The sequence below is a fragment of the Triturus cristatus genome, chromosome 4_1 (assembly GCF_964204655.1).
Source record: "Triturus cristatus chromosome 4_1, aTriCri1.1, whole genome shotgun sequence".
NCBI classification, from domain to species: domain Eukaryota; kingdom Metazoa; phylum Chordata; class Amphibia; order Caudata; family Salamandridae; genus Triturus; species Triturus cristatus.
In genome coordinates this window covers 554,031,046-554,175,224 of record NC_140585.1, presented here as the reverse complement: position 1 = coordinate 554,175,224, position 144,179 = coordinate 554,031,046, and the positions used below count along the sequence as shown (strand labels likewise).

The following is a 144,179-nucleotide window of genomic DNA, read 5'->3' as shown; positions in this document are numbered from 1 at the left end:
AGTGGAAGATTTGACTCGTCAAAAGGTAGCGCAGAGGGTTAATGTGCCTGCTGCAAAGGACATGTACCATTAAGATCGCAAAGTGCACACAATGTAAATAGGTCAGTGGGTTACTGCTTTTTTCAGAGATATCCTTTTGTTACTTGCAGTTTATAAGTTAAAAACTAGCATAGAACAGTGAGCTATTAACTGTCATCTAAGACCCGCATACAAATTGCAAGGTATAAATTAGAGCGTTATGTCCCCCCCCACTCCCCTCCGTGTTTGATTATCCTAATGCTGCAAAAAGTGTTCATTTGGATATAAATCAATTCCGAATATTAAAGAGAACCCCCAACCACGGTGTTACGTTTTAAATTCTGAGTTTGTTCTTCTCCAGACCAATCACTATTAAACTATACTGCCTACTAGTATAGTTGTAATGTGAATCATGCACCATGTAGTCCTTTGTCTTATGTACAATTTCCTATACAGTGATTTACACACATATGATTGATTGTCCCTGTGTAATGTGTGTGATGTAAAGTGATCTGACACGACACTGGTTTCAGTGGCGCTGTAAATCAAACTAAATGCCTGTGAGAGAGAGAGTGTGGTTATGGAGACTTGAAGGGCACTGTTATAGGGTGGTAGGGAATCCGTGGCGTAGGTGGTCATTGAGGGGCACCAACAAACATTGTTGCACAGGGCACCGCCAGTGCTAAATGTGGCCCTGCCCTTGAGGCCAGTCTGCCTCACCCACTGGTACCTCCATTGACCTTGTTTCAGCAGTAGTAGCTGCAACTTACCAGGGATCGACAATGCAGGATTTGCATGCACACCAAACTAAGGGGCATATGTACAAGCCCCTATCGCCACTACAACGTCACTTTTTCCGAAGTTGTAGTGGCGATAGGGGCTTCTCCTGATTTTCAAGGTAGCGTTAAGCCACATAACGTGGCTTAAGGCTACCTTTTGAATAAGACCCCCTTTAACGCAATGGTTAACATGAAAGGGGTGGGCAGTGGGTGTTGCGGTAGGCGTTCCACCGCAACACTCATTGATTTTGATGCTGCCCCCTATGTACAAGGGAAGCATGCATAGGAGGCAGCACTAAAATTAAGACCAGGGAAAACCTAGTCTTAACTTGGCGAAACAAGGAGAAATGCTTTATTTCTCCTCGTTTTTGCTTTTTCCACGTGTGCTGCCTTATGCAGCACACATTAAAAAAACAAAATGCCATGGATTTTTTATGTACAGGAAGGTTCCCCCTTCCATTACATAAAGAATCTGTAATGAAGCAGCACACAAAAAAGTGACAAAATGGCATTTTAGGATTGTTTATGTGCAGGGAGGGACACCTTCCTACACAAACAAGTCTCCCCTGCATGCAGACACCCTTGCACTATGGTGCAAGGGTGCTTGTGTTGGCGCTACACTGCTAAGTGTAGCACCAGCTCAGGGGAAAATGCAAGGCTGCACCATATCATTGTAAATATGGTGCAGCCTTGTGTTTCTGAAGTGGTAGAGTGAGGCGTAAACCCACTACGGCTAACACCTCACTCTGCCACTTCACTTGTACATATCCCCCCAAGTTTGCAAACTTCAGTCTCTCTGCTTCATGCACAAGCACTTTTAACATGTGCTGCCTGCTTTGGGGCCATTGGAATTCTGCAGCAATGGAGGACAAAATGATGCCGCAATGTTGACTAAATTATGCAGGAAAAAGGGCTGCAGCGTAATGCAATATATTTTCTGATACTTTATTATTTGGACATTTTTACACATGCTAACAGTCTCTGGGGAAAATGTTGCCTCATTAGTACCAGTGTAACATACAAATGCAGCAGTGAGAGGTGATCAGTCAACCTTTGCAAGGGGCCATCCACTTTGCAGCAACATGTCACATTTTTAAATAACTTTTGATCCGTTTCAGCTACAAACAAATTATTAGTTAAAATTGTCAGATTATGCAGCAGATGATGTATTATGTGTCATATATTGTAGAGCCATAATTATATAGAAAACATTTGCAAACTAGGATATTTTGCCATTTATGTTTGAACTGCTCTTGTGGAAAAAAGGGAGAAGTGCAGATGACAGAAACTCCATGGCTCGGAGACAAACAGCTTGTGCTTCCACTTTTAAGCGCACGTGGGACATTCTGTGATTGAAAACATATCCCACTTTGTGAATGTATTTTAATGTCAATAACTAATATCAAGCTTTAAATAATCATGGGTATCCATTGGTTGAATTAAATAACATAATAAGTTGTAACAGGTCAGTGAAATGTCAAACAAATACAAAAAATTGGGATGTTTTATGCATTCTGGCCACACCTCTGACTCCGCCCACCGGTCCTCGAGTTATTCCCGATCTCTGATTCTCCGCCCACAGTTCCCCTACGTTTTTCCCCCCCACTTCAACCATTGGTCAGATGTGACACCTGTGTAGTCCTTCGAGGACACGGCCGGGCCCGGGCCAAGCACTCTCTGATCCTAGGCCTTGCAGCGTACCTGGGCCCACAAAATTTCTCTCATTGTCGACCTGTTGTCTGGGGCACTCACCTCTGCCGGCACCTATCGGCCCTCTCTTCTGCAATGACACGGGCACAGACAGTGGCCACTGAGGTAAAGGGGATCGGCTGCAGAGATCACGCAATGGGGCCCTCCACTCCCTCCGCTTTTCATTTTCGGGTGTGTCCTCTATAGGCCTCTCCCTGGGATCTGGGGCTCGGCCTGAATGACTGTGTGGGGGAGCGCACTACAATCTACTCTGCACCGGGGGCTTCACCTGGGAGTATTTTGACCGGTTGGGCAGCGCACTTCTGAGGTGTGCTGCCCTCCATGGAATTTCTGGTCCTCTGCACACAAAAGATATCCAGCCCGGAATGCGCAACTGCTGTGCTGGGGGACCTTTCACTGCAAGCTGCGGAACCACGGCGGGCAGGCTGTGGGACCGGGATCGTCTCGGCGGATGGGAGCAGGGTACTGGGAGTAACTCTCTAGCTGCACAGGCCCTAATTCACCGTCTCTCCCTAGAATCCAACAATAGGCAATTGAGGATACCTAGCCTAGGGGGACTATCGCTCCAGCCTTGTGGGTACACCTGGGGACACCTCCCCCCCCCCCCCACACCCTGCCAACTGTTTTTGCAATTGCACACCCGGGGCCAGAGGGCGCTCTCACACCCGTGGACTTTTTCTTCTTGGGTGGATTTGACCCCCACAGCGACCAGCAAGGCCCCGCAAAGCATGCATGTGCCCTGAACCCACCTGCGTTTTGCCAACTCTTCAGCGGCATTGTTGTTGCCACACTCTTGAACTGTACTTGAACTGCCAGTGCCGCTTCGGTTGTCCTTCTGACCACATGAATGCCAGCTTACGCAGGGGCCCCCTCATACAGACATTGCACAGCTACAGACACCCCCTTGACCATGCCATGCACTAAACCTGGAAAGGATCATTTTCCCTTCCCTGCTAAAGACAATCCCTTGGCCTCACTATGGTGAAATCCAACCCACCTCCACTGCCTCTGAACCCCCGAGGGCTATGGCTGCTGAAGAACCTGCACTGGCTCCATTTACACAGGCCTTCATGAACACTTTTCTGCAAGAAATCAAATCAGAAATTGGATCCATCAAAAACGAGTTTAAAGCGTACCTTCGAGAGATCAATGGTATATCACGGATATTTAGGGGTCCTGTGGTCGATCTTGAACACTCTGTGGATGTGCAATCGGAACTTCATGAGAGCCTGTGGCACTGGATGGCAGTGCTAGAGCATCAACATATCGATCTTCAACTGAAGCAGGAGGATTTGCATAACAGGAGACAACATCCGCATTAGAGGAGTTCCATGCCGTGCGGAGGGGCAGGACATTATGTCCTTTACGATGGACCTTCTGCAGATGATCAGGGCTGATGGCGATGCCTCCTCCCCTGCCTTAGACAGAGCCCACCGCGTAGCTGGTCCCCGGAGTCTCTCGATATTTTCACGCGTGTCCACTACTTTGTAGAAAAAACTATTCTACAGAAGGTATGCAGAGCTACAGACCTGGTCTACAATGCCTACCTGATCCAGATCTTCCAGGACATTGCCCGAGTAACCCTACGTAGATGCAAAGACTTCAAAACGGTTACTGATAAGCTTTGCAATCTCAAACTCGAATACCAATAGTCATCCCTTTGCCCCGATCTTCTCCTGGGAGGGCAAACACCAAGTCTTCTGCTCACTGAGGGATGCTAAGCAGCGCTTCTAACTCCTGACGGAGTCCAAGGATGCCAGCCCCTCCTTCCCTGGGCCTCCCACAGGGAAGCAATACAGCTAGAATGGTCCACGGTGTCCCCTCCCAAAAACAGAACTCGGGCTAAAGAACAGAATTCCTCCCAAGCGAAACAAGACATCATTAAACACCTTCGCACCATGAGCGAACCTCATTCATGGCCCGCTCTTCTACAGCCTCAGAATAGTACACACTTTGTTCCCTACTGACTGTGTTTTGAACCCCTTATACACAATCTCTGGCTTTTGGAACTCTATGGGCCCTAATGCACGGATCACACTACTGACTTAAGAGTGTCCCACTGTGACTCTCATGCCCTGCTTTGATTCACTCGCTTGGAGGCTTTTACTGATGCTGTCTCCCCAATCTGTAAACAATAACTTACTGATATGCCTCCTTACCTAGCCACAGGCAGTTCGATAGTTGGTGCCCTTCGCCACTCCTTTAGAGCTGTGCCGCGGGCTGCGGAGACCGGCCTATTATCACTTTTACCCACTGGGCCTCCCACAAACATGGTCTTTTAGAAGAGTGACTTCAGAATGGCTCCTGTTTTGACTTATGAGCTATTCCAGGATGACCCTATAGGCCCCGTTGGCCGATTTCTGTTAAGAACACTGTTTTCCTTCCCTCCTACCCTCATCCCTACACTTGGAAAGGGGCAAGCTCGTTAAAGGGAACTCCCTGAAATCCACTTTATCCCTTTTTTACACTGGGAGCACCCTATATAGACAGGCATTTGTGCCCCGCCCTTGCAACGTTTCTCTTAACAACCACCCTTCACTTCTTCAATGCGGCGGAACCTCCTCAACCCTGGCCTTAACACTGCCTCCAGCCACCCTGCCACTATGAACATGACCCCACTTGTTAAGTTCCTGTCCCTTAACATCAAAGGGCTTAACCCTCCCAAGAAGAGGTGACCGGTTTGGCAATACTTGCTTATACATAAACCTGACATCATATTACTGCAAGAAACACACTTGCTATCCACCGACACACACCTCATGGCTCACCCCAAATACCCATGTTAATACTGGGTGTCCTCCTCCTCTAAATCAGAGGGGGTTGCGATATTAAGTAAATTCAGACTGGTAACTGTGCCCATCCGGGTGGTACGGGACGCTATAGGTCACTACTTAAAGGTTCAAGCGCATCTAGGCGCCCAACCCCTAATCCTCCTCAATGTCTATGCGCCCAACCAGGCACAGGATGCCTTCCTGAGGTCTCTATATAGGGAGCAGTTGCAATCCCCGGATGGATCATTGATTCTTGAGGTCAATTTTAACATGGCCTGGGACCCAGATATGGATCGCAGTGCCTCCTCCTACCAGGGCACAGAGGCAATGTTGGCTGCCCTCAAGAGGGACCTCACAGATCTGGTTCTTATAGACGCCTGGAGATATCTATTCCCAGACACCCAAGACTACTCCTTTTTTTCCCACGTCCACCGCTCGTATTCACAAATTGATTATTGCTTCCTTTCCCTCTTTCTAACACGGTCCCTGGAAACGGCCGCTATATCTGACATCTCCATATTGGATCATGCCCAAATAGCTGTAACCTTCAGCGCCCCGGTAGACGGCACAAAACCCCCATCTGCTGGCGGCTCCCGCCCCACATCCCATGGGATCCGGTGGATCTCACTGAGATTCGCCGAGGGATCTTAGCTTTCTTTAACACGAATACCTCCCAAGAGCCGCCCCAACCCACATGATGGGACACCTTTATGGAGACTATTCAGGGAGTCATCTCTTCTATTGCCACTGCCTGATCTCGTGAAGCTCATCTAGTCGAAACAAAATTAGCCAAAGACATTAAGGCTCTTGAAAGCATAGATCATATGAAGCCCTCTGGACAACATAAGAAACGCCTTGCTATGCTACGGGGACAGCTAAGCCTTCACCGAACTAATAAACCAGAGCGGTCACTCATGATACTCAAACAGAAATTCTTCACTGAGGGAGACAAGGCGGAGGTCATGCTTGGGGCGCCGTCTCCATGTCCAAGCAACTAAAGCCCATATCTCCAAAATCAAAGAAGAAGACAACTACTGGGCCACGTCTGAGTGACACAGGGCAGGCATTTTGTCCTTTCTATCAGGATCACTATGCTGAAACTCCCAATGCGCCAGAGGAGATCGCCTCCTTCCTTAGCACATGTCCTTGGGAACCCATTAGCCTCCAATGCGCAAATACTTTTAGACAAATCAATGACCTTGGATGAGCTACACCGGGCAGCTACCGACTGGTAAACACCCTGGACCAGATGGCCTCCCTATCGGTCTCTATCGCACTTTTCTCCCCCAGTTCCAGGACGACATCCTCCATCTTTTTAACACCCACACTGAAATATCGGCCTTACCCCTACAATGTTGGAGGCGGAGGTTGTTCTCATCCCCAAGCCTGGGAAAGACCCCTAGCTCTGCACATAAATCCGACCTATTGACCTACTAAATACTGATGCTAAGATCTACATTAAGATACTGGCGAAACGCCTTGAACCCTACCTTCCTGGAATGATAAATCCGGATCAAGCCGGATTCATCCGACATAGTCAGGGGGCAGACAGTATCTGTCGCATTGCCCATCTCATTGAAGAAGGTTCAACGCCAAGATATTCTGTCTGGTGTCCCTGGACACAGAGAAAGCCTTTGACCGCATTGATTGGCACTTCTTATGCACGGTACTACTTAAAATAAGCCTAGATCAAGTTATGATCTGCAAATTAATGGCACCCTGTGTCTTTCCTACAATGCGAATCCATATCAATGGCCAACTAACACCCCCTATCTCTGCACCAGAAAGGGATGCCCGCTTTCCCCCCTCCCCTTTGCCTTGGTAGTAGAACCCCTAGCTATTGCAATACGCCAATCGACAGACATAACCGGCATCTCTTTTGGAGGCCATGAACACCAGGTGTCCTTATTTGTGGACGACCTCTTACTGTCATTAACCACCCCTGGTTCAACTTTACCGGTGCTAGCCTCTCTCCTCCACTCTTTTGAAAAAGCTTTGGGCTTCAAAATTAACATGACCAATCCTCACGAACTAAATCTAATCCTCCCAACCCCAGAGGCACTTCAGCTTCAATACCTTGTTCCTTTGCACTGGGCCAAATATTTGACCCGGTACTTGGGCCTTAATCTGACCCCGTCACTGTCCTCATGTACTCGGGCCAACAGGTCGACCTGCAAATGAGACGTCCGGTAAGACATACACCGCTGGAAAAAACTTCCAATCTCTTGGCTTGGTTGCCTTAACGCGGTCAAAAATTTCACTCTTACCAAAATTACTTTACTTGTTCAAAACCCTACCCAGGCTGATTCCTCAAGAAGAAATTCAGGGCCTCCAACAAGCTCTAAGCTCTTTTATATGGGGCAAAGGTAGCCCACGCTTCTCAAATAAACTGCTCATGTTGCACCGAGACCGTGGAGGTCTTTCAGTCGCTGACTTACTAGAATACTACTGGGCATCTCATTTTCGCTATATATCAGAATGACATGTTCACAGAAGTGAAAATCACTGGTTCCATATGGAACACGCAGTGCCCTGCAGGCCCTTATGGGGATCTGGCCTGGCTCCCCAGATCAGCGCGGCCCCTTACGGCATATATAGCCACCCCCACATAAACGGTACTCGACATCTGGGACAAAATTGCAGTCCCCGGAGGCCTCACATCATTTCCCTCCCCCAACACCCCTTTAGCTCGCAATCCCATGTTTCCACCATCTTGGTCTCCACTCATTTCTTTCCTGGAGAGAGGGCAAATGTTGCATAATTCAAGATCTCTTTGAGGGGGACACTTCCAAAACTTTTGAGCAATGCAAGAAATATTTCCACATCACAGAATCCCCTAGGCTACAATATTATCAACTTCGCCACTGGCTGTTCACCCCCAACTATACTCAGGGAGCAACCAGATTGCTCACCCTTTTCGAAGCCTTGGTCTGAGCCTTTGAGGGCCCCCGCTGCTTAATCTCCTGCACATACAAGGTACTACAACACTCATATCCCATTCAGTCTCACACATATCAGAAGCAGTGAAGGACAAACATAGGGAAGGAGGTGACACTAGAAAGCTGGGAACAATTATGGCGGGAAATTCCCAAAATCTACAGGAGCATTCCCCAATGTGAATCAGCCTACAAATTAATGATGTGCTGGTATTACTACTGCGCCTGTGCGGAAAATGCTCCCAACCCTTTCCCCTCTCTGCTTGAGATGCCTGACAGCGGTGGGCGACTTCATTCATATTTGGTGGACCTGTTTAAACCTGATAATGTTCTGGAAGGAGGTTCTAAGCCATATTAAGGATACTGTGGGCTTCCCCATACCAAGCTCTCCCATGGTGACACTACTGGGCATCAGACCATCTCGACTCGTCGTCATGATCCATTCTGCCTGGCTCCTCATTGCACAGATGCTAGGGGCAGCAAGACACACCATTGATCTTCAATGGAAGAAACCCTCCACACCTATCTCAGTATGGTTACTGCACCTTTGGCATGACATGGTAATGAAGCTATTGTGACTGCTTGCCTTACCCACATGGACGCCAAATTCACCCACACCTGCCAACCGCTTATCCACCATTTCTCTCAACTAGAAAGCTCTTGCTACGCTCCCCCTCGGCTACGGGCCCTCCAGCTTTTTGAGGACACTCTTTTGTCATACACTCAAGGGACTCCTCAATCGGACTCTTTAACTCACGGACCCGACAGGAGTCCTCTTCCCCCTAGACGCTATACATGACTTACTGGACTCCGCCCTGGACTCACTCCTTCCTTTCCTTCCCCTCCTTTGATATCTCCCCCCTTCCCCAGGGGTGGCTCTTCCATGTGGGCGTCGGAGCGTCGCCTCACTGCTTTCTCGCAGTGCGAAAAGCCGAAATGTAAAATGGTATAAATACCATTTTACGTTTCTGCTTCTCGCACTGCGAGAAAGCAGAAAGGTATGCCTGGTTGGGGGCGGGCGGGTCGGGGAGGGGTGGCTAGCCTAATGTTATGGGCGCTGACTGTTTGGTCAGCCCCGGGGCCGACCAAACCAGTCATAGCACTCTCTGTTTTCTCTATGCAGGCTGCTCAGCAGCCTGCATGGAGAAATCGGCCTCCCCATGGACGCCTGTATGGACGACGTCCTAGCCAATAACGCTGCCATTGCAGCGTTGTGATTGGCTTAGGGGAGGAGTGGGAGGCTGCCTGCTTCTACTTGCTGTGAGCACTGAGCAGGAGACGCGGCGCGGGAGTCCGGGACTGGAGGCGAAGGTACGTTTTTGTTAAAATTTCTTTTTTTTAATTAAGTTAACCCGTCCCCCCGCGCAATCCCCCGCCCTCCTATCCCTCACCCGTGAGTCATGCTGGCCGCGACTGCCCTTCCCGTTCTTTCTTATTGCCCCAAGTTATGTTGATTTGTCATCACCAAAGAAGCACTATTATTATTATTATTATATAAAATTTGTAACGCGCGCAGTTACCCAGGGGCATCCCGGCACTGAATCTGCTGCGGAAAATATGCTTTCACCACTGGTGTAATGTTGAGCTCTCCATTCAAATATGCCTTATGATGTATGATATCTACGCATTGCCTATGTCACAGCTATTGTATGAAGCCTAAAATGTACCTTATGATGTATGATATCTACACACAGCTATTGTATGAAGCTCTATAATCGCACAATGCTACTCCAGTGTTTTCTCGCTGATAATGATGAAGTCTGTTTTCTCTTAAAACTTTAATAAACAGATTTGAAAGAAAACAAGACATTAGGTTGCGGGGTCTCATGGCCATGTTCTTTCCACTTCTGTGTACTGGTGGACCCTACAGAGCTTCCCTGCAATGAAGTGGTGCCTTTTTTTTTTTTTTTTTACAAATAATATTATCTCAAGATTTTATCAGTTCTGCACGTTAACTTTTTGGGTGCTTTTATTTATTGTTAATTTATATGTAGCATATCACATCCCAGATAGCTATCTAGCTTGTTTGCGCTTAGCGTAGCTTCACAAATTTGCGGGCTGCTGACCAAGTTGGCACAGGCCCATTAATACCGCAGCGAAATAAGCTAAAAAGCGGATTTAGCAATGAAATGCCTAAAACTGCATTTTTTTAGAATACAGGGGCATATCACCAGACCTGCAAAGTATTTAAAGAGACACTACCAACAATTTTCAATGGGACTTTACAAATATATCTCAGCAGTGCTGCTGTACCTGTAATCAAACAAAACCAGTAATTCCCAGCATGATTGACATACTTTTATTAATCAGTGCAGCACTGGTCTACAGGGATGCTGTGCTTTTCAGCTCCTCAAAAGGATTCTACACCCACAGCACATTTTTGCAGATCTGCTATTTAATGGGACGTTGTTGATGTTTGTTAGCAGGAGATATTGCAATATCAAGGGACAAGTACTAATACTTCTCTGATGCTGACATTTCCCTGCAGGGCAATTATAGATCTAATGTGATATGGTCAGCTCTTCCCAGAAAGTGACAATGGAATTATATTACAACTTCTCAGGAGGGAATGCCATACTTTTAAGAGGAAAGTACTGACACTCCCATTAACAGACATATTTTTCTCAGCAGTTCAGCATTAATTCTATGAGCAGAAGATATCGCTCATGGTTGCAATGTCCCTACCCTGGGCACTCCCTGGATAGATAGCATACATTATTAAGAAATAGATACACTGTTTTTGGGTGTGTCCCTAAACTGAGCACATCTCCGATTTAATGAGGTGCTGCAGAGTTGAATGTATCTCTGTGCCAAAAATCAATTTTACACGAAATAATGCTGCAGAGTTGAGTCTGTCCCTACAGTGATGGCCTCTGCTGGATAAACAGGAGCTGCATAGTTAAGTCTGTCATGGACTTCTGTTGCTTTCCTGGAAAAAGAGGTTGAATCTGTGCTGCCAGCTGCCACTATATTTAATTCTTTGTGATGTAAAGAGGATATATAGCTAGATTTCCCTCTACCAGCAATAATATTGTAGTTTTATGTAGCTGTATTCAGGAAAGTAAAAGATATATGGTCCCTATGCCTCATTCAACACATGTTACAGCCAGGGTCTCCTTCAGGCATTAGAAGAGGAAAACAAGCATGAGAGGACGAAAACAAGAGTGTTGATGGAGTGCGATGGTGCGCTTTCATTTGTAGGTGCAACATGTTCACGAGTAGTCTGCATCTACATTTATTCCTTTGTTGTGTTAACATTTGGTAATTAGAATGTATTTGGTAATTAACATACGAGAGATGAAATGTTAGAATCATTACGTGCCCTGTAAAGAGATAAACGTGGCAGCTGTGTTTTGAATAATGTTATCGTTGCTTATTTATAATGTAATGCCTAGATTTAACGTGCACCAGATTAAAGTTGTACACGGATGTGGCAACTCGAGTTTAAATGGGTAGAAATCATAGACTGCTCACAATAATTTGTGCATTCGGTGTGTTTATGTAACATGATGATTTAGAAATGCTTAAGTAAAATGTTCATTTATATTTATTTGCGTAGGGCCTATGTGTTCCATTCTTATGTTGGTCGATTTCTGTAGGCCTGAAATGTATTCTCCCAGACGGCTCTCGCAGTGGAGTAAAAAGATGAATTTCATGTGCATGACGGATTTCTTCTGTTCTCACCTTTCTTCTGTTCTCACGTTTCTGATGCAGGTGGAGAAAGTCGTCTTTGTTAGTTAGAATAATGCCTTTTGTTTTTTTGAGTTAGGCTCGGAGAGTAGAAGATACATTTATGTAAGGAATGCTGATAATTGGAAGACGGTGTTCTTTCTCACTGAAGGAGGCCTGAGAATCAAGGTCACTGCGTCAGGAGCTGGGAGTATCGAAACTAACTGAAGAATCACCTATGAGGCGTGCCCAGCAGGATGGGGTGATCCAGATGCATCAGTGGACGTGTTTTGTGTTTTGCATTTTGAATTAGGGACAGTGCCCTGGGGGTTGAGTCAGGAGTGAAGTTGAGGAGATCGACGGAGAGCGAAGGTGCATTTTAGAACGAGCTCAGTAGCTTTGGCTACTTGACCCATACAACGTGAGTGCACTTTTTAGGAAGTCTTCATGTGCTGACACCTTTTTCTGATCTTGCCTGGGAAATGCTAAGTAGGGATGTCACGGTAGTAGTAGTGGAGGGATAGATTAATGATTTTCACTTACCAACCCCAAATGAAGACTGATCTCGACGTGGGGGCAATCATTACCTGTGTTTTGGTTCTGGAATTTGAAATTCCTTTTATGATCCAGCGTTTTCATCTTGCCCATAGGTTTGAATTTGTATTAGTTCCAATTTACTTCTACAATCTTGTCTTGAGGTGCCTGTATCTCCAATTATTTTTGGCTTTGTAATAAACCCACTGAATTGGAAGTCGGAGTCTGTGATTCTTCAGAGTCATGGTTTTTTATTGTTGTTAAGTTACCGTAATGAGTTATTTCTCTCCTCTACAATTCTCAGCAGGTAACAAATATTCATTGACCAAGGGTTTTGGAGTAAGTTGGTAGAGAGGAACCCAGTCATATTAGAGAGAAAGTAAGAGGGGAGAATGAGTGGCAAGCTAGAGACCGATAAGAACGGAAGAAGATAGATGAAGAGTTTGGGTAACAAATATGAAAAGTAGAAGAGAATATATACAGAAAGGGATAGTTAGAAAAATGATGATAGAGAGCGAGAAATATAAAGACTGAGGAAGAGATTAGCAAAGAGAAATGGAGAAAAGGAGAAACAAGCATTTGCAATGCAATAGGTCTCACATTTGTGAGAGTTTAAGCTATTGGCATTGTAAATAAAAATGCCTTTTATTTATCTGTTTTTATAATTAACACATACATTAAATGCATTGTCATTTACAATGTCAATAGCTCAAACTCTGGTAAATGTGAGACCTATTTTATTTCAAAGAAGCGGCCACCATTGTCCCGGGCGGCTTGGAAAGTGAAAGCAGACATGGCGCGCTGAATGTTGTGGGAAAGCATGTCATGCCTGCAGTAGGAGAAAATCATTAAAGAAAATAGTGCCTACAGACTAAATAATTGCAAAAAAGAACAGTTGATGGGCAGAATGCCGAACAATGTCATACATTCACCCCAGTACAGAGATCTGGGCCTAAATCCATCATTTTTTTGCTCACCATGCCATTCCAGTTTAGACCCAGCCATATGCAAATCAGTCTTGACCCTGTGCCCAATGGAAACAGTCCAGCCCGAACTGCCCAGCCAGGTCCTCCCTGAACTGGAAACGAGCATCCTAGGACCGGTTTTAGGCTTTCAGCCCTCATCAGCCAGGATAGCTTGAATCCAGTGGCATGGAGAGAACGGGACCCAGGTCTGGGCATACCTGTCCCATTCTGGGTGACAAATGCAAAAAGAAAAATTGATGGACAGAATGCAGAACAATGTCCTACATTCACCCCAGTACAGAGATCTGGGCCTAAATCCATCGTTTTTTGCTCACCGTGCCATTCCAGTTTGGACCCAGCCACATGCAAATCAGTCTTGACCCTCCGCCCAATGGGAACAGTCCAGCACAAACTGCCAAGCCAGGTCCTCCCTGGACTGGAAACAAGCATCCTAGGACCGGTTTTAGACTTTCAGCCCTCATCAGCCAGGATAGCTTGAATCCAGTGGCATGGAGAGAACGGGACCCACGTCTGGGCATACCCGTCCCACTCTGGGTGACAAATGCAAAAAGAACAATTGATGGACAGAATGCAGAACAATGTCATACATTCACCCCAGTACAGAGCTCTGGGCCTAAATCCATTGTTTTTTTCCTCACCATGCCATTCCAGTTTGGACCCATCCATATGCAAATCAGTCTTGACCCTCCGCCCAATGGGCACAGTCCAGCCCGAACTGCCAAGCCAGGTCCTCCCTGGACTGGAAACAAGAATCCGAGGACCGGTTTCGGGCTTTCAGCCCTCATCAGCCAGAATAGTTTGACTCCAGTGGCATGGAGAGCACGGCAACCATGTCTGGGCATACCCGTCCCACTCTGGGTGACAAATGCAAAAAGAAATATTGATGGACAGAATGCAGAACAATGTCATACATTCACCCCAGTACAGAGATCTGGGCCTAAATCCATCGTTTTTTTGCTTACCATGCCATTCCAGTTTGGACCCAGCCATATGCAAATCAGCCTTGCCCCTGTGCTCAACGGGGACAGTCCAGCCCAACCTGCCAAGCCAGGTCCTCCCTGGACTGGAAACAAGCATCCTAGCACCGGTTTCGGGCTTTCAGCCCTCATCAGTCAGGGTAACTTGAGTCCAGTGGAATGAGAGCACGGGACCCAGGTCTGGGCATACCCGTCCCATTCTGGGTGACAAATGCATAAAGAACAATTGATGGACAGAATGCAGAACAATGTCATACATTCACGCCAGTACAGAGATCTGGGCCTAAATCCATCATTTTTTTGCTCACCATGCCATTCCAGTTTGGACCCAGCCATTTGCAAATCAGTCTTGACCCTGCACCCAATGGGAACAGCCCAGCCCGAACTGCCAAGCCAGGTCCTCCCTGGACTGAAAACAAGCATCTTAGGACCGGTTTCTGGCTCTCAGCCCTCGTCAGCCAGGATAGCTTGACTCCAGTGGCATGGAGAGCACGGAACCCATATCTGGGCATACCCGTCCCACTCTGGGTGACACCCAGAATATTAATGCGAATACCTATTATGCGATTCCTTATTTGCGAATTCGCAAATAAGGAATCGCAAATCTGAGAGTCAGCAATTCAGGTGCAGAATGATGACATCACAACCAGGAAGTGTGACTGCCCATGCTGCACCTGATTGCCAGAAGCTGAGTGAGAGGCTGTGAGGAGAGCTGAGACACTTGTGCTCTGCAACTGAGAGAGGGAGAAATGGAGTCCCAGGCAGCAGAGAAGCAGCAGGAGGAAATATCAGAAAGAGGTAACAGAAATTCAGTGATAGGGAGCTGGAGGTCCTCATCCAGGAAACAGCCATCAGTCATGAGCTCCTATTTGGGAAAAAATCCCTACGTGTCCCAGAGGCACGCAAAAGGAAGATATGGACTGATATACAAGAGAAAGTCAATGCCATCGGCGTCACCCACCGCACTGTTGAAGTCCTCAGGAAAAGGTGATATGACATGCTGCAAAAATCCAAGGAGAAGGTGGTGGCAAGATTGGCCAAGGCAAAAAAGACAGGTGGTGGGCCGTCCACTGCAAGTGATTCGACACCCCTGGAGGAGTTGGTGGAGGGCACCCTTCAGCCCGAGAGTGTGAGTGGCGTGGCTGACCTGGACAGCTCCGAACCCCCAGACCCCAGACAAGGTAAGATGCATGCCATAACCCCCATGATACATCCCCAACCCACTCACACACTCAGGAAACCCCCAGAAACCAAACATGATTGCAACTCCAGCACATGTTAACAAGCACACCCAGCAATGCATTATGGGAGATGTAGTCACATGCACCAATACCTGGAGCAGTGAGACACAACAAGGTGGAATAGGGATGAGTCATCCAGGAAAGGCAAAAAACAGACAGATAGTACTCATGTAACTCAAAATTTGTCAACTGTATTGCATTACTAATGCGAGGCAGGACACAAAATTAATGTGTGCATTTACATTCACAGCACCACCTGAAACACAGGAATCCATTGCAGGAGGGGTGGACACATCCGAAATTGAGGGCGAGGCAGGGCAGGATGAGCATGGTGAAGTCAGACAAGAAATCCCTGTGCCTGTTGGTACCCTGAGCGAGGGGCAACAGGCCGTGCTCGCAGGAGGTGAAGTGACTTCAGGGACATGTGACAATGTGAAGCAACAAATTGTATCTTGACTGAGTGGATGATGGCCATCCTTGCACTGTGGCACGAACATGCGCAAACAATTGTAATAAAGTCAGGCTGTGTGACAGTTAAATGCCTGCACCAAAGGAAATAAATAACACAGTTTAGAACCAATCTGTAACATTGTGTCCTCATTACGCACCTAGAAATAGTTCTCTGTGATCTCATCTCCTCTCTGGTGCCCGGCAGCCATCCCGGCACCAACTGCTGTTCTGCGATGTGGAGCTGGTCCCTCCTCATCTTATGGCTCTGTATCTGTGAGCTCCACTGGGGTGCCTTTCTTGGTAGGGATCTTGTGTAGCATGGCACAGGCAACCACGATTTTGCTACATGTCTCGGGGCTGTACTGTAGCGCTCCTCCACTCTTATGGAGGCAGCGGAAACGGCTCTTAAGATTCCAAATGTTCTCTCAATGGTACATCGTGTGGCTCTGTGGGAGCTGTTGTACCTTCGCTCCCCTGCAGTGGCTAGATTCAGGTACGGAGTCAGGATGTAGTTACGTACAGCATACGCACTGTCACCTGCAGGGTGCAAGAATTATGTTACACACTGTCCAGGCATTCCTGGCCTTTACTGATTGTGTGTTTGGAAGCCATGCATTTACCTAGCAGGTGGCCCTCACCAAACGCGCCAGCTGTGAGTCGGCGGTTTATTCCACTGTGGCGAAAGATGAATGAGTCGTGTGTGCTGCCTGGGTATTTTGCAACTATGTCAGTGATGATGTGTTTGGCATTGCACACTACCTTTATGTTCAGGGAATGATAGGACTTGCGGTTCCTGAACACATTATCGCCCGATTAGCCTCATTGATTCTTTTCAAAAGGTCACTGCACGGATGGTCTTAGGTAGAGTTCAGGGTTGGATGGTTTCTGAGGGCATCTTGTCTCCCATGCAAGCAGGCTTCAGATCTGGTACCAGCACCATCGACCAGGTGTTTAGATTTTGTCTGATTTACTGGAAGGTGGTGCTGCTGGGCGGGGGAACAATCTTCGCCGCGTTCATCGACCTGAAAGCGGCCTTTGACATGGTGCCGAGGGCTAAACTGTGGCGTGTCTTGAGAGACTTAGGCTTGCCCATGGAACTACTTGACTTAATTGTTAAACTGCATGATGACAACTTTGCAAGGGTTCGGTGGGGAGGTCAAGGACAAGTGACGAACAGCTTTCCGGTAACACGCGGGGTGCGTCAGGGGTGTGTTTTGGCGCCTACACTATTCCTGTTATTTATTGACCAGGTAGTAAATTTTTTTAAGGCTTTCCCCACTGACGCTCCTTCCCTGGCTGGGACGAGGTTCCCCATGCTTATCTTCGCTGATGACACCCTGCTCCTCTCTAAGACCAGAAGTGGATTACAGCGGGCTCTGAACCGCTTTGAGGAGTTCTGTGTCATCAACGATCTGAAGGTAAACGTAGGTAAAACTAAGTTTATGGTTCTTACTAAGAAACTCTCGGTGCGGAGTTCGGTAAGCATGGGTGGGGTTAATTTGGAACAAGTTGAGCATATGACCTACCTAGGGGTGACTCTAGATTTTCGCTTGCGATGGAAGGAGCAGGTGGTCGAACAGCAGCTAAAACTGGCCCGCTTAACTGGTTGTCTTCTTAGGGAGCAAAAGAGATCCATCACCAAACGTGTGCACCCAGCGCTAAAAATTTATGACACAAAGATTAATGCCGCTATTTTATACGGTGCGGATCTCTGGGGGTACATGGATCTTTCTAGCCTGTTTAAAGCACAGTGTAAGTTCTTGCGGAGTTTAGTGGGGCTACCGCAATCCACTCCATCCATACCTCTTTGTTTGGATTTAGGATGTAACCCAATAAATGAGATGGCAAGGTTCAGATTGGTAGCCCTCTGGAGGCGGATTTGGACTTCTCCCGACCTTGTCCTTTTTGCTAATGAACTTGCTGAAGTTAGGTCTATTGAGGGTTCCGGGAGAATTCCATGGCTACGTACGGTAAAAACCATTTTGGTCGAAATGGGAATGGAACAGCTGTGGGTGTCTCCAGGAACCAATGTGTTTCCCACCAAACAAGAATTTAAAGCGCTGTATTGGGCCTCAGTTCGACAAACCTTAGTGATTGCCTCTAGCTCTACCAGTCTAACAGGAAGGTTCCTGATTAATAAGCTGGATCTCTCTCGCGAGAATTACTGGGATATTATTACCAGGCCTCTCGACAAGAAACTTTATCACCAGTTTCGGGTGGGATCCCTGCCTTTGAATTCATTCACAAAAAATTGGGCTTCTGGAGTAACCGAATTTTGTCAATGGTGCCCAGGCCATAAGGAGACTGAGGGTCATCTTTTATTTGCCTGTCCCATGTATCAAGACCCACGTAGAAAATGGATAAAACCTCTGTTCCACCGCCTTACCTGCAGTAGGTCTGCGGAGGCCATTCGGGTATTAAAGACGAATACCTCAGAGTTGTTTGTGGTGAGCATAGCGAAATTTCTTGGTTGGGTTTGGATTTTTAGAGCTAAAAAACAGGCAGAAATGATTTCTCCCCTGAATTGTATTTAAAACATTATTGTTCTGATCTAACGTTGGACATTGTATAGTGTATTAAGACTGTTTTAGTTACTGTTTTTATACTCTTAAAATTATTTAGACGGGCTGTCTTTGTATTATTAGGATGTTAATAAGGGTTTTTATGTACTGATCTTATTGTGTGTAAAAATATTCGTAACTTGGACAGTTTATTGTGTATGTAAAGTATGAGTAGATTGATAATTGGTCCAAACTGTCTGTGTTGATCTTGCTGTCTTTTATGATTTTATTATCGAAATAAAGACTTTAAAACCTGAACCTGAAACCTGATAGGACTTGCGGTTCCTGAACACATGCTCATTCTGTGAGGGTGGGGATAGTGCGACATGGGTCCCATTTATGCAGCCGATTACGTGGGGGAATTGGGCTATCTGGTAGAATTCCTGTTTGGTCTGATCTAGTGCCTGTTGTGTACTGGGGAATTGGATGTGGTGATGCAGCCTCTGTACCATTGCATCAAGGAAAGTGTGGAAGAAGCGCGACAGTGCACTCTGTGAGACCCCTCCTGCTGTGGCTATCACCCCCTGAAAACTCCCTGATGCCAGTAAGTGCAATGAGCAAATGACCTGTACATGGGTGGGAATAGTGTGTGCCCTGCGTGTGGGGTGTTCTAGTATGGGTTTGAGCTCCTCTATTAAGTCCAGGATGCTGTCTGCGTCCAGCCTGTAGTTCACATGGGTCTCCTCCTCTGTCTGGAACAGTGTAATGCGTGCTCTGAAGATCCTTTCCTGGCGTCTCCTTCTCTGTGCAGCAGCTCTGATTCGTAGCCTCCTGGCTATCACATACAGCCCAGCCATTGTGGAACACCCAGCAGCATTGTGGGCCAGTTTTTATGGGTTTCACCTGGTTACCACCTGCTCTGAGTTGGTGGTAATTACGATGAGCAAAATAGCGAATTTCGCAAATTCACAAATTGCGATTTTTTTTATCCATTTCATTTTGCGAATTTGCAAATTGCAAGAAGGTTATTTGGAATTGCAGAATTGGTAATCGTAAAATTTGCGATTCCCATATTTGCGCAACGGAGCGCAACGGATCCCCTTCTTACACTCTGTTTTGCAATTGCAAAGGCTGGTTTTTTGCGATTCGCAGTGTTTGCGGTCGCAAAACAGCTTCATACATATGGCCCATAGTGCTTATAGACTGAATAAGACATACCATGTAACAACAGAAGTAAAAGGACCAGTCCTCATGGGAGGTTACAAATGAAGACAAGGCGATACTAAAGAGGGACTAACAAGCCTATAAACGTATCAGAAGCCAGCATTTACAAAGGACAATGACACAAGGCAATTAAAAATATGGGTGGAAACAGGGCGGAGCACGCCTCACAGAGCAGCACATGCGCTACCCAGGCTAGACCTAAAAATGGCAGATCAAGCAAGACATGGATAGAGGAAGGGGAAGAGAGACTGATGAAAACGAAAACAGAAGGGTAGTTGCATAAGGGCAAGTGAAACAAAGGAGATAGTGATTAAGAGGGGGATAGAGACAAAAGAGCAAGAAAGAACATAAAGGAGCAAATGCGAGAGTGGAGAAAAAGTGATGGAAGTCTAAGTGGAATGTATAGCTTATAACGTATTGACAAATGCTACTCACCCAATGTGGTTTCAAATGCACAATTGACACTTACTTTACAGTAGGGCCATTAAGCGATAGCCTAACCCACCTCAAAAAGTCGTCTTTAAAGTTCTGTTAATGTCTGACCAACGTTAACTGCCCTACATTGCTTTCGACAAATTTACTGTAGCCCTCTACCCCTCCCCCATCTTTGTTAGTTGTTACTGTACACTTTTTTTAGGAAGTGTAATTATATGTTGCTGAAACGTACAGCATTGATGTTGAGAAGTTCTAGTTCTATTACGGGTGTTTGGATAAAATATCGGAATATGAATATCGTGCTACAGAAAGTAGGAATATCCTAATGCTTAACATATTGTGGACATCAGTTTCGAAGGTAAGAATGTTGTTTTTAATATCATTGTAAAATATATTGTTAACAATAATGTCATTGTAACTGATATCGTTTTTTAGATTTTGTATGGTATTTGTGTTATGTTTTAAATTTATGTTATGCTGTTTTTATTGAAAAAGTTTGGTTTTATATTTATAGTAAAAAGTTATTTTATGTCATTTTAATTTTACCAATCCTAGCCCCCGACCCCGGCACCCCCTTCCCTCCACTTACTTATGTGGCTGGTAGCTGTCCGAGGAAGATCTTTTTTCCCATAACTCCTCCAGCACAACCTATGAGGGGTACATGTCTGTGTCTGTGTGTGTGTGTGTGTGCGTCTGTGTGTTTTGAACTGAATTTGAAATCCTTGGAGTTCTGACTGGCTCTTTTGATCATATGTAATCAAACTATGCATCTGTTCCCATAGCCGTACATTGAAGTTCATTTTTGGACCTCCACTTCCTCCTGTAAAGCTGCATTTATTTAATTTTCGCTGATGGATCTGCTCGAACATGTTTCAAACACAGTTTGAAATTAAAGTTCCCCCAAAGTTCCTTGATGAATACGCTCGAAGCTAAATTGTTACCCTCTGAGCCCTTTGGTGGGAGGCAGTGCTATAAATGGAATATAGTGGTGCAGGTGGTGCAGATCAGAGCTTCCGAATCCCCTCTACTTTCACGGACGGAATGATTTCACAGTCACACACGCATACACACATCATACGCTGGTGGGGCACATTACACCAACATTCACCCTAAATCACACTATCCGTGCCCTGTAAAGGAGAAACACCTTTCACATATGCTCTATCTAATCTGCCTGTACTTTGAGGTCAATGCAACCAGCTAGTTGCTTGTGGATCTAGCAAAATAAATTTCAAAGAATACACAATAAAATCAATAAACATGACCAGAAATAATCACCCGAGACAGGAATTCAAACAGATTGTTCATTTATCTAAAATTTCAAGAAAAGCCAATTAAATGCAAATTTCATTTCTCTCATATTTACCTATTCTGTCTAAATGTCAGATCCTAAATCAGAACCGGTCCTCTGTAGAAGTATTAGAGTCTTCTGTCGTCATGTAGAGTCATCGTCCTCTCCGTCAGCATAGGGACCTCGCATCATCAGCTCGGGAAGAAGTGGCGCTAGACCTCTCTAGTCTACTATTATTTATACTAAAATTTACATTCTATAAAGTAACATTTCTTTATTCAGAACGGATGAATGGCGGAAATAATGTCATCTTGGTACTTTTTCGATATTCTACGGGTTGTTCTCACGCATAGATTGTCCCAAATAATGAATAGCAGAATTGAACGTCCATGACTAATTCGCTACTTTTACGGATGTCTCTACTAGGTGAATGTGTTTCAAAAATGGGTTCACATTAAGTTCGTATCAACTTTTCCGTCTTTCAGGGGCTTTTGGCAGATGTCCCAGACTTGTCATCATGCTTATGGCTTTTCAGTTCATCGGAGGTGCAAGGTCACAGGCAGAGCGAAGCCTTTCTGTAATTTCCAGCAACTCCAATGCAGGCTGCGGGTGGTGGCCATTTTATGGCAGGCCACAATGGACAACTGTAAGCAAAATAGACATAAAACAGAATTACTGCATAGAAATGATTATACAGTGTTATTCCCCTGCTAATACCCTTATGTACGTGTATTTATCTAGCCATTTGCGACATCAAAAGCCATTAATGCATATTAATTATAAGCGCAAAACACCATAACATCACATAAGCAACATCGTTTTCTGTCAGTTTGCTCACCAACTTAGTTCATTTGTTATTTAGCCATGCAATAGCATTCCCACGTGTAATTCTCTTGTTAATAAGGTTGATTAGACAACATTTGACAAACTTTTAATACTTAATAATTAATCAGTAGTACTTTTAGTTATAACATGCGAAAATGAAACAGGTATTCGGTTTTAAAGTAAAAACCCTGCTCCATCAATCCCCCCTTTGGTGATATATAATCATCACAAAAATCAAAACCCCCCAAAAAAAAATCAATTTAGTTTCCCCTTTTGGAAGAATTTGAAATATCTTCTTGTTCTTGTTTTTAGACCCTAGTTTCCATCTCATCTTCCTTTTTAGTTTCTATATACATGCTTTCTCTTAGCTCTTCTAGTTCTATTTCTTGTGGATCTCTTTCTGATTTCTTTTGTCTCTTTTTAACATTTTCTTTTGTGATTTTCTTTTTATTTCTTCTATATCTACAACACATACATCCTAATCTAAGGATCATTAATGCAACTATTACACAAGTTAATGGAGATAATATCTTACCAAATATGGTACTATCTATCTTAGCTACAAAGTTCTTAATAGCAATCATCTTGTTAGCCATTTTAGTCCAGATACTTTCAGCTTCCAGTGGTACTAATTCTTCATGCAAATCAGTAATATTTTTGATGTAAGCTTTTAGATCTTTACTTTCGTCAGGAATGTAAGTGCAACAATGTTGAACTTTCAACATTCCACAGACTCCACCCTCTTTTGCCAAAAGAATGTCAAGGGCAAGTTTATTTTGCATCGCCATAGCACGCAAAGCAACCATTTCTGTATTAACCAAAAGAAAGCCTCCAGCGGTGCTTGTTGACAAGCGATCTACCACTGTTGACAGCTTCCGAATGCCAAATGCATTCAAAGAAATTCCCACTGCTGGAATTAAAGCTCCAAAAATATCTCCTACAATTTCTGTCCATGTTTCTCTTCTTTAACGTGTTAATGTGTTAGAATGTTCATCATCATCTACTCTATCCATGTGAAAAATCTTTGGAAAGACCAGGCCAACATAACATGTACCAAACCAATGGTCAGGCAAACGGTAATAAGCCTTGTTCCCACAAATATAATACACTCCCGGAAAAACTGGATCTTCTCCTCCTCTAAATCCCCATCCGGTTGCAATAAAGTATGTATCATGGCACTCACTAGTCCTATGAAATAATAATCATATTGGGATCTCTTCCTGGTAATGCACAGTTTCCCTTTTTGTGGGGCATCTATAGCCATAGTTGGACTGGCTCCATTTTTCAACTCCTTTTCTTTCTCAATATCCCACATTCTGTCACTCATTTTATGCCCTTCTGCTTTCTTGTGCATGTTCAACCTTCTTCTCTCAACCATGTCTAGAAAATTCTTCTCTTCTCCTTTCAAACTGCAAGTTAAATTGTTTCTAAAAATATAGTCTAAGGTTCATTCTTTGGTTTCTAGAAAAATCTCACCTAAAGTGTTAGCATCCTTTGCAGGATTCAGTGCTTTATTCATAGGCAACTGCCCAAGAATATTATCTACATTAGACATATTGTAATCTAATTTTCCTAACTGATAAAATATACTAATCAACACACTACAGGAAATTCCATACGTAGCCGGAAGATGATGATAAGTCACTCCTTCTGAAACAGAGGCAGGTAATTGCATGCAGACGTAGCAATCCCTTACTTCCATTGTCTTTACGTACTCATACAACAATTTAGAAAAAACATTGCTAGAAAAATCGTTAATTGACCTATCCTTATGAATATGTACATTACTAGTTCTAGTTGGAACTACTTTTAATGGACTCTTCCCTATATTAGTCTTGTTCTCAGTATGACCTTCTAAAGTGTCTATAGTGACTCTAAATGAAATCAGTAGAGCAAGCACGCTCCAAAGCAGCATTAATAAACCTGTACAGCAGCAGCACATTTTGCACCATCTTTTCAGAAAGGTACATCTACTTTTATTCTCAGTGTTAGCCATTTTGTTAATTTGACCGTGTCTTTTGACTTAGCCTCTTCTACTCCTCTACTGAACTTTTAAGGGCAGCAAGTACCCACCAGATTATTAAACTCTACTAATTTTAGTACTACTTCTTCTTCTCTTCTCCAAGTGATTTTTTCCTTGGATTCACTCAATTTGGATTTTCATCACTTTTCACTGTCTCTTCATCATCATCAAACTGTATCAGATCCTGAACATCCGTCTCTTCTCCAATGTCGGACAAGATAACTCTCAGGATTCCTACAGCTTCTTCTTCAGCAACCTCCTTCAGTAAAGCCTCCTCTGGACTTCCTTGGCTGTCCGCCTCTTCTCCTTCTTCAGGCAGTGCCACATACGTCCATTCCGGTGACTTGTACCTCTGGTTTGGTTTTCTTACTCTTTTAGTTCTCTCAGGTATCTTTGCTTCTTCTTCCTTGGTAGGATTCTGACTTGACACTTCGTTCACTTGTTCAGCTTTCGAAGAGTTAACTCGTGTCAGTCTGTACCTTAGTCTCTTTATCTTATTTGGCCAAAGATCTCCTTTAGCATTTCTCTTTTGCTTTCCTTCTTTATTGTTTCTTTCTCCAAGCCAAGTTCTCTTTCTCAGAACTCGTCCTCCATGTATCTCATTGTCACTTTCATCAGACTCTGTTTCAGTTGCTACTGGTTCGTTAACAGCTTTCTTTTCTTCAACAACTTCTTTTTCTCCAACAGTCTCTTTTTCCACCACTTGAGATTTCCCTACTTCTGTCCCTCCTCGGGTCTCCGACACGCAATCTTCTTGCTGTCTACTTGTCCCTTCACCTAGCTTGTTGTTGATGTTCCCTACACCTCCTCGGGGTTTTTCCACAATCTGTCCCTCTCTGTCTTTAACCCACAAACAAGGAGGTAGGGGGACGGCCAACTTTTAATCAGCAAGTGCTAAGTTGATTTATGGGAGCACACACACTCTGTGAAAACTGCCCTCACCCACAACAAGTTGTGGCATGCTTCATCATTGGGCTGCTACTGACGCCTCTGCGCAAACCAACGCTAGAGGCGGAGCAATAGGGAGGGGTAAACAATACAACAGTGATACAAACAAACAAAAAAGGCAGGATCCTTTAGTGCAGAAATAATGAATGTTAAAACTGGTCCAGGGATATCTCTATAACAATTTTATTCCTGGATTCCCTAGTCAGATTAAAAAGGTATATATAAAGAGATATATATACACCAAATGGATAGTGGTGGAATGAGTTGATTTAGGTGCTCACCACCCCTCCATTCTGCATAGCGGTCAACATGTTTCTGCCGGTTCAAGATCAAATTTCCGGCATTCCTCAGGACAAGTAGATCCCTATGCCTTTTTACAACCCCTCATACTACCCACAATCGTGGGTTTATACTCCACCTGTAAGTTTGGAGTCTTAGATGTCACTTACTCTTCCCCAATAGGAACTAAAAGGTAAAATACACACCAATGACTTTCATTAACACAGAAACAATATTATAAAATGTGTGCCCGTAGACCAACTATAGCAAATGCCAACTTCCCAATCGGTGTGACCAAAACTTTATAACATATATGGTGCAAATTCCACCTAAATCAATCAAATGGGCAAACATTGGCCCTCGTAATGGTATCTCCTTAAGCTCACATTTTGTGCTTAATATCCATTCATAATTATACTCCACATACAAAAAAGGAAGAAACGTGCTGCAACAAGTGAGAAAAACCATTCCAAAAATGCCAATGTGCTGTTAAAAGAGATCTAGGTATTACTCCCCCTCTTTTAATCAAGGATGTCCATATTAAATCACAGGAGGGCATGTGATGTTCCACCTGTCCCGCTTCTTACCAGAGTTTATCAAGTAAATTGCTCGAACAGGCACTGGAGTAGAGAGCGACCCTCTGTAGTCACACACTGTAGGAGGGAGATCAAAGAAATGTACATAATCCTTCCATTTGTATTTTACTATGAAAAATACCTGTGGTCATTATTTCCCATAGTGTCCCGACAAGACGTTAGTGTCAAGACCTTGCCAATACATAATGTCAAGCTGGTATCAAAGAAACGCTTTGACACACCCTATGAACTCACAGGGCTCTGGGGACCATAGTTACTAGTATCACCAGGCGCGTATATCTGCCCCCCTGTTGGTCAAGAAAGACGCGTGTACCCCGCACCCTGATAGGCGAGCCGGGCTTCCCCTTCTGCCAAATGCCTTCTAGTGTAAGGTTACACTCTCGAGTGTTGGAGTAATGTACTCGAGTGAATGTAATCCAAAATGTTGCTACCGTTAGCCCCTGGTTGCGTCCCCCTTACTTCGTCAAGAGTGGTGCGCCTCCCACGTATTCCGTCTCTCCTGGTGCCGTGTAGTTCACCATCTTTACTGTTAGACCTGGCACCTTGGCGTGAGTCTCCCTTCCTCTTTTTGTCGCTGTGCCTCATGTGTTTTTATGGTGTTGGCCGCTCAGCGTGCTGTGCCACTGCCAACCAGTGTCGCGGTGCGAGTGCTCCCTTGTAAATTATATATGTTGGTTGGATTCCATGATTGGATTGTTTGATTTACTGTCAGACCCCAGTAAAGTGTGCCAGGAGCGCCAGGGCATGTAAAGGCAAACACCGCTGGTGGGCTTGCAGCACTGGTTGTGCCACCCACAGAAGCGGCCGGTAAAATATGTCTAAGGTCTGCCATCGCAGAACCTGCGTGCAGTCTGGTACTGACATGCTGACTGGCGAGTGCCCACACTTGCCGGTCCCTGAAACCTTCCCTTAGCCGCATGTTAGTCACCCCTCTGGTAGGCCCACGGGCAGGGTGCGTTGTGAGCCTAAGGTAGGACAAGCCTGGATGCGTGGCATGTCCTGGTAGTGAATGACCGCCATTTTGTTGTTCACTACTGCAAGGCTACCCTGTTCTCATAGGCCAGTATGGGCGGCCTGGATTGTTACACCCTACGATCCTAACCGACCCAGGGAACATGGTAGAAGATCGAGTTTAGTATGCCTGAACTCGGAATAATAAGGTACATCTTTTCGCAAGGTTTATTTTAATATTCCGGGTTTGCAAATGTCGCTTTTAGAAAGTTGGCCTTTGCTTGCCTAAGCATTTCAGCCGCCTCTGCGTGATGTGTATCTGATGTCTGGCTGGTGTGAGTGACAGGGCTGGGGGAACCCAGATGGGCAGGGCTAGGTGGCCTGGGGGTGAATAGGACGATCAACCGGTAGATGGGTGGGAGAAGTGCTCCTAGGCTCTGAATAGGACAGTGCTCTGCTACCTCAATGCCGGCTCCGCCCCCTGTGGAGCGTCTGAGGACTCTGCCCTGCACTCTGAAAGAAGAAGCCTGCATCGCGTAAACAAAGTGCTCAGAAACCGGACTGAACTAGGCAAGGGCCCCCCTGGCCTGGGAGAAGAAAAGATTTGCTGTATAAATGTAGGAGCCCTGCTCCTGAGAAACTAGATCCGCTTTTGACCAAGAAGAATCTCTGCCTGAGGAGGAGGCACCGGGAAAGCTGTAGGAGGAAGACTGTCCCTATCCTGGGGAATTGGCCTTCAGTGGTGACCTTGCTGCCAAAGGGGAGAAGAGAAACTGTTGCTGAAGACTTTGCTTTATTTTTACTTTCAAGACTTGTGCTTTTCCAAAACGATCTCCAAGGGCTTAGAACTGAGCTTGCCCCCTGAACTGAGCCCCAGGACCATTGGGCTCTACCTGATCTTCACTCGCCTGCTGCTGGACTGTGGTGTCCTTTCCCTCGCCGGAGCTGTGACCCTCGTGCCGCAGTCCCTCCCTGAGCCGTGACCAGGACTGCTTAGCCGCACCCGCCTTGGGACGAGCCTCGCTCGATCGGAGCCGCTCCCCCTACGCTGTGCTGGGTTGCCCCTGTCACCTCGCTCGCCGGAGGCTCGCTGCGCACCTTCACCCTCCCGCCGGAATCGGCGTTGTGAGCATCTCCAAGCCTCGGACGGCCCGGACGTATCTGTGTGCCCGGCTGCCCCGCTTTGTTCACCCGCCACCTGCAACACCCCGCTCTGGTCGTGAGCCTGAAGATCAGACACCCATCGTGAAGTGTGGGAGCCCCGGACGCCGCCTCGCTCTTCGGTCGAAGGGCCGCTGAAATCCCGCACCCACCTTCGCGTCAAGAAACAAGGTACCGTACTTACGAACTCGACCGCGAGCTCGCATCGGATCCAGGGTCCGCAACGTTCTGATTTCCCTGTCATCTGCCGTGTGCTTCCCGGTCGCCGCTTCAGCACGGAGTGCGCTGAGGCCTACAGTCACCTTGTGCCCGCCTAAAGAACTTTCCGTAACAAAGAGAACTTTACCGTATTCCTAAGAATTGTGGCCCCATCAGTTCAACGTTACTGGGCCTTGTATTTGACGCTGCTGAAACTACATAAAAGCTTATTTTTATATACTACCTGATTGGTGTCCGTTTGTGGTGCATGCAAGGGGTTTACTGTATGTGTAATTGCATTTGCTTAACCGTGTACGCCTGAGACTTAGCCTAGACTGCTCGCGCCACGCACCTAGAGGGTGAGCAGGGGTTATTCTGGGGAGTCATCCTTCGCCCTGACAAGAAGTAAAGGGTCCCTGCTTGTTGTGGGTTCACACCTGCGCCAACCAGAGCCCCCTCATTTCTAACATTTACCATGCCCTTCCCCTTTTCTCTTCCGTTCTCATGTCATGTGATGCGAACGTGCGTGTGTCGTTGCTCGCATCACGTCACCCCGGTCGGAGGGCGTCTATGAAGCTAGACCGCTAAACGATCTATATCGCCATGGTTTAGCGTCTATTGTCTACGTATTAAAATATCCCGTTTTGGATATTTATATATCGCATGATTCGTGCATCAGACCAAGCAAACATTATAACGGGGAATTACATTAATCATAGTATGTTTCATCCCAGGTACAACATATATACCCTAGGGGTATTCTCTCCCCTATTTTAAAAAAAGGGGGTGTTTTTGCATTGGTAATTCGCTCATACTAACGTTGCTAGTCTAGAAAGGAGGAACAAAGATTAAAATCTCCAGGCCATTTTCATTAGAATCTTGTTACCTCAAGATTTTTGGCCCCACAGCTCCCCTAGTCTAAAGGATATAATATCCAATCCTGGGTCATCTTCTACCCAGGGCTGACCACGGTATATCGTCATTGAGTCCAAATACATGACTCTTTGTACGATATACCCATTTCTGCTCACGCAAGAAAAGAAACTGTGAGGGGTCCCTCATTGATGGTTTCACATTGGGTTTATCCAGCACAGTCCAATATATGTCCTGTATTGTGTGCCCTTTTTCAGCAAAATGTAGCGTAAGGCATGTATTGGTTCTGGAGCACCTGATGTTACTTCTATGCTCCATAATCCTCACCTTGACCTTTCTACAGGTCATTCCTATGTAAATCAGATTACAAGGACACTTGATCATGTAGATTACGTTCGACGAGTTACAGTTGGTATGTACTCGCTGCTGCCAAGGGTATTCTAAACCAACGTCAACCTCTTTTGTATTCATAGTCAGGGAGCAAACGTCACATGACCCACATCGTGTGTGCCCAGTGACTGGTGTCAGAAATCCATCACCCCGGGGAGCCCCCCGGGTGCTGTTCAGTGGACGAGAGTGGACCAACTGATCCTTAATATTTTGCCCCCTCCTGAAAGCAAAGAGGGGTTTCTCAAGTCGAAGGCCACTGGAATTTAAAATGCGCCAGTGTTTTAGAATGATACGTTTGATGGCCGTGGAAGCAGTGTTAAAGGTGGTTACACACACTATCTTATCACTTGTTGGTTTAACCACTTTATTTAGCAATGTCTCTCTGGGGCAATTCCATGCACGCTTCCGGGCTCGCCTGATAATATGCTTAGGATAACCTCTTACATCCAATTTCTCTGCTAAACGTACTGCCTCTGCCTTAAATTCATCCGGTTCAGAACAATTCCTGCGAAGTCGCAGGAACTGACCCACCGGCAGATTTTCCCGCAGGGCTCTGGGATGAAAACTTCCAAAATGTAAGAGTCCATTCTTGTCCGTGATTTTGTGATGGACTTTTGTTGATAATCTCCCCTCCATTGGTAAGATGACCAAATCCAAAAAGGGGAGACTGTCCTTAGTAACAGTGATGGCAAAGTGTAAGAATTGGTTTTGTGCATTCAGCCATTGCAAGAACTCCTTTATAGATGCCTCATTCCCCCTCCAAATGAGGAGGACATCGTCTATAAATCGTTTCCAGACACGTATGTTAGCAGTCCATGGGTTCCCTGAGTTGAAGATGTATTTTTGCTCAAAACTCGCTACATATAGACCCGCTAGACTCGGTGCGAAAGCACTACCCATCGAAGTGCCATGGGTTTGTAAATACAGCACTCCGTTAAACTCAAAAAAGTTTCAAGTAAGGGCTAACTCAGCCAGATGTAAAATAAAAGGTCTAGGGGTCTGATACTGCCAATCCAAATCAAATAGCAGTTCCTCAATCATACTGAGAGTTTCTTGTTGGGGAATATTGGTGCATAAGGATTCTATGTCCAATCCCACCAAAAATTCCTCCTCAGGGTCAAAGGCCAGATCAGTAAGGAGATTAAGTACTTCAGTGGTGTCTTTTAGGTATGCCCTGCTACTCTGAACCAAAGGTTTGAAGAAAAAATCACAGAATTGTGACAAGGGCTGTCTTTGTCTGTCCCTTTTTCTTCAATATTTATCTCAGGTGGAACATGTCCAATTCCTTCATGTGACTCAGGTGTCTCTTCTGTTGGAATGTTCTTTTCTTTTCTTTCCTTCTTTTTGTGTTGGTCACTGTTAATTGGAACCTCAGGCAATTCTTCTGAATCTGAGCTCGCTTCTGCAGTTTGCACTGTTCTCTTCAGAACCTCTTCAGGTGGGATGAAAGCTTCTCTTGACTCACTTTCCCCACTTTCAGGATTCTTTTTCCTTCTTACTGCCTCACTGTCTGCATCATCACTGGAATCTGATTCTTCAAAGTATTCTTTTCCAGTACCATCTCTTGGATTTGGAACTCTCAGTGTGTGGCTTGCATGTATCCAATTTTTCACACCAGCGCACTTCACAGCAGTCGTTGTGGTCAAGATGACTTGTCTTGGCCTTCCCCACCTTGGAACCAGGCAATTCCTTCTTCTGTGGACTTTTATCCTTACCCAGTCCCCTGGGCTCAGATCATGTGCTGGTTTCTTTTCAAGTGTGGTGGCGTCTTCTCCAACCTGGTGAAACAAAGAATGAACTGCGTCAGCCAGGCCTTTGCAGTAATCCAAAATCATGTCATCAGTTATTGTCATCAGCTTGTTCACTGGTACATATGCATGCCTCATAGTACGTCCCATGATAATTTCATGTGGACTCAAACCTGTTGTTCTGTCTGGAGTAGACCTAATGGTCATCAGGACTAGAGGCAAGACATCGGGCCATTTAATTCCTGTGGCTAAGCACATTTTGCCAATTCTGTTTTTGATAGTACCGCTCATCTGCTCAACAACCCCATAAGCCTCTGGTCGGTAGGCACAATGCAACTTCTGCTGTACACTCAATGCTTCACAAATTAGACCCATAATTTCATTATAAAAATGTCCTCCTCTGTCTGATTCAATGGTTACTGGGAACCCGTACCTTGGGATGAACTCTCTGAACAGTAATTTGGCCACTGTTATCCCATCATTTCTTCTTGTTGGGTACGCCTCCACCCACCTTGAGAACAAACAGACCACCACCAGGACATACCTCAACCTGTTGACTGGGGGCATTTCAATGAAGTCTATCTGCATTCTTGTGAAGGGTCCTCTCTCCCTGCCTATTGTTCCTAGGCTCACCACTGTTTTCTTTCCAGGATTGAATTGCTGACATATCAGACATCTCTGGCAGAGACTTTCTGCTATCAGTCTGAACTTTGGACTGTACCAAGTTTGCTTAAAGGCTCTTATCATAGCATCCCTCCCCAAGTGTCCTTGGCCATGATACATCCTTGCCATTGTTGACAACATGCTGTTTGGCATGACTGGTCTTCCATCCCTATAGACCCACACATGATCTTTTTCTCTAGGTGCACAACCTGCCTTCACCCAATCCCTCATTTCATCATCTTCTGCCTCATCCTGCAGCTGTTTTACTTCCTCCCAACGCCCCACTTCATTAGTAAACATTAATGAACAAGAAGACATTTCCCGTTCTTTGCTCCTGTTAATTGAGTGATTGTTCCTTGCACAATATTGTGCTATGTCATTGGCAAACTTGTTACCAACTGTTACAAAATCGTCACCATGACCATGAGCAGCACATTTTACAACTGCTAGTTCTTTAGGCAGCTGTATCGCCTCTAGCAGTTTTCCAACCACTTCAGCATTCTTTATGGGGGTTCCACTTGAGGTCAGGAAACCTCTTTGTAGCCATAGCTGGCCAAAATCATGGATGACCCCGAAGCCATACTGGCTGTCAGTCATCACAGTCACTCTCACACCTCTCCCAATCTTGCATGCTTTTGTCAGTGCCACAAATTCTGCCACCTGAGCGGATTTAACTCCTTTCAAGGGTGATGCTTCCACAACTTCCGAGACTTTGCACACAGCATATGCAGCACCCAACACTCCTTCATCTGTTCTCAGACAAGATCCATCCACAAACAACACATGATCACTTTCAGGCAGTGGCAGATCTCTTATGTCTGGCCTTGGTTTTGTGCAGTAATCAAGTACATCCAGGCAGTCATGATCAACATCATTTCTCACTCCCACACATTCAGCATCAGGCAACAGTGTCGCTGGATTCACATTCACACATCTTTCCAGACTTACATTGGTTGCACCAAGAATGACTTTCTCATATTTAGTCAGCCGACTATGAGACATGAACTGTGTCCGGCTCCTTGTTAAAAGGATTGCCACATCATGAGGTACGAATACCCGTACAGGGTATCCCATTATTATTCCTTCACTTTGTTCCAGACTTTTGCAGGTAGCAGCTCCTGCTTTTAGGCAACCTGGCAAACCCACAGCTACTGGGTCAAGAGTTGCTGAGAAATAGGCAATTGGCCTTCTCAGACGTCCGTGTTTCTGGATTAACACTGAAAGTGCACATCCATTTCTCTCACTACAGTACAGCTCAAATTCCTTTTCATAATCAGGCATCCCTGGGGCAGGAGCTTCACAAAGTCTGTCTTTCAGCTCTCTGAATGCAGCCATTTCTTCTGGGTTTAGTTCTAATGGGTCTTTCACCTCACTTTTGGTCAATTTAATCAATGGTTTGGCAATCAGGGAAAAATTACTTATCCACTGACGACAGTTACCCACCATTCCCAGGAACATTCTCACCTCTCTTTGTGTCATTAGGGCTCTCATTCCCCTAATGATTTTGATTCTGTCAATAGTCACTTTTCTCAGGCCTTTCTCAATATTGTGTCCCAGATACTGGACTTCTTTCTTACAGAACTGCAATTTGGCTGGAGATACCTTTAATCCTCCATCTGCCAAGTGATTCAGCAATGCAATGGTATCTACTTCACAAGCTTCACGTGTTTTTGATGCCACAAGTAGGTCATCAATATATTGGACCAAGACTGAATTTTCAGGCATTGTCAGACTTTCCAGAGATTTCTTTAGCAATTGATTAAATATTGAGGGGCTCTCTGTATACCCCTGTGGAATTCGGCACCATGCCAAAATCCGCTCTCCAAATCTAAAAGAAAATATCGGCTGGCTGTCATGATGCAATGGGATTGAAAAGAAAGCATGACACAAATCAATTACCGTGTACCATTCTGCATCATGAGGAATCTGATACAAAATCACTGATGGATTTGGCACAATCGGACAACATGGCACAACAATCTTGTTAATCTTTCTCAAATCTTGTACTATTCTGAACTTTCCATTAGGTTTCTTCAGTCCCATTATCGGTGAATTACATGGGCTGCTCAATATTTCTCTTAACACCCCTTGCTGGATCATCTTCTCAATTAAGGGTGTTATTCCTTCAATTATTTCAGGTGTCAATCGGTATTGCGGTATGTTTGGGTAAACCACTCCCTCTTTTACAGTAATCTTTACTGGATCTACATTTCTCATCAGGCCCACATCTTCTCCAGTAAAATCCCAAACTGTTGCTTTCACTGTCTGTTTCAACTCTGGGGGTAATGCATCAGGATTAAATATTGCATATGTTCCCAAAGCCTCACATTCTCTGTTATCCATGGTCATTCTGTATAGCACATCCTCATCAGGTGTCTCAAAGGTTATACCATCTGGAGTACAGAAAATAGTGCAATTCATCTTGCACAGCAGATCCCTGCCTAACAGGTTCACTGGACTGGTGTCACACACCACGAATCGGTGCATGTCTGAAAATTTCCCTATTCTAACCCTTACTGGTTCAGTAAGTAGTGTCTTGATCTGTGTATTGGATACACCAACCACTTGGATCGTTTCATCCGAGAGAGGAAGATTCTTTATATCAGCTGACCTGACAGTTGATCTCGTGGCCCCAGTATCAACTAGGAAAGTGATACCCTCACCATTAATTTTCCCATCTACAAAAGGTCCTGCCTGGTCTATTTCTAGAGTTGCGCCAAGTACGCACTCCTCCTCCTCTCTTCGGCACCGTCAGAAGTCTCCCTCAGAGTCACTTCCCTCATTTTTCAGCCAGTACTGAGATACAGCGCTTGCGCGTTTTGGTTTGATTACCTGCTCTTCATCGTAGAACCCCGATTCTTGGCTGTACTTCTGGGATCCTTTTCTCTGTGGCAAGGGTGGTTTTGGCACCTGATTCTGCTGCTTATCAGCCTTCTGCTGTTGCCGATGCTGACCACACCCCTCACTCTGCACCTGCGAATTCAATGATGAATTATCATCGTTAATGGACGGTGGATTCTTACACTCGGATTTCCAGTGCCCCAATTTTCCACAGTTGTGGCATGGGAACTTTTTCTTGGCTTCCTCGATATTTCCCTTTCCTTTTCCTGGACCAAACCTGGGCTTATTTCCTGGGTTATTGGCCTGTTCAACCAGCTGAGCTTCCTGTCTCTCTGCAACTTTCACCTGTGCCCACATTGCCTTTTCTTTCAGCTTTCTTTGCTTTGCCTCAATCTCATCACTGAAGTATTTTGCATGTCTCAAAATCTCATCAATCTTCTTACTCTGCCAATCCACGGTATGCTGCCGTATCATTTCACTGATTTCAGGCCGCAAACCGTACACAAATCTATACACAAAATGACTCAGATCCTTGTCACCCAGATGTTCATCTCCACTGAACTGCTTAAAAGCTAGTATCAGTCTTTCATAGTAAGCATGGACTGATTCTTTCAATTCCTGATGTGTTCGGTCTATTTTAACCCAGTCTGTCTCCTTGGGGGGTACTTTATTTTTCAAGAAGGCCATAACCTGCTCGTACTTTTTCATTACCTTCGGGTCTGGGGCTCCTGTTTTTTGATCTCTCGGGTATTCCTTAGTGGGCCAGTCTATGACTATTTTACATTCTGCCCACAGGTCTGCTGGTACAATTAGATCAAACAGACTATTCAGGTCAATCCACAGTACTTTTGACAGCTTTACAAATCTGTCGACTTGTCTGTACCACTCAACAGGCTTTTCCCTTAGTCGAGGGAAATCATTCGTAAATGATAAAATATCCTGTCTGGTCCATGGGACATGTACGTACCCACCTCCTGGAATCTCTCTCATGGGGTAAGCTGTCACTGCCTTCTCTTTTTCTGTCAGGGGAAATGCCGAGTAGGTTCTATCTACCCCATCCTCTCGCTTTCGATACCATCTGTCTTTCCATCTTTCTACATCTCCCCATTTCTTCAACAAGGCAATCATTTCTTTAATCTGTCCTGTTCGGCCTGCATTGTTCAGATTCTCAATATCCTTGTCTGAAAAATCCACTTGGTATGTTTTCTGTAAAGCTTTCACCTTATCCATGTCAATTCCCACTTCACTGGCTATTCCTTTCAACCTGTCGTGTATGTTCTTTGCTCTCCATGTGATGCTTTTACATAAGAAGAGGATCTCCCCTTCCTGATAATTCTTCAGTGTTTCTGTAGGTATGGTTCCTACTATCAATTCTTCCATTTCCATACGTAGCCTAGCTACATCCATTCCCTGTGACTCTTTCTCCTTTTTCTGTAATGTTTTCAGCCAATCATTCAAATCTTCAGCAGTTATCACAGATTTTTCCGCACCCCCTGGTTCTGTCACCCTTTGCGGTTCCAAAATTGATCCTCTGTTCCCTTCCATACATCCAGAATTCAAACTTGAGTTAGTCTGCACACTCATTTCCCCTCCACATACGGTATGTCTCCACTGATTATCTCCTGTTCTCCACTGTGTTTCTCCCGCTCTCATTTCTGCCTGCTCCGGAGGTACAATCAACCTATTCCCCACATATGGCACCGTCAAACCATTTTCACCCGTCCTCTGCTTGTCAAAAATCGGCATAACCGGGCCTATTGTCACAGGCACTGTAACAGCCTCAAGATTCTTAGTCAGCTCCCTGATTTTCTCTGTTAGTTCAGATGTAGTTCTTGCTAGTTCTCTGGTCTTTTCATTTTCAAGTTCATTCTCTCTTTCTATCTCTCTTTCTCTCTCTCTCTCTCTCTCTCTCTCTCTCTCTCTCTCTCTCTCTTTCTCTCTTTCTCTCTCTCTCTCTATCTCTATCTCTCTCTCTATCTCTCTCTCTCTCTCTATCTCTCTCTCTGCCTCTCTCTCTTTCGCTATCTCTCTCTCTCTCTCTCTCTCTCTTTCCACCAGAGAACATCCGCTTTTCAACTCAGGGGCTGTGGCCTCTGTCTTTATAATCCGCAGGGTGTTTCTCATTGGGGTAACTGCCGTTCCTACCTCCGGTTCTCTTCTATACGGGGGTGGTCTTTTGTAGAGCATGTCCTCTAGGACATCATCATCAGACTCATTTGCCCCATATCTTCTGGTCTCTACATTATGTTCTTTTTCTGTACACTTTCTCCCTCCTGATTCTTCTGCCGTTCTTACAGGATATAATCCCTCGGTCATACTGGCATCTCGCCACCTTCTCATTCTGTCATGATGGGTTTCGCGATCATACTTTTGCCCAAACATGTATCTGCTTTTCTCGTTCATGCATTTCACCTTCCCATTCCGTTAATGCCTCAAACTGCGTCGGCCTAGGCCGAGGCTCGAGATTCATCATCTGCTCTCGTAAATTCCTCAGTATGGCCAGATTAAATGAACCATGTTCTGGGAACGCTAACACTCCGTCATCTTTAGTATATTTTACCCAGTTATCTAACCAAATACAGGTATGATACCCATACTTCGCAACCATGAAGGATGCCGGGGTTCTTATCGGGGGCAATAACTGTCCTTCCCTTGTCACTATGTCTTTATCCTTGTCAAACCAGGTTTTAACCTTACTTAGCAAGGATTTTTTCTTCTTTTCCTCAGCATGGTAATACATCTTTCTTATTTTCCACTAGCTGTTTACTCTTACTACAGCTGTACGATCTTTTGTCCAATTGCAGCGCGACTCACACCAACGCACCAATCCTGGAGCGTCTACGTCACTTACTCAGTCCGCGAATCCCAGCGCGACTCACACTAACGCACCAATCCTGGAGCGTCTACGTCACCCTGTGTGTCTCCCAATCCTAGCGCGGCGTACACTAGCACACCAACCTCTGCGCTTCCACCGTTCTAACTCACTGTCCAATCACAGCGCGGTCTTCCTGACGTCAGCAGTCGCTGCAGTCGCTTCTGCTCCTGTCTCCTGTCTCTTCCGACTACCCTTCCTTTACAAGACTACTTGGTAGACTTTGTTTCAACTTCTACGAGTCTGTTAGTTACAACATACAAACATCTCCATTGTCTGCTTCGCTAGCCACAGAACAGCAAAAGACCTTTCCCGCGAGAATTCTGCCTTTCCCGAGAACAGCGCTTACCTCTGCCCTACTACAGAATCGTTACTTCCGTTGATAAAGTAGCACATCCCTCTACTTTACCCTTCTAACAAGCATCAATTAACTGTTTCCCTCCGGAATGCTCCTAAGAGTTTCACAATTAACCAGAATGCCTTCTCATTCACGCACTTACACACCAGAAAATGTAGTACATTCACACAGAATTCTGTCTTTCCCGAGAACAGCGAACAGTCTGTCCTACTACAAAATTATATCATACGTTAACAAAGCAGCACTTACCTCTGCCTTGTCCTTCTAACAAGCTCCGAGAATACCTATTACTTCTCCAGCGGTAAGCTTTAACGGAATACCTTACGGATCCCTGGGACTTAAGACCAGAGTTTCACAGATAACCTTTGCTATCGTATACACTTCTCTCACACAGAAATAAGTTTCTAATGGCAACACATGGCGATGCTACCTTGTCGAACTCAGACAATGCGACGCGCAACTTCAATTGTCACACGTTTTCCCCTGTTTGCATACAGGGCTAACAATCCCGCCTTTTTCCGAGAGCAACACTCCCTCTGCTCTACTACGGAACTGTCACCGACTCCCTACATCCCAGAAGCCGTTCACAATACATAGAACTCAACACGACTTCAACATATAGTGTTAGTACAAATATCAATCAATAATCAACAAGCCTATATACACGCAATTTCACTAGATCAAGACAACAGCTAACCATCATTCTGCTACCAAGAAACTGGTGCAGATCAGAGCTTCCAAATCCCCTCTACTTCCACGGACGGAATGATTTCACAGTCACACACGCATACACACATCATACGCTGGTGGGGCCCATTACACCAACATTCACCCTAAATCACACTATCCGTGCCCTGTAAAGGAGAAACACCTTTCACATATGCTCTATCTAATCTGCCTGTACTTTGAGGTCAATGCGACCAGCTAGTTGCTTGTGGATCTAGCAAAATACATTTCAAAGAATACACAATAAAATCAATAAACATGACCGGAAATAATCACCCGAGACAGGAATTCAAACAGATTGTTCATTTATCTAAAATTTCAAGAAAAGCCAATTAAATGCAAATTTCATTTCTCTCATATTTACCTATTCTGTCTAAATGTCAGATCCTAAGTCAGAACCGGCCCTCTGTAGAAGTATTAGAGTCTTCTGTCGTCATATAGAGTCATCGTCCTCTCCGTCAGCATAGGGACCTCGCATCATCAGCTCGGGAAGAGGTGGCGCTAGACCTCTCTAGTCTACTATTATTTATACTAAAATTTACATTCTATGAAGTAAAATTTCTTTATTCAGAACGGATGAATGGCGGAAATAATGTCATCTTGGTACTTTTTCGATATTCTACGGGTTGTTCTCACGCATAGATTGTCCCAAATAATGAATGGCAGAATTGAACGTCCATGACTAATTCGCTACTTTTACGGATGTCTCTACTAGGTGAATTTGTTTCAAAAATGGGTTCACATTAAGTTCGTATCAACTTTTCCGTCTTTCAGGGGCTTTTGGCAGATGTCCTAGACTTGTCATCATGCTTATGGCTTTTCAGTTCATCGGAGGTGCAAGGTCACAGGCAGAGCGAAGCCTTTCTGTAAATTTCCAGCAACTCCAATGCAGGCTGCGGGTGGTGGCCATTTTATGGCAGGCCACAATGGACAACTTTAAGCTAAATAGACATAAGACAGAATTACTGCATAGAAATGATTATACAGTGTTATTCCCCTGCTAATATCCTTATGTGTGTGTATTTATCTAGCCATTTGCGACATCAAAAGCCATTAATGCATATTAATTATAAGCGCAAAACACCATAACATCACATAAGCAACATCGTTTTCTGTCAGTTTGCTCACCAACTTAGTTCACTTGTTATTTAGCCATGCAATAGCATTCCCACGTATAATTCTCTTGTTAATAAGGTTGATTAGACAACATTTGACAAACTTTTAATACTTAATAATTAATCAGTAGTACTTTTAGTTATAACATGCGAAAATGAAACAGGTATTCGGTTTTAAAGTAAAAACCCTGCTCCATCACAGGTACTCACTGTTTAGAGTACCTGCTGGCTCCTGAGAAGTGCCGGTACTCTCCCATTAAGTGTATTACGGCAGTGCTGAGAAGTGCAGTAAGGAAGTGCAGTTCCTCAGTAGCAGAGAGCACCTGCCCCTTTAAAGCAATGGTGGGAGGACATACTCAGGTATGGACTTGTGAGTGCTGAACCTAGATTAACACCAGCTCAGGGAAGCGGTGCTGGGTGAACCCCTAGCTGAGCTCCTTTGCCAACTGGCATCGGTCAGCAGAGGGTGCCCATGCAAAGTACTGGGGCAGTACCCCACTTCTGCAAAGGCCTGCTACCGCTGCTCCTTTTAATGCTTCGAAAGAGCTTTGCATTTCACAAAGGTTGTAAAGTTTCAACAAAACTAAGCGAAGCTGCGAGTCACTCGACAACTGCGCACCGCTCCTGTCAGTCCCATCATGCTGTCAACAGAGATAAAGGTTGAGTGTGCTTGAAAAATCAAAATATGTCACTTATCTCTTCGAGTAGAAGAACACCACTATTCAGATGCTCTGTAACAACTGTTGTCTGCGCCTGCTTCAAACCCTCAACACACTGCACCATTTTTCTTACAAAGAACAACCGTTTGTGTCTTTTCAATGTTGGATGACTCCTGGTGCCCATACCCCCTTAACTATATGCTCCGGGGTATTAGAAGGCTGCTACCTTGTTAAGGTTACTCGTTCACACTTGAGTAAACCATCTACGACGTGAGTTGGATTTGCAATATACACCTCATCTAATGTGTAAATTATTTGTTGACACTGTCACCATTTTGTTGCTGCTATAAAAGGCAAAGTTTGTTTGTAATTCTCTTTTTTTGTCTCATAAAATACACAACAACAAAAAATTATGAATAAAAAAATAATTTAAAAAAGAGTGCAGATATGAGAGTGTAGTGGCAAGTTGGATTGAACATTAAATGGCTCACAATAGTCAGCCAGGAAGGATTGCATCGCTCTTTAACAGGAAGCTGTGGCTGTCTCAGGTCTGTAAAGTTGACGGGCCCTTGGCCCACATATTAGAGTAAATGACCACACTGACACAGTTAGGTATGGTGTAGAACTCGCCCAGGGCACGTACGCCCGGCCGTTTTATTTGCAGGATCACCAGACCGATGGCGTCTGTGGTGGGTGGGTGAAACGTGTGGGGTACAACAGGCAGAACACTAGAACGTGAGCATCCGGACACTACAAGGTCCACAGCCATGACTGAGAACAATAGCAATGGGAGATAGGGTTTGTGCCAGAACCTTTCGATTACTCACGCTGTACTTGAGGAGACCTTCCTAAGACAGCCCCTTCCCATTAAAAGGTACATCTTGGCCCACTGTGAATCTACTCTGACCTGCAGGTCGTGAATCTGACACCCTGGCAGGGCCAATACAGCCTTACACCTTTCTGAAGGCAAATATCTGGGTCTTATGTATTTGGATAACACTTGTTATTTACAGAGATGAGGGTCTGCAATGTTGAATCCAGTGTGCAATTCTAAATAAAACAGACTATTCTCATGACCTCAAAAGCTGGATGTTAGTGGGGTTAATAGTAAAGATACCATCAAAAACGATCACTGCAACACTTCCAGATCATCCACACCAATGATTTCACTTACCCGCGGATGAAATAAACAAGGTTATGAGCTGCTAACAGCAGTGGAGGTTACATACAAACTAGGCTGCATACCTTTCCTACTCAGTGACGACTCGGGAAATATTGATCAACATGGATTCAACATTGAATCGCAAAGAAAAGACATATTAATGTTTATATATCAATCAGGGGGGCGTGGCCGAGCCAGCCAAGATGGCGGACTCGTCTTTCTGAGGCTCCTGCTCGGCGGCCCGTGCACGGGTCAGTAATACCTGTTCCCGGCTCTCACCATCCGTGAGATTCGGTGCATCCAGCCAGCAAACTGCGGGGGTGGCATCGGCGTACTCGGAATCCCCGAGTTCAGAGCGGCTGCGACTGCGGAGGCTCTACGCGGGAACCAGCTCGCCGCTAACGGCCAAAATGGCGGCCCCCATGAATCGCGCCTGAGGCGCTCAGACTCAGCGAGTGGAGGCGGACGCGATGCTCAAGCCCTAGTCTGGTCTCAACGAGGGGAGCAACCACAGTCCCCGGTGAAAAATAGCAGGAGCGCTTGCAGTGCCGCCACGCACAGACGGCCACCGGGGCCGGGATTCGCCACGGGCGAGGAGAGCGTGAGATCGGCGCCCCTCCCCCCTCCCAGTGAGTGCGGAGTCCGGAGACAGTCGGCCGGACCCGAGGGAGAGGGTCAACGGGGAAGGGGGGGGGGAAACAACCCCACCCCGCCCAGACAGAGCCAACAGCGGGAACCGGGCAGTCAGCAGGTGAGCCCCTACACCCACGGCCACCACAAGGACTCGCGGAGAGATCTCCGGCACCGGTGGAGGCCACGGGGGGAAAAGTCACGTCACCAACCGCCTAGCGGGAAGGACGGGAGGAACTCGTGGAGGCGGGCTGGCACCAGACTCCCAGCGGCGCTAACAACGGGACCCCAGTAAGCATCCTGCAGGACGTAGGATGCGCGCCCGCACCGGGCTTCGGCGTCTGGGAGAGGTGCACCCCCAACTGCGCAGCGCTATCCGCATTGGACGGACATCGGGGGGCTGGTGGCTGGATCGCCTGGGCTCCCCACACATCGCGAGGGCGTTGAACCCCAGGAGGACACAACAGACAGGGGCCCCTCGCAGTGAATACCGCAGGCAGGAACAGCTGGTGAGGGGAACATTCGACGCCGGGAGCCCCGGGCCCGCCCTACATCCCCCCGGAGAAGCGACTCACGGACAACCCGGGACCGACCCCACCAAGTCGGCGCCCGGATCCGCGGACGGCGTGCCCCCCTGCAGAGACCCAGCTCTCCCTGACCGGCGCGGGCAGCAGTGGACTCCTCCTAACCCTGGTGGGACCCAGGATCACCTCCTGGGGCCGGACCACCGAGAGGGCGGCAGACGGGGGAGCGCACACGGCACGATCACCCCCCGAGTAGACGAGGCCCATTCGCTGGGACGAAACCCCGCAGAGGAGCCCCGCGGGAAGCGGAGAAGGGACGCTAGCCACATCGGAGGTGGGCACCACTGAACGTACCCGACCCTCGGAGTGGAGAGAATATCCCCCCTCCCGACATGGGTCGTCAACGCACGACCGGGGCGCCACAGGCCCCGAACCAACAGAAGACGACCCCTGCGGCCCACGTGGGACCCCAATCCAGCGCCGGGCCCACCGGCGAAGATCCTATGTCCAAGAAACTGGACCAGGTCCTAGCGGCCATTGAACATCCCAGAGTGGCGTTAGAGGGAAAATTCGTCGAGCTAGCATCGGACCTAGGCCTTCTACGTGACGACCATAGGAAATTGGCAGATAAAGTCACAAAAAACGAACACACGATCCAGTCAATGGAACCGCAGGTACAACATCACAGCACCCTGAAAGACCTCCAAACGCGAATAAAGGCGCTGGAAGCTAAGACGGACGATTTGGAAGGCCGTTCCAGAAGGAGCAACATCCGCGTCATGAATCTACTGGAGGGAATAGAGGGATCAGACCCGGTTAAATATATCACCGCCTGGATAACAACCTTCACGCCCGCAAAAGACCTCACCGCTTACTTCTCGGTGGAGAGAGCCCACAGGGTACCACAGCCCGGCATGCCTCCACGTCCATTCTTGATGAAACTCCTACACTACCAGGACAGAGACGCAATCCTGCGGGCGGCCCGGCAGCAAGGGAGACTGCAAATAGAGGACAAACAGGTCATGCTGTTTCCGGACTACTCCCGTGCGGTCCAGCAACAAAGAACCACCTTCCTAGCGGTGAAGCGCTCCCTGCGCCAAAAGAACATACAATATGCCCTCCTCTTTCCGGCCCGCCTCAAAATCATGCACGAAGGTGAGACACATTTCTTCACGGATCCGCGGGAGGCGGACACCTGGGTGGAACAACACGCACGGCGCCCCAGAGATGGCTCCAGTCAGCACACGGACAGGCAGTCCGGCCGTTCGGGCCGCCGACCTCGAAGGGTCACCCCCACGCAGCTCGGCGTGCGATCAGGCACCACTACGGCAAGCTCACCGGACCTAGTGCAAATCATCGCGGAACGCAGGAGAGCGCTGCAGGCAGTGGCCACGCTGAGTCCCCAAGAGAGAGGATCCGACCTAGAGAGAGGTCCGCATTTATTCAGTTCGGACGACGAGAGAAGCGCAACACCCAGATCCCGGGAGGGCTCGATGACACCCCCGATTGTGACCCCCCAGACGGCGGACACGCTCATATAACGAGTCACCAACGGCCAACACATACGAGTGCCCCGACGCGACCAGCACGATGGACAAGGATGCACAAACTGATATCGGAGCTTGCCGAACCGGGACGGAGCTCACCCGCCTGAGTCGCACTCACGATGCCAAGGAACACTATTCCCACGGAACTTGAATGACCCGTAGCAGACAGAGTACGGGCAGGAACTTTATAGACATTGACAATATGCAGGCAGCCGTGAGGATGAGAGCCAGGAACCACCGAAGTCACCACCCCCTCAGTTACGAACTAAAGTTTCAGCATGATGCTCCGTTTGGACATACTGCCACGTGCGATATGCCCTTCGTATTGGGACTGTTCCCCTTTGTTGCAGTTTACACCCCCCCTTCTTCTTATTGGTTTATCCCCCACCTACTCCGGGAGCGGGCTGAGCTGCGATTACAGACGACATCACTCACAGACAGACGGTAGGTGGCGGACGCTGGGGTGGGAACGGCGGGCGAGGAGACGCCAGGGCAGCACATACATGCCAACCCAACCACTCACAATATGTCCAACAGAACCCCTAGCACAGACATCAAATTTATCACGTTGAACGTTAGGGGAATGGATACGGCCCGTAAGAGATACTCTGTTTATGCGTACATTAAACGACAGCAGGCCCAAGTCGCAGTCCTACAAGAGACACACCTGACGGCGGGGTAGGCGGACCGATTACAAAAAAAATGGCACGGCATCATATGTGCCACAACGTATTGCGCCTTTGCAAGGGGCGCGTTGGTGTGGATCAGACCAGGGGTACCGTTGAAGGAACAGTTCAGGCTAATTGATAAAGAAGGTAGATTTGCAGTGCTGATAGGGCTATTGGAGGGCCAACAACTACTCATAGGGAGTATATATGCCCCCAACGTAGAGCAGGAGAGCTACTGGGGCAGACTCACGAACACACTGGCACACCACACGTCTATCCCATGGCTCCTAGGAGGGGACTACAATTGCACCCTAGACCCACACCTCGATAGATCACATCCCCCGCAGATGCACTCACCGGCACATAAACAAGCGGCATGTTTCCGTAGCTGGGTCGACCTATGGGGGTTAACAGATATCTGGAGGGCGCGCAACCCCACCACCAAACTCTACTCCTTTCATTCAGTCCCACACGATCTAAGAGTCTAGACAGATTCCTATGTTCGGCAGTGCTTTTACCGAAAGTCCAAGATTCAGATTATCTGGGTAGAGTAGTGTCGGATCACGATGCACACGCGGTGGTCCTTAGATGGAGGCCCCCTTATCCCCCAATTCCGACGTGGATATTGACCAGTGACTGCCTCACCGACCCGGTATTCTGTCAAACCCACGAGGAATACATACAAGAACACTTTCAACTGAATGACAGCACGGCCTCCTCTAGGTCTATAGAGTGGGACGCGTTCAAGGTCAGCGCCAGGGGGTATTGCATCCAGCAAGTGGTGGGGGTCAGGAGAGTGTTGGACAGGGCCCTACAACGAGCAGAAACCAAATTAGAGGACATATCCAAAAGGGTGGACCAGGGGACAGCAACTCCGGCATAACTGTCGGCGGCAAAATCCTCCCACGCTGAAATGCTACGTGATCTGCGCAAATACAACTTTCGGGCATACGCGGCCAGGGCACACCGGGAGGGTAACAGAGCGGGATCACTTCTGGCATGGTTGGTCAAACAGGACACATCACCCCTTATCACAGAACTTATGGCCCCAGATGGACAGCTCAAACACTCCCAAGTCGACATATTTCGCATCTTCCACGACTACTACGCGGCATTATACCGATCCCCAAGTGCCGTACCACCCGGGGACCTCACTGGTTTCCCTGACCGGGAGCCCATGCCTGGGATCCCGTCCGCAGACCGGAAGGAACTCGACAAGAAGATCAAACCGGTAGACGTGAAGCAGGCAATCAAATCTCTGGCCCGCAGGAAGGCGCCGGGCTCGGACGGATTCCCACTCGAGTACTATAGCACGTTCGCGGCGCAACTGGCGCCACGACTGGCCGCCGTGTACGAGGAGGCGCTGGCCAACAAGATACTCCCGGTATCGATGCGGACGTCAATGCTAGTGACCTTCCTGAAGCCGTACGGAGACCCCGCGCTCCCGGCTTCATACCGCCCGATAACGCTCCTGAATGCGGACTGCAAGATCCTGGGGAAAATTCTGGCGGATCGTTATAGCCAAATACTTCCAACCTTGGTGCATTCCGACCAATGCGGGTTTGTTCCCCGCCGCAACACCTCACATAATTTGCGTCATTTCTTCCATATCCAGGACCAGACAAAGGAGCGTTTTCCCCGAGCGGCATGTCTGATTTTGGACCTGGAAAAGGCGTTCGACACCCTGTTGTGGCCCTACCTGTTCGAGGTCCTACAACACGTGGGCATTGGTCCCACACTTCTGGCCTACACCCAGCTCCTGTACAGAGATCTCACCTCCAGGATGAGACTTGGTAAACTCATATCGGCCCCGTTCCCGGTGTCCAGGGGGACCAGACAGGGTGCCCCCTGTCCCCACTCCTTTTCGCTCTGGCGATGGAACCCTTGGCCATGAGACTGCGTCGGGAGGGGGTGATATGGGGGGTCCCCATTGCGGACACGACCCATTGCGTGTCATTATACGCAGACGACCTCTTAATATGTGTTCGAGACATCTTGGATGATCTCACACCGATATGGACCGTGTTGCGGGAATTTGGAGAGACCTCGGGGCTCAGAGTGAACGGGGGAAAATCGTCGATCTTCCCTCTGGGTGCTCAAACGGAGCGGGTGGAGATAACGCTGGGCCCGCATAGGCTGTCGTGGGACGAATCGGCCCCCAGATACTTGGGAGTGCGACTATACCACTCCCCCAAAGATCTCTTTGAGGGTAACCACCGGAGGGCGCTAACGAGCTTGCGGTCGGCGGTGGGATTCTGGAAGACGCTACCGTTGGCACCCATCGGTCGTGTCGCCATAGCAAAAATGATCATGGTACCGAGGATGCTCTATTACTTTGCGAACCATCCTATGGTCCCGCCACGCTCTTTCTTCCAGGAATTGGATACATTATTAGCGACCCTGATCTGGGGAGGGGGCCGTCATAGAGTGGCGTTACGCACACTATACTTACCCACGACGGGTGGAGGCCTGGGAGCTCCGTCCTTCGAGTCATACTTCCTCGCGACGCAGCTCCAGTGGCTGTCCCACTGGACAGCGGGGAGGCAAATAGGAGAGACAATCACCGAGAGAGGCAGAATACCCCTCCCGCAGATCCGGCGACTGCTACTACCAGGTACTACACCAGTGCGCACGCACCCGCTACAGGTGGCCATAGCTCGCAGATGCATGATGCGAGTACACCGCATGTCCAAGGGTCAACCACTATACTCCCCCTTGCTTCCCTTGGTGGGACTCCCCCGTAACGGCGGATACTACACCGCGGGAGCCCTTCGCGTGTGGGCCGACCACGACATCACAGAGGTGGGGGCGTTGTTCCAGGAGGGGCAACTGAAGACATTTGCCCAAATGGTCGAATGGTATGATCTCCCTCCTGGACAATTCCTACATCACAGACAAGTGTTAGAAAGCGGTGGTCAACTCTGGAACCTACGGGAGGGTGAGCCCCCGACACATCCGGTGCTGCACACACTGTTGCGCATGGGGTCCGGCAGTCACCTAGTCACGTGGCACTACAAAGTGATCCGGGAACTGACGGATGTTTCCTTGGACGGGCTCAGGGCGCGTGGGAGGAGGATGCGGGCCGAGCGTTTCACGACTCAGAGTGGCGCAAGGCGCTGGAATTCCCCAAAAAGGTGTCCAGGAACGCTCGGTTCAAAAATATACAGTTCAACATCCTACACCGTGCGTACCTGACACCGGACAAGCTCCACCGATTCTATCCCGATACGCAATTTCGCTGCCCCCGCTGCCAATTGTTGGACGCAGACTTCAAGCACATATTTTGGGCCTGCCCATCCATACAACGATACTGGGGCACAGTGCACCACATGCTCCAAGCGACGACTGATCTCCCGGTCGCCTCCACGTGGGAGGCATGTGCTCTGGGGTTATCCCCGAAAAAGAAAACCGCAAAAGTGCAATGGAAATTTGCTTCTCTGGCTCTCCTCTTAGCGAAAAGGAACATAGCTATGCACTGGAGGGCCCCAGCGGGACCCTCGGAAGCGGCATGGATGGGAGCGTTACTAAAATGGGGCGCAGCGGAGGAGGAGACAATCAGAGAGGAAGAGGCGAGGGGCATCCGCAAACACCCCATATCCATGGAGTGGGCCCAACTCCTCATACAGTTCAAACAACAATTTACAGAAGGAGAAGCACAGAACGTGACACAGCCTAACCTCTGCACTCCTCCCGCCATTTCGAGACCCAGGGATGATGGCGGAGGTACAATAGACAAGTAGAGGGCTTTGCAAGGAGAGGCGAGCGGAGGCACCGTCCCCTCTCGCGCGCCCACGCACCGACCCCTTTTCTTCCCCCCTGGCTTACCCTAGAACGAGTCCGACAGCCCTTCCCAACCCGCCCTACCCCCTCCCCCCCCTTATGATCCTTTCACTAGTTTCCCCTTTACCCCCCCCCCCCCCCCCCTTATACGTTTCCTCTTCTTTTCTCACGGCTTTTTCCCCTTCTCCCCACTGTTAACAGTTGAACCCATCGGCAGTTCAAATACCGATGCCCTAGTTACTGAAATAATTGAATACATTCGTTATCAGGGAGGAGCTACACAGATAGTAAGAGGGAAAACCATGTAGACGGCGGAGATTAAGTGACATATTAGCACCACCGGGATGACATAAATGACGATCTACTGGAACGTACTGGTGGGAGACGGGTGGACTTAGTACTAACAGCAAGTCCCAGAGACACGACAACCAATGTAACTACCCTGGAAAAAAAAGCAATGTTAAGTCACGCTGATGCGCAAAATGGATTCATATGTAATATGGTTGACATGCATTGTGTTAATTTGTACGCAAAACCCTATTAAAAAAATTGAAACAAAAAAAAAAACGTTTATACCAATCAGGAACTGAATTGCATCAGAAATGTATTCACAATTCAGAAAGAACCGAACCTTCCACCGGAAATACCCACAGCTAGACCACTGATGTTTTGGTAATTTATTTGAAATATTTGTTAAATTAAACTAACGTATCCGGGAATCCAGTGCCGTTCTTTGCAAGTTGGACAAGTCGACTTTGGATATAAAAAGTACAAGACTAGCAACAACTATAGTGGAAAGCTGGGGCACTAACAAACCTTTAGAAGCAGGTAGGGCTGAAAGTCTCAGTGGCGGCTGGTGTTAAGGGGCGTAAGGGGCGTTGCCGTTGCCTCACTAGCTTCGGTGTCAGTCGGGACTAGGATCGGGGAGGAGAAGAAACTGTAAACAATGCAGCAGCTGCAGCTCCCTTCCTAAAAAGAAAACGGAATTTGTATTCAACTTGAAGCAGTGAGCATTTCATTTGATTCAAATGAAGTGCTCACTGCTTTATGTTGAATACAAATTCCGTTTTCTTTTTAGGAAGGGATGAGGTCAGAGACCTCCTGCGCATGTGCTAGTCAGGGCGAAGAATATTGCTCGCCCTCGAAGCACATACAAGAACAGTGATGTCAGCCTGAAGGGAGGGGCCAGAGAAAGGGAAAATGGTTTGGTTTAAATGGGGCGCTTATGCTGTGGCCCAGGCAGTTTTAGCAGCGCGCTATTGAAATGAATGGCAAGGGGCAGGGCTTGACTATCTAAAGACAGAGTAGTGGTGGGTGGCAACAATTGGAGCTCCCCTTGCATTCGCGCAACTTTTAGGCCTCCTTATTGGATAATGGGAGCTGGGGGAGTGGGCTGTGGAAGCGTTGGACTGCGTAGCTCTGATTTCGGCATAATCGGATTCGGCACGCTCCTACCCCTCCACGCTCGCGGCCCTGCTGCTGCTCCTGTCCTCCACCGACACAGGTAAGGCAGATCAATGATGAGTTTTGTTAGCCATGCCAGGCCCTGCAGCGAGCCTCCGTGCAGCTGTGCACGACTCCGTGATAGCCATGGTATCTAGCCTGGGGGTCATCACTTGGAATGCCCGACTTAGCCTTTCAGCCGCCCAAAGCCTCGAGGTCGCGTCCACATCCAGTGATTCTGGGCAAATCACGTAATCTCCCCGTGCCTGAATATGTAATGTAAATACGGTGCTATGTAAAGCGCTCCAATACCTTCAGGTCGAGTTTGCGCTATATAAAAGATGAAGAAAAAAAAACAAAAAACAAAAACTGAAGAACCGATTTGCTTAATTAGAACACTCACCGACCGGTTAAGCGCCAAGAGACAACAAATCACTTAGTCATGAGTGCTGTATAATCGGTTTTACTTAACTCTGAGCTGATAGATTCCACTCTACGCACAGCACTTTAGCTATGTCGTCCTTTGCCCGATTCCCCCTCCAGCCCCCTGCTCCGGTCTATCGCACAGCAGAGTTCACTGCCCTTTAAGGTAGGCGTAAGATGTTGCAGTCCTCCGTGTGCTTTAGTACAGGGCTGTTGTAATGCACAAGGGGATGTCAGTGCAGCGCTCATTCACGCCGGCCCCCGCCAGTGCCTTCATTCCGGCAGGGATCAGTGGAGTCAGTATGGCGCCTGGGCTCTGTTATATCTCACGCTGGGCTCCGAGGGCTACCAACACCTGGCCCGCACAGTGTCCCTGCTCCGGAGCTGCCCCTGGTGTAGGTGAAGTGAGGGCGCGCTCGTGGGTTGACTCCAAAGACTGTGGACTGGAAGTTTTAAAGGATGACTCTCCTGTGCCCTACTCAGAGGCCCTTAGAGTAGACTGGACCGTGCCGCGAGGACTTCGGAACCAGGAGAGGTCACCAGCGGTCAGCTAGAACCCAGGCATAGGAGTTCAGTGCCCAGACCCACACATAGGGTTGCTGGTCCTGTGCGGTGACCCAGAGGCCTGCCTATTTACTTCTCTTGCCCTGGAGGCCATGGCAGTACCTTGCCAACCAGCCCTTAGCTAAACCGTCTCTGTGCGTGGTTGAACCAGGTACCCCAGAGAAATAGTGTTTAGATGCCCACTCTGGGCCACCTAGTCCACGCCTGTGCTGCATCTGTATCTGCATCTGCTGCAGGTGCACATTACTATCATACAAAGAGACTTACTCCTCAAACACAACTCGCTAAAAAAGATGATGCCCGAATCACAGAATACTGCAGGTATGCTGTATTCCATGTCTGTGTTTATTGCTTGGGGCGGACACTGGCACCGGCTGCAGTCACAGCATAGCACTGCAGATTATTGACAGGCTGGGGTGTGACAACAGGTAAGTAATTTCTGGGCAAGGACAATCTCTCACTGTATTTGAGCCGACTTTTATTTATAATTTTCAGCAGCTACGAGAAGCCTCAGAGTCTGAGCAATTACTCTTAACTCGGCTCTTCTACCGCACTGAAATAACTTTTAAAAGTTTGTTGCTGAAACAATCAAGATTCTACATTAACCACATGGGCTACCATGGCATTAAGCATGTTTTGTTTCTTGCATTGAATCCTCACGTGAGGATTATTGATCGACGAATGACATTTTTTTCACTCGTCGGGTATCACATTTTCATATGCTGCTTTTCGACTGTGGAACTACATTTATTCCCTCACAGCATCGTCGTTAAAGGCAGTGCATGTTTTTTATTGATCTTTAACGTGAATTTTGAGACTCGCTGGGTCTTGTGTTGCCTCTATTTTGTTTTTTATATTTGCAACAGAGGAAATCTGTGTTTTTTCTAACATGGCTTTAATTGTGGCTCCTGTATGTGATACAAAAAGGCTGAGTTATTATTTGACTTTCCCATTTCATTTTGTTTGAACTATCATGTATTGTGTGACTTTTTTGGCAGTTGCTATTGCATAACTGATGTTTCAAAGCAATTTATTGATCATTTAAAGCAGATTCATTTTCTATTATCTTTGTTGTTGTGCGGGCTTTGAGGATAGTTTGGGTGTTAACCAAAGTGAGAGGTGAAACAACAAATACTCATTGTCCCATATCAACCCTCTATATTAACAAAAGCAGCTCCAGTGAGTATGTAACAGAGTGCTTGTTTGTATAGTTAGTTGATTCAAAATTGCTTTATTAACCTTCCTGCTTTCTCAAATTTGCTTGAAAATGCACAATTTGACCTTTCTTTATTTAAAATTTTCTCCATGGGAGGAAATCCCCCCGAAGGCTATTCAAGTTCGCTCACTCACCGCAGTGCAGTACCACAATAATTTTACGCCTCACCACTTTCAAATGTCACCAGCCGCCCCTGTAATGGACACCATATGTTTATGCGCGGGGCATGGGGTAACAGCTGCTTAGCACGGCCGGGAGGGGCCCTTCCTGCCCATACCCGGCCGGGTGGCATAGAGACTTAAACTCACATTCACATGGTGCCTCACTGCTGCTTCGGCTCAATGAACAGACGGCGGTCTGCGACAGGGGCAGAGCAGAGTTGACTTTCTGCCCTGTGCGCTCATGTTAAGTATGGGGCTTAGAATTGGCAAATTATCCTACAGGACTGGCGATGGTACTCTAGCCGGAGCAGGGTAGGGGCAGAGACTGTGTGGCTCCGTCTCACGCATCGGGCCATGAAAGTAGTGCTTGCTCCAAGACAGCAATTACAGGCTATGTTCTGGCCTCAAAGTGCCTAGAGGCTGGCAGGAGCAGGGTGCCTTGGAAACCTGCCAGACCATCGCTGCTCAGAAGCTGCATACGCAGGCGCGCTCAACATGGTGCCTTGGAATTAGAACACAAGACGATTGCGGTGAAAGAAAATGCAACCTCAGCTCTTCCCTCAGCGCTGCTCTAGACAGAAGTCTCACCCCTGTAAAGTAGTGGGGTCTAGGCCCACATACTTGGAGAACAAAGGACACAGACAATACTGAATCTCTTGACCACATGTCCATGAGGTTTTAGTCCACCTCGGCAATGTAGTTCAGACCGGCCTAATCTCATGGTGTTGAAGACTATTTACATAATTCAATATGGGGTGCATCTGGAGTGGTGGTGGAGTCCACTGCGGAGCTCTGTTTGAAGGCGCTCAGGCTCCATGGACGGCAAACCTGCAAAGACTGAGGACAACATTAATGAGTGGGAGTCTTCCTTGAAGGCCTAAGTGCTTCCCACTTCCAACTGGCTTACCAGCTTCAGACTTCCCTCCTGTGCCAGGACGCCCCTTTCATGGGAATATACTGAGGCCCTCACTGCCGGGCTGCCACGGGACTGTGTGGACTGTGCGAGCCGCTTGTAGGCCGCATGAAGGCGTTGCTGAGGAACTGTCAACGGGACCACATCCAAGTCACTTTTTCACCCGCAAAGGGTGGTTGCCTCAGGCCATCAGGACTCAGGTGCGCGGGCCTTCATCAAATAGTCTTTGGATGACCAGTCTCCGTCCACGACCTCAGTGCCTCCCGGTGCCTGTCATGGAGCTGCTGCAAACATATCTCTCTTGCTGGGATTTCCTCTCATACTGGAATTCCCTGAGGCCCTTGACCCTAGAGTGCCACAGGACTGTGTGGGCTGTGCAGGGCTTCACCTACGCCACCCAGAGGGGCCACTGCGGAACTCCCAACAGGGCCACATCCAAGCCTCGTGCAGCCAAGGGTGGATGGTCCGATGGTCAAGTATGCTCTCTTCTGCAGGTCTCAGGTTCACAGCGGCTCACGGAAGGTTTCTAGTTGGCCAGACCTGCACAACGCTAGGGATGCCTTGTTACTCTCCAGCTGTTTCTCAGACATAGTGCTCCACACTGAATGTACGGTGCTCCTTAGGTGGTTCTAGTGATGCACTTGACAATGATATTTACTGATGATTGTTATTGATCTTCCATGTGATGGGTCTATCACACTGTTTTTTTTCCTCCTCTTCCAAATTCTTTTTTGCGATGTTGTACTGTGGCCTCGTGCCACCCTTTTCTTGCTCATCCATATTTCGTTTCACGTAGCATTGTGCCACTCTTCTTTCCTCTTCTTCTTCGCAACCTTTCATTGTGACATCTTGCCAGGATCTTCTACTTGGCTCTTTCACATGGGCATAGTGCCACGCCTTCTCCCTTTTGACCACGCCTCTTGTTGTGACCTGCACTTCACATGGACCTCCCTGGTCATGTCCTGTTTTTAGGACTGATTCTCATCTCCTCTGTCTCCTGACCAGGCCTCTCGCTGCGACCTCCTGGTTGTGTCCTGTCCTATCTGTAGGACCTGACTCTTGTCCCGTCAGTAAGACATGACTCTTCTCCTCGTGGACCTCTCACGGGTCTTAGTTCTGCTCATGGACCTCTCACAGGTCCTGTCCCTTCCTTCGGGTATTTTCTTGGTGATCTGTGCCCTGGGTGGAAGGTCACCTTTCCTCCTTCACCTTTTCTTCACTCAAAGACACACAGCTTGCACCTCCAGGCTATGCCGTCGCGGCTCTTTATCCTGCCCAAGTGCGAGTGTGCTTGGCAAGGTCGGTCACTCTGTGTGACATGCTCGGTGGGCCCATAATGGCCATTCTGTGCTGGGGTGGCCAACTCGTGCGGCCTCTGTCATTCAACAGTCCTTCTTGTTCTCTGAGGACTCTGTCTCTCTCCAGGATTCCTGCCCTGCTCTCAGTCTTTTCCCATAGGTGCCCTCTGCTGGCACCTTGCGTGCCCGTTCCTTTCTCTTCGGGAACATCTCCTCATCGTGGGCCAACACACACTCAGGTGACACAGGACTCAGGCAATACTTACAGGCTGATGAGCAGGGCTTTGCATGGGTGAACACCCACTTCTGCTGCTCTGCTTCCGTCTTCCTCTTCGGAGCTGCCTTTGGTTTCACTTAGTTTGCTTTGCTGAGCCCTTGGTAGCTTTCTTGGTGGGGCAGCTTTAGGCTACTTTGGGGTTCTCTCCTTACAGAGGTTCTCTCCTCTTCAAAACACTTGGCACCCCACTAGGGGTGTGCGTGGTGCAGTCTTGGCCAGTCCCTTTCTGCAGTAGAGCCTCTTTTCTTACCAGTTCATGCCAGTTGATGCTGCGACCACTTCTGCTGTGGGCCACAGCAACATTCTTAGTGCTGCAGGCTGTTCCTCTCTACAATGTTTACTTAAAAAGGGTGCAGTAACCACCTATGGCAACTAGGCAGCACTGCAACACTATTGAGAGGCCCCAGCAGCTTTTCTCCTCATCAGATCATTCAGTGCTCACTCGCTGAGAGGGGAGGCTACCCTCTGACTACAGATCTCGGTGAGAGGGGCTTTGCGGGGCTTTCACTCACCCCAGGTGACTTTATCATTGGCATCGATGTTTATTTCTCCTTTGAAGCCACCGGCATTCAACGTCCCTCCTCCAAGCACTCAGGTCCTGTTGATGTCTCAACAAGTGGCCACTAACTAGGTGGCACTTCAAACGCAGTAGAAGGCCATGGCCATGGCAGCTTCACAAATGCCGTGGTGCATGAACGGTAGCACTCAGGGTGGGTGCGGCCTCGAACCCGGCCGCACACCTCACACCCATGGGTATGCCACATCCAACTGCTGGAATCAGGCTCACACGACGGGACATCTCCCTCTGGCCAACAAACCTTCCTCAAGCCTGCAGACTCCTTTCCCTTGTCCAGGTAATCAGCGCTGGTGCTGTAACGCTTAGATGGCTGCCCTTTGCTACTCTTTTCCTCTTCACTGTGGGCACTTTGGTGCATTCTTTTTGGTCCTCAGAGGTGCAGGATAAGGGTCTGCTTCTTCTGCTTCTGGTCTGCAGAGGGAGGCCCCCCACACACAGTGCCAGTTGCAACACCTTACCCCATTTTGAATCACCTTTCCTCGCGACCCCACGTTGTTATCTACAGAGCTCACCTAACGCACGATTGGGCAGCGGGCACTTCTTCTGGTCTGCAACTGCCTAACTGGAGTCTTGAGAGTGGGACCTTAGACCAGCTCTCCCTTCCATGCTTCAGGGGACACCGCTAGTCTGTGTGCTGGCGCTGGCTCATGGCAGGCCACTGTTGCAGGGCCATTCACTGGCAGACACCATCATTCTTGCCTGGCGGTTTCAGCATTCTGGCAGGGTGCCTTATGCTCAGGCTGCACTCTCCCTCATGCAGAACGTCCAAGCTGATGCACGCCTACATGCAGGGCCGACCCACTTGTCGCCATTCTAAAGTGGTAGGCTCTAGGCCCACATACTTAGAGAACAAAGGATGCAGACACAGTAGTACAGTTACTGGAACTGGCATGGGGCACATGCGCCTGGCCCCTATAATTAGCAGGGTCACCTGAGACGGGTGGATGTAGAGTATATGGACAGCACATTCCTGCTGAACACTAGAGTGTCCAGCAGGACACTACAACTGTGGCCCAATGTGCACATGGGAAAGCAGATTGTAGGAAGGCCAGTGGACACATTGTCCACAGGTAATATCAATCTATGTTTACCGCCGGATGCATTACGGGGTGAAGATGCTGAGAATGAAAACTCTGCCACACACAATCTTCACTTTGAGCAATCTAGATTCTGGGAATAGTACTTTTACTACAGATACTTTATTGACAGCTTATAGGCAAAGCACAAAATGCAAACTGCAGCAATCAGGCCAAGAGCCTAGGTATGATCAGGCAAGAGCTTGAAGGTGGCTTAAAGGTCATAGGAATGTGCAACCATGCAGCAAAACTATGACCCCCGAACGACGATATTAAAAATGACAAAAACAGTTATGAATCCAGCAAGCTGAATAATGCCTTTCAGAACAAAAGTGTTCTAAACATTAAATCAAGGTAGGAAACTGATACTAAAACAGGGATTACTAATACTAGAGAGCGTGATTGACAGAGCAGTTTTTTTTTTCACTGTCTGACCTGGCATCTGAGCTCTCAGAGAAAAGCAACTGAGAGGACTCCTGTATTGACCTCCTCTCCTGTACGAGAGTTGACAATCTATTTGCAAGTAAAATAAGGCCCTGGCAAGACAATCTGATATACAAGATTTCTCAGCCCTGAAATGGGACTGTACATCTATCCATGTAACCACTTTACCAGATCTGTTGCCTGCTGCATTTGCCTGGGAGAGCCTTGAGAAAGGACGGAGACCGACACTGGGGAAAATCTACCAGTGATCATGGCACACAGAGAGGTGACCCTTTCGGACAGTCAAAGAACAAGAGCCACACCTGGAAATATCAAGGAGCTGGCTAAAACCTGTGTAAAATTGAAGACTTTGCAACTTAAGACAGGTATCACTCAAACTAATGAACAGATGAAGGGGCAGGAAACTTTGATAATGGATATTCAATGGAAAGTCAAGGACTTTGGAAATAGGAAACAGCGGAATAATCTCAACATTTTACGTATGGCTGAAGGAGCAGAAGGCAGTGACACCAGGGCCTTTATTATGCAATTGTAATAAATCAGCATTCCTGCACTTAAAGTATTGGTACTGGGAAATTCAGCAAGGAAATTAATTTCCCTTAAATCTCAAGTAATCACTCCAAACATCTTCTGAATCAATGCAAAAACCCAAGGCTATTGTGATTTCTTTAGAAACATTTCTTTCAGGCAGACTATTTTTTAAAAAGCCTGTCCAGAGTCGAAAGTTGATGGTAATAGACATGTGTTTTCGCTAGCTTTGACTTCTGCCAATCGACTGCTGTAAGGAGGTGGAGAGGGAGACTCCACATTTTAAGACACAAATTGTCAAGCCTTTTATATTAGCCCTGGCTCGGGCTTAAGTCTTGAAATATTCGAATCTTAGACATTTACCTTTGAGAGTAAGCAAAATCTTTCTTAAAAACTATGCAATTAAATTAAATTCTGTAATTTGTAAACAACTGTTGGGGAAGGGGGCCGAGCAGTATGATAGGAGCGTATGAGTATTAGAGCAACAATCTTAGTGTCAGTTGGAATATTTTTTCCTGCAAAGTTGTCTCCATCTACAAAAGCATATTGGGTCTCAGGTGGGGGTGGAGGGGTTTCTATGGGTGGTAAGGTGATTGGGGACTAGGTGTGTGGTGCGACACAGGAGGTTTGCAGGAAAAAGTACGAGTTGAAGTCCCATGTAAAAACAGAAGTGGAAAGAATGACACAATAAAAATGAGACATAAGATCAAAATGGTGGTCATGGATAAGTTCAGAATATTATAAATATATGTTAGCTAGTTAAACCAAAAGTACTTTACTTACAGAACAGGTACACTTATTTAAAACAGATATGATTTGTGTACTGGAAACACATTTCACATTCAAATAGAAATTGGCCTCACAAACCCATGTTATCAGGTAGAGGTTTGCACAACACAACATGCCTCTATCTTTGGGGTGGCAATTTTAGTCAAATGGAAACAGTATAAATGTGGGAAAAAATCTGCGAGTCCAATGGTAAGATGGGCAATAGAAGATATCATGACTGGGACAACCTCTCTTACCATATGTCCATACACCGATGATCCTGAGGTTCATGACTATCTAACCACAAAATGAGCACAATGGCCTACTTCAGTAAGAGTCATTGGCTGTTGCGGGGATTCTGCTCATGCACAGAACTATGCACAGGAAACCAGGACCTCAGCGAATTGTGGTGTACCAAAAAACTCACCTCAGCACCCAGAACCCCTATCCGACTAGCATCAGTGTATCATTCGTTCTCCGCATCATCTCAAAGATACCAATGATTAGACAACCCAGAACAAGCGACTTAGAGTACTCTCAGGAATGGTGGGAATCAGAAACACCTTTTTTGTTATTATTCTCATATCAGTCCACAACTAGAGTGATCAGAGACACAGAAAAGTTTAAAATGTTTATTTTTAACTACGTGCTCTCAGGTGCAGCTTATACAAGCAGGCAAATGATTAAAAATAAAATCATCAGCATTGTTACAATACCATAGAAAATGAAGGGAGAAATCATATTAAAAATGATAGTGGGTGGAAAACAAGTCCTATAATACTTTGTGAACCACCTCCCTTGGTTAGTATAAACTAATAGAAGGTCTCTAGGTTTGAATGGGGAACCCCATACCTCAAAGATCAGCTTAGGTGAATCACATCACTGGATCAGCTCTGCTCTCTGTGTCTGGAAAGACACAGAGAGCAGTATTAAAGGCACCCGAGTTTCAGATATTTGCAGCTGTGTGCGTGTTGTGTCTAGAGCATGAGCCGATCAACCTGTATTCAACAGCATACATTGTTATTTGACCTTAACGGCTTCTGCACACAGTGTTCAGACCAAGGTCACAGTGCACGTCTAGGGATGTGAACAACAGACCGTTCTCATGTGAAGAAAAAGCAAGCAAGCAGTTTTACTTGTAATAACAGCTACCTACAGTGTCGTGTGCAAAAGCAACAAAGTGGCAAGATGGCGTTTTACTTCTAAAGCGCTTATGCTAACCGTCAATGTGTGCACATAAAACCCTATCTTCACTACAGGGCATTGACCAATTTAATTTTATTTCCTAAAAAAACATACTGTGCCCACCAACCCTGTCTCATACCTCTCAATTTCTCTGATTAACAGCGAGCAGAAAATTTATTTTTTGTCAAGGCATCTGAGCGGGGTCATTGCCGAGGTAGTATTGCCATGACAGAATAGTTTTGTATGCGGCAGAGGAACAACTGATCTTATTGACCCGGAAAGTACGAGTTTTGATATAGTACCTGACAGTGGCTCTCCCTTTACAATGATCCTGTTTGACACAGAAAAAATGTATGACAAAATGGCATTGATATATTTATGAGAAGTCATGGAAAAGACAGGGTTTGGTATACATTTCAATAAATCAATACAGATCGTTTACACCCAGCCTGCAGCAAAACTACAGATCATGGGGAAAGAGTCAAAAAGTTATAAGGATATTGCACAAGACTCGACAGGGCTGCCACTACTCCCCTCTACTGTATGCTATATATCTAGAACCTCTTATTGACAAACTTCTAGATAATACAAGGATACAGCCAATATATTTTAATGGCCAAGCGATTAGGATCCTAGCATATGCAGGTGGTATTGACAGAGGAAGTCATTATAATGTTCAGTAAAAGAGTCAGCCATCCAGTCAAGTAAAGTAAATGAACATACATGCTTCTCAACAACCGGAGCCCCCTGCACAACCTGCGCATTCTTCAAGATAACCTCTCGCCAAGAATTCATATGCCGCACATATATCCCAATTCCCTAGGACTCCATGCACCGCTCCACAGGCCATAATCCCGACACCAGAAAAGTCCAAATCATGAGCGACTAAGGGACCCATCAGTCAATCACAATCCGGGGCAGGAGACGTCGTGTTCGACAGACACAAATCCAGAGCCCATTCGAATGGACAATCCAGGCAATGGAAAACAGGTTGCACGCAAGTAAAGCACGAGAACCGAAAGGACAATCTACAGGTCACGCTCAAAGTGGTCAGTGGTAATGTTCCATAGCAATCAAGCATCCGGTTGCGCAGTTGAAGCAGCCGGGGCAGGCTGTCGTGTGATACAGATCGTGCAGCCATTGCGGAGCAAGCAAATCAACAGCAGCACACCAGCAGTCAAGGCGAGAATCAACGGAAGCCCGCCGAAGACGCTGGAAAAAATTGAATGAAAAAATGCCGGTATCACACCAAAGACCGTTTCAAGGAGGTCACAAGGCTGGAGCCCACAACCTCTAAAAAATGCACCAAGCCAGCTGTTGACGAGGCACCGAATATAGTATGAATCAGAGCACCGAAACGAAGGGGGAGACCAGCATTCAAAAGCGCATGCACCTCGGTGCGGGTGTCTGCCATGCGAAGGACAAATGTTTCACGCGAGGAAGTCAGGGTGACTTCTTTTTGAGACAATAGAGCCCTTATTCTGCTCATACCGTTGAACTCCGCTTTCAAGGTTGACATGGAAGGCCAGATGGACACATCCAGTCTCCCATGCGGGGGTGGGAAAAGGACACTCTCACAACAGACTACTTGTTGTGAGACAGTCACAATGTATGGAATCCCCACTAGCATCCCGCAGCATGGTTCATTATTTAAAAGCAAATAACTACCGCTAGCTAACAACGTGAAAGTGGGTGCAATCGCCGGCACAGGATCTCCCTTCAGAATGCAAGCCAAACTCGGTGCCTGAACGCTGCATGCGCCATGCAATTGGCTGTTCCTACAGATTACTGAGTGAGCAGGTGTGGAAGTGCATTCCTCTCCTTTTAAATAAACCTCTTTACCCTCTCTCAGGCATCTTCATGTAAATGGGAGTGACCAAACTTCATGCAGGAAAGCGGTACCCAACGGTTCGTACCTGCCTATGGCATAGTGTTTCATACATGAACTGAACCTAAACAATGGAAATGGTAAAGTGATCAATCCATGGATAAGCCACACATAAGAGATCGACTCGGCCACAGAGAAAGGCAAAGGCTCCAACTTTTCAATAAGCAATAATGAGTATGTCGCATCCTTCATGGACATAAACTGTTGTTTATCGGTCAGATTAAATGGCAGGAATAAAGATGATGTGTTCATTTAGTCCCAGGGAACTTTCCCAGCCCTCAATGCTTGTAAACTCCATGCAAACCACATTATAGAACGCAACTGATTTTGACCATGGCATAAAACAGACATATCATCCTGTACAATATACACAACAGATGAAACAATATTATCTAGCGTGTCAATTCTGGAAGAAAGGGTGTCAATGCTACCATCGATGACAGCCAGCACCTTTTCTAAATTGGCTTGATCAATAGCCCTTAATCTAGAAGCAGCTTCAATTTGAGATAACTTCCAAACTTCATTGCAAACAGCATACACCCATCTTTTGGACCTGCCACCCACAGGGCCCTTATTAAAATCATTCAACCTTGTCATTCAATTTGGATAAATGAAGTTTAACAGATGCCAAGGTGGAATGTTGCAGCCAGGTTTGACATAACTTTCCTACAGAATAGGTAGTAACAGAATAGGATGATTCAAATCGAGGGTCTACCTGTGTATAGCCGGGGTACAGACCCAGAAAACGATGTTGACAGGAATCTGAACTTTTCTGTCATAATAACCATCCTTCAGGATCTAAGTTGGAAATGTTGAAGGATGTATTAGTAATGAATGACTGTAAGTCATCAAGGGACAATGCTGTGTGATTATCCCTATTTTGATATGCGCCTAGATTAGGAATAGTAGGGGAATTCAGTTTTTTAGAAGTAGCCAATCCAAAGCAGGTGGTTTGAAAAATAGTAGAATTAAAAAACAACATGTGGTTTGGGATAAGGCATGCACGATGCAGAGCTTCTGTACCTTGTACCTGCCATGCTTTAGAACCCCAAACAGATTTAAGATCAATGGTATCTTTCCACAGCTCATAGCCCCCTATAGCTAATTCATCTATAAAGGACTTGGTACACAATAATTTAGTGTGGGTCAGTCTAACTTTAGAAGCTGACTTCAGCAGTCATTTTAAAATAAAAGGCTTCAGGATAAGATACACTGAAATCAGTAAAATATGTAAATGTTTTTACTAGAGTTTTGGAACTGCCCTCAATTGGAACTGGACAATGTTCCCATTGTGTATAATTGACAATATTTCTAAATGTATTTGCTTTATGCAGGAAATGATTTCCATAGTGTTGGTAGCAAAACAACTCTCCATAATTTGCTGTGTCTAAATATAAATCTTCAGCATCAAAAGCAGCATAATATTTCAAATCAGAAAAAAGAGCCTCTATGGCTTGGACATCCCAATCATCACAGCGTATGTTTTGCTTCACAACATCCCCCATAGAAACACGAAGTACATTGGGGACATTAATCACCTCTGTGGGACCATGAATTTGAAATTTGACACCATCCCATACAATCCCATCTAACACAGGCCAGACAGTAATATTAACAAAAGTCTGGTCTCTCTTCATGATGTGTGACGAGGAATGGGGTGCCAAAGTTCCATCAATTAATCTAATTGCAGATCTTTCGGTGAGATAGTGTCCATTTACTAGATGAAAAAATACAACCACAAATCCAATCGACATAAACAAAAAAATAGATATGAGCACCAGACAAATGTAAGTCCAAGGGGGAATTAAAAAATGTCTTTTAAACCAAACAGCAAAAATCGAAATTTCCGATGGGGCACTCAATGCCGTAGAGTCAGTGTCAAATGAAAAACGTGACTGGTCAACTGCACTTGATTGTAAACCAGGCAATGACACATCTGTGGGATAAGTATACTCAGTATCTTCAGCTGGACCACCAGCCGGTGGAGGCAATAAAGGATTTGTAACGGTATGCATCTCGATGGCAATGTCAGGCCTGTTGGTAATTGCCAGAGCCAAAACAGAATTTCTCAGTATTGCTGGACAAGAGACCGCTGGAGTCATAGTAAGAAGAATCGGCCACTCGTTGTAGTTTGACATTGTCTCTGGAGATGTACCTGTTATCCTTGCGACCAGGAAGTGAAGGTAAAATGACTGTTCTTGTACCCTGCACGCTAAGCACTGGAACCGGTGCACGATAAGAGGGGCCGAACTCCTTCTTGTTCTCCACCTTCTCATGGACCAGGTCACCAACTCAAGGTAGCCAGCCGACTACCGGAATCTGAAGCGCAGCATCAGTTGTGGAGGGCAAGTGTTCCTTTGCAAGACTGTCTCTTGTCTCTTGTAGATTCTGTAATACAGCAGAATGAAAATCTACGTCAAAGGGTGCGGCCGATGCCGCCATGTCTAGACCATCAAGGTCCGGGACAAACATCTTTATGCCAAAGAGCATTTCGTATGGGGTCCGCCCACCCAGAGACCTTCTAGGGAGATTATTAAGTGCACGTTGAACGCTATACAAATGGGCCCACCAGTTCCTGGCAGTACCTAAAACCCTAGCTATCAGGGATTGCTTTAAGTCACGGTTCATTCGCTCTACAACACTATTGCCCTCAGGCCGGTATGGAGATGAAAATTTGACTTGGACCCCCAAAGATCTCATGGCATCCTTGTACGCCTTAGAGGCGAATGCCAGACCCTGGTCTGGATGGGGGGTACCACACTCAAAACTTCCCACAAAGACATGCAAATCCCTGATGACAGTTCGAGCATCAGCACTCCGTTGTGGCCAGACCCATAGAAAATGTGTGCACGAATCCACTGCAACTAAGATGTACTTATTCGCAGTATCAGAGGAGAAAGGACCGCAGTTATCTAAATAAACACACCCAAGTGGTTTATTAGATATATACAACTGTGTTTGTGGTGGACACGCAGCAGTCGAAGGTTTAATCTGCTGGCAAATGTCACAATTAAGGACATAAGCACAAGTCTGTTTATACAATCCGTGCCACCAGTAACGATGTTGTAAGATATTAACAGTCGCAGAAACGCCGGCATGGGCAGAAGCCATACCTTCTTGAGCAGCTGTTATCAAGGAAAGTCTGCAATCCGCGTTGGGAATCAATCTGTCACCAACGTCGTTAATTCTCACATAGGGAACTTTATCAGGACTTAAATGATAAGAGTATTTTGAAGGGAAACGCCAAGGGTAATTATCACCCTTCTCTGTCGCAGCAATTGCTGCCAAGATGTCATCATCAATCTTACTTTTGGATCTTGTAACTGCTGCTACTAGATATGTTGCCACTGCTGTTTTCGCTGCTTCGTCAGCTAAACTGTTTCCAACAGCGTGGACACCTACGCGCTGGTGCCCAAGAGTGTCATTCACGAGCCGCAGTTGTTGTTTAAGTTCTGCAACTCGAACCCAAAGCATTTAATGCTTGATTGTGCTACCTTTGGAATCACGATACTCATTTTGAGACCAAAAGAATAAATTGTCGTTGTAAGACTGAACACAGTAAAAAGAGTCACTCACTATAAGAGTAGTCACTCGAGGATCAGCAAACTCCAGTGCAAGCACCAGAGCACGAAGCTCTGCCAACTGGGCAGTACAATCACCCAATGTCTGAGTGTGCACGACATCAGACTTGAATTCACCATTCACGAAAGTACCAGCCACTATTGCGCAGGCCGGCAAATAAGCATGCTTAGACTCCATCGCTGGTTGCACCGAACCATCAGTGTCAATGACACAATGGTAATCCTCAAGCGGGCACAAGGACAGAGGAGCCGGATTAACAAATTCATACTGCAAATACTCCTGAGTCTGCAATGAGGCATCAAAGATGTAAGTGACATCCGGAGATGTCAAAGAAGTGGCCCATTGAATCCAACGTGGATGCAAAGCTTTAGAATTTGGTACACTGGCTTTTGTTACTGCCTCTAGGGCAGGATACGGTGTGACAACCAACATGCGTTTCCCTTGCGACAGCGCTCTCTTTCAAAATCGCCATCTGCTCTGCAGTCAAAACTTTATTGACAGTGGAAAAGCGCATTTCAGCCGAAATGTACAGGTGTGATTTGTAAGCAATAGGGACTGTGTCGCCCTAATTGAACGTTAAGTATGTGAAACCGACCATGCCAGGCACAATTCTTATTGCCAGGTTTGTGTGGTTATCACGCGTCAGTAAATATTTTGAAGCAAGAAGATCAGCCTGCAAAGATTGCAGGATAGCTGAATGCTCAGGCAGCCAGCTTGATTTGGAAAAAGTAGGTTGAACCAAGCCATATAGCGGCTTGATACGCTGGGCATAATTGAGAATATACGTACAGCCGAAATTCAAAAAGCCCAGCAAAGATTGTAGTTTTTTCAGAGTTGTTGGAGCGCGCAAACACCTCTCCAGGAAGTGAGGTGCTAAACCTCGACCTTCGTTGTTGAGTTCATAGCCCAAAAACAACACTGTATACTCTGCAATGTGTGATTTTGCAAAGATGAATTTGTAACCGAAGTCCACAAACATAACAATGATGCGGTCAACGCAACACAGATGCGGCCATAATTCGTCGTCTGTGAGATAGATATCATCAACATACGAGTACACATCAGGGTCAATGCTCTCTAACAGAGAGACTACACGTGCGGCAAAGATGCCTGGACTGTTTTTAAAGCCCATGGATAATCTTTTAAACTGTTTCTGTTTGCTGCCCGAAGTAAAGGCTCCTAATAGAGGACAGATTATGGCTGTAAAAGCCATTGGAGATGTCAAGTGTGGTTATAAACCGTTTTCTCACGAGACTATCAACGAGGGCAGAACTGTGGGTATTCTGTACGGCACAGGTCCGACAATGAGAGTTCAAATGCCGGTAATCCAAAACTAGGCGGTACGACCCATCAGGTTTGGTTACAGTGGATAGAGGATTATTCATGGGTGACACACGTTTCAATTACACCTTAATATTCCCCATGGGTAACACACATGTTTCAATTACACCTTGATATTCCAATTGTTCAAGTATTTCTGCGACGTGAGTTCTAGCTTCGCAGCGCATGGGATATTGGGGTTGTGACTGTGGCATAGATCGTAATGGAATCTCATGGCTAGGCGACAATTTATCCCACCCAACCTGAGTACGGTACAATGACGGAGAAAGTACTTGTGCCCACTCTTCTGCAAAGTTTTGAGCTTGCTCTTTCGGCACAGTGTGCACGAAAAATGGGAGGATTACCTCCTCCCCTCTGGGAGCTGCCAAAACGAAAGCTGGGGGCCAGTCCGCCTCTGCTAACAGAATGTCATATGTAGAGGTCAGATTTTCCCAAAAAATCCCTTTTATGGAACGTTGTATGTCACCTTCTATTAAAAGGACTATGTCATACAGTCTGTCAGGGGGAGCCACTCTAGTGTCAGCAGTTTCTACAGTAATGAATGTATCAGTTGCTGTCGCCTTCAGATATGGACGCAGTGCTTGCCGCACTATTGTAACTTCCGCCGCACTAACGAGCAGCGTTAGTGCCCATGTCAGGTTCCAAAGCTTCTTTTTCTGAAACGGGGGTCGCTGACGTGCAAACTCTTCCTGCTTGCCTTTACCATCAGCCGGGCGGGGCTGCTCACGTCCTTGTTGGGCACCCCGACCGTTGCCACTTTCTCCTCCACCGGACTGTGAGACCGATATTTCCTGTGAAGAACGAGGAGAACGTTGTTCAGGAACCTGAAATCTATCAGGAGACCTAATTCTAGTGCGATTGCGCAATTCATATGTGTGTTCAGTAGTCGCTTGTACTGGTGACGCAGGCCGAGACCCCTGTTTCTGTTGCTGCTTCCCCTGTTTCTTAGTTTTCCAATATTGTTTAGGAAAAGCTGAACGGTCGTCTTTAGTAGACGTAACCGTCTGAGTTTGCGATTGCGCTGTTGTTTTAGCAAAAGGCTTAACCCCTAAACTATTGCGGCCAATGGTCTTATAAGCCGCCACAATAATTTTTGGTAACTGCCGGGGTTTATCGACGTCGGCGATGAGGCGCAGTTCATTCGACACTTGAAAGTCAACGCATCTCCATAGACGTTAGCAAGGATGAGATCAGCAACTACGTCGAACACACCGACAAGCCTCATTCCTAACTCGACCGCCGCCTCCGGACCGTGTTGATCTTGAACACGTTTGATCAGAGGGCAGTACAGTCATAGATGGTGTGCCGAAGCACTTCGAGTAGACTGCTGCAAATACTTTACCCCAGTTCTGACAATCATTAACCTCAGGGACCAAGTCTTTCTACAAACTAATGGTAAGGATCCTGTGTTTTTCCACAGGAGTAGAATTTGGAAACACTGCTTCCAGCTGGTCAAATTTCTCAGCAAGCCAATAAGGCATATCGTCCTTATTCTGGGGGCGCCTGCCCATTACCGAATTAACCATGACGGGACTAATAGTAATCCCGTCCGGGCCAGCTGGTTGCGCCGCAACTCCAGGTGCCCCCACCTGAACATTGCGAGAGACGTATTGCACTAAAGCCCTATGTACCATAATCAAGGTGGTATGGAGTTGACGTAAGTCATCTAGTGGGGCTTGCAAATAACGTGTATGTGGTGTAAACCCGGCCAAGACTGGCCAAGTGGCCCCAGGAATGGACAAGGGACCTAAACGAACCGGTGTAACCATGTGGGGGAGGGCGCCATTGAACCAAATATGATGGTGCCAGGCGGAAATAGGAATTTCCTGTATCTTATACGGCGTGTAATTAGCTGGGACCACTGTAGGAGTGTATGTGTGACACGTATTATCATCCGCATTCACCTCCGGCAAAGTAACCCAAGAGTAGAACAACTCATAGGGAAACGATGCATCGGCACTCACTACAAAGGTAATAGACATCCCATCATCAGGCACCCCGAACTGCATCAAGCGACGCCGGAGAGGTGCACGACTATGCGCTGCAATAGCGACTTCAGCCATAAGGACACAGAGAAGAAAAACAATCTATATAAACTGTAGCAAAAAAAGGGTATAAGATAAAATGAAACCTTTTCAATTGTCAAGCTTGAGAGAACCTATATATTAACTATTTAGGTAGGTTTAAACCGTCACTCCCGACAACCGGAAACAAGAGTGAGGGTGTTGTGGACAAATATAAGCACTACTAAGGCATCTCAATCATAAGACCAAAACATTAGGTGCGCCATGTTGTGGGGATTCTGCTCATGCACAGAACTATGCACAGGAAACCAGGACCTCAGTGAATTGTGGTGTACCCAAAAAACTCACCTCAGCACCCAGAACCCCTATCCGACTAGCATCAGTGTCTCATTCGTTCTCCGTATCATCTCGAAGCTACCAATGATTAGAGAACCCAGAACAAGCGACTTAGAGTACTCTCAGGAATGATGGGAATCAGAAACACCTTTTTGTTATTATTCTCATATCAGTCCACAACAAGAGTAATCAGAGACACGGAAAAGTTTAAAATGTTTATTTTTAACTACGTGCTCTAAGGTGCAGAACTTTGGCTAATACAAGCAGGCAAATGATTAAAAATAAAATCATCAGCATTGTTACACTACCATAGAAAATTAAGGAAGAAATCACATTAAACATGATAGTGGAAAACAAGTCCTATAATACTTTGTGAACCACCCTCCCTTTATAAACTAATAGAAGGTCTCTAGGTTTGGAGAACCCCATACCTCAAAGATCAGCTTAGGTGAATCACATCAATGGATCAGCTCTGCTCTCTGTGTCTGGAAAGGTTTTCTCCAAGTGCCTGAATCATGCATGCAAATGCAATATTAAAGGCACCTGAGTTTCAGATATTTGCAGCTGTGTGTGTGTTGTGTTTAGAGCGTGGGCCGATCAACCTGAATTCAACAGCATACATTGTTATTTGACCTTGACGGCTTCTGCACACAGTGTTCAGAGCAAGGTCGCGGTGCACGTCTAGGGATGTGAACAACAGACCGTTCTCATGTGAAGAAAAAGCAAGCAGGCAGTTTTACTTGTAATAACAGCTACCTGCAGTGTCGTGTGCAAAAGCAGCAAAGTGGCAAGATGGCGTTTTACTTCTAAAGCGCTTATGCTAACATAGAAATTTGTGCACATAAAACACTGTCTTCACTACAGGGCATTGACCAATGTAATTTTATTTCCTAAAAAAACATACTGTGCCCACCAACCCTGTCTCATACCTCTCAATTTCTCTGATTAACAGCGAGCAGAAAATTTATTTTTTGACAAGGCATCTGAGCGGGGTCATTGCCGAGGTAATATTGCCATGACAGAATAGTTTTGTATGCGGCAGAGGAACAACTGATCTTATTGACCCGGAAAGTACGAGTTTTGATATAGTACCTGCCAGTGGCTCTCCCTTTACAATGATCCTGTTTGACACAGAAAAAATGTATGACAAAATGGCATTGATATATTTATGAGAAGTCATGGAAAAGACAGGGTTTGGTATACATTTCAATAAATCAATACAGATCGTTTACACCCAGCCTACAACCAAACTACAGATCATGGGGAAAGAGTCAAAAAGTTATAAGGATAATGCACAAGACTCAACAGGGCTGCCACTACTCCCCTCTACTGTATGCTATATATCTAGAACCTTTTATTGACAAACTTCTAGATAATACAAGGATACATCCAATATATTTTAATGGCCAAGCGATTAGGATCCTAGCATATGCAGGTGGTATTGACATAGTGACTACGAAAGCTAAAATACCAATTTGAGAAATGAAAATGAGGTGAAGAAATTTGGAACTATCTCTGGGTGTCTACTGAAGAGCAACTAATCTTAGATATGGATAAATAGACATGTCAAATTTCACAATTCCAGGAAGGTGGAAAGTGTAATATATCTAGGGGTAAACTTGACAGCTGATATTGATAAAATCATAGCTCTAAATTATGATTCAAGACAAAATTCCCAAAAAGTAAATTGTTTACATTTGACTCTAATCAATTGTTGTAATATTATTAAAATTATGATATAACTCATTTTTTTATTCATATTCAGAACAATAGAGACTTGAATACTGATTAGTTCAATAAAATTGATGAAATATGTAATAGCTTCCTTAGAGACTATAAATGATCTCAAACAGCCTTTAGATACCTCCGATAGCCATTAGTGAGAGGTGGATGGGCACTTCCAAACTTCAGATTTTATTATTTCTCAGCTATCAACACTTGACATTTTTAATCACAGCCCACACTGAAAAAACTCCAGATCCTTAAGCATTCCCTCTATATATGAACTATGCCTTGGTAAAGATGTGATCGGCTTTTTGTTAGATTCACTTAGCACAGCTATTACAAAAAAACATTTCAAGGGGTTTAAGAATGTTCTGTCAGTACATTTGAGTAATTATTGTACTCCATTATGGAAATCAACTTTATTTTTAGCAAGTTCCATGATAGATATTATGGGATACGTGAAAATGCCGAAACCAAATGGCTAGGTGTAATATGTACGGGTAGACCAAACCATACTTTTCTTACTTGAATGGAAAAATATATTCATCTAAAATCAATGTTTTTTAAAATATTAAGCTAGAGATTACATACATAAATTGTATAAAAACAATTTAACATGAAATATTGGAAGTTATTGCATACTATAGCCAATGGTAAATATCATAAAATCAGGCTGTATTACAAAAATGGTTTCAAAATAGAAATGGATGGCAAAGAATTTCAGAACTGGAGAAAAAAGACACTAAAAAAATAACATTTTAGCTATGTCTCCTCTACACAGGCCTCTTTGTCTCAGTATGTGTGGCTGGGGTGCAATCAGACCATTTACCAATTCATAGGGGTCAGAGACAAGGGTGCCCACTATCCCCACTCCTATTTGCACTCCAGATCGAGGCTCTCGCCACATGGGTGAGGCGGGACCTCTGGTGCGGGGGTCCGAGGGGTCTTCCAAAACTTCCAACAGAATTGCACTATTAGCGGATGACGCCTTATTCTTTCTCACAGACCCGGGAATATCTGGACCGAGAATTTTGCAAATACTTTGGGTCATCGGGGAAAGCCTCTGTACTAACCCATCCAAATCGTTGCTACGCCCGGTTTGCATTGACCAAGGTAGGGGCACATGGGCGACTCATCCGACCATGTGACGGGGGTTCCAATACCTGGGAATTTATATTTAACCTTACCCAGCCCTCTCCTGGTCCCATAATATCCAACCCCTACTACCCTGTCTCCGAGAGGAGGTGAAGGCATGGTCTCCCCTACCTCTATGGATGGTCTGCCATCTTCAAAATAGTCTCCATGCCGCGGCTACTGTATCGGCTCCAGAACTTCCTATACGCTATCTTACAGTCGTGATTTCAACAGATCAACACAATTCTCAATCATTAGTTGTGGGGGTGGGGGATGGGGCAGTGAGAGTCGCTCTATGGACCTGTACACAGTCCACTTATTCTGGAGGATTCGCTGTGGCTGGCATTCACGCCTACTACTTTGCTTCTCACCTGCTCAATATAAACGAATGGTTGTACAGTGCACAGACTGACCCGGCATACACAGTTGAAAGGTAGGCAATGGGTGGTCAAACTTTGTTAGACTTTCTCTATGGTCGGGTAAATAAAGCACACCTTTCCTCCGTGGCTGAAAGTGGTTATTCAGGTATGGCGAAACACAGGAGGATGGAATAGGAGGGACGGCTGACACAGGCAACCCCACTGTGGCATTGAACCTTCCTTCGGTAGGTCACTGCACTGTCCGGGTTTCGGGGATGGGACCTTATCGGGCTATCCACACTCGGGGACATCATGAAAGGGACAGTGCTCAAGTCCTTTCAACAGCTGCAGGCGGAGTATCAACTCCATTGTAGCGAGTTTTACATGTATTTACAGCTCAGACATGCTCTTACACAATATATCCGGTCCCTGATTAACCTACCGGAATTCCACCCACTCTAGGGGCGACTGCTGATGGGTGACTTGGGCGCCCACAAGATCAGGCAAATTTACCAAACACTAGTCACACATAACCGTACCACATTGGGCATGCTGCGGGTGGAGTGGGAGGACGACATTGCACCTTCCCTTTGAACCCAAGCTATTACTCTTGCACAGCACAGATGGGATTGGGGGAAACAGATACAAACAACACCTCTTGTTTTTGGGGCTCACATTGGCCAAGAGAGACATAGCTCAGCGCTGGAGCGAGACCTCCCCACCCTCGGCTGGAGGGTGGAAACGCGCTATGGACAAATGCATGGGGATGGAAGTAGCAGTGTTCCAGGTGTGGGGTTGCCCACAGAAACATAACAAATTTGGAAGCAATGGGCTAACTACTGGGGCATAGACCTATTTTCTATACGTCACCCCATTCATATGGCTTCGGGCATACTCTTACTTCTCAGATCCCGTCATTCCACTGTTGGAGATAGACATTGCTCGTGGGGTGGGGATGGTACCTGGTTTGTGCCTGGGTTTTTCCTTGTTTCTTTTACTTCTTTGTTGACATTTTGAAACATGGGTACTGCTCAGAGATGTGCTATACCTTGATATTTGTGTATGGGCCTTTCAGGCAGTGCTGTGCTGCCAAAATCTCAATAAAATCTGTTTAAAAAAGAAAAAAGGAACATTTTGGGAATCTATTGACATAGGGAATCTGCTTCTGCTCTCTGCCAAATTAAACATTCTGCACTACAGAACTATATATAAATTCTATTACACTGATGCCAAATTATTTACTTGGAGAGTCAGATTAATAATGATTGGTCACATTGTCACCAGGCAGGTGCTGACATTGTAGATTTGTTTTTTAACTGTCCAAAATTTCAGGCATACTGACATGAAATATTGCTTTTCGGGAAATACCACTGCATGAACAGATTGTACCCTCCTCAGAGCTTATCATAGTGGAAATAGATAATAATTTCAATGGTTCAAGTAGATTTCATAATGTGATACTGGTTATTATTGTTAATGCCCAAATATGCATACCTTCAGCAAGACTGGACGCTGAATCCCCTGGATTTCAGTCATTACATTTCAGCTTGCTTCCATCTGAAAAAATCACTATATAATGTAAGGGCAAGGCGGTGAAGAAAAGAGGAAAAAATATCCGGAGCCCTCTAGAGTATTGTATTGATCAACTGTAGCTCTTTAGCAGATGAAATGTATATATTGTTATTCGTGACTGAAATATTAGGCATACTGCAGATTGTAATTTTAATAATTAGGCATTCAATGTTTGTTCAGTCTAGTAAATGTAATATATTTACTTCAAAGTTGATGTCGTTTTTCTCCAAAGTTGGTGCAGGTAGTGCTGTTATCTCTAGACATGCGTTTCTGGGTTTAGCCCTTCATCAGTCGAGAGCAGAAGTAGTAGAGACCAGAGAAAAGTAATCTGGGGTTGCTGAAATGCTGCCTAAGGCTTCTTCATTGCAAACACAAGGAGATGATGGACGGAGCGCTGAAACTTTTCAGACACTCACCCCAGTCACAGATCTGGGTTGAATCAATCATCATTCTTTAGCTCACTTCGCCACCTCAGTTCAGATCCAGCTATATGCAAATCAGTCTTGACCCTGTGCCTCATGGGAACAGTCCAGCCCAAACTGAAAGCCTGGTCTTCCCTGAACCGGAAACAAGCATCCTGGGACCAGTTTCGAGCTAACATCCCTCATCAGCCAGGCTAGCTTGAATCCAGTGGCAAAGTGAGCAAGGGACCCACGTCTGGGAATAACCTGCCAATTTAGGGCGAACAAAGCAAACACAAGGAGATGATGGATGGAGCACTGAAACTTATCAGACACTCATCCCAGTCACAGATCTGAGTTGAATCCATCATCATTCTTTAGCTCACTTGGCCACCTCCATTCAGACCCAGCTATATGCAAATCATTTTTGACCCTGTGCCTCATGGTTAACAGTCCAGCCCGAACTGCCAAGCCAGGTCTTCCCTGAAGCGGAAACAAGCATCCTGGGACCGGTTTCGGGCTAACAGCCCTCATCAGACTGTTCCCATTGGGCGCAGAGTCAAGACTGATTTGCATATGGCTGGGTCCAAACTGGAATGGCATGGTGAGCAAAAAAACGATGGATTTAGGCCCAGATCTCTGTACTGGGGTGAATGTATGACATTGTTCTGCATTCTGTCCATCAATTGTTCTTTTTGTATAAGTCTTCTTCATTATCATGCCAGACCTTCTTTGCATCCTGAAAGCAGCTAAAGACAAACTGGGACTTGTCTGGTTTGGTCATAATATGGTTATATCTCAAGATCTCTCCAACAAAACCAACGCCAGACATAAAGAATTTCTCGACCTGAGGCCATAGATGAGGCAACGTAATATTCACTATGGCATTATTTATTCATGCGTATGCAACATAGCCTAAGAAACTACTACTAAATCCTTTGATGAACTTTTAAAATTGAAATTGATTTTCCAGAATATTATTCCACAGGACGTGGAGACTGTTGTCCAGAAGCCTTAAGATGTTTTGTACTCTTGCCTCTACCTATATATGGCTTTCCTTTGATATACAATATTTCTTTTTGCTCTGTTGTCAATCTTATTATGGTTTAGACACGTCTGATATCACATTTCACTAGCTGTTTCTTCAGATCTGGAAGCTAATCCTAGATTTGCTTTCTCCCTTCTCTACTGCTGTATTATTTTCTCACATGTTCTCCTTGAGTGCCTTTTTGTTAATTACCCTTCCATATGACCCTTGCTTATAACCCATGTTTTGCATAATCATAGATTTTGTTTTATGTCTTCTCCCCTTTATGCAGCATGCCACCCCTGTTTCAGTAATACTACCCCCATGTTCCCACCATGTTTAACATTGTTTCGTGGAATGTTTTTGGACTTGGATGTTCGATTAAGTGACAAAAGGTAATCTCTCATTTATCCAAGTTTGATTCTCATGTTGCCTTTCTACAAGAAACACATTGTAATGCTTCTGAATCTGTTAAACTAAAGATACAATGGGTTGGTCAAGTTTTATTTTCACCAGAACTTGATTGTAAGGGTAGTGTCACTATTTTGTGCCATAACACCTTAAAGCTACATGTTGTCTTTACCGATTGTGATACTGCTGGATGATGGGTGTTTGTTAATGTTACCCTTGATAACAAACAATGTTTGCTTAATATTTATGGCCCTGTTAAATCTGACCCTGATTTCTGGCACTCAATTAAGGTGAAACTGGCTAATATTCCTCATCCTAATATCATTATGGATGGCGATTTTAACCAGTTGCTGGATCCTTTTACAGGATATCTAACTACAAGTTTAAACCAGATAAATGGCACAAAGCATTTCAAACAAAGATTACCTCGAGACCATTTTTTTTTTATCTTGGAGGATCTGTTAGCCTGATAAAATGGAATGTTCTTTTTTGGAATGTCCATAATACATTATCCAGAACTGATTATATTTTAGTGACTAAGAGGCTCATTTTGATGGCAGAAGGACCTCCACCGCACAGGAAATTCCCACTGCCAAATTAGGATGGGGGTGGGAATCCCAATGTGTACCCCCAGAGAGAAACATACTTTCCCCATGAAGAAACAAAGTTAAATTTACAAATGCAAATTATCATGATCATTTCATATCCAACCTTTCAACCTGGAGCAGACTTTCATGCATATATTTTATGCACGTAATTATTCCTCAAACTGTCACAGTTTTCAAGAACACTCCTTGGATCCTTTGTTAATCCCTAAGAAGACGCAAATGTCCTCCAAATGTAGAAGTAATTTTCTTTCTTCTTTCTTTAAATACCCTGCAAATAAGGGAGGCAAAAGACCTAGCATTGTCTTCCACCACCACATGCACTATTCCATCTGGCACAGGTTGGCAGCCGGTTACAAACATTCTTTATTCATTCTTTTCAGACAAAAACGTAAATCAATAGATAACTCAGTCATAATTTAGACACAGATTTAACATAAATGACACTATCACATTTTATGTTGTATAACATATCAAATGAAGCTATGACAACGAACCACTTAAATTATTAATTAGAAGAGACGTCCAGGACAGAAGCATAACACTAGTGGGAATCCAACGCTCTTCCTTTGCTTTACACAGCCAGAATGCTGCTACATCTGAGGTAGTAGTTGCATTGTTGGGAGAGGTACAATGATTTGGGATAGTATAGAGTGCTGGAAAAATTAGGAGAATCTTGCTTCCATTTGGATGTGCCTATGGATAAGGTAAAGTGGTCACTACTTTTCTTACTTAAGGGATTTAACCCAATATTTGGGTACACAGATATATCACTCAGATATGACATTTCTGAAAAACACTAATTGACTTGTGAATAAAGCTCCTATTATCTGCAATAGAGAAAGGCCCTTGGGAAAATGTGATTCTTAGCTCTTTCACAACATCCCACTGTATCTGAAACTTACTTCTTACCGAATTACATAAAGTCTTTAATAGGTTGGTATGGGGGTATGGGACTATGTAAGAAAAGGAGAAATTTTGACCAAGGAAAACCATTCAGAAGAAAACTGATGTCTAAGGCTACCAGGCATAGAATTGTACAAAGAGGTGCCATAATGTTAATTAACAAAGTAGTGGTATTTAGAAAATATGTGCTAATGGATCTAGTTCTTCCTATGGATTCTTCTGACTGCAACACTCCTCAAGATATGCTGCTGCTCCATGTTACACCTACAGTATGACAGATCCCAGACCTGGGCATGCACAAAGGTAAAATATATGATGTTCACAGGCGCACAACACCCATTGGGCTCACCGGGCTTCAGCCCCCCCGTCATGTGTGTCAGCCCGGCTGAGACAGCCTCGCGGGCTGGCGTCCGTCTAATTGCAGCCGGACCCGAGTACTTCACAGGTCTTTAAAAGACCATTTACTCGTTAATGAGGCTTTTGTTGTGTTTTCACCCCTTTTTACAGCCACTCTGCCTATGGCTGGAAGACTTAGCCCCCCCCCCCCGAAATCTTCTTCAGCCCCCCCCCGAAATTTGGCTCTAGTTGCCCGCCTGGATGTTCACATGCCACCAATACCACCTTGTGGAGTCATATTCCAATGTAAGCAAAGGAAATAAATCTTGCAAAGTCGAAGTGGCAGAGGTGAGATGAATTGAAGTGAACATTTGCCAAAATATGAAAAACTTAAAATCATCACTTAGATTGAGGAAGAATTTAGTAAGACTCCTTGCAAACTCCTAGATTATGGGAGTTTAGCACATACAGTACAGGATAGCTGTCACCTGACATCAGTAGAAAATAAGGAAACTATAATCATAATAGAATTTGGAGAGAACGGCGAGCACATACCCTTATCACACAGAATGCTGCTAGACATTAAAAGACTCTCTGCATAAATTTAACAACGATTGGGGGCATAAATTACACACCATCAGTTCAAACATACGCATGGAGAAGGATATACATCTAAAGAAAACAGGTATCCAGGAGTCCCAAACATGTTTCTTGGGTTCCCAGAGAGGAAGTTCAAGCATGCTGATCTCATACAGTGTCCGTGTGACAGTGTCTCACCCCAAACTGACTTACACTTGGTACTGTTTTGTAAATTTTATCAAAGAGAAAGAGAAGTTTTTATATTACCCATTTTAAAACTTCAAAACTTTAAACAATGCAGGGTGGCACTGTACTTTTTGAAGTCTTTACCCAATCATTACATCTGTTTTTCAGTAGCATCTTTTTTGTGGGCTTGCATGAGAAAAAGAAAGTTGATGGACACGCTAACTTGCATCATTCTAAAGGTTACTTAATATCATGATTGTACATTGTTTTATGCTTTTAATGGTTTGATATGATGAACTTGTGCTTTTATGATCTTTTCTTTTAATAGATCGAATAAAGATTTTAAACGAAACGAAGTAATGTTGTCACTGAAAATTCCAGTATCTAAATAAACTCTAGATAGAACAGCTACCTTTGGTAACGTTCTTTAAATTTGTACCATCAAAAAAGATCAGAAGGGATCTGCACAAATATCAGTCGCTTCTAGCACAAATTAATTCCCATGTTTAGGTCTGTGCTCATCAGTTTGCTGGTGATCCCACCCAAATTGTTTTTGTACTCTTATCCTTAAAGATTTTCTTAATTGGGTGATACATTTAAAATTAAATCTGAGTTCTTGACTTTTGAGCCGATATCAGTACACAGTTTAAAGCCATTTTTGGTAAACCTCAGATGGTAATCGGATGCTGATGAGCAATATGTTTTCGAAGCTACATGGGCCGACGAGGCAATGGTTTACCAGAGGGTTAGGGATGAACTAAAATACCCATTGGCCTTGGTGATTTATCGGCCTATGTTATCCACACATTTGAAAGACTTAAAACAACAAATCAAAGCCCTGCAAAAAAAACCTGCAAAGCAGAGAGACAACAATTATTCACATTGTCCTTGGGTTTCTAGTTTATTCGAAGCTACATAAAAATCTGCTATTCAAGAGGAACTAGTGCAGATAGAAAGAACAAGTAAATCTTTGACTATGGAGAATGAGATAGGAGAAGATACAGAGGTATCTGCCTTTATTTTGTAAACAATGGGCCATTTTGTTTAATCTTGTCCACTGCTTTCGGGAAATGGACCAGTTCATCCCTGACTAGCAGAAGAGAGACGAGCAGAGTCGTTACAGACCTGTCCATTATTGACAAGACTCACTAATTTTCAACAAGTTCTGTTGGGTTAGTGGAATCTAGAGCTTTGGGATGTTTTAAGTATCACAGTTTTCAGGAGGAAATACAGATTTGTCAACAAGGAAGAGAATCCTGAGGAGATTCAAAGCATTGACGGAACACCACTGTCATCTGTAGATATCAGAATTAAAACAAAACACTTGTTAAGGGCCACTAATAATAGCCACGTAGAACAGAAACATTTTGACATAAATGATGCTACATTATTTCTCATAGTCATCAGAGTGACCTAGATTTTACGAAAAGTTAAAGTAGTGCAACAATTCATCAGATTTGCAAACCAGCAATTCATACAAGATTTCCTCTATCATTCAACCCAACTTACTAAGAAAGGCTTAACTTTCTGCTGGAACGAGCTCCAAGAGCAGATTTGTTTTAGAAATTAAAGACTTCAGCACTCATTTTACGATACCCTGATGTCCATTTGTCCTTCGTAGTTGGACTTGTACTTGCACATGGAGCAGTATTTTCAAAATGGGGTTCCAAGACCCAATTGCTGCTTCTGGTGACATATTTCTCACATACCGTCTCTGAAGCAGAAAATAACTACACTATTGTGCAACTCTCAACCACAAAGAAAGCTTTTCACATTGGAGATACCACTTGGAACGAGCTCATCATTGGATTACTGCGTGGACAGAGCATACAAAATACTATACCTCCCCAGCGGCAGACAGCACAGGTAAGCATCGTGGGGTGTGGCAGGACATGGTGGGGGAAGCCGTATTTATTTATCCCTATTCCATCATCTGTCGACTCCCACCCCCCCCCCACCCCACTCCACCCTAATGAGTTTACCTGTGCCGTCTGCCGCTGTACCTCACCTCTATAAAGTGTAACAATATCCAACATGCTTGATGAGCAGTCTTTTTCTCACATTTTAACTGTATAGACACCGCAAGGCCGCGCAATAGGCCTGAAAATCCAGATTCATTTTCATGTCAGAACGAAGAAATTGAGACATCTACCACACCACCTTGTATTCTAGCTACGACAAACAATTGAGTAGAAAATCTCTAAAACTTTGTTAAGACTGTGAAAAGAAAACAAACAACTGATGCTCAGCAGTGGATATAAAAGGAACCAAATTAAAGATCTTGCAACAGAGACTTGTGAAACAAGAAGAAGCACTGTATCTAAAAGGGGACGAGATACAACTGAAAGTCCTGAAGTGGTGTTATGATTCTCCTGCAGCAGGTCATCCAGGACAAAATAGATGTGTGAACTGGTCAGTCAATACCTTTGGTGGCCTTGTTTAAAAATATCAGTACAAAAATTAATCAAGAAATATGCTTCCTATGCTCAAGCCAAAAGCTCTCATGCACAGACAGCTAGTTAGCTACAACTTCTTCCCATGCCAAATCAACCCGGTACAATGGACTTCACTGTTGTGTTGCCTCCAACCAATGAATATACAACATTACTCATAGTGCTAAATTAGTTTACAAAGATGGGGCATTGCATTCCACTTAAAAAGCTACAGCCCTCTTTAGACCTTGCTGGGATTGGTTTGCCTTAAATGGTCTACCTAAGATCATAGTTGCTGACAGAGATACACAGTTCATGGCTCTTTTTGGATAGAAATGATTAAAAGTATAGGGGCAAACCATTTAAAATCAACTAGCTACAACCCCCAGACTGCTGAACAAACAGAGAGGCTTGTATTGAGAGAATGTGCTGGCTGAATCTCCATAGAATACATCTTTGCATTTATTCCTGGTTAGAGCTCCTTTTATTGTTCCTATGGATTTCATACCCAAATGTGGCTAGCTCAGATACCAGTTTACAAAACTACTTCAAAGACTTTGTACTTTTTTACCATCCAGAGGTTAGCTCACCAATACTTGTTGCAAGCTAAAGCCCAACATAAATGCTTTACAGATTGCCATAGGAGCAAAACCCTGAATACAAAGTGGCTGTCTGCAAAATATTTGGCAATTCCTGGGTCACATCTTAAATTTACACCTCGTTTTGTGGTCTCATTTCCTTTAGCAGTGAAGGTGGCCACTTCAGATGTTCCTTTGTTTCTCACTTCTCACTGTCCCATTCACCCTGTGTTTTACTTTTCCTGGATTGAGATCACAGTCGCTAAAACAGGGATTACTCCACTTCCAGTCTTCCTAGATGGATCCCTTGAATATGAGGTAGAGGCCATTATCACTTCCCAAACACATCAACTTCACCTCCAGTATATGACAGCCTGAAAGGGGTATGATGTATCTGAAAGTTGTGGAATCCTGCAGACTTTGTTCATGCTCGCGAATTAGGAAAGACATTCTGTACAGAGTTGCCCACAAAATCAAGGCTCAGACTCTTTTTCCCTTTGGAAAAGTCTTCTGCAGAAGTGGTGAGAAGGCTCTGTCAGGACTTAGCTACATCAGAGACATGGGTTCAGGCGCAGGATGAGTCAAATCTGGAGAGCGGGGCAATGGAAACTCTGCATATCTGAATATGAGAGAGTTAACCTTAAGCAGGTTTTCTGGTTTGAGTCACTTTCTGGTTTCAAGACACTTCTGAGGCATGAGGTATATTACCAGTATTTAGGTACGGTAAAGTTTATTGTTTGGTTAAATAAAACCTTAACAATTGTACTATTTGTGACAACCGTAATTAAAAACTGAATTTGAAAATCATTCATCAGTTCAGTGTATCAGCAAAAAGATATAATACAAATTTAAAATCTACTGTTGACAATAGGAACTCTCTAAAAAAACAGTGAAAAAGGTGCTAGAAGAAATGCACTGCTGTTTTGTACAATACTGGCTGACATAAACCAGAAAAAAACAGGTGTCAAAGTAACTTCATTTCTGGCAAAAAGTTAATTGTAATTAAGGTTTGAAGTCTTTACGTCCGGGCTGGTCATGACCACTTGCTGGCTGCTTTAAGTGCCGACCTCAAACCTTCTGAGAGTGGACCTTCTCATTTCAGAATTTACTTCCCTGCCTGGTGGTGTATGCGGAGAAACGTAACCAGTTTGCAATTTATCTGAGGGTCCATTGGATCTAGCCCTTTGATAATAGCCGTGGGCAAGTTCGAGTTCCTCTGCCTAGAAATGCTTTTCTTAATAAAGTGACTGAATGTAGTTTATTGCAGATGCCTATCAGGTGGATACGATCTTATTTTGGGCATCAACACAGGCAACACATTTTTGAGTCAATGTTTTTCCAACTAGGGGCGTCTGCCAGTGAGGGATATTTTCCAAAGCGCAATGCCATTGGCTGTTTTTTTAAGTGGGCTGAAAATGTTAAGTCTAAGTAGGCTTCTGGTTTGAGGACTTTGTAGCTGTTAAGTACTGTCCAAGAGTGGGATCTCTGGCTAAAAGTGCTTTTGTCTAGTACAAGAGAATGACGTTTTGCATCTTTTTTAATTGTTGACTAAAATATTGAAAAAGACAGGTTCTTATTACAGAGATCTAAAGTGCAAGTTGATTTAAGTGCGTTGTGCAAAAAGCACGTATATGACGAATTAGACCCTTTCTCTAATTCTTGCCACAGAGACTCATTTAGTCTTGAGCCCATTGAATTTTGTTTTATGTGATACAAAACCTTTATTGGTTAATATAATCTGCCCACTGTCTCGTTCAGTAAGCCAAATTCCAGACGCAGTTGTGCTGGAGACGTCATTTGAGGAAACCGAAAGGCCGTTTTAAAGATGCTAGTCGTTAGATTGTTAAGAAGAGTTCCATCTTTTCCTTGCAGGGCTATGCTGGTGCATGTTAAAGTTGGAAGTGTTTTCGATGTTATTACCGCCAACAGTGGTTTAAATGAAGGGCCCTCCGATTTTGATGCCAGTCTCTTGCAGGCAAAAGATAGTGCACTAGCCTGTTGCGCCATATAATTTTTCTGCTCTCGATAATTTAGTTTACTGTTGATATAGAATCCCAAGTATTTGTAGCTTGACACATTCTCCAAGGGTTTACCCTCCAGATGTTGTACGGATGGGCTAGCTGGTTGCTAATAAGCATAGTTTTTGTTTTTGCTATATTAATTTCTAGCTTATTTGCTGTTAGGAATTCCACAAGACCGCTTATCAGCCTAGTGAGGCCAATCTTGGTCAAACTAAGTAAAACAATATGCAACGTATGCAAGGTGCGAAAGGGCTAAGGTACCCAAATGCGGGGTATGAGAGCTGATTCTATTGAGTTTTAACGATAAGTCTGATATAAATAAATTAAATAAATGAGGAGCCAGCACACAGCCCTGCTTCAAGCTCCCGTTCGTGTACCATTTTCTTGAGACTCTTGATGCGTCGCCAAGTTTCACACTAACCCATGTGTTAGTGTAAAATAGGAGTAATCCTTTTAAAATTCTTTCTGGAATGTTCCATGATTGTAATTTGGCCCACAATAACTTCCTATCCACACTGTCAAAATCGGCATTTAAGTCAATGAAGCCAAGATGTAAGCTCTGTTTATTTGTTTTGCATTTCTCTGCTAATAATGAGATAGAATATTTTTGATTGTGCCGATTCCTTTTTAAAGCTCGTCTGGTTTATGAGGTTCAGATTTAGGTCTTTAGACCAATCGACTAAATCTTCCAAAATCAAGGTGGCTGAGTATTTTGATTCTACGTCCAGCAATGCAATAAGTTTGTAGTTCGAGGGGTTCGATCTATCGCCCCCTTTGTAAATTGGTGTTAAAATAGAGTCTTGCAAACTATCAGGGATTCGATTAAACAGCTCAACTTTGGCAAATAGATTCTCGAGGTGGGGGCTCCAGAAAGCTGGATCGTATTTAAAAATGGCTTAGGGGATACCTTTGGGCCCTGGAGCACTGTCTCTTTTACTTTTGTTTATTATGCTTTTTATAGCGTCTGCTAAATAAATGAATTATTTGAACTGGGATCTTTTGGAAGATCCTGATTGTCGTCTGTAATGTTGATGCAGGTGGATTGGGTGCTAACCTCTTGAGTTTGGGAATGGCATTGGATGTCCTTCATGGTCTGCGTCTGTTCAGGAGTGTGATGCGGTGTTTTGAATTTCAGGCCTATGAATTGGCCCAGTCCTGTTCCTGTACATTTGATGATAGAATCTTCCTTGGCCGATTCAACTGGTTTATTGTGAGCCAGAATTTGTTAGTTACTCTGTCTCACATTGTGTATTAGTTTAACTCAAAAACTGTCTGCACTTGATCTTTTGTTCTCCCATAACGTGTTTTTATAAAGTTGTCTTTGTTGCCGCAATGTTTCCTGTAAGATGTCAGAGCTGTTGTTCCTGGTGGGCTACACAGGTTTGGGAGGAGGAGGATAATGAAACAAAATTTAGTCAGGTGACGAGATTTGGCCAGTGGAAAAAAGAGGTGTCCTTTTGGTACTGGGCCTTTTTGGAAATGGACAAAGAATTAGAGATCGAAATTGTGAAGCTTTGGGGTCAGGAATTTGGTGAAGAAGATGTAACTCAATTGTGGCGCATATCTTATGATTATTTACGAACTGTAGTTAAACCAGCATTACTTAAAAGAAATCATCTATTCACCACATATAGAGTATATTGGTCACCTGCAAAGTTAAGTAAGATTACTAGTAATGTATATAATTGCCCTAGATGTATGCTACCATTGGCAGATGATATTCACCTGTTTATGACATGTCCTAATATATCTTCTTATTGGAATTTAGTGTGTGATTTTATCAGGGAAACGATTGGGATACAGATTACAATCTGCCCTCGGTTAATTTTCTTTGGTTTATGTGTGGAGGAAAATGTGCAGATATCTTTGCGTAATGCGAAATTTTTGTTCTTTGTGATTCTTTTGGCCAGATGGGAGATATGTAGGTTATGGAAATCAGGAAATCCACCTTTGTTTAGTGATTGTCTCAGAAATATAATTTATATCAGTGAGTCTGATCTGGCATGTGACCCTATGAGTGAGTCGAGAATATGGGCACCGTTAATAAGATGGAGAAATAAAGAACTGTGAATCCTATGATTAAGCCAAAACCTGCTGACGGTAACATCCTCCTCTTAGTGGCGGTATCATCGGGTAGAGGAGAACTGAGGTGGACGCAGCAGAATGCTTGAGGGATATAACTCTTGATTGGCTCCTGGCTCACCAGTTGGTATCCCTATATAAGACCCTGAGCGATCAGAGTGAACCTTAACAAGAATGTTGGCGGTATGAGGATAAAAAAAAAGAAAGAAAAAAAGAAAGAAAAAAAAGAGCTGTTGTTCCTGTGCAATTTCTTAGCTGTTCTTTTTAGGTCCCTTTGTAATATGTGTACCTCACTTGGTATTCATTGTGTGGGTTAGAGCAAAGTGCCTCGTGTCTTGGATTTCTCCCAAAGGTTGGTAGACCTGCCAATGCTTTTACCCAGTTGGTGTTAGCTAGTACAGCCTCAGCAAGATGTTCTTTCATTAAGAAAAACTGCTGCTGAGATGTTGCATTAGACCAGTTTAGGCGTTTTGAGTTTATTGTGTACAAGTTGCCTTCCTGTGCTAATGAAGTTTGTAACTTTGGGAGAGACAGATTAAAAACAATATGTTGGATCGAGTGGTCGCTCAGTGTGGTGTACTCTATTTGAAAGTGAGCAAGGTGCGGTCTTAGTGGGAGCATAATGATTGTGTAGTCGAGTTTCGATTGAGACCGTGGGCTGTGGTACGTGTATTTAGGTGGATTATCTTCTTTGGTTCTTCCGTTAATCACACACATTCCCAAATATTGTAAGGCTGTTGCTAACTGCTGGCCGAAGATATCTCTGCGTGATGGCTTGTTCGAAATCTGTTGCTTTACATTCCAGAAGATATTGTGCGCTGTCAAGAACTCATCTTCATCGGGAGTGTGGAGTAGATTTGCGTTAAAATCTCCAGTCAGGATTATATTCCATGCTGGTTCTGAGCTATGAAAAACAGAAATGGTTTTAAGTAGGAGAGCGTTGTTGTGCCTTTTCTTTTGAACTGTTGGCTGTATATAGTAATTAATCAGTATCACTGTTGTGCTTGTTCCCAGATGGTAGTACGTGAGCGTGATAAGTTGAAAACTAGGATCTGGATATGCTAGCTGCCCGATGTGATTTTTAAAGCTAACACAACAAACACTGCCAGGCCACCCATTGCTTGGCCGTAATGGTTACATCTTTCTGCCACCACTGAGTAGTAAGTAAACCCGACTAAGGGGAGATCTCCCAATGCCCATGTCTCTTGCAAGGCTATTATGTCGCAGGAACCCCAATCATGAAGGGGAAGACCTTCTTCAAGAAGCTTTTTTGCGCCGGCTATATTCCAGGATAAAATGTGGATTGAATTTTCATGAGTGTTATTGATTTGGTCTGTTCTTTGTCATACAGTCTTCTTGTTGGCAAGCGTGTCTGGAAGCCAGTTCCATTGGTCAAGGCTTAAGTTAGATATTACTTGCCGGCCTGTGGTTGGTCTGTCCAGGATTGCATCTGGACTGCCACTTCCCTTTGCGTAATGTAATAGTGAATAAACTTGTTTGTTTGCCTGTGGTTTGTTAGAATCTAGTTGAGCTTCTTGAGGTTGGAGTTCTGCCAGTGGCGAGGGATATCGAAAGGTTGGTGGTGTAGTTATTTTACACACCAAGCTGCAATTAATCGGAGCTGTTTAGTATTAACTGAACAGCCTTGGTCGACTGCCATGTAGTTAATGTTTGTTCTTTGGCGTCTTTTTGTCCCGGAGAAAGGAACTGGACTGCCAGCCAGTTGGCTGTGCGTATCCAGGTTAAATCTGTGTTTTCCGCCATGAGTCTCAGTATGTTACCTCTGTTTAAGATGTGTTACCTCTGTTTAAGATGTCATGTCTGCCTTGGGAGTCATGTCCCGGGGTCCAGATTATCTGCTACTCAGTGCTGTCCGCCTTTGGGGTGTCTTTTAAGAGTTCCTTCGAAGTTCTAGTCCTAAGTATGGGATTTGTCAGGTTCGTGATTTGGAATCTTAATTGGCGTTGCGTTGGCGTGTCCTCTTTACCCACTTTCTGAAGAGTTACGTTTGTTATGGATGCCTCAAGAAGACCTAAACGGTTACTATCTTTTAATTCCTGCTGCTGGGAGCCCTGAGTGTGGTTGATGCTTCAATTTCTAGTGGTGTTTCTGCATTCTTAAGTAGTGTAGGACTTTCCATTTGTCCAGTTGAGGTTTTTTTTCACTTGCAGCAGTCATTGCCGGTTAGATGAGTGATGTAGGCATGTTTAAGCTGTGTCTCATTTCCATCCTTGCCTGTTTGCATCTTGATTTCTTGTGTATGCAGGCTTACTCTATTTGCCGGTTTGTGTGTCTCCTTTTCTGCTTGTGTGTTGATGCGGGCTGTGGCACTGAAGACACTAGTTTGTTTTTTTGTGAAGCATTGGGGCGTCTGTGTTTGTTCCTGCTGACCCTGTGTTTGTTCCTGCTGACCCCCTGTATAGGCTCATTTGGATGGCCAGTGGAGAGGTTGGTGGTGGAGAAGAAGTGCGCTTCTCTATGAGATTCGTATCGCGTAGCGTGGTAAAGATCGGATAAAGTTTGGTTCTACTACCTGTTGTGTGCCAGTATTTAAGAGACTATCAAGCATTGAGATGATGTCTACCAATGTATACCTAGTTGCTGTGGCTCTCCTTTTCATTCCAGTTCACACCTGCTGTTGCATCCATCAGATTAGTTAATTTTTACCCTTTTTGGATCCCTTGCATTCGTAGTTCCTTCCCACTTCCCTACTATTGTTTGTAAGGTTGCCTGCAGCATTTTTAGATATCCCTCTCGCATGTGTGCTTCCTCAGCTTCTGTCCAGTCTGGTTTGCAGTCACATCCTGGGAATTGTTCCTTGTAGCCTGGTCTGTAGACATCTCCTTATAGCAACACCCATCCCTGAAACTGGTAAGCTTAAGTCTTGGTTTGGCTACTGCTTTGTACCACCAAACTGTACTCCATAATTACTGTGGTTTCCCTCTTCAATACAGCTAGCACAGTGAATCCCCAAACTTCTACTAGTGAGGTCAGCCGGTGCTGATATTCAACTCCAGTCCAGTGTTACTCTCCCTCCCCTTGCCATTCCAGGACTGCTACCACAAGCAAGTCTAAAGCACAGTAGTTCAGGGATGGCAAATGCGCCCAATTGGCTTGCACACCAAGAATTTAAAAGCTTGACTTTGACTATTATGCAGTCAAGGTGAATTTCATAGGCTTTTCACTGACGATTTCCTGAGGGTGTTCTACAGCATGTAGGACATTGCAATTAAAGGATGGCCACGAAGCATTATAAACTCTCTTTCAGGGCTGGTGTAATTAATTCTAGGAAAAATAACAGAGCTCTGCCACATTCTAGAGTATGTGAAGTTGGATGTTGTGATTTGAAAGACTAATACTACAGAAACGTTTAGCAAGATTTGTAAATCATGCCTTCACAGTGTTATGGGGACAGAGACCTGAAGAATAAGGGAATGGTTCATGAAAATTGATGTCCTTAATGTTTGAAAATGGCTGTTTCTAGATCAGGGGCCATATCATGTTTAGGGTGCACTGTCCTGGTTTGTGATGCTGTGTGCCTTAAAATATGTGCACTGGTGCTATCTGTATTACAGAAGGGGCTGCATCTGTGGCGGTGCACTGTAGGTAATATGGCCACAGAAGTCTGATCACTTTAGAACAGTGCTTGATTTAAGCCAGTGTTTTCCAGTGCTCAGTACCGGCACTTAATTATCAGCACCAGCTCTAGTGACAGTCCACCATACGGTGGCACTGTCTGTCTAATTTTGAGATGAGCACAAACAGTGTTCAATAAGTCAATATACAATAAAAAAGAATGATACCTGCCACTCACACCATGATCATAGCTTTGGGTGGCCCGTAATAGTCTGATTTGTCTCACTTGTAGGAGTGTGATGGTTAGTAGTAGTGTTGGTACTGTTATTGGCGGTGCTGGCAGGGACAATTGGTGGTGCAGACTGCAGTGGCATTCAGAGAAAGACCCTAGCACTTACTTTTTTATTTTACAAATTAAGCACCACTTTAGAAATTACGGGCGTGTCAGAGATGGTCTTGTGCATGAAGAGATTGCAGTTGTCTGAACACATCTTCTTTAGGATTGACAATAGTGCCTAACCTATTGAATACAGATGCCGCGTCCTCAAGCATTAAGACAATACTGTTTATGGTCACACTTTTAATGCAACCCAGGCCGTATCCTGCACAACAGATGTAAAACAAAACATTACAATTAGTACCATCTCATGAAGGGCGCTTTTGAAGACAGTCACCTAGGGCTTGTTGTCAGATCGTTACAGCATTAGCTGCTACACCTGTGATAACAATAACATATCCAAGATATGGCAATTTATGATTACATTCTCCTGTTGCAACAACAAATTGATACTTTTAATAGGTGTTGTTTGGGTTGCGATGAGCACTGGCTTGGACATGTGTTTGTAAGAGACCTTACTCTGGCTCGAGGCCTGATGAGATGAATCAATACGGAAGAAGCATCCCAGAATTCGCCTTTATTAGATCATAAAGGCTGATCACTCTTTAGAAAAATAGTTTTGAAGGATTGCTATTTTATGGCTATTGTGTTCAGACATGAATGTCCTACCATCCCCATTTTCGTCTAATGGATAATAAAGACACTGCAGCACAGAACCGTAGTCCAGTAAATTGTTTCTTTCATTAATGTCCTATTTTATTATTTTTTCTCTACCAGGACACCCTGGCTCTAAATTGTATGGGGAGGTTGTATTTTCTAACCTGGATAAACAGATTTCCCGCTCTTTAAAAACAAATCACTAGATTTTGATGTGTGTGTATTTGGTGTTTTAAATACTCCACATATCTAGCTTGAGGGAAAACCAAATTCGTAGTTGAGAATTTAAAAAAAAGACTTAAAAAGCTTGATTGTACCAACAAATGCAATACATAAATGTAAAAGCACCATACAGAATGTGAATTTTGGTAATCTTTACATTTAGTTTTAATAAAAACTCTAAAGTCAATTGTATAGCTCTTGTGCTGAGCAGTCACCCTTTACTCACCAGGATTATGTATTTCTCACCAGCTCATTGATTACCTCATCTCTAGAACTGAACTGATTTTTAGGTGGGGCACACAATTGGCCCCGGATAAATAAGGTGGGTCTCACCTACAAGTGGCAACCATGGGCGCATGGGCGAACATCAGTGTGTGTGTGAATATATGTGTATAATATATATTCATACATAGCCATATTTAAATATTGAAAGTAAACATACATGTTTATGTATTGCATGAAACAATCTCTTGTTTGCAGTTATACTTGCATGGATTATTGTGTGTTGAAAGATGCAGTGTCATTCAGATATGTTGGCGTTCTTTTGGTCTATTGCTTTCAATTGTCCCTCCTTTGGGTGCTTGGTTCAGCCCAGGTAAATTCACTTAGTGATTGTTTTTGTTGGCCATTGCACACTTCCTACTCGCACAGCAAGCAATGGCTCCTTCTCCTGTCAGTTTTATTCCAGCGACGGATCACCTCCATACTATACTTGGAGGTCTTTATTTTAAGCATCGGTAGGTCATGATAGAATGCCTCCCAGGGGACAGTGCTCTGGATGCACCTTTACAATAGAAGTGTCACTGATCATGGCTTTGGGGCTTGTGAGGACTGCTACACCTGTGAGTGCTTTTAGGCCAAAGCAACTTGGGTGGAAAGGAAGCTTGCAATACGATGAAAGAGCAGGTCCCTTTTTTGATCACTCTGAGTCGATCGCCTCATTAACTCTGTATTCGCTTATCCTGGTAATGGTAGCAAATTTATATATTTGAATTGTGATCCTCCTCTGCATGTGGCTTGTTTCCAGTTCGAGGCATGCAAACCTGAAAACTAAATGTGACTGCAGATTCCTTAACGTGTGATAATGGGGGTTCTTGGCTGTTTCTTTCAACCTGTAAAGATGTTTAGCAGTGGAACCTTATTTAAATTTAGCACTTATGTAATCTATCAAGATGTGATGCAGGTCTTGGCGTTCCTCCGTTTTCTCCTCGAAAGATATACATAAAGGCAATTAATATGGTGCCACATTTTTTAGTAATTTGATCTGTTAGCCTACTAGTAGTGCTTCATATGCATGTGTGTCCTGTGTTTTCAAGAACGAGAAATGTCCTTGTCTTGAATTTTAGATCATGCATGGCAGTTTTCCACAGGGACTCTCTAGAGTGAGATGTGCCAGGCACCTGAGCGCAGCCTCATCTCTCCTGCCTTATGTGCCTTAGTATTCAAGGTCGTTAGTTTATTTCTCAGTAGTGATATTTACATTTTTGTTTTTCTCTTTCCTACATTTTTGATTGACAAGGTATTCACTTAATCAGCTGCTAGACAAAATAATTTGCAAAATGAAGTACTGTTCATTTAGGAAACTGAATATATACATTGATGAAAGAAGGGGAGGTATAGTGTATGTTATGCAAATAGTCTGCTTGCTACTTTTAATGTTCGTTTTTTGTAGCAATTTGAAATCATAACAGAACATAACATTAGGCAAATTATAGCTATTAAATAAAAATATTACTTATCAATCAGGGAAGTTCTGTTAGAACCAAAGATAACATTTCTAAAGTTGTCTTCATGGCAGATACACTTAAACACAGAAAACTGTGAGAAAGAGAATTTTTGATGTGGTGGTCTTCAACAAAGAATTCAGTTTCGTAATCGTATTGCAATATGTAAAGTTACTTCAGAAAGCTTGCCCAATATCGTAGGGACTTGGTGCACAGGGACCATCCCTTTACTGGGATTTTTATTAGTGTCCATTTGTTCCGCCTTTGAGTGCTTTCCTCCATCCCAGGGTACATTGCAGACTGACACTTTTTGTTGGCCATCTCTGGCCTCCTCGCTCGCACCCCCTCCCTCCCATCATTGTTGCCATCCTTCCTGTGCCACTGATTGTTTTCAAAGGGAATTTCCTTGCACTGCTTTTAGTTGGCCATCTCTGGCCATCTGTTTCTCCCACCCTCTCCCTGCCATCATTGTGCTGCTAACTGGAAAGCAATGCTCAAATCAACAGAAAAAGACACACAATGGAGTATTTGATGTTGTTAAGGTGGGGAGGGCCATATCTATTGCATACATAAAAAACATTGTCATTTGTTTCCTGTATTGCTACCTGACACCGGGTCCCCCAGACGTGCGCCACCTGGTCCCCGGACTCCACAACCAGTGGTTTTGGTGCACGTACCATATGGCTATTATGCCGGGACAGATGTGGTGAACTTTATAAACCTAAAGTGGTTGTGCGTTGAACATACTGAACAGCCAATTCACTGGTTCAGTATTATCCCAATATTTTTTGCATGTGTTTTCTCATGTTTTTTTCACGTTCTTACACATATTCATTGCAGTAGCTGAACTATTGACCCTGAAGAAGGCTGTGACTCTACTTTAGGTCCCTTGGCCGAAACATGTTGGTCTAGCACTGACACAGATGCCTCTAATGACGGCACCTGCGTTACCAGCTATTTTCTGTTTTTAATCCTGACACCGGGTAGCTGAATAAAGTTGCAGCATAGCTAACCCCGTAGCCAGTTTTAACCACTCACATTACAGCACTGCACTTTTTCTAAACACACCAGGCTCACATAGGGTTTTAGTACACTCGCCCCTTTTCAATAAAAACATCCCTGAGCTCCTCCCTCGCAGCGAGGGGGTTGTAGCCCGCGTGGAGACTAGGTCTGTCACACGAGGAAGCACCCCTATGATGAAGCATGACACCTCTGGTGTGTGAGGGGAACTGTCCGTAAAAAGGGAAATCCCCCCTTTGTGTGGAAGAGTACACCCAGTCAATTGCATGACCTCCCATTCACTACGGACCCGTGGCCTTATTTGTGAGATGTGACACCGGGCCGCAATCAAAGGAGCAGGGCCCAAGTATAAATGGAGAGGGGGCACATGGCCCATCTCGACTCCTCACCCCTCACTGCCCCCAAAGACCTCAGTACTGACTGACTAGCCAGAGATGGCACAGCAGTTAAAGTGGCCAGTAGGAATTGACCTCCACATCTGAAATTATTTTATGAATTATTCAATTAACAGAAGATACCCTTATGTGAAAAAAGCTTTTTGAATGTACTAGGACTCTGCTTACAAAGATTGCAACACCTGGGTTTCATAGCATTACAAAATACAATAATAGACTCACTGATATGTATTCCTCATCATATCTCACCCTCCTTCTAAATGACCCACCTACTAAGGCCCTGCACCAACGTCATTACATACTGTCAACTGTGTCGAATGTAATCTAACAGTCTTTAAGCCCTTCTTGCTTTATCACCTCGATTCTGTAACTAATGGTCCTCCCCCCTTTTCTTATAAATAGTTGCTGGTCCTTGACTTCCCCCTCCTTTGCCTACTAAGAGTCAGAACTATTGGCACAACCCACTCTTAGGCATTGACAGGTTTATTCCTCTTGCAGTATGTTGTCAACTGTCATTAACAATGACACATGCCTAAGCCTGTGTGATGATGTGATCTGAGAAACCAGAGACTTTGCTTAGCTCCTTGAAGGCGACTGTTTTAGGTTTGTCTAACACTTTTTCCAGTAAAACGTCTTTGACAGCAAGGCAATAGAGGGGAGCTTGCATGTCATCCGAGCAGGAAACATATTTTTTGGATCAGGAATTTAAAGAAAATGCTAGTTTTCCCTGGTACCTTCAACCAAAGACTTGCTGTCAATTAATGGTCATACACACCTTCACTTCAATGGACCTATGAAAGAAACAACGACATAGCCATTGTGTCATGGGCCCTAGTGGAAGAAAAGACCTTCTGCACCTGCTGCACTAAAGGTAACTAAGCTCCTGCCTTAAATGAATATCAGCCGCACAATATACAAGCATGTCAGGCTCTCTTCGTCCAAGAGCAAACACTCTGATATTACTGGGTTGGAGCTTCCTGCATTACCAGTGTTTATTAAAATAGTCATCCAAATTACTAAAGGGTGAGCGTAAACTTGCAATAACCTCTACTTGTCTTTCCTTGATCACAATTTCACACACCAGCGGAACATAGGTTCCTCATTTATTCCCACGCCTAAATCTCTGATGCTGTTCATCATATTTAAGGCAACAGTGCCACTCTCCCATGTGCCCACTCATACCTGAGGTCCCTGTATGTTGTCCTCCTTCCTCACTTGAGATATCCAAACCAGCACATGTCTGATATTGATTCCCCACATCCTGTAGCACTCCCTTTCACACACAATACCAATCTCTTTTTGGAAACAACATCCAAATCTCTTGCCTTCTAGGCAGAGAAATTCTTTTGTACTTACCACCACGTACCACCCAGCCACATGCTTCAAACATATCCAGCCATTCCACATTTATCATGGGTTTTACCACTTGTAGGTCAAGTCTTAAAGGGTGAACCTTGTGTTTTTGATGCACAACAATTACATACCACTTTAGATTCACTTGTAACAGACTCTAATTGATTGGTGTTGTTTTTCACTTTGTTAAATTTTACCTCACTGCTTTGTTCCTTTAAAATAACAGCAGCTACATCTGACATACCAGCATCCACACTGATCATTTCAAAAGGAGCAAAAGAACGTTCATAGATTTAGCTGTGTCAATTGTTTCTTCTAACAATGGGGTAGCTGTTTCCAAAGTTGCTCTTTAACCTTTTGGTTAGGGCACCAAATTATTAATTGATACCAAATAAAGGTAATCACTGTGTTTCCAAAACAACAACCAGCAGCCAATGCTCTTATATCTGATAACTTCGAGTCACTGGTTCCTTCACATGCTGATGGTGTAAAACTGAAAGCTGTCCATCACAATGTGAGGTTCTCCTGTGAAAAAAAATCTCTTCAGCCTGAATGCCCAACAGATTAAACAATGCTTTCTTCTTGTTTGAGTCAAATGGTTAGAATATAATTATCTGAAAAGTCTGACCCATTTTTCCAACTTTAATTTTTAACACTTTCCCTCTTCAAAGTGTGTGAAAAGAGTGAGGACGACGAATAAAGAAGATTTTTACCTCTTACCTACGTTGTACTTCATTACTTCACTGGCGACTGAGGTTTCATACTGTGTAGGTTGCAGTTTGGCCATCTCTTCCCTTTGCTGTACTACTCTTCACTGCTGTTTTTCAGATGGCTTTGTAGCATAAAGCCATCACCTATAGGATGAGTCTCCTGCCTGTCATTCTCAATCAGAATCTTATACTTCAGAGGAAGGAAGTATTCAACCGTATGGTGGTTAAAGGATCTTCAACCATGCAGTTGCCTGATGAAAGACTTAATTCATGAGGTGCCATGGACTCTGTAAAGCTTGCTTCCAATTGGCGCACCTCCTCTTAGGCAGATTAGGTAGCAGGTTTTGGTTCTACACACCTTCTTAGGCTGTATCATTGTTGCGCATACCCCACATTCCAGTTGTGCCAATCCATAGAAGACATGTCTCCTGCTTTCCACACTTCTTCTCGGATGAACTTTTTGTAGTTCACACCCTTTAAGCCCAGTCTCCACCTGACTTTGGGACACAAGCCCTGTTCATCACAGTCCCCGCAATGGGCAGTGGAGTATCCTACGGCGTCCTTACCTGCTGCCCAAGGCTATGACAGGCTATTCTCCTGTTCCCCAAACACCCTCTGGAACAAAGTTATTTATACACGCCCCACTCTACGTAGTGTAGTCATTTTCATGAAACCTACTTTCAGTGTGCGGAGAATCATGTGTATCACAGAAGGTGGACTATCATCACTTACCTTCCTCACAGGAAAAGTTATGTGTCGCAGTGACATGCATGCCAATTTACCCCTCAAGAGGCATGCAGTTTAAATGAACTAACTCTTGCCACACATTACACATTTATAGAGTCTGTTGTGGTGACTTATTTGCATGAAAATAGTTTCTGTCACGGTGACGGCACTCCATTAACGATTGAGTAAAATTGTATTGCTCATGTTTCATTCAGTGACACGCACATCCTAATCTTGACATTCTCTCCAGCATCATAAAAGACTTATCTTTCTCTCCCTCTGCAATTATATTTTTATTTATTTAATTTTATTTATTGATTTGAAAGGTTTTATATAGCGCTGACTAGACCCGGGGGTATCAGAGCGCTTTACATGTGCAAAAACAAGATCACAGGACAAAGAAAGGAATGTTCAATAGCAGATCACAAGCAAGTAAAATCAAACTGAAATGCGCCGAGGGTAATATACATGAAAAGGTACTCCACGGATGTTTATAAACATAGAAACAGCAATAACATAAATTAACATAGGGAGTGAGAGAAGGAGAAAAAAAGGGTTCCACACTGGTCTGCGGGTGAGGTATAATTAGATAATTAGATAAGAGTAGGCGTGGGGCATCAAGTAGGGGAAGAGGTGGGGAAGGGTAGACTGGGAGGGATTTCAGGTGGGGGAAGATAAGGGATGTGGATGGAGGAGAGGGTGTAGAAGGGGGGAGTGCAGAAGGCGAGAGAAAGAAGAGGAGAGGAGAGGGGAGAGGTGGGACAGAGGGGTGAGGTAGTGGAGGATAAGTACAAGGGAGGTAGAGTGTGGGGTCAGATGCCAGATTAAGGACCCCAGTATTTGCTGAGAAGGTGCAGTTTGAGTTCTTTTTTAAAGCCGATGTAGGAGAGGTTACAACGCAATTCCATGGGGAGGGCATTCCAGATGTTCGGCGCATTTCCTGAGAAGTAGCAAGATTGAGTGGTTTTTTAATAAGGGGGGGATGCGAAGGAAGGTGTTTGTGCTCCTCATCGGTCTGGAGCCACCCACTTTTTTGAGTTTATTTGTGAGGTACAGGGGGGCATTCTGGTGTAGAGCTTTATGAGTAATGCATGCTGTCTTGTAGGAGGATCTTCGTTCCACTGGAAGCCAGTTAAGGGCCTTCAGGGCTGGGGAGATGTTAATTTTTTATATAATTTATATATTATGTTAACTTTTACAGGATAGGTTCATATAGGACAACCTCATTTTATTTTGTTGCCCTTAAGTGTACTTATATAATGCATTCTTCCTAGCTATTGTATCAGTTATTGCATTTTACAGTGTGAACTATTCTGTTGTATATATTGCAAGTGTACTTGTATCCCTTCATCCACATCTCCCATTCCTGAATGAAATGGGAGAACTGAATTTGCTGCGAAAGGAATGAGTAAAAATATTTTAATCTTATTTATTAGCCACAGGAGGAGAGAAATTAAGCTAGAAAAAGGCACATCCTACTACACAATGTAGGATTACACGGCAGGACATTTTTTGAAACTCTACCAGAAGCAAACATTGGGGAAGATATAGATGAGTACAAATCAGCATTCCTAATAAATAGCAAATAAGTTTGGGAACAAAATCAATATCATACTTGATTGTCATGAATTCTCCAGCATTCTCCAGAGTTCAAGGGAAGCAAAAATGTCATATTAATCATATTGCAGCAACTTAAGCGACCAATTAATGTGATGCACCAATAAAGAATGCATTTAAGAAAAAATATTACCAAAAACGCTGATATACAAGAAGCTATAGAGATTGCGAAATCCATATAACATACTGCCATAGGTATAAAAGAAATTTTTACCCACAGCTGAAACAAAGGAAGAGAAGCTAGAAGTATACAAAGTAAAAACACACCTATACCCCATTCAAAACATGTACTTGAATCTAATAAGCTTAAATGTTATTGATGTGGTAGTAGCAATAAAAAAATTAATTGTCAAGCCAGAAGTGCCACTTGCAGGCAATGTAATAATGAAGGCCATTTCAACAGCGTTTGCAGAGAAAAGGAAAGTAAATATGCAGAGTATGATTCTCAAGAAATTAAAAAATATTATTTCAAGTAAACAGTAAAGATGTGGACACTCACATCAAGTATCCAGAATTTAAGGTATTCCTAGCTGGTGATCCTATTACTATGTTTGCTGACTAATGGTCACCTTATACCCTAGTCAATAACAGGGATTACAATCAATTCTCATTTAAAGAGGATTCGATCCTTCTGACTCTTGACATTTGACCTAGTGGTTATAACAGAGACCCTTTTTCCCTAAAGGGCATGATCAAAGCACGCATTTTATTCAAAGACTGTTCAACTGTTGGTAAGTTGTACATTGTTGGCGAAGGTCTCCAACCTTCTTGGTTGGCAACACCAAAAGAAGTTAGGCATGACATTAGACACCAATAATCCAGTACAAGTCTTGGCTGTTAATAGATCTGTTACAGAAGATACAGAATGGATTTCCTGAAGTAGTTTGCGAACAATTGGGCTTATCACATGACTATCAACACAGGATAAAATTGAAATCTGATGTCAAACCCATTATTCACAAAACTCTTCCCATACCTTTAGAGGAGGAACTCAATTAGTTAACTGAGCTTTGTATCATACAATGCATAGATTGCTCTGAATGGGTTGCTCCCATAGTTATAGCCAAGAAGGCCCATGGAGAAGGCATGAGATTATATGTTGATTTACGTGACCTTAACAACATCTGGATTGAAAGACACCTATTACCTTGCAAAAAAATAAAATGTTGAGTACAATGGCTAAAGCAACATGTTTTAGTGTAATAGATTTGTCCATGGCATACCACCAGGTTAAACTACACCCTGAATCTACGCTGTTAATTGCTTTTTTTACACCTATGGAAACATTCATGTTCTGTAGAATGCCATTTGACCTGGCATCTGCTGCGGCAGTTTTCTCAAAAATCATGCAGCAAATGTTTAAAAAAAAATCAAAATCTTATTGCTTCTAAAATGATATTCTATATTAGTGTTAATGGGTACACCATTATTTTGTGGGAAGTGTTGACAAAATTGAGAGAAGCAGTCCTCACTTTAAAACAAGAAAAGTGCTACATTGCAACTAGAACTGTTGACTATTTTGTACATACCATTTCTAGACATGATTTCATGCTGAAAATAAGTCTATTAGATGCTGTCAACAAAACCCCGGAGCCAAGTAAAAAAGAATAATTAAAGTCATTTTCAGAACTTGTGAAATAAATATCCAAAACACATCAAAAACATTGTAGGTATAGCAGGTTGTACTAGGGGTCAGTACAAGTCGGGTGAAGAGCACCAAGTTTCCTTTGAGCAATTAAAGGAAGCTACTCTCACAGCTCCATCACAGTGTAACTTTTGAACCTAACAGGAAAACCATCTTATCCATGTATGCCAGCAATAAAGGATTAGGTGCCACATTATCTCAATTTGTTAGTTGATATAAAAAATGTATCATAGTTGCGTCACACACCCTGAACTGACCTGAACACAATTATTATGTGGTAGCAAAAGAAGTGCTAGCATGTTTCTGGGTAGTAAAACATTTTAAGTGTTTCTTATGGGGATTGCAGTTCACTACAAAAGCACTACAATTAGCACTCCTTGCATAGCAAAGTAGGTGCTAAGCCTGAAAGAGTTTTGTTACAATATTGAATACGTACCAGTAACCAAAGCTTAGCAGACGATTTCTTATCTAGAGCACCATAGAAAAAGATGAGGAATATGATACACCAGAATATCCTATTGTTGCCGTCTCTAAGACTGCCTTTTCTAGTGATGAGTGGAATGAATGTATAACAAAAGATAGAGTTATGAACCAGATAAAAACGTATATCTTACAGGGTTGGTCTATAAAGTGTAAGGACTTAGAAGAAAATCTGAAGGGATATTGAGAGGTCAGGCACAAGATCAACCTTACAGGAAACCTGATTTTAAGAAATTTGCAAAATTACACCTTCCCTAGAATTGAGACAGAAAATTATAGACCTGGCCGATGAAGGACATTTGGGAAGGAGCTTCACAAAGTCTACAATCAGATATATTGTTTCCTCAATATGGATTCTATGGCAGAGGAAAGGTTTTTACAACTCTACCGTCTGTGCAAACAGCAATAAATCTAAAATTAATCACAGCATGCCTGAAGCTAGCATTAAACATCATTGGTCCCATTAACCACAAGGATGTGTTAAAACAAGTCATGTTTGTCCTAATAGATTATCATTCAGTCTGGATTGTTAACAAAATCACAACTGATTCACCAATTTCTTTAAAGAAACATTTTCTACAGAAGTCATTCTATCAATGTTAGCCACTGAAAATGGAATGCATTTCACTTACTCTACCAGAAGGGACTTCCTTTCACAATTATCTATTGTACATTTGAAAACAGCATTATATTGTGTCCGTGCCAATAGTCTTGTTGAAAGAGCTAGCAAGATGATAAAATAATGTATACAGTTATACCTAATTGGCATATTTAATTCACTTCTAAGTCCCTAGTAAAGTGGTACTACATGTACGTAGGGCCTGTTAAATAAATGCTACTAGTGGGCCTGAGCACTGATTGTGCCACCCACTTAAGTAGTCCCTTAAACATGCCTGAGGCCTGCCATTGTAGAACATTTGTGTGCAGCTTTAAACTGCCAATTCAACCTGGCAAAAGAACCTTGCCAGGCTCAATCCTTCCTTTTTAATACATACATGCCACCACTAGGGTAGGCCTTGGACAGAGCAGAGGGCAGGGTGCTATGTATTCAAAACACAGGACACGTACGTTTAAGCTTTACATGTCCTGGAAGTGAAAAAAAACACTAAAATTAGTTTTTCACTACTTCGATGCCTATCTCTCCTACAGGATAACTTTTGAGTTGCCTTGTTACATTTTATAAGTGTAATTTCGAAATGGGAAGAGATAACTAGTTCATGTTTGGTGAAAACCCCTATTTAGTGGTGAAGTCTGTTTTTTTTATCACAATTTTAAAACCGCCACTCTTAAAAAGTTGGCAACACAAAAAGATGCTGAACATTGTCAAACGTTCACCCCTACTCATAGATCTGGGTGAAAATCCACCATTTTGTTGCTCACCATGCCACCCCAGTTTGGACCCAGCTAGATGCAAATCAGTCTTGACCCTGCTCCCCATGGGAACAATCCAGTCCGAACTGCCAAGCCAGGTGCTACCTGTACTGGAAACAAGCATCCTGGGACCGGTTCCAGGTAGCACACCTCATCAGCCAGGCTAGCTTGAATCCAGTGGCAAAGTGAGCAGGGGACCCACATCTGGGCATACCCTTCCCACTTAAGGCAACTATAGCAACACAAAAAGATGTGGAGGGAATGCTTAACATTGTCCAAATTCACCCCAGTCACAGATCTGGGTTACATCCTTATGTTTTGCTCACTGGGCCACCCAGTTTGAACCCAGCCATATGCAAATCAGTCTTGAGCCTGCTGCCCATAGGAACAGTCCAGCCCTTACAGCCAAGCCAGGTTCTCCCTGGACCAGAAGCTAGCATCATAGGGCCAGTTTCAGGGTATCACCCCTCATCAGTCAGTCTAGCTTTAATCTAGTGGCACAGTGAGCATGGGATCCACGTCCCATGGGACCCACGTCTGGGCATACAGTTCCCACTGAGGGCAACAATAGCAACACAAAAAGATCATGGCCAGAATGCTGAACATTGTCGAACATTCTCCTCCAGTCACAAATTTAGATCAAATCCATTGTTTTTTTGCTCACTTTGCCACCCCAGTTTGGACCCAGCCATGTGTAAATCAGTCTTGACCCTGCTCCCATTGGGAACTGTCCAGCCTGAACTGCCAAGCCATTCCTCCCTGGACTGGAAACAAGCAGTGTGGGACCCTTTCTGGGGCATCACCTTCCATCAGCCAGGCTAGCTTTCATCCAGTGGCACAGTGAGCACGGAACTCACATCTGGGCATACCCTTCCCACTTAAGGCAACCATAGAAATGCCAAAAGATTATTGACGGAATGCTGGATATTGTCCAAAATTGACCCCAGTCAAAGATCTGGGTTAAATCCATAATTTTTGTGCTCACCATGCCAGCACAGTTTGGGCCCAGTGTCAGATATCAATAATGCAGTGCTTACCTGATAGACCGCACTGTTTGGTTCGCAGGAACGATGTGGACCAAACTCCGCATACCCTATGTTACTGCCTGTGTATAGTTATTCCCAATAGATGGCTTGGTAAGGGCCAAGAAGGCGGGACGGTTGGTTGGACGTTGGCATTGCTGTCCTTCACATAATTGTCATTCTGAGATGAAAGAAAATATACCATGTGTCAATTTACCTGGGTCTTACAATGGTCACGGAAAAACCTGTCTCTGTAAGTAGCTACCCCCTACCTGCGATCAATTAAGGAACTTGTGATGTCCTTCTTGTGTCGAGTGAGGTGTTGTTGTTATACAGCTGTCAATGTCCGTACTTCCAGATTCGCCTCTGGAGGTTTGAGTGCAAGGCACGCTCTGATATGGACCTAGTAACCAACCATAAATATTATTATACACTCAGTATCTTTGCCCTCCATCATGTGCATTGTATGTACTTGGTTCATAACATAAGCAGTCTATAAATTTGCCAGAACAGTTGACTGTGTTCTCATAATGTTTGTAAACACTCTGCAAACAAGTGATTACCATATGCATATGGAACCAATAATTCTTGGACCACGTCCCAACCCTATTAGGGTTGGGACGTGCAGATGCAGCATACTAACTAGTATAAAAGCTATTAGTAGATTGTTCGTGAACCATGCCCCAACCCTCTAAGTGGCACAGATGAGGTGCATTATACTAGTTCGTACAATAGCTATGAATACATTGCTAAAAATTGCCAAAGTTGCACTGCAGAGTTTTGCTTGTTTTGGGCACCTTACTTTTCTTCTTCTTTTATTGCTCTTTTCCGATGCTCTCTGAGGACTGGGCAGAGTACTTACAGTTTCCTCTTTGTTTCTTTAGTGATCAAGCAGTGATCAAACAGAAATGTCGTTGGTGAGTGTCCGAAGTTGAAGTCCCGACATTGCGCTGCTCTCTGAATGATTGCACGTGAGTGTGTAGCAACAAGGGCCTTTTAAACTCTTCATACGAATGAGCTCCAGCTAGTGCTGTTACATGATGGATTTCATCAATGGAAACAAAGTTCGGGAGGCATAGGCATGACTTAAATGGCTGAACCAGGCCTTGGATGGCCGCCAGGATTTGCCACACTGAGTTCTTGGCAGATCCCGCAGTACGGGTGCAGACCAAGGAACAGTTAAAATTAGCACGTAGTGCTAGAAGGCTGAGGAGATCTCGAGGCAGATTAAATGCCATGGGGCCGATTCACAGAACTAATCTGAGATAAAATCCGAAACTTACTACTTTTGGTATTCACAGGAGGCATTTAGTAGTAGTAAAGTTAGGACTATGTTGAGATCCTGGGTATAAGTCTAATAATAAAAATATGTTTTGTATGGTGCACTTATTAAGCCTGCGTATAAGGAACCTATTATCCTTCCATCATGTGAACCCAGTTAACATGTTTTAGCCTACTGCTATAGCCAGTAAGGGTTAAAAGCGCTATGTCAGGACTGTAAGGTCCCTACATTGTCCCTACATTGTATTTCCTTTCTCACACTGGAGAAGTCATACGTTGTAGCTAGACATAAAAGACAAAGCAAACACAAGGAGATGATGTAGGGACCACTGAAACTTTTCTCACCACCAGTCCTTATTAGATATGGGTTGAATTCATCATCGTTCTTAGCTCACTTTGCAACCCCAGTTCAGACACAGCCATATGCAAATGAGTCTTGACCCTGTTCCTCATGGGACCAGTCCAGCACAAACTGCCAAGCCAAGTCTTCCCTGGACCGGAAACAAGCATCATGGGACCTGTTTTGGGGTAACACCACTCATTAGCCAGGCTAGCTTGAATCCAGTGGCAAATTGAACAAGGGATTCACATCTGGGCATACCCTGCCAACTTCCGGCGAACATGGTGGACGGAGCGCTGAAACTTTTCAGACACTCACTCCCATTCATTATCAGATCTGGGTTTAATCCATCATCATTCTTTAGCACCCTTCTCCACCCCAGTTTAGACCCAGCCATATGCAAATCAGTCTTGACCCTGTTCCTCATGGGACCAGTCCAGCCTGAACTGCCAAGCCAGGTCTTCCCTCGAGCAGAAACAAGCATCCTGGTACCGGTTTCAAGGTAACACTCCTTACTAGCCAGGCTAGCTAGAATCCAGTGGCAAAGTGAGCAAGGGACCCATGTCTGGGCATAACCGGTCTCAGGATGCTTGTTTCTGGTTCAGGGAGCACCCGGCTTGGCAGTTCAGGCTGGATTGTTCCCATGTTGAGCAGGGTCAAGACTGATTTGTAGATGGCTGGATTCAAACTGAAATGCCATGGTAGCAGAAAAACAATAGATTTAGGCCCATATCTCCGTGCCGGTGTTAATGTTTGACATTGTTCAACATTCTGTCCATCAATTGTTATTTTTGCATTAGACAGAAAAGAAAGCCAAATAACTTGTAGTGGAACAGGCCCCTGTCAAAGAAAAGAGAGAGGAGCACTTTGAAATGTGAGGACAGCCTCTGCCCCTTTACCTTCTCTGCTCCATTCTTGTGAGAGTTATGGACAGACAGGTTTTATGTATGAGCCAGGTGAGGGAGGGAAGCTCAGATCCTTTTGTGCCATTTGTCTTGTAAGCTTCTGTCAGGGAACACCAAACTCCACCTCCACCCACAGGCTGCAAAAATAACAAAACAGTGACCTGTTGCTGAGTAGCTAGGTGTAGTTGAGACCCCCTCCATTTAGACCACAGAACTCACCACAGATCAGGCTGGGTGAATACACAATTCTAGTCTACTAGCCAGGTATACATATGGTGTTGGCATCCCCATGAGGTCCTCAAAAGTTGCAGGACTGGTGCACCCAGCTCTCACAGTAGGGCCAGATATTCTGTCCTATCACTATTTTGCTATTAGGACTGTGGAGGGAAGCTTGAAGGAAGGAGCTACTACTGAATAGACAGGAACACTGGAGGCAGCCCTGCAGCAAAGAGCTACCTATAGAAGGAATATACATTCCAGTTGCACATAGGGGACAAGTAGCAGTGCAAGAAGGACAGGAGCCAGAAGCACAAGGCGATAAGCAAGGCATGGGGGAAGATGTTGAAGATGTTGTTTTACCCAGAGCTGTGGTGAGTTGTCTTTCTTCCTCGCAAGTATGCTGCTATGCAGTGTCTCTTGAAAGACACAATGCTTAGCTCTAGGTGTGGTGCTCCTGAAGAAGGATTCCTCCCCCTCTTAAAAAGGGCTGGACGAGGCCCCTCTGGACCAAGGTGTGTTAATCCTTTTGGCCATAGGGTTTGAAAGTGAGTGGTGAACTTGCCGCTATAAACTTCAGCTAAGTCCAAGTCATGATCTACAAACTCATCCTCATCATACATGATTATGGACCCTGGAGTACAGTCATCAGAAGCCATCACAAGTCTCCCATAAGCAATTCATCGTCCAACCAACTTGTTGGTTTCTATTTGGATGGGGGTTTTGTAAATGAGCATATGCAATCCCCCTGGGGGATAACCACCAACGTCAGCACAATCGAGAACTCTGCAAACCAAAATCAACATTCATCCCTACCACCGGCAGTGACACGTCTGCTCCCATGCATTGGATTTTCAAGAATAAGATTGCAGTCTACATGCAAGCACCCCAGAAAGAGAGGGCATATGGTTGAGTTAGATGCTGTACAACCAAGCAGAGGCATACACAGGACAAAAATGTGAGATACACAATTAACCATCAGAACTCTGATTCTCAAGACCTAAAAGAGCATTGGAGGTTGTCTAACCTTCCGGGTGGGCCTGTGACACAGGAACAGGGACACTAGTTCATCTTTTGGATTCAACCACCACCATTAGCCACTGATGACATTTCCACCTAAAAAAATCACCTGTTCCACAAAAAAAGGAAAAAGGCCTCTTCTAATGGCACTCAAGAGAGATTCAGGCACCAATCAGTGAACTTTTGGATTTGAGGCTCACTGTTTGAGCCAGTCACTGATTTTGAGATGGAAGAGGGGTGGAGGCACAGGTCAGAAGTTACCAGGGTAGAAGAGCACCCATACTCAACCCCATCTCTGAAAAGAAATCCAGGGCATCCATTAGATGACTTGCGGCTCCGGGAGCTGCAAAGTACCTCTCTGGATACAGGCACAAGAACACCATTTTCCCCCTCTCACCTGCCTCTAGCACAGTGACATCCTGCTCATTACCAAATACCATGAGGTCCATAAATGGCAATTGCAGGAATACCTTTTGTTGAAGAACCTCAATTTTCTAGGATATGATCTATGAATAGATGGTTGCATGGCCGGACTGGAAAACTAAAGCAGCTCTTTCCTTCTGTCTCTCTCTCGCTCCTCTGCTGGATGCCTCTCCCCAGCCCCATGCCTGCTTAATTACCTGGGGCACCTGGATAAAGTGACAGAGGAGCGAGCAGTTGCCCCCTTCCCCAAAAACCAACCCCAAAAGACTCCAGCCCACCGGGGAAATGCCCAGGGCTTGGATGGTTGCCACCATGAGGCTTAAATCTGCTGCCACAGAACAGAGGCCATTAAAGATAAAAAAATTAAACAGACCACCTGATTAATATCTCGTTAGAGGTAAAAACTTTCTCCTAATTGTTAGAGCGCGATTTTGCTCTCCCATTTGTTGGGGTGCATTATACTCATGGGCAGTTTGCGCCCGCATATACTCCTTTACTGTGTTAACATTGGGTCATTAGATCATGTACTGTAATAACGTGAAAAGTGAAGTGTTAGGTTTATTACAGAGTAAGCGTGAAGAAATGAATGTTGCAATTATATTTGGTTAGACGAAAACTTTAGCGTGTAGGATTCATACATGTATCTAATGAATATTCTTACAACTAATGTGCTTGTGTGATGTGTTGATTTAAGGGTGTTTCATATTAATGTTTATTTATACGTGTGCTTTATGAAAAATTTGCCATTTCTTATGTTAGCCGATTTCTGTAGGTTCGAACTGTATTTTCCCTGGGGGCTCTCACATTAGAAACGTTAGTGAATTTCATTACAAGACCGGAGGCTACATTATGCATTAATCCTTTAATGCAGTCACAAGCAGCCGCACTACATCATAAGGAAAGAAACAGTTCTAGAATGTAGTGAGCAGGGTACAAATGGCATGAGGCACAAACAGACTGCCTCTTTTAAATGCGGCTCACAGGCAGATAAGTAACAATTCTCTTCTCTCATTAGAAATTGTCTTTTAAGAACATTTCTTACTTAATTTAAAAAAAAAAAAAACGATCCACTGTTATCATCTTTGCTATCTATAACGATTTTTATGCTGCTTAAATGTTATGCCAATATTATTTCTTCTCTAACGTGTTTTAATCCACAGCTGTCTGCCATCGCGTGGGTGACTATGGGCTATTACCCCCCCTCCCCTCACCCCCCTCCCACCGACTTCCTATTAAGGTTGGCGATCCCTTTAAAGTGATCCCTTTACAGTGCTCGCGTATAAATCTTTCCTTTCCTAAAAATAAATTACCAAATTTCCCACATATTATTTATAATTCAATTACCTTCTCACCTCTCTCATATTAGAGAGCTTGTTCCTCGCCCAATTTTGGGATTCCTATCGGACCTCTTTGACGCGCTTGTGTAGACCGAGCAAACGCGTCACAACAAGCATTAAAGAAATGCACCTTAGCAACGGTGCACGCTCGTAGGCCTACCCCCAAGGAACTTTCCTCTAACCCAGACGACTTCTCCGACAGCAGCTGACCTCGAGCGTGAGCTTCAGTTACTCCACTCCGATCAGCTGCTGCCGGAGATCGCATTTGAACGGATTTCAACGGAGCAAGAAAGTTTAATACTACCAAACAGAATCCTAGAGCCTGAAACACCCTAGACCTTCCAATATACGGTCTAAACAGTTTATTAATCTCTTGCCATCTCATTGTTACCTAGTATTTTCTAAGTTACTTGATTTATTATATTACATTTGCCACCTTCTTAATATATAAAAAAAAAAAGGGGGAGATTTTAATATTGCACAAAAAAAATTATTAAATTAACGTAATTAATATAAATAATCTTCAGAGATTATTTTGCTTTCACTTACCGCCCACATGTCAGACCTTGACTCTGATGATGCCACCGCTAGTTCTCCCCTTCACAACAATGACTCCTTTAAACGATTCTTGCAGAAAGAAATGCGATCCTGCATGTTATCTACACTAAAAGAAGTGATGTCTACTAAAAGATCTCTTCCCCACGATCAAGATGACCCTATATATCACATCAGAATTCCTGGCAAAAAGAATAAAAAATCAAAAAAACTGCGAACATCCTTTTGATTACATTATGGGAAGTCGTAGCACCTCAGTTGATCTTCTAGGTCCTAGCACCTCATCTATGTTGGGAGGCCCTCGCGCCTCAAATGAGAACGGTGCCCCTCGCGGCATAAATTTGATGGGTGTACCTAGCGGCACAAACATGACCAGTGCCCCTCGTGGTACAACCCGTTATGGTGCCAAGGATGACGCAGACTCTGATTCAGAGGAAGAAAATTTTCACAACCCTTATGATGAATTCGTCCTGGACCTTGACGACCCAAACCAAGACCTAGACCTTAATAATCCTGGCGAAGGAGAATCCCCCTCCTCTTCTGATAATATTATACTTAATCCCTTAGGGGAATAAATGTTCTCCCCCTAAGTATCTCCCATCCTAATAGCTCAAAATGGTTCCCTCAGGAACACGTTTCTAAATTCATTAAGAGATGGCTAAGAAACTCTCTCGAAAGAGAACCAAGGAATACTCTAAAATCAGAGTGCCCTAGACCCACCATTCATGATAAGGTCTCTCAAACCCCTAACCTCGACCCCGACCTAATTAAATTCTTATTTAAACTAGGGAAAGACCCTAGAAGAGGTCTGGAGAGAGCACTCAAGGGCTGCCAGGACCGCCTTCTTGACGTCCTCGGCCCCCTCACCAGGATCTTAGACCTAGCTGAGGAATCTCATATCTCAAATATACCTCTCGATACCAACCTCATTCGCGGATGGAGCCAGAGGGCTATTGTCCTCCTTGGAAATGCGAATTTGAGTCTAAACATCGAAAGAAGGAGAACTATTCTTACTAAGATCAACCCCAAACTCAGTGACCTAGCAGAAAAAAAAACATCTGACAACCCTAAGGGTCTTCTCTACGGAGAAGACATGACCAAATCAATCGGCAAATACATAGCCACCTTTACCGCCCTTGATAGGGCTCAAACCAATATGAAGCGTGTCTTCAACACCAACCTTTTTGGACAGGCTGGAAGAAGGGGCCGTTCTTCCGGCCGCAGTACCCAACGGCCCTTCTCGTCCTTCAGAGGTTCTGGTAGAGGCTTCTACCCTTCAAATCAACAATTCTACCCCCATCGAGCCAGAGGACCACGCAACAGAGGCTACAGATCCCGCGGAAATCCAAACATCTCCAACCTTCCAAGTAAGTCTTCCTCCTCTTTCCTCTTCTTCCCAAGTAGGGGGCAGACTAAAACTCTTCTACCATGTATGGGAGTCGCTAACTCAAGACCCCTGGGTTCTAGAGACCGTCCAGGGTTTCAAAATAGACTTTATAGAAATTCCCTTTCAATCTCACCCCCCAAATCCTTTAACTCTTTCAGCCGAACATCAGAAGATCATCGAAGAGGAAACCTCTTCAATGCTCCAAAAGGGAGCTATCATACAAGTACCATGGTCCTTAAAAACATTTATCAGCACTCTTTTCTTAGTTCAAAAAAAGGACAAAGGATGGAGACCAGTGATAAACCTTCGAGAAGTGAACAAATATTTAGTTTACAGGCATTTCAAAATGGAAGGTATTCACCTTCTGAGGGACCTTCTTTTGAAAGGAGACTGGTTAGTAAAATTAGACCTAAAGGACGCCTACTTCACCATTCCCATGGCACAAGAACACCAGCGTTTTCTCCAATTCACATGGAAAAAACGTCTGTACCAATTTCAAGCTCTTCCCTACGGCCTTTCCTCCGCCCCCTGGTGCTTTACCAAGATCATGAGAACTATTGTCTCTATCCTGAGAGAGGGGTATTCGCCTCATTATTTACTTAGACGACATTCTCATCATGTCTCAACTCTACTCCCAAATTCAGAAAGACCTCAATACCCCCGTCCACCTTATCGAAAGTCTTGGCTTCATTATAAACAGAGAGAAAACCATCCTTACACCCTCAAAATCTCTAGAATTTCTCGGGTTCACCATAGATACCTCGAGCTGTCTCCTCCTCCTCCCTACCAAGAAAATCGCAAAAATTCGGAAAGAGATCAGGTACGTTCTAAAACAAGATTCCATAACCCTACGAGAATTAGCACGACTCATAGGCCTCCTTTCCTCCAGCATCCAAGCTATCTTTCCGGGCCCACTGAATTACCGTGCCCTTCAGAGATTAAAAGGGAAAGCTCTCAAATCTGGTCGCTGGTACGAAGACTCTGTGACTCTAGATCAGGAGGGGAAATTGGAACTTTCCTGGTGGCTGGAGAACCTGGATGCCTGGAATGGCAAAGCAATTTTTGGCTATGTCCCGGAATTCGTTCTGGAATCAGACGCCAGCCTCCACGGTTGGGGCGCTCGCTTCCTCGATCAAAACACTGGTGGCGCTTGGTTACTCGCAGAATCTTCCCACCACATGAATTTCTTAGAACTCACAGCCGGTTTATATGCCCTAATGAGCTTCAAACACTCTCTTCAAGGGAGATCTGTTCTTCTCAAGATGGACAGCATCTCTGCAGTCTCAGACTGGTAAATCAGCAGACTTCCCGGGAAATCAAACCTCGCTGCAGATTGGAACTCAAGATTCCTCTCAGACCGTACCGATTGGAAACTCAATGTGAACATTTTCAATACTCTCCCTCTTTTTTGGGGTCCATTAGATGTGGATTTGTTCGCCAGCAGACTGTCATTTCAACTCCCAAAATATTTCAGCTGGATGCCAGATCCGGGAGCTCTAGCGGTGAATGCCTTTCTACAATGCTGGTCAAACCTTCAGGGTTACGCCTTCCCTTCCTTTGCTATGATACAAAGGGTCCTACAGAAGGTCAGAATAGACCAATGCTCCTTGGTTCTGATAACCCCATTCTGGCCCTCTCAGGCATGGTTCCCGACCACTCTCGAACTTTCCTGCAACATTCCCTTCCTCATTCCAGAGAGCAAGGGTCTGGTCACCAACGCAGACGGAGAAGATCACCACCTAATCACTTCAGGGAATTTGAACCTTCTTGCTTGGAAAGTGTCAGGCAATCTAACGAACTGTCTGGCCTTTCGTCATCGGCTCTCTTTCTCCTCGGAGAATCATGGGCACCCGGAACACACTATAGATACAATAACATTTGGAAAAAATGGGTTTGTTGGTGCATGGAGAGGAACTTGGATCCCTTGGAAGCTCCTATTGTCAATATAGTTAATTTCCTTGTCGAACAATTTGACAGGGGATTATCTTATAGATCTATTAATTGCTACAGATCAGCAATCTCTGCTGGACACTCCCTCGTCAATGGTAAGACGGTAGGTAAGAACAATATTATTTGTAGAGTTATGAAAAGTATCAGACTAAAAAGACCTCCCAGACCCAAGTACCAATCCATGTGGGATGTTAAAGCTATCTTAGACCTTTTCTCTTCTTGGCCAGATAATGCTTACCTTAACAGAAAATACCTCTCGCTTAAACTTGCTACTCTTTTATGTCTAATCTCTTGTCGTAGAGTTTCAGATGTGAAATGTCTGGATATTTCTTATAGATCTTATGATATGTTTGGAGTTAAATTTGATATATTCAGAAGGACTAAAACCATGTCGGACTCTATTCTTTATCCTCGTTTTGATCTTTTCAAGAAATTGTGTGTCATAGACTGCATGAGAGAATATGACTTGAGAATGAAAGACCTTCGTCCTTTAGATGCCAAACAACTCCTTATCTCATTTGTTAAACCCTTTAAACCAGTTGCTTCCTCCTCCATCGCTAGATGGGTCAAATAAATAATGAATCTAGCTGGAATTGAGCTTTCTAAATTCCAAGCTCATTCTCTCAGAGGTGCTATGGCAAGCAAATCCTTTTGGTCTGGAGATAAATTGGATGATATTCTTAAAGCGGCCGATTGGTCTAATGCTTCAACCTTTGCTCACCATTACTGTAAACCTATTGAACATATGTCTGATGTTGTACTTCATGGCTACCAACATGCATAATGTAGCCTCCGGTCTTGTAATGAAATTGCGATTCTCCTATTAACATGACCAGAGAATCTGGATTTCATTAAAGACTCAGAGGCTATCATTATCCCACCCTTTTTTCCACTCCCTTGGTTGGTTTAATTCTTGAACTATGTATTTTTATAGTTTGTATTTTGCATTATATATCAACTCTTTTGTATTTTGCATTATATATCAGCTCATGACTTTATTATCCGATTATCTTTTCTATTATCATATTATCATTCTCCTCTTTCTTTCAGATAATTGTGCATAATCACCTACTTTCAGCTTAGCTCTCTTCGGACTTCTCACTACCTTCAGTTTCAAGATCAAGTTGGACCTCACCTCTGAACTTTATCTACTTCATTGCATTTAAAAGAGGCAGCCTGTTTGTGCCTCATGCCATTTGTACCCTGCTCACTACATTCTAGAACTGTTTCTTTCCTTATGATGTAGTGCGGCTGCATTAAAGGATTAATGCATAATGATAGCCTCCGTGTCTTTAATGAAATCCAGATTCTCTGGTCATGTTAATAGGAGAATCGCAATTTCATGTGCAAGTTGAATTTGTTCTTTCTCTCGTTTCTGTTGCAGGTGGAGAAATGTATCCTTGTTAGTTAGAATAATGTCTTTGTTTTAGGAGCTTGGCATAGGGAAGAGAAGATGCATTGAACGGCGAGGCTGATAATGAGGGACAGTGTACTTTCTCATCGGAGAGAGCCTGGGAATCAAGGTCATCTAGCCAAGTCCTGGGAGCATCGCTGCCGCGTGGAAAGTTACCTACAAGGAGGTGTCTTGCTTGGATGATGGGATATAACGTTGAATTTTGGGATGCTACCTGCAAGTTCATGTATTGAAGTTCGGTACAGAGTCCGGGGACTTTTGCCTTGCCTTGAGAGAGAGAGCATCTTAGAATGAGATCTGTAGCTTAATGCTACTTGACCCATTCAACATGAGTGGACTTCTTAGGAAGCCTTCACATGCTGACACCTTTACGGAACTTGCCTGGGAAATGCTAAGTAGGAATGTCATGTTAGTGGTAGTGTAGAGATATACTAATACTTTTTACCTATGAACCGCCAATGAAAGGATTTTGGATGTTGGAGCCATCATTTTCTGTATCCTGATTCTGGAACTGGTTTTCTGTGCATGCTGCACTGTCTAAACCTAACGCGTAGGTTCAGCTTTGTATTAGTTCCAATGTATTTCTACACCCTCATCTTGAGGTGCTTGTATGTTCAATTGTTCTTGGCTTTGCAATAAACTAACTTAACTTGATTGGGAGTCTGTGATTCTTCGGAGTCATAGTTCATTGGAACCGTAATGATTGATTGCCTAACGATTTCTCTCCCCTCCACACTTTCATGCAGACAAAAAGAGACATCGGCCGAGGGTTCCAGAGTAAATCTAGAACGTGGAACCCTGCTCCATCATAACGAAACATGTCAAAGAAGTTGAAAGTATTTTTTCACAGACTGTGAAGTATATGCTGCACTCACCTTTGATGGCAGGAAAATCTAGTTCCTGCAGGGCTGCTCATACTGCCATTTCGACATTTTCAGGCATTGGGTTGAGCGGGCTTCCTTCAGACGGTAGCACTGGCGCTAGGGCTAACTCGATGACACAGACATAGGTGTTTCTAACTGTTGGGTGTACTGTATGGCTCCTGGTCCTGAGGCAAATAAGCAAGAACGTTTCAAACTCAAAAGGTGGGCACTGGACGTCACGGACCCCAGGCAGTGATGCCATGCTTACGTACTGTGCGGAACAGCAATGGCCTTCAAACTGCACCGGACGAATGAGAGCTCGCCAGGATTACTGACTGTATGCTTGCTACTCACACTATGCATACTAGTCCTATACTGTGCCTGCTTTCATGTATATATTCCTCTCACTTTCCTTGCATCTCCTTTCAGACATGTCATTTCTTCTTCGCTGGGTTTGGGGCTGACCTGATCAAACCTTAACATTCTTTACTTATGAAACAAGCTATTCTGTCACATCAAAGTCGAAGTATTTATAAAAGTATATTTAGAAGCAGGCGATGTCAGCGATGACATGCTGTACACGGTGAAGGAAGTCCGCTTTCTTCTTCGTATTTTCCTTTGAATGTCAGCCAGGAAAGGTTTGTAAAGTCTGTCTTTCTTAACAGTATGAAGGGGAAATTGTTCCAAGAAATCCGTCCACAATGCAATTTACTCCGTCATTTCCGAAATGGACTCTCTGATTAGTCCCAAGCTCAGTGTGACTGAAACTGCGGCAGCGTCGGCTGCGCCAATTGTAAATTCATTTTCCAGCACTAATAGACCGAGATCCGATTCTGTTTCCATGCTGTTCTCTAAACGCGTTTTTTTTTTACCTCTGAGACGCAGAAACAGACCTAACAATACCACCCTTTGCTGGGTTAAGGTCATAGTGATAGCGGAATGGTGTTTTTGCTTGAATGCTGCCTACAAGTATTACGTGGGTAAATTTGAAATGCATGGCAAGCCAGTTGGCTTTGCTAAACCTTTGTTTGTTTGCTTTGACAGGGTAACAACAAAAAGTGAAACTGCCTTCCAGTGCTTCATGACTTACAGTCACTGTACTAAGTTGTGGACTCGAGAGAGTTCACAAGAAGTAGTTTATTCCTTGTTCCAAAGCACACCGTGCACTGCGAATGGCCAGCTGGAATGCCAGCGTGGAATGTCGCAACTGTAAGTGGAATCCATGGTCACCCCTCACAGGGCATGTGAAGCACTCACATACATACAACTTTAATAAATAAGAAAGCGCAACAATGCGCCTCAAACTAATCACTTGCCTGTCACCTGTACATCAAGATAAACCACGCGGCAGGCACGTGATACATATTCACCTTCCCCCAAAAAAACAACAACAATTGGAGACCCCCCAAAAGACATATATAATATATCTTAGATCAACACATTACAAATCTTTGAATCTGGAAGGCACTCTGGCATCATGCGTGGCACCTGGTCTCATATGAGCTGTTCAGCGACGACAGCTGAACTTCATGGGAATAAAGACTCATCTATGGCAGGTTCAGCATGCTCACACTCACCCAAGGTAACCCACGTGGGTTGTACCCAGGCTGCCCAGATTCTAACGCAGGTCTATGTTTTCTCAGTATGATGTTGGCCCGTTAATGAGATAGTTTCACCAGCTGGCGTTTATCTCACCACCCCTTGCCTTCAAGTAGTGTGGCACCCTTGCCAATCCTTGTCACTCTGACAGGAGACAAGTAAATAGACTCGCCCTTCCTTACTTTGATTGTGCTTTTGATCAGAACCCAGTCACCTTTATTTATATCCAAACAGGATACCAAAATGAGTAAGTGTCTTCTGTGAATACCAAAATGGTAGTAAGTTTTGGATTTTGTCTTAAGTTAGTTCTGTGAATTGGGCCCAATGTGCTTCTACTGTGCTGTTTAAAAAAAAGGAAGGGTGAAGGAAAGAATACATTAAAGAAGGCAGCAACAAATGCAGGCAGGAAGGGGTGTACTGGAGTGATGATATATATGAGCAATGGATGAAGGAAGGAGGGAATAAGAAAATAATGTGAAACGAGGAAATGAAGGAATAGAGGGAGAAAGGAAATGTGATGGATGAAAAGAAAGAAGAAAGGAAAGGAGCAAGATAAGCATAAGGAATGCTTGAGAAAGGAAGAAATTAACCCCTTCGCTGCTAGGCCTTTTCCCCTCCTGTGCTAAGCCTTTTTTGGGCTATTTGGGGTAGTGCGCGCTTAGGCCCCTGTAACTTTTTGACCACATTAGGTATCCACGCCAAATTTGCGTCCTTTTCTTCCAACATCATGGGGATTCTAAAGGTACCCAGGGTTTGTGGATTCTGCTAGAGGGTTCCCAGAAATTAGTCAAAATACAGCAAAATTTTGGTTTTTTTGTGAAAAGTGGGGAAAAGTGGCTGCAAATGAAAGCGTCTGGGTTTTTCTCTGCAAATGATATCAAAAAAGGGTTTGTGGGGCTGAAATCACAATTTCTCCAGCTTTTAGGAAATGACAGTTGTTTGTCAGAAATCCAACATTTTTTACACAGTTTTGACATTTTTCTGGGACATACCGTATTTTTGCTATTTTTTGTGCTTTGAACCTCCTTCCAGATAATGGTAAAAATGGGTAGAAAAGCAATAATGGATCCTGGAAAGCTATACATTTTTGAAAAGTAGACACAATTCTGAATTCAGCAAGGGGTCATTTGTGTAGATCCATCAAGGTTTCTTTATAGAAACTAACAGGTAAATATAGGAAAAATTAAAAATTTGTTGAAAAAAGCAGCCTTTTGAGTCAACATTTTCACCTGTAACTTCTTCGAATTATGACATCTCTTTGAAAGCAATGTACCGTTACATCCGGTGGACCTTCCTGGTTGTGGGGATATATAGTACTTGTAGGTTCACCGAGAGCCCAACGAACCCAGAGTAAAAAACTGAGCAGCATTTTATAATGTTTTTTTTTTTGTTCCGGGTATATAGCAATTATTGTGGGAAAATGTATACATGGAAAAATCGGTATGAAAGACACCTATGTATTTCTGAAATGGGAACAAATTACAGAGTTTAGAAACAGTGCATATTTGCACATTTTCGAAATTGGGAATACTCATACTTGCATGACAATTATTGGTCATTTTTCAAAATGACTTTTTTTTTACACAATGTCTTTCATTTGGAAGGGAGAAATGCATCAAAAATCAATAGGTAATAACAGTTGCTTTACAAATCTGAACTACCCTAAGTCTCCCGATAAAAATGGTACCTCACTTGTGTGGGTAGGCATAGTGCCCACGACAGGAAGTGGCTCAAAACCTAAGGTGAACGCACCACATTTTCACACTGAAAATTTACACTTTTTTTGCGAAGAGTCTAGCTGTGGTTTTTGAACCCTAGCCCTGCCGGCACCTAGGGAAACCTAGCAAACCTATACATTTTTGAAAACTAGACACACAGGGGAATCCAGGATGGGGTGACTTGACTGCCTCCCACCACGGTCTGTTACCCAGAATCCCTTGCAAATGTAAAAAAATGACAAAAAAAACACATTTTCCCCACATTTCTGGGATGGAAAGTTCTGGAATCTGCGTGGATCCACAAATTTCCACCCACCCCGCGTTCCCCAAAGTCCTACGAGAAAAATGGTACCTCACTTGTGGGGGTCGGCCTAGTGCCCCCGACAGGAAACGGCGCAAAATGCAACGTGGTCACACCTCAATTTTGCAGTGAAAAATGACCCCTTTTTGGCAAAGTGACTAGCTGTAGTTTTTGAACCCTAGCCCTGCCGGCACCTAGGGAAACCTAGCAAACCTATACATTTTTGAAAACTAGACACCCAGGGGAATCCAGGATGGGGTAACTTGACTGCCTCCCACCATGGTCTGTTACCCAGAATCCCTTGCAAACGTAAAAAAATGACAAAAAAACCACATTTTTCCCACATTTCTGTGGTGGAAAGTTCTGGAATCTGCGTGGATCCACAAATTTCCACCCACCCCGAGTTCTCCAAAGTCCTATGAGAAAAATGGTACCTCACTTGTGCGGGTCGGCCTAGTGCCCGCGACAGGAAACGGCGCAAAACGCAACGTGGTCACACCTCAATTTTGCAGTGAAAAATGACCCTTTTTTGGCAAAGTGACTAGCTGTAGTTTTTGAACCCTAGCCCTGCCGGCACCTAGGGAAATCTGCAAACCTATACATTTTTGAAAACTAGACACCCAGGGGAATCCAGGATGGGGTGACTTGACTGCCTCCCACCATGGTCTGTTACCCAGAATCCCTTGCAAACGTAAAAAAATGACAAAAAAAACACATTTTCCCCACATTTCTGGGATGGAAAGTTCTGGAATCTGCGTGGATCCACAAATTTCCGCCCACCCCGCATTACCCAAAGTCCTACGAGATAAATGGTACCTCACTTGTGCGGGTCGGCCTAGTGCCCGCAACAGGAAACGGCGCAAAACGCAACGTGGTCACACATCAATTTTGCAGTGAAAAATGACCCTTTTTTGGCAAAGTGACTAGCTGTAGTTTTTGAACCCTAGCCCTGCCGGCACCTAGGGAAACCTAGCAAACCTATACATTTTTGAAAACTAGACACCCAGGGGAATCCAGGATGGGGTGACTTGACTGCCTCCCACCATAGTCTGTTACCCAGAATCCCTTGCAATCGTAAAAAAATGAAAAAAAAAACACATTTTCCCCACATTTCTGGGATGGAAAGTTCTGGAATCTGTGTGGATCCACAAATTTCGACCCACCCCGCGTTCCCCAAAGTCCTACGAGAAAAATGGTACCTCACTTGTGCGGGTCGGCCTAGTGCCCGCGACAGGAAACGGCGCAAAACGCAACGTGGTCACACCTCAATTTTGCAGTGAAAAATGACCCTTTTTTGGCAAAGTGACTAGCTGTAGTTTTTGAACCCTAGCCCTGCCGGCACCTAGGGAAACCTAGCAAACCTATACATTTTTGAAAACTAGACACGCAGGGGAATCCAGGATGGGGTGACTTGAATGCCTCCCACCATGGTCTGTTACCCAGAATCCCTTGCAAACGTAAAGAAAAGACAAAAAAAACACATTTTCCCCACATTTCTGTGGTGGAAAGTTCTGGAATCTGCGTGGATCCACAAATTTCCACCCACCCCGCGTTCCCCAAAGTCCTACGAGAAAAATGGTACCTCACTTGTGCGGGTCGGCCTAGTGCCCGCGACAGGAAATGGCGCAAAACGCAACGTGGTCACACCTCAATTTTGCAGTGAAAAATGACCCTTTTTTGGCAAAGTGACTAGCTGTTGTTTTTGAACCCTAGCCCTGCCGGCACCTAGGGAAACCTAGCAAACCTATACATTTTTGAAAACTAGACACCGAGGGGAATCCGGTATGGGGTGACTTGACTACCTCCCACCATGGTCTGTTACCCAGAATCCCTTGCAAACGTAAAAAAATGACAAAAAAAACACATTTTCCCCACATTTCTGGGATGGAAAGTTCTGGAATCTGCGTGGATCCACAAATTTCCACCCACCCCGCGTTCCCCAAAGTCCTACGCGAAAAATGGTACCTCACTTGTGGGGGTCGGCCTAGTGCCCGCGACAGGAAACGGCGCAAAATGCAACGTGGTCACACCTCAATTTTGCAGTGAAAAATGACCCCTTTTTGGCAAAGTGACTAGCTGTAGTTTTTGAACCCTAGCCCTGCCGGCACCTAGGGAAACCTGGCAAACCTATACATTTTTGAAAACTAGACACCCAGGGGAATCCAGGATGGGGTGACTTGACTGCCTCCCACCATGGTCTGTTACCCAGAATCCCTTGCAAACGTAAAAAAATGACAAAAAAAACACATTTTCCCCACATTTCTGTGGTGGAAAGTTCTGGAATCTGCGTGGATCCACAAATTTCCACCCACCCCGAGTTCTCCAAAGTCCTATGAGAAAAATGGTACCTCACTTGTGCGGGTCGGCCTAGTGCCCGCGACAGGAAACGGCGCAAAACGCAACGTGGTCACACCTCAATTTTGCAGTGAAAAATGACCCTTTTTTGGCAAAGTGACTAGCTGTAGTTTTTTAACCCTAGCCCTGCCGGCACCTAGGGAAACCTAGCAAACCCACACATTTCTGAAAACTAGACACCCGGCGGCTTCCAGGGAGGTATGGCTTGCGTGGATCCCCCAACGTTTCCTTACCCAGAATCCCCTGCAAACCTCAATTTTTGCTCAAAAAATCACTTTTTTCACACATTTTGGGGTGGGAAAGTTGTGGCATCACCGGGCTCACACAAATTTACCACCACCCAGCGTTCCCCCAGGTCTCCCGGTAAAAATGGTTCCTCACTTGTGTGGGAGGCCCAAGTACCCGCGGCAGGCAAGGGCCCAAAACGTAGTGAGGCGACATCAAAATGGCCTATCGCAAATCCACCTGGTTTTGCAAGGGGGGTCACTTTGGTTTTTGACCCGGTGCTCGGCGGCCATCTAGGGAAACCTACCAAACCCATGCATTTCTGAAAACTAGACACCCGGCGGCTTCCAGGGAGGTATGGCTTGCGTGGATCCCCCAACGTTTCCTTACCCAGAATCCCCTGCAAACCTCAATTTTTGCTGAAAAAATCACTTTTTTCACACATTTTGGGGTGGGAAAGTTGTGGCATCACCGGGCTCACACAAATTTACCACCACCCAGCGTTCCCCCAGGTCTCCCGGTAAAAATAGTGCCTCACTTGTGTGGGAGGCCCACGTACCCGCGGCAGACAAGGGCCCAAAACCTAGTGAGGCGACATCAAAATGGCCTATCGCAAAACCACCTGGTTTTGCAAGGGGGGTCACTTTGGTTTTTGACCCGGTGCTCGGCGGTCATCTAGGGCAACCTACCAAACCCATGCATTTCTGAAAACTAGACACCTGGCGGCTTCCAGGGAGGTATGGCTTGCGTGTATCCCCCAACGTTTCCTTACCCAGAATCCCCTGCAAACCTCAATTTTAGCTGAAAAAATCACTTTTTTCACACATTTTGGGGTGGGAAAGTTGTGGCATCACCGGGCTCACACAAATTTACCACCACCCAGCGTTCCCCCAGGTCTCCCGGTAAAAATGGTGCCTCACTTGTGTGGGAGGCCCAAGTACCCGCGGCAGGCAAGGGCCCAAAACGTAGTGAGGCGACATTAAAATGGCCTATCGCAAAACCACCTGGTTTTGCAAGGGGGGTCACTTTGGTTTTTGGCCCGGTGCTCGGCGGCCATCTAGGGAAACCTATCAAACCCACGCATTTCTGAAAACTAGACACCCGGCGGCTTCCAGGGAGGTATGGCTTGCGTGGATCCCCCAACGTTTCCTTACCCAGAATCCCCTGCAAACCTCAATTTTTGCTGAAAAAATAACTTTTTTCACACATTTTGGGGTGGGAAAGTTGTGGCATCACCGGGCTCACACAAATTTACCATCACCCAGCATTCCCCCAGGTCTCCCGGTAAAAATGGTGCCTCACTTGTGTTGGAGGCCCAAGTACCCGCGGCAGGCAAGGGCCCAAAACCTAGTGAGGCGACATCAAAATGGCCTATCGCAAAACCACCTGGTTTTGCAAGGGGGGTCACTTTGGTTTTTGACCGGTGCTCGGCGGCCATCTAGGGAAACCTACCAAACCCATGCATTTCTGAAAACTAGACACCCGGCGGCTTCCAGGGAGGTATGGCTTGCGTGGATCCCCCAACGTTTCCTTACCCAGAATCCCCTGCAAACCTCAATTTTTGCTGAAAAAATCACTTTTTTCACACATTTTGGGGTGGGAAAGTTGTGGCATCACCGGGCTCACACAAATTTACCACCACCCAGCGTTCACCCAGGTCTCCCGGTAAAAATGGTGCCTCACTTGTGTGGGAGGCCCAAATACCCGCGGCAGGCAAGGGCCCAAAACGTAGTGAGGCGATGTCTCATCACTACGTTTTGGGCCCTTGTCTGCCGCGGGTACTTGGGCCTCCCACACAAGTGAGGCACCATTGTTACCGGGAGACCTGGGGGAACGCTGGGTGGTGGTAAATTTGTGTGAGCCCGGTGATGCCACCACTTTCCCACCCCAAAATATGTGAAAAAAGTGATTTTTTCAGCAAAAATTGAGGTTTGCAGGGGATTCTGGGTAAGGAAACGTTGGGGGATCCACGCAAGCCATACCTCCCTGGAAGCCGCCAGGTGTCTAGTTTTCAGAAATGCATGGGTTTGGTAGGTTTCCCTAGATGGCCGCCGAGCACCGGGCCAAAAACCAAAGTGACCCCCCTTGCAAAACCAGGTGGTTTTGCAATAGGCCATTTTGATGTCGCCTCACTAGGTTTTGGGCCCTTGCCTGCCGCGGGTACTTGGGCCTCCCACACAAGTGAGGCGCCATTTTTACTGGGAGACCTGGGGGAACACTGGGTGGTGGTAAATTTGTGTGAGCCCGGTGATGCCACAACTTTCCCACCCCAAAATGTGTGAAAAAAGTGATTTTTTCAGCTAAAATTGAGGTTTGCAGGGGATTCTGGGTAAGGAAACGTTGGGGGATCCACGCAAGCCATACCTCCCTGGAAGCCGCCGGGTGTCTAGTTTTCAGAAATGCATGGGTTTGGTAGGTTTCCCTAGATGGCCACCGAGCACCGGGCCAAAAACCAAAGTGACCCCCCTTGCAAAACCAGGTGGTTTTGCAATAGGCCATTTTGATGTCGCCTCACTAGGTTTTGGGCCCTTGCCTGCCGTGGGTACTTGGGCCTCCCACACAAGTGATCCGCCATTTTTACCGGGAGACCTGGGGGAACGCTGGGTGGTGGTAAATTTGTGTGAGCCCGCTGATGCCACAACTTTCCCACCCCAAAATGTGTGAAAAAAGTGATTTTTTCAGCTAAAATTGAGGTTTGCAGGGGATTCTGGGTAAGGAAACGTTGGGGGATCCACGCAAGCCATACCTCCCTGGAAGCCGCCGGGTGTCTAGTTTTCAGAAATGCATGGCTTTGGTAGGTTTCCCTAGATGGCCGCCGAGCACCGGGCCAAAAACCAAAGTGACCCCCCTTGCAAAACCAGGTGGTTTTGCAATAGGCCATTTTGATGTCGCCTCACTACGTTTTGGGCCCTTGCCTGCCGCGGGTACTTGGGCCTCCCACACAAGTGAGGCGCCATTTTTACCGGGAGACCTGGGGGAACGCTGGGTGGTGGTAAATTTGTGTGAGCCCGGTGATGCCACAACTTTCCCACCCCAAAATGTGTGAAAAAAGTGATTTTTTCAGCTAAAATTGAGGTTTGCAGGGGATTCTGGGTAAGGAAACGTTGGGGGATCCACGCAAGCCATACCTCCCTGGAAGCCGCCGGGTGTCTAGTTTTCAGAAATGTCTGGGTTTGGTAGGTTTCCCTGGATGGCCGCCGAGCACCGGGCCAAAAACCAAAGTGACCCCCCTTGCAAAACCAGATTAACTATTGTTCCTACAGCGTGAGAATTTTGGAATAATATTGCAAAGAACATGTGGCAGACATTTTGAGGTTTGCAGGACATTGGAGATAAAAAAATGTTTTGAATTCACAAGAGAGACATCACCAGGAACTCCCATGGGTTTTCGACAATATCTACAGTTGGTGGGTTATTCTTGCATGGAAAGTGTACCTTGGCAGAGAAACTAAAGACAAAGATTCCTGCACAACCATCTATTCCTCAAACACACACACATACTGGTTGAATTCGGCACGAGGGCGAGTCATGGTTCAGTGTATTAAATTTTATTAACAAGAGATTTCACAAAAATGAAATGCACTGTCAATAATTAAATTCACAAAAAACCAAACCGATGACTCGCAGCTCGTGAGCTGTAAAGCCACGTCAAGGCACCAACCACTTTACAGGCCATTCACACACCTTTCATACGTGATACAAACAAGACCATTCGCACCACCAGGCACAAAAGCAACACATTACAAAATTCACCAAAAAGGGACAAGGTACACCCTGCTTCAGAAAGACAAATATTACTGCACAGCCATCTAATCCACAAGCACACACACATACTGGTTGGATTTGGCACGAGGGTGAGTGATGGTTCAGTAGATACAATTGTATTAGCAAGTGATTTCACATAAATGAAATGCACTGGTAATAATTGAAAGAGCGAAAAACTGAACCATTGACTCACAGCTCATGAGCTGTAAAGCCACGACAAGGCACCAACCTCTTTACAGGCCATTCATACACCTTTCATACGTGTGAGACATACAAAACCATTCACACCGCCAGCCGCGGGCCCATCACATAACAAAACTCACACCAGCACACAGCGCCATTCAAGGGCCCATCACTTTCACACGCCCACAATCCAGACACAGCAACTACACAGGCTGATGGATTGTGTGGAGTGGCACTCAGCTAGCAGTGTGTGTAGTGACCAGCAGAAAGTCACTACTCACACACAGCCAGCCGAGCACCAGTCCACACACACCGCTAGCCAAACACCAGTCCACGCACACCGCTAGCCAAGCGCCAGTCCAGGCACACCACCAGCCAATCGCCAGTCCAGGCACACCGCCAGCCAATCGCCAGTCCAGGCACACTAGCAGCCAATCGCCAATCCACGCACACCGCCAGCCAAGCTCCAGTCCACGGACACCACCAGCCAAGCACCAGTCCGCACACACCACCAGTCCACGCACACCGCCAGCCAAGTACCAGTCCACGCACACCGCCAGCCAAGCACCATTCCACGCACACCGCCAGCCAAGCTCCAGTCCACGCACACCACCAGCCAAGCTCCAGTCCACGGACACCACCAGCCAAGCACCAGTCCACACACACCACCAGTCCACGCACACCGTTAGCCAAGTAACAGTCCACGCACACCGCCAGCCAAGCACCATTCCACGCACACCGCCAGCCAAGCTCCAGTCCACGTACACCACCAGCCACGCACCAGTCCACGCAGACCGCCAGTCCATGCACACCGCCAGACCACGCACACCGTCAGCCAAGCACCATTCCACGCACACCACCAACCAAGTGCCAGTCCACACACACCAACAGCCAAGCGCAAGCCTACACACACCGCCATCACATTTAGGATTTTTTTAGAAAAAAATAAAAACAAAAACAAATCGCAAATAGATACAAATCTTCTAACAGAAAATCAGCAACTAAATACATTGCACTAACACCAACCTTGAAACAGAATCAAATTATCCAAAGAATACAGACCAGGCAGTTCACTTTACCACTCATGAATGCTCCCAATAATTCTTTCGCGTGTGGTACGCTCTAAAACAAGCAGGAAGACACAGTGCAGGATGAGAAGGACAGTCGGGGCAGTACATACGACTCTCCTTCCACGAACCTCTTCACCAACAGACTCTACATCTCCTACTGGGAAAATCTTTTGCGGGTGTGGGAGGAATGTGATCTGGAAAGTGGCGTTCTTTCAATCTAGCAACATCCTCCACCACTCCAACTCTAGGAACACTTGCCTGTTCCACTACAACAAGGCTGCCTATTACAGACTCCTGAAACTTAGCAAAAGTCATCTTTGACTCAGGGCAAGAATCTTGGAACACAACAAAAGCATTAAACATTGCCAAGTGGAAAAGATGGATAGCCAACTTCTTGTACCAAATGTAAGCCTTACGAAGAGCAGTGTAAGGTTCCAACCTCTGATCTACTCTGTCAACACCACCCATGTGCCTATTATAGTCTAAAATGCACACAGGTTTGCGCGCTTCAGCGACCTGACCCCAAACAGTCACAGGTGCAGTGCTTTCATCATGGATGGTAGTAAGCATGTAGACATCTCTCCTGTCTGTAAACTTCACAGCAAGAAGCTCCTGGCAACGCAACGCACTGCACTGTCCCCGCACAAGCTTTTGACAAACAAGTTCTTTCGGGAAACCTTTACAGTTAGAGCGGATTGTGCCACAAGCAAGAGTGTCCACTTTGGCCAATTCCCTGAACAACCACACACCAGTGTAGAAGTTATCTACATATAAATGGTGGCCTTTGTTAAAAAATCCTCTTCCAAGTTCCCAAACAATTTTCTCAGTCACTCCAAAAGTGGACGGACAACCAGGGAGGTTAAACCTAGATTCCTTACCGGTGTACACCCTGAAATTAGAGACATATCCAGTCCTACTGTCACACAGCATATACAGCTTTATTCCATAGCGTGCCCTCTTACTAGGAATGTATTGCCTAAAAACCAAGCGGCCCTTGAACAACACCAAAGACTCATCCACTGCAATTTCTTTCCCAGGGGCATAAATCTCAGAAAATCGATCAACAAAGTGATCAAGGACAGGCCTAATCTTAAAAAGACGGTCACAGTCAGGGTGATCTCGTGGCAACGCTAAACCATTATCAACAAAATGCATCATCCGAAGCAGAAGCAAATACCTGTCACGACTCATGACTGCCGGAAAAATAGACGTTGCCATCAAGGGACTGCTAGACCAATATGAAGACATTGATGGCTTCCTTAGCAAGCCCATCAAAAAAGTTAAACCCAAGAACTTCTTCATCTCTTCAACATTTGTGGGAGTCCACCGGGTAGCTCTAGAGTGTGGCTTAAGACTGGCACTGTTGTCCCTCAAAAACTGCTCGGTATACAAATTAGTCTGCTCAACAATCTCTGCCAAAAACACATCGTCCATAAACAACTGAAAAAAATTTACCGGCAAAAAGTTTTCAGTATTCACTCTAGACCCTGGAACACCAGTAAACTCTGGCAATGCCGGCTGCACCATGCCAGGGGCAACCCAGAGGTCATCACTTTCAAAGGGAAGCCTTGCAGCCCCAGCCTGCAGCCCAGATGCCTCTTGCCGCACTACACCAACGGGATGCCTTGCAGCCCCAGGCTGCAGCCCAGATGCCTCTTGCCACACTATCGGCACATCAGTCTCCGCCTCTAACACAGGCACTTCATCCGCACTAAGAGTATCTTCATCATCCGATGACTCCATACGGAGAGACAACTCACTGCCAGAATCGTCCCCTGCCTCCTCTCCCTCAGATGCAGAGTCAGTCTCTGAACCAATATCAGAGGAAGACTCAAACAGCAAACCAACAACCTGCTGAGCAGTAATCCTGCGGCTAGCCATTATACTAACTAAGATAGAAGACTGCACAAACAAGTCAACAACAACCAACAATGTGCAAACCAAGTAAGTAAAGAAATGTGTACCTTTATCACAAAGATCAATGTACTCAAAAACTATACAATCCAATTACAAGAGACAGCTGCACTCACCAGAAACCAACTCTGCAGTGACACAGCAAAAACCAACGATATCAAACTAGAAAGAAGGAAAAAAACAAATTACTCACAAGACAACAAAATACACATCGAGCACCAATGCAAAAAGTTTTTGACACTCAAAAACAAACATACTGCTATTATTACACCATTTGCTAAACAAAATTCATGCAGAGAAATCAAACACATTTACATTGTACAAAAAAGAGTCTCTTACCAAACTACACAAAGAGCAGAACCACCAGTAACTCGGCAAACTGAAAAGAGCAAAAGCCTTCACCTAGAACAAAAAAGTAAAAAAAAAAACATTACTATTGCAATTCTCAAAAAATATAACAATAAACATTATAACATGCTATGTTACTACCCAAATGGTCAATCGGGTTATGTGCCAGGTGGGGCAGAAAACAGCGGGAAAAAAAAAGGCTACTCTGTCCCGGAGCGGGTGGGCCAAATACATATTATAAAAATTGCCCCCTGGAAGCGACACTTGCCAAAGGGGTCACTTCCATTTTTATTTACACTAATTCCCTGGTGTCTAGTGGGCTTTTCTGCCCCCCCTGCGGACGGACTGAAAGTCGACCGATCTGCCCCCAGGGGGGGCAGAAAAGTCTTCCAGAAAATTATGCCCCCAAGGAAGCGACCCTTGCCCAAGGGGTCGCTTCCCAAATGAACAAAACGACATCCCTGGTGTCTAGTGGGCTTTTCTGCCCCCCCCCCCTGGGGGCAGAAACGGACCGAAAGTGGACCGATCTGCCCCCAGGGGGGGCAGAAAAGTCTGTGCAATAATTATTCCCCAAGGGAAGCGACCCTTGCCCAAGGGGTCGCTTCCCATATCAATAAAACCACATCCCTGGTGTCTAGTGGGCTTTTCTGCCCCCCTGGGGGCAGAAACGGACCGAAAGTGGACCGATGTGCCCCCGGGGGGGGGGCAGAAAAGTCTGTGCAAATATTATCCACCCAGGGAAGCGACCCTTGCCCAAGGGGCCGCTTCCCATATAAATAAAAACACGTCCCTGGTGTCTAGTGGGGTTTTCTGCCCCCCCTGGGGGCAGAAACGGACCGAAAGTGGACCGATCTGCCCACGAGGGGGGGGGCAGAAAAGTCTGTGCAAATATTAGCCACCCAGGGAAGCGACCCTTGCCCAAGGGGTCGCTTCCCATATAAATAAAAACACATCCCTGGTGTCTAGTGGGCTTTTCTGCCCCCCCCTGGGGGCAGAAATGGACCGAAAGTGGACCGATCTGCCCCCGGGGGGGGCAGAAAAGTCTGTGCAAATATTAGCCACCCAGGGAAGCGACCCTTACCCAAGGGGTCGCTTCCCAAATCACCAAAAGGACATCCCTGGTGTCTAGTGGGGCATCCCTGCTCCACGATCGCGACGCTGTGCGCGATCGTGGGACAGGAATGCCCAGCATTGAGACATCAGGGGAGAGGAAATACTCTTTCCTCTCCCCCGATGCCTCAAGGCCTTTGAATTCCGCCCCCACCCGCCATACCGCAGCAAAATACTCACCCTCCCCGTTGGACGCGCTGGAAGAAATGAATTCCAGCGCGTCCAACGCTTCCTGATGACGCCGGCGCGCGCTGTGCGCGCTGACGTCATCAGGAAGCGTGGGGTGGCTCGGGGGTGGCAGCGGAAACTCTTCCGCTGCCATCCCCCTCTGTGGGGGCACGATCGATGCCCCAGGGGGGGAGCGCCAGCGCTTCCCCCAGGGGCTGTGCTCATGACGGAGCGGTTCCGTCATGAGCACAGCTCAACCGATGCTCATGACGGAACCGCTCCGTCATGAGCATCGAAGGGGTTAAAGAAGATGTGAACGAAGGTGCAGGAAAAAGAGTAAGGAAAGAATGATGGAAGAAGGATTAAATGCACCCAGGGAGGAAGTATGGGGAATGAATGAGGGTGTAAGGAAGTAAGAATGGAAGCGGGTGTAAGGAAGCAAGAACGGAATGAGGGTGTAAGGAAGCAAGAGGATATAGGAGCAATAGCTGGAGGTGCTGAGGAAGAAAAAAGGGAAAAGAAAAAGATGAGACGAAGGAAAGAAAGGAGGTCAGGGGAATGAATATGAAAGGTACTGGGTCAAGGAGAGAGGATAATGACAGTGTAATATTGCATGGAAATTCAAAAACAAAATATTGAAATACATTTGTGTCCTTAACATACCATGTGTGTTTGTCAAGCACATATTCACCAAAAGGGGCCTTAACACTGAATTTAAAATTTTGTTATCCAGCTCACTGGCACACATTTTATCGACCTCAGATATATGAAAGACTGAGTTGCCGCACCAAGATTTAAATTTATGACCCTGAGAACAAACACAGATTCCTGGAGTGGATATAAAGTAATGAGCAAGACGGAAAAACATAAAAGGGAGAATGAGGAAGTAGGAGAGGTCTGAAGGCAAAGATAGATAAGGTAGACAAAGAATGTGAAGAGAAGTGATGAAAGCAGAGATAGGGAATGCAAGACTGGAGTGGAACATGATGAGAATGAAAAAAGGAAAGAGGAAAAAGGGAAGAAGCGCAGACAGCGGGGAGTGTGTGAAAAAGTGGAAGGGAAAGATGAGAAGGTGAAAAATGAAAAGCAGTTAATGAGGGGAGGTGGCGATTAAGAGGAAACGTGTACGCAAGGCTGAAAGTGAAAGAAGAATGGAGAGAAGGGAAGGGATAAGGTGTAAAGGGGAGGAAGATACTGGGAAAGAGCAAGAGAAGAGTACACCACAGCTTTATTAAATATAGAATAATTATATATGTATAGTTGAGGGGTGACAACGCTGTATCATTCTTGGTCTGTCTCATCAATGCACAGCTGTGCTGTCCAAGACACCCTTTCATTGTCCCCCTCAAGAACGTGTTTATACTCATCCAAAATGTGCCCGTTAAAACATATTTAGAAACTCTCCCAAAGAGTGCCCTTCTTCTACATTCATGTTCGCATGCACCCTGACTGAGTACTTGGGCAGTGAGATCACATCCATTGTGTTCACGATCAACTGATTAGAATCTGACTCTATAGTAATAACAGACATAGCCACAACCAAAATGAACTGAGCTTTCTTGTGTACCTGCATTCTCCATTTCACAGTACATTAACTCCAACCGCTTTTCACATCTTCTGCGTGAAAGTGCTCAATCATGTGATCCTCCCCTTTGTTGCTTACTCAGCATGACCACACCCTACTATTACCCTGCTGATTAACCAAATGCTTCTTCCTGCCCATTCAGGTCCACGTGCTCTCAAGAAAAATACAAGTCCCATAAATCACTACATCCTACCCCTCTGTGAACCTACCTACACCTACTAATTAACCCCTGGCTTCTAACTACACATTCAAGTGTATTAAAAAATGCCAGCCCCATCAAATCCTATGGCCCACCCTTCCAACAACTTTCTAATAGCTACAATTTCCAAATATTTTGTTATACAACATAACATTTTTTCAATTTACATGTTCTACATAGCACTGATTATTTGTTGATGAAAAATTATTTTTATACAGGCAATGATGATCTGCAATGGCAGTCTGTTAGTCCATAACTCTAAACCTAAATTACCACTTGTGGAAGTGATGTTACCAAATCACCTTACATGCAACATCATGTTTGTTCTGCTTAAACTCTCCTGGGTGCAAACGATCGATGAGGCAGCTATAATTACACTATACAAACGTTCCAGTTTTTTTGATATCATACATGCGTGTTACAGGGGTAGAGCTCGCAAGCCCAGGCTGCATGCAAGAGTCAAATTAGTTTCAAGCAACGTAGAATAAAGGTATTAGAATGGTGTGCATTCGATCATCTTTGTTTGGATAAACATAGTCTAAAGGCATAGAAATAAGCTTTCAAAATTTGCAAGCCACCCAAAAACACATTTTAGGCACTGACCAACAAAAACTGACTTCTACTAATGAGTGCAGAGCAGCAAGTGCACATCATAGTTAGTGGTGGGCCATTAGCACTTCGAATGCACCATTACAGACAGCTCTAGGCGCTTTTTTATTTATTTCAGAAAGGCAAATTAAATCTACAAAGGATTTCCTTTTCATTGAATCCTACTAAATGCTAGCAAATCCAAACTAAAAGGAAACTCAAGCAAGCAGCCTCTGGCAACCATTGTCCGGATTTTACAAGGCCATAAATCTGAAGCTCATGCCCTCCGTCAGAACGGGAGACAGGAGAGTAAAAGAACGTGCTTAATGCATGATATTTATTTTTGGAGTGGCGCTTGTCATTTTTTGAAGCAAGTAAAATGTTTGAATGAAAATGATACCTGTATTGATAGTGGGCGCTCGTACATATTCACTTCTGCTGGACTTGGTAATAAAGTAAAACTTTTCTTGGCAGTCCTGCACACTTCCAGCCTGCCTTGCCGCCCCCAGCTCAGCCAACAGCCCGCCCTCAGCCACTCTCCAACGGCCGGAAATAAATCAATGTGTTGTGAAAATGAGGGGCAACGTGACACCACTAACGTGATGCCGACACTCCTTCGATATGCCTGGACCAGGGTGGGACTACCGAGGACATACCAGGCAGCCACTTAAGGAGAGCAGCAATTTATGTTTGATAATAACCGGGCCAGGACTCAGAAAAATCGTATAGACCCGGCCCGGTAAAATAAGTGCCGGTGCTGAGCACCGGAAAGCACCGGCACAAATTAAGCACTGCCTGCACGGCATGGACTGCAGCAGTCCATGACATGCAGGTACTGACTTTGACGTGACAATTGCACTGCTCATTTTATAGGCACCGCCCTGGGAACGCCAAAGAGCCGCCTGCCAGACATGTGAAAACTCGTAGTCTGGCGGGTGATTTACACACGGGTTTGGCAGCGCGGTCCCTAAATTTGGTCCTGGGGATTACTTTTATGTCTCCAAGCTTTCTCTAGACTTCTCAGAATATGCCCTTTTCATTTGAAACTAGCAGTATACCATTTATAGCTGACATATTTAGATTTGTAGTACAGAATGTAGCCCAAGGGTATATAGTCCAACATTTTGGGGCTGCCATCCACCATTTTCCTGGTAGGTGGACACGGAGTCAGCTCCGATACAGCTAGTATTTTTTGTGGAATTTATGGCTGTTTACGTTTTAATACAAGAGGATTAGCCTTTAAGCAGAGTATTAGCGTCAGCAGAGTAGGTATTTAGTTGTGGGTGGATACCTGTAGCGTTACTCTGACTTCGGCAGGGAAGATGAGAGTGCGCGCGAAGTGCTGCGCCTCCTGACTGAGGTCGGGAGCCTTGATTTGTTGGTGGCTGGGGATGCGGTCATGCAATCGGGTCCCCCTCCGCATCTGGCCTTAAGCGGGGTGGCAGCTGAATTTCTTGTATGCTCGCCACCCTGTCCCCTCGGAGTGCAGGTGAGTCCAAGATGCTGTGCACGTGCTTCGCTGCGGCCTTGGTGCAAAATTTGGGGGAGGAGCAAGACGAGGGCGAGGCCATGGGGTATAAGTGGCAATTTAGACAGAGGCCATAGAATTGAAGGGGAGGTGGAAGCCTCAGCCAGCATGTGCAGAGTGCTGAGTTTGGGCTAGGTCAGGCAATGGGGGTCTCACAGATGTGGTGATCACATTGGGGTCAAATGATCTGGAGAGTGAGTGGTGGGGAGGGGGCTGGGAAGCCAAGGCGCGGTGGGGCAAGCCCGGAGTTGTTTGGGCTTGGGCAGTCGGACGAGGACACTACAGATAGGTTCCCAGGGCAGGGCTCTCAGGTCGGAGGGGGGATGAGCCCAACATAGAGGCAATGTTTGGGGGGACACAGGAGCAGATAACAGAGGGCGCGTCTCAGATGGCGCAACGTGGTTAAGCGTCCACAATGGTGGCCGCCACGCTGGAATGGAGTGAGGCAGAGGAGGAGGACATTAAATTGGGGTAAATGCATCGCAAACCCTGCAAAGTTTATGCCACGTGAGGTCCCAGGGCAGGCAGAATATTGGGTCAGGGCAGTTGGGCAGGGAAGGGGGGGCTGGGGAAGCGGACAGTGTTTTCAAGGCACTGTACTCCAGGACAAGTTTCTTCTCCTCAGGGGCATGGCGTGCAACTGTTAGCAGACCCGGGAGAGCACAGTATGGCTCGTACACCCCAAGGGTAAGGGAAGGAGTGGCCCAGAACAGTCACCTGGACGGCATTGTGGGACCCAGTGATGAGTGGCACTTGAAGGTCATTGGAGGCCTTGCCATGGAGGACTCAGGTGAACCAAGGGACATCGTGGGAGGGGACACAAATTGGGGCCCGACGGCCTGCATCAAGGGAACACCTGAGTGGGTTTGGTACAGCTTCTCAGGGTCAAGCAGAGGATGCCCCTCAAGTGGGGCCGCAAGGTCCACAGGGTGTGGTTGCCAAAAGAAGGAATTTTGAAGAGCTTGCAAAGCAAGGTGTTAGATTATGAAGACAATAGTCTTGAGGAGGGCAAAATTGTAGAGGGCGCTGAGTTACCGCTAAAGTTTAAGTGGGAGGGGGTCCCACTGATACCACATCTAGTGCTATTTTTCAGGTTTACAGTCGGGCAAAGGACGCTCGGGGAACAACGGAAGAGAAAGACAGCAACACTGGCAATGCGGCAGGCTACGGAGCAGGCTCCGTCCTTACAGCCAGGTAAGATTGCTAATACACTGGGACGAATGATGGTGTCTATAAGGTTGGATGCAGAGTGTGCGAATGGGAGAGGGAAGGTAGGCTGAGCAAAGGTAAGTATGTCAAGGATTTGGGGAGATTCTAGATGAGTAAGGAGCCTATAACAAATTCACTGAAAGGTCGGGATGCAGAGGGCTTAGGGAGCGAGGATAAGCAAGAGGACAAGAGGCTAGCTGAGGAGGTGGACACTAAGGAGAATAAAGAGCTGAAAATTCGTAAATTACCTTACGTGTGGGTCACTAAGCTACTAGAGGCACACTTGATGTCATCCACCTAAGAACGAATTTCGGAAGGAGAGTATGTAGAGATGTTTAAACTCCCATATAGGGAACTCAGGGCAAAGGAAGGCTCCAGAGAGGAAGAATATGAACTTGTTAAGCAGCCGCAGGTACCCCTGACAATTGAGACAGCGGTGTTTCTAATATTTGCCAGTGTGTACTGTGAGAAGCATCAGGAGATGAGTGTGGCACTCTTCAAATGCATGAATGTTATATGCAAGGCACAGATCGTTTTTGGGGGTAACACATGAGCCTAGTATGATCAGGAGTTTATTGTATGGGTGGCATGAGACCCAGACGCGAAGTAGGGAGAGCTGGATACAGATTTTAGGCAGGAGACCATGGGCACGGACAAATTCCGGAAGATAAGATACACCACCAGTGGTCTAACAATTGTCTAGTGCCCCTTTCAAGCCTGTACCAGCCGGGGAGGGCAGCGTACTTTCAGCAAGACTTAAGGGGGGACTCAAGGGGCATGCTGGACTTTAATAAGGGCTTCTGCACACAGGAGTATTGCAGGTTTAAGAACGAATGCTCCAAATGCTCGGGCAAACATCCCCTCGTCAACTGTTATGGGAGCACTGGGGGTCCACAGGACATCAGTTGTCAACTGGCAGCCGCCTTCAGGGGGGGCAGGCACGCCCAATGCAGGGAGCTACAGGAGGGGGTGAGGGCCACAAGGATCTCAAGGGAAAGACTCATACTCCAGTTAAGTTAGACAGGCTCACCTTTTGGCGAGCATCTTATCCGAGAAAGGAGGATGTGCGCTCATTGAAAGAAGGATTAGCATGGGGTTTTAAATAGGAGTACACAGGACCGCGAGTTAGTAGGTGGGCAGAGAATCTTATCTCAGTTAAAGCACACCCCCAGGTGGTGCAGGACAAGTTGACGAAGGAAATAAAGGAAGGGAGGAAGCCAAGGCCTTTTGACATGTGGACACCTAATGGTTTCCCCAATAGGGGTAGTGCCCAAGAAGGAGGCAGGGCAGTTTTGGGTTATCCAGCATCTGTCATGGGTGGAGAGCCAGTAAGTGCATGATGTCATTGGGGATGAATTGGCATCTGTTTCATACTCTTCAGTTGAGGTGGCAATAGCCATGGTTGAACAAGCGGGGCCGGGAGCTTTTATAGCCAAATGTGACATAAAATCAGCATTGCAGTTACTTCTGGTGCACCCGGATAATTTCTTGCTGCTAGGCATTCAGTTTTAAGGGGCTTGGTGTGTGGACAAAGATTTGCCCATGGATTGTTCAGTTTCTTGCACTTTATTTGAGTGCTTCAGCACGTTCCTACAATGGATATTTGTACAGGCAGCGTATCACAAGAAGGTGACACACTAACTCGATTACTATTCTGTGGTTACGGACTCTGGTTCGGCGAACTGCAAGCATTTGCTGGTTAGCTTTCAGGAGCTGATGGAGGATGTGGGGGTACCGATGGACCCTGAGAAAATCGTGGCTCCAGTCACCACCATTTCATTCCTTGACATTGAATTGGATTCACAGCCCATGATGGCATGCCTTTCGCAGGACAAGAAAGTGAATATGCAGGTGCTATTGGATGCAATGTAGGCAAAGGAGAAGGTCCCGGTCCCGTAGGTGAAAGTACTTCCCAGCCATTTGAATTTTACATGCCAAGTGGTGCCGGCGGATAGGACATTCTGCAGGAGGCTAGGCCTAGCATATTCAGTGCTGTCTCTTCCACATCACCATGTTAGGTGGTCGGCAGGGGTTAAAGGTGATTTGCGTATGTGGAGGCACTTCTTGGACAACTTCAATGGCATCCCAATGAAGACCCATCAGGAAATGGATTGGGAGGTGCAGATTTTTTCAGATGCATTCGGTGGTGTAGACTTTGATTTATGTTGGCAAGGACATTGGTGTGCAGAAGAGTGGCCCGAGGGTTGGAAGAATGGAGGAGGAAGCATTGCGTTCCATTAGTTCTTTCCATTAGTGGTAGCTGTTACACTGTGGGGTTGCAGCGTAAGAAAGATAGCATGGCTGTAGCTCAGGTGGTTAACAGGCAACCAGCACGGGATGTGCAGGTTCTAAAGTTCTTGAGGGCGTTTGCGCTTAAATGTTTGAATCGCGATGTTATGTTTAAAGTCAAGCTATACCAGGAGTAGACAATTACATTGCGAATGCTCTGTCTTGTTCACAGTGGCAGAGGTTCTGTGGACTGACTACGCAAGAGGACAGGGGCAGGACACGCATGCCACCAGAGTTGTAGACGATGGGAGACAGAGGTTATTTCAACTAGTAATGGAGTCCTTGGTAGCGTCCACGCGTAAGGCTTGTGCTCAGGCCTGGGGCGTATTCTTGAGCTCATCTGCACTCCGGGAAATGGGAAAGAGAGTGGAGGACATAGTTCAGTTCATATTGAAAATGACTGAAAAAGGTCTCTCTAGAGTGATGATCACAGGAAGTTGTTGGGAATTGCCTTCATAGGAAAACTCCTTTGGGTTCAGGCCCCATCAGTGGGAGAGTTGGGTAGGAGGATTTTGGAGGGTTAGGCTAGAGAACAGGGTAGGTTGGGAAGGACTAGGAAACCTTTTCATGACAGGTTTTTGTAGAGTGATATATAGTTTGCCAGAGATTTGTTATTCACATGAAGAGGCAATTTTATTTTCCACGTTGAAGTCGTGGATGTTTTTTGGGGCCTTTCGGGTATCAGAACTGTTGGGGGGTAGGGAGAGCAGGGTCTAAACTGGAATGAGGTTAGTTTTAGGCAGGAGTGGTTGGAAATCTGCGTAAATCCAATAAAAAATGGAGAGGTGCTACAGTTCGCCTATCAGTGCAGGGGGGTGGGGTATGCCCAGCGGCATTGAGCAGGATACTCAGGAGGCATGCCGGCAGTACAGGTGACATAGTATGTTCATATCAGCAAGGGGACTGGATAATTCCTTCTAGCTACTGGCGGTTTTGAGAAAAGCAGTGACGAAGCTCGGTTTGGTGGCCACAGACTTCGGTACCCATTACTTTCGAATAGGGGCAGTCACAAAGGCAGGTAGGAGAGGTTGGTCTTGGAAACAAATAAAGGGCCTAGGTAGGTGGTTGTCAGATTGTTATCAGAGATCTGTCAAGGCAGGGGAGGGGATGGGTGCTGAAGAATTGTGAATACGAGGTGCTTACACATTTTTCTTTTTCAGGTACTGTGCCAGGTCCTATGTCTGCTGGCTTGTTGGTGTGGATTATTGCACATTCATTTATCAAGTGGGTGAAACGGGCAACAGGGAATAAATCCTGGAGTAGGAACCTGGGTTTTAACACCAGCTTAGTGCAAACTGAATGGTTTGGTAAAGGGGGTATGAAGTGGACGGAACTGCTTCCCAGGCTCAACCAGATGACGGTTAGGAACTCCTGTCCTGACATTTTGCTGATTCATTTAGGGGAAATTTAAATGGCTGTATAGAAAGGCATGGCACTTTTACGTTGCATGAAACAGGACTTGGGGGAGATAAAAGCGCAATGGTCTAACTGTTTTTGTAGCATGGGCAGAGTTTATTCCCTGGAGGTCTTGGCATGGTACGGTGAAGCCAACAGCCATAGATGGATCCAGGAGAAAGTCCAATAGAGAAATTATACATTTTTGTAGGGATGAGGGCTTAGGTAGGGTGCAGCATTAGACTTACATTATGAGGAAGTAGAGTTCTTCAGGATTGATGGAGTGCATCTTTCGGAGTATGGAATGCACATTTATTTGTTGGAGTTGAGGGACTTTTTACTCAGATCTTTAGGGATTCAGAAATGAGCATTTGGGGTGGGGACAGAAAAATCAGGAAAGTCTGTTTCTGGTGACTGAAGGAACAACAAGGTTGCAGGCCTTTACTTAAGGTTAATTTGATCAAGATAGGATAAGCAGGCAGAAACAGAGGATCTCACCAAACCCACACCGGAAGTCCTAGAGTTAAACTATTAAATCATAGGAATAGCAGATTGAGCATAGGTTAATTAGTCAATTTAGATGGAGGAAGTAAAAATGGAAATGAGCAAGTAGGTAAATAGATCATGATGTCAAAGTCTGAAAGTTATGTATATTGGGGAGGAAGAGGTTAGGGGAGGGGGACAGGGACAGGGATTGTAGGTGATTGAATGCAGCCGCGGTCGGTAGTAGGAGTAACTGCAGGGCGGTGACGTGGGGAGGGGGAGGGGCAGGGTGGGGGGTAGTCTATGGATTCCAGAGGTTTACAGGTAAGTTAACATATAAATTAATAAAACGAATTTCGTTGCGTGCAGAGCATCGCATTTGGGGATAAAGTGCACGCAACGAAATTCGTTTTATTAATGTATATGTTAACTTTCCTGTAAACCTCTGTAATCCATAGTTTACTACCCCCCCCCCTGCCCCCCCCCCCTCCCCACGTCACCGCCCTGCAGTTACTCCTACTACCGACCGCGGCTGATTGAATGTTTAGTTAGGTTTTCGTTTTGTAAAGCTTTAGGTCAAAGAAGTTTTATGTGATTCTCGCCTGTTTCAATAAAGTGGCCTTACCCAATAGGGCTTTGGAGGACAGCAGAGTGGAGGGCAGTCTATCCCCTGGGGGTATTGGGAAAAGGCAGGCACAGTCTGGTTCACTGGGTTTACTTCGGCTACATTCAGTTCAGAATGTAGCCCAGGGGTATATAGTCTGACATTTTTGGGCTGCCATCCACTATTCTGTCGGTAGGTGGACACGGTGGCAGCCTCCAAATAGCTAGTATATTTTGCCCACTCCCTTCCTGAATTTTTGAATTTAGGAGAAGAGGTGTAGTGCTTTACAGTCAATCGCTTGCGTAGGGGCTGTTTTTTTGTATGGGTTGTCTCTTGAGACAGGTGCGGAATTAGGAGGAAGGCCCACAAAGTTGCAGGCCTTTACTTAAGGTACATTTGATTGAGACAGGATAACCAGGCAGAAACGGAGGAAGTTTAAAAGGAAATGAGCAAGCAGGTAAATAGGTCATGATGTCAAAGTTTGAAGGTTATATTTACTGGTAAGGACGGGGTTAAAGGAGTGGGGTAGAGAAGGTAGGTGATTGGATGTATAGTGTGGTTTTAGTTTTGCAAGACTTTGGGCCAAGGAAGGTTTATGTGATGCGCTTCTGTTTCAAAAAGGGCCCTTTTTCACACATAACAAGAGTCAGTGGTATGTAAGTGCCCCCTTTTTACCCACCAGAAAACAAAAAGCTCCCTTCATTTTTAGGTCTCATCAACAGACATCTAAAAGCTGTCTGTAAGCGAGACCTAAAAATGAAGCAGATCGCGCCTTTGCGGCACAGAACACTGACAGACAAATGGCAGCCATTTCGATGCAAGGCCTTTGTCCAAACATTGTGACGTGGGCAGACTGAGTTCTCTGTGTTGCCAATTCAGAGCTCTCAAGTTTATTTGGCAAATGCACGCATAGCTGTTTATTTCTCTGCAATATAGAAATTATAGTTCTAATCTTATAATGTATTCAAGATGACATAAATCACAGATTTGAAAGAAACTTAAAAGATCTGCCAATTACACACTAAGGGTGACAGGAACCTCACACCTGTGCCAAGTGGGGCGTCATTTTGTGTTACACCATTTTAGGAATTATCTGATTTACAATGATATTCTGAACAATAAAAGAGTTAAAATAGGTAGCAGTCGATATCCTTTGTTTTTAATTCCTTTCTTTAATGTAATGACTACATCAGCGGTCATACTGAAACTATAACACAAAGCAGGCACACAGACTTTACCACAAAGAAGGCACACGTCATGCAAGTCGAACATTAAGCAAGATAAAGGAATCGTACATTAAGCAATATAAAAGAAAGGTCAGTAACACAGTCAGAACTAACAACTGGCAACAAAGTGTCCCCCAAGCTTCCAAATTAAACAAATATGCCCCAGGGGCGGCCTGCACCTCACGCAGCTGCATTCAGACTTGAAGAATGCTAACGTGACTTTCAGAGTCATTACAATACTCAAGACATGCAACCAGCCATTAAACTTTCTCGAATCCGGACACATGCAGAGAAGTGCATTCTGCAGTAAACAAGAGGACCCAGCATGCACATAATGAGGCCAAGTTGCACATTAAAGGGGCTGGGGGGGTGGGGGGTTAGAGCAAAAAAACACAAGCATTTGAATTGTTCATTGCCAGCATTTATGAAATGCAGTCTTAAGACAAGGTTGTTCCTCTATTTATCAGCGACCTTGAAGTAGGATACTATTTTTGCTCTAAATACCGTCATAATAATTTTATTGCTGAACAATTTAAAGACAACATACATTACCACGCAGGCTTTGTAAAAAGCATTATACTGGAACATGAGAATAGCACTAAAAAACATAAGAAAAATATGACTGAACTAATTCTGATACCCCCTAAAACCAATCTTAATCCCAAAGAATTACATTGAAAAGACAAAAATCATGATTAGTTAGTTAATATTCAATAGCTGGTCTGCATCACGCCTTTGCTTTGGTACTTATGTCTTTGGCAAAGCACAAATTCTTCATCTATGTGTAGCCTAAGAACTGTGCCATAATATCTAGATTCACAAAAGGGGGTGGTGATGGACGGAGCATCAGAACCAATCAAACACTCACACCCAGTCAACAGATCTGGGTTTGATCCATCACCGTTCTTTAACCCACTCTGCCACCCCAGTTCAGACATGGCCATATGCAAATCAGTCTGACCCTGTGCCTCATGGGAACCGTCCAGCCTGAACTGCCAAGCCATGCCTTCCCTGGACCGGAAACAAGCTTCCTAGGACCGGTTTCTGGCATTTCAGCCGTCTTCAGCCAGGCTTGCTTGAATCCAGTGGCAAAGTGAGCAAGGGACTCACGTCTGAGCATACCCTGCCAACTTATGGCGAACAAAGAGGTACAAAAGGGGGTGGTGATGGACGGAGCATCAGAACCAATCAAACACTCACACCCAGTCAACAGATCTGGGTTTGATCCATCACCGTTCTTTAACCCACTCTGCCACCCCAGTTCAGACATGGCCATATGCAAATCAGTCTGACCCTGTGCCTCATGGGAACCGTCCAGCCTGAACTGCCAAGCCATGCCTTCCCTGGACCGGAAACAAGCTTCCTAGGACCGGTTTCTGGCATTTCAGCCGTCTTCAGCCAGGCTTGCTTGAATCCAGTGGCAAAGTGAGCAAGGGACTCACGTCTGAGCATACCCTGCCAACTTATGGCGAACAAAGAGGTACAAAAGGGGGTGGTGATGGACGGAGCATCAGAACCAATCAAACACTCACACCCAGTCAACAGATCTGGGTTTGATCCATCACCGTTCTTTAACCCACTCTGCCACCCCAGTTCAGACATGGCCATATGCAAATCAGTCTGACCCTGTGCCTCATGGGAACCGTCCAGCCTGAACTGCCAAGCCATGCCTTCCCTGGACCGGAAACAAGCTTCCTAGGACCGGTTTCTGGCATTTCAGCCGTCTTCAGCCAGGCTTGCTTGAATCCAGTGGCAAAGTGAGCAAGGGACTCACGTCTGAGCATACCCTGCCAACTTATGGCGAACAAAGAGGTACAAAAGGGGGTGGTGATGGACGGAGCATCAGAACCAATCAAACACTCACACCCAGTCAACAGATCTGGGTTTGATCCATCACCGTTCTTTAACCCACTCTGCCACCCCAGTTCAGACATGGCCATATGCAAATCAGTCTGACCCTGTGCCTCATGGGAACCGTCCAGCCTGAACTGCCAAGCCATGCCTTCCCTGGACCGGAAACAAGCTTCCTAGGACCGGTTTCTGGCATTTCAGCCGTCTTCAGCCAGGCTTGCTTGAATCCAGTGGCAAAGTGAGCAAGGGACTCACGTCTGAGCATACCCTGCCAACTTATGGCGAACAAAGAGGTACAAAAGGGGGTGGTGATGGACGGAGCATCAGAACCAATCAAACACTCACACCCAGTCAACAGATCTGGGTTTGATCCATCACCGTTCTTTAACCCACTCTGCCACCCCAGTTCAGACATGGCCATATGCAAATCAGTCTGACCCTGTGCCTCATGGGAACCGTCCAGCCTGAACTGCCAAGCCATGCCTTCCCTGGACCGGAAACAAGCTTCCTAGGACCGGTTTCTGGCATTTCAGCCGTCTTCAGCCAGGCTTGCTTGAATCCAGTGGCAAAGTGAGCAAGGGACTCACGTCTGAGCATACCCTGCCAACTTATGGCGAACAAAGAGGTACAAAAGGGGGTGGTGATGGACGGAGCATCAGAACCAATCAAACACTCACACCCAGTCAACAGATCTGGGTTTGATCCATCACCGTTCTTTAACCCACTCTGCCACCCCAGTTCAGACATGGCCATATGCAAATCAGTCTGACCCTGTGCCTCATGGGAACCGTCCAGCCTGAACTGCCAAGCCATGCCTTCCCTGGACCGGAAACAAGCTTCCTAGGACCGGTTTCTGGCATTTCAGCCGTCTTCAGCCAGGCTTGCTTGAATCCAGTGGCAAAGTGAGCAAGGGACTCACGTCTGAGCATACCCTGCCAACTTATGGCGAACAAAGAGGTACAAAAGGGGGTGGTGATGGACGGAGCATCAGAACCAATCAAACACTCACACCCAGTCAACAGATCTGGGTTTGATCCATCACCGTTCTTTAACCCACTCTGCCACCCCAGTTCAGACATGGCCATATGCAAATCAGTCTGACCCTGTGCCTCATGGGAACCGTCCAGCCTGAACTGCCAAGCCATGCCTTCCCTGGACCGGAAACAAGCTTCCTAGGACCGGTTTCTGGCATTTCAGCCGTCTTCAGCCAGGCTTGCTTGAATCCAGTGGCAAAGTGAGCAAGGGACTCACGTCTGAGCATACCCTGCCAACTTATGGCGAACAAAGAGGTACAAAAGGGGGTGGTGATGGACGGAGCATCAGAACCAATCAAACACTCACACCCAGTCAACAGATCTGGGTTTGATCCATCACCGTTCTTTAACCCACTCTGCCACCCCAGTTCAGACATGGCCATATGCAAATCAGTCTGACCCTGTGCCTCATGGGAACCGTCCAGCCTGAACTGCCAAGCCATGCCTTCCCTGGACCGGAAACAAGCTTCCTAGGACCGGTTTCTGGCATTTCAGCCGTCTTCAGCCAGGCTTGCTTGAATCCAGTGGCAAAGTGAGCAAGGGACTCACGTCTGAGCATACCCTGCCAACTTATGGCGAACAAAGAGGTACAAAAGGGGGTGGTGATGGACGGAGCATCAGAACCAATCAAACACTCACACCCAGTCAACAGATCTGGGTTTGATCCATCACCGTTCTTTAACCCACTCTGCCACCCCAGTTCAGACATGGCCATATGCAAATCAGTCTGACCCTGTGCCTCATGGGAACCGTCCAGCCTGAACTGCCAAGCCATGCCTTCCCTGGACCGGAAACAAGCTTCCTAGGACCGGTTTCTGGCATTTCAGCCGTCTTCAGCCAGGCTTGCTTGAATCCAGTGGCAAAGTGAGCAAGGGACTCACTGCTTTGTTCGCCATAAGTTGGCAGGGTATGCTCAGACGTGAGTCCCTTGCTCACTTTGCCACTGGATTCAAGCAAGCCTGGCTGAAGACGGCTGAAATGCCAGAAACCGGTCCTAGGAAGCTTGTTTCCGGTCCAGGGAAGACATGGCTTGGCAGTTCGGGCTGGACTGTTCCCATGAGGCACAGGGTCAGACTGATTTGCATATGGCCATGTCTGAACTGGGGTGGCAGAGTGGGCTAAAGAACGGTGATGGATCTAACCCAGATCTGTTGACTGGGTGTGAGTGTTTGATTGGTTCTGATGCTCCGTCCATCACCACCCCCTTTTGTACTGCTTTGTTCGCCATAAGTTGGCAGGGTATGCTCAGACGTGAGTCCCTTGCTCACTTTGCCACTGGATTCAAGCAAGCCTGGCTGAAGACGGCTGAAATGCCAGAAACCGGTCCTAGGAAGCTTGTTTCCGGTCCAGGGAAGACATGGCTTGGCAGTTCGGGCTGGACTGTTCCCATGAGGCACAGGGTCAGACTGATTTGCATATGGCCATGTCT

General features: G+C 45.3%; 1 long non-coding RNA gene across 1 annotated transcript; it reads left to right on the top strand.

Moving 5' to 3' along the window:
- Nucleotides 1-50,434: 50,434 nt before the first annotated feature.
- LOC146855217 (uncharacterized) lies at nt 50,435-103,286 on the top strand. Its single transcript, XR_014980806.1, has 3 exons — nt 50,435-50,563; nt 75,614-75,716; nt 103,197-103,286. It is a non-coding gene; the product is annotated as an uncharacterized LOC146855217 (long non-coding RNA).
- The last annotated feature ends 40,893 nt before the right edge of the window (nt 103,287-144,179 follow it).